The sequence below is a fragment of the Dasypus novemcinctus genome, chromosome 9 (assembly GCF_030445035.2).
Source record: "Dasypus novemcinctus isolate mDasNov1 chromosome 9, mDasNov1.1.hap2, whole genome shotgun sequence".
Lineage (NCBI taxonomy): Eukaryota > Metazoa > Chordata > Mammalia > Cingulata > Dasypodidae > Dasypus > Dasypus novemcinctus.
The window spans coordinates 113,042,150-113,164,929 of NC_080681.1; the positions used below are offsets into that span (position 1 = coordinate 113,042,150).

A 122,780-nucleotide genomic window follows, 5' to 3' on the forward strand; every position below is an offset into this window, starting at 1 on the left:
GACCCAGGGGAAGGGTGGGATCGCTTCAGGCCTCCTTTCTCTGGAAGGGAGGTGGAGGGTGGGGCTAGCAGGGAACTTTCAGTAGGTTTGGTGAGGAGAGGGAGGGGCTAGGTGGGGGGGGGGGGGAGAGGGGAGGGCCAGGGAGCTGGGACGCCTTTTCTAAAGGGGCCTTTTCCTGATTTCTAATTCCCACTCTATGGGAAGCTCCATGAGAGCGAAGATTCAGTCTTTTTCTTTTTTTTTAAGATTAATGTATTTATTTCTCCCCCCACCCCAATCCCGTTGTCTGCTCTCTGTGTCCATTCGCTGTGTGTTCTTCTGTGCCTGCTTGCATTCTCATTAGGCAGCTCCGGGAACTGACCCTGGGACCTTCCGGAGTGGGAGAGAGGCGATTAATCTCTTGCACCTTCTCAGCTCCCTGTTCTGCTATGTCTTCTTATTTTCTTTCCTCTGTGTCTCTTGTTGCGTCATCTTGCTGGGCCAGCTCTCCACGTTGGCCGGCACTCCTGCGTGCGGTGGCATTCCTGCGCCAGGCGGCACTTCACGTGGGTCAGCTTGCTGCGCGGGCCAGCTTGCCCTCACCAGGAGGCCCTGGATATCGAACCCTGGACCTCCTATATGGTAGATGGGAGCCCAACTGATTGAGCCGCATCCATTTCCCAAGATTTTATCTTATTCATTTTGAATTTCTAGTGCCTAGAAGGGGATTTGGCACATAGCAGGTGTGCCACAGTATTTATCAAAGAGGCAACAGATGAATGAACGAAGCAAAGGGACTCTTCAAATGCCCGACTCCTACTCTGAACGGACAGTTGGCCCTGACATTCAGAAATGGCACACCTGGAGCCCCCCTGTGTGTCCTGGAAAAGCTCATATCAGCGTTTGATGATGGCTCTGAAGAGCAGTCTTTGGAAGCTATTAATAGATGTTCTAGGATAAATAGACTTACTAGAGCGGTGTTCCACAAGGCAGGGCTTTTTGTCTGCTTTGTTCTCCGCTGTGGCCCCACCCCCAGGAGAGAACTCAGGCTGCTGGTTTCCTCTCAGGTCAGAAGTAAAATGACTGCTGGTGTAAGTCAGGGTCAAACCAGAAAACAGAAATCCCAAGGACTTGAAATAGAGGGAATTTAATTCAGGGAACTTGTCACCCACGTGAGGGAAGTGCTGAAAAGTCAGCTGGGCATGGTGAGGGAACCCAGGAACTGGCCACAGCTACCTTCTGGGATGGAGAGAAGGGCAGGAGAGGCAGTTAGCAGCGCCCAGAGCCAGTGCCACCTGGCCCAGCCCGGGCTGGTCAGGTGTGGGCCTTGGCGGAGGTGTAGGGAGACAAGTACCCGGCCTCTCTCTTCCTCCTGCCCTCAGCCTCCCACAGCTGCCCCCACTGGCTGAGCCCAGCTGGGAGCCTGCTGTCTCGGAGCCTGCGGGGGTCAGTGCCCCCACCGCCGTGCCCGGCCCCGATGCCAAGCAAAGCAGGGCAGGTGAGGGACGGGAGGGCTGGGGCTCCCAGTGGGGGGCGGGGGAGAGATGCGCTGGAGGGGCAACATGGGGCCTTCATACGGTTTTCAACAGGAGAACGATGTGACCCAACTTATGTTTTCAAAGCTTTTCTCTGGCCACTGAGTGGAAAATAGTTTAAAGAACAGCAAGGCTATCATCAGGCAGACTATCTGGGAGGTAAGCAGGGTGGGTGCAGTGGAGAAGCAGGTGGGCTAAGGGTGGGGACAGGAAGACGAGGCCTGGAAATGACAGAGGAAACACACAGGACAGGCACAACATGCCCAGACCTACCCAGGACTGTGCCCCGGTTACACAGCCACAGCACAGGGCCTGGCACACACAGGCAATGGAAATGGTATGCACATACAGCCACTGTATGCACACACCACAAGCAGTGCTGTACCCACTAGGACTGGTCCTCACCTGGCCACCGACCTCCATTCACGCAGAATACGTTCCCATAGGGTGCTGTACCCTTAGAGGGCTTTCGGCCACAAGTAACAAATGATCTGATTGAAAGGGATTTGAATGGGAAGGGTTCACCTCACGTAACAGGAAGGTTGGGAGGGGCTTGGAGGGGTCAATAACCCACTGGTTCATCCAGTGGCTCGGTGCTGTCACCGAGGACCCAGGACTCTGCCCTCTTTGCACTCTGCCAACCTCAGGCTGTTGGCCCATCCTCTTGGGCTGCCTCCTTCACGGTCCCAAGAGCAGACTCTCGGACGAGGCTTTGCCTGCAGGTGTTTACGTGGTTGGCAATCCCAAGAAGGACAAATAGGGGAGCAGGGACATGGGCAGGGCAGGGATGGTCACTAAGACAGGTGCGTTGATGGGCAACTAGGGCCCAATCCCGCTAGGGGACTTTGAGAGACAACACTGTCCCATCTAAGTGGGAGGAGGCAGAGGTATTTATCCACCAACTCCAGTGCACCCATCTTTCCACCCATGTACCCCGAGAACACAGTGTGCACAGGTAAGGATTCTGCACACATACATAGTGTGGCTCACAAGTACATGCTCAGAATTTGCACTTCAGCACCCACCCCCAACACACCACCAGAGCACACACGTGTGATGCGCATCGTGCATGCACACATTAGAGAACACACTCGCACCCCTTCCCCCGCCAATGAAACAACTCCCTCTCTCTCTCTCCCACTGCTTCTTACTCTGGCCTTTGGTCTGGGCCTGGTAAAGACTAGGGAGTTAACCCTTTTTGTCAAGAGGCCCCTAAAATGGAGGTGTTGGAGGAAGTTGCGGTGCAAGAGGAGTGAAGTTGGGGAGCCAGAACAGCTCGTCCCCAAGCCATGGGGCAGTTCAGCCACAGGTGTAATTCCTCAAGGTACCAGTAGAGGGTAGCAGAGAGCCATGACCGTCTCTCCAGGTTTGTTTGTTTTTTAGGAAATTGCTTGGTTTGAGTGTCTAGGTGTGTTTGAGGGAGAGGACTGGTCTCAGGGATTCCTTGAGGAAGTTGAGCTGTGTGCAGTGGAAGCCCTCACCACCAAATCTAGGGCCTGCATCACCCAGACTCCAATGTCCTGGCAGAGTTTGCACTCAGTTCACATTAGGTAAATGGATGGAGGGATGGATTGATGAATAAAGAAGGAGATCCAGAAGACTAAAAAAGGTAAAAAGAGAAGGATTGGGAAGAAAGGTGGACAAGCAGATAGATGAGCAGGACACCGGGAGAAAGGGAGAAATACAAAGAAAGCTTGTGGCAGGGACGAGTCAGGGGGTTGGTAAGTGGCAGGGGCTGTTAAATCTGCCAGCCTCAGTGCCTTGGCCAAAGAGTCTCCTCCTCCCAGGATGCCTCCCTGCTGCCCTCTCTTCAGGTCAGGTGGGACTGGCACCTCCTCCAGGAAGGCCTCCCTGAGTCCCCACTTGGAATCTGTTCCTCTTTCCTTTACACACCTGCAGCTCTGAGGGATGCCACAGGGGCCGCTCTGCACTAGCTACAGAGTCAGACAGACCAAGGCTTGAATTCTGGCTCAAACACTTTTGTGTGACCTTGGTCAAAATACCTAACATCCCTGCACCTCAGTTTCCTCAACAAGAAGCTCCCCTACAGGGTTTATGTGAGAACTTGAGCAAGTGCACAGGGCCTGGCCTGAGCAAGCACCTGGAAGGTAGTGACAAGCCTTGCTCTTCTATTTCAGAGAGCCCCAGCCTCAAGTGGTCTGTCCTCCTCAGGTTGTGTGCCCTGATTTGCAGTTCAAGAAGGTGTTGTCTCTGGAAACATTCATCTTTGCTTCATTCATTTTTTGACATGTACAAAAATATTTATTTCCATGTGGCTTGAAATAAAAAATAATTAGAAACAACTTAAATGTATATTGGGGGAAGCAGATTTAGCTCAACTGATAGAGCATCCGCCTACCACATGGGAGGTCCAGGGTTCAAACCCAGGGCCTCCTGACACATGTGGTAAGCTGGCCTACACACAGTGCTGATGCGCACAAGGAGTGCCGTGCCATGCAGGGGCGTCCCCCGCGTAGGGGAGCCCCATGCACAAGGAGTGTGCCCCTCAAGGAGATGCCCTGAGCGAAAAAAGTGCAGCCTACCCAGGGGTGGCGCCGCACACACAGAGATCTGCCGCAGCAAGATGACGCAACAGAAAGAGATACGGATTCCCAGTGCTGCTGACAAGAATGAAAGTGGACATAAAAAAAACACACAGCAAATGGGCACAGAGAGCAGAGACAATGGGGGGAAGGCATGAAGAGGAGTCAAATTTTTAAAAAATAATGTATATTGGTAGGAGGATGAAAGAATTGTATATTTGTACAATGCAATACTAAACGGCAGTGAAAATAACTGAACCTTAGCTACATGTATCCATAGACCTAAGAAAATTTCATTGAATAAAAAAGCAAATTGCAGAAGAATCCATTCAGTATAATGGTATATACACACATAAATATGTGAAATATTTGAAAATGTGCACAACAATGCTATGTTGTGTGTAGTAACGTGTAGGAATAGGAGAAACACGTGCTAGAGAGACAATCATGGAGATCAGGAGGGGGTGCCCTCCAAGAAGGGAGGGGGTGGGCTGGCTAGGGCCACGGGCCACTTCAACCCTACCTGTAAGTGGCACTTGTTTTTGAGTTCCTTGGATGTGGTGGAGCAGGGAATGATTACGAGGCCTTCTTGGTTTTAATTGCCACAACCACCTCAAGTGTGAAATACAATGAAGACACCGAGGCCCAGGGGGCGAGGCAACGTGCCCACACTTCCCCAGCCTCTGAGAGGCAGGGGTGGGAACTGAACCCAGTGTTCCTGACCCCAGCTGCCTCCCTGCCCAAGCAGGTGGTTTGGGGGTTACAGAATGGCTGGCAGTGGTCTCAGGGTGAAGCTGGCACCCGAGGAGCTGGGGGCAGAGCAGCCACGCCCTGGCCGGGTTGGACAGGGAGGGTGGGCTTTGACCCGCTGGGCTCAGGGCTCAGCCCGTGCCTGGTAGAAGCCAGGCCCAGGCCACACCCAGGGGATGTCTCCTGCCTTCGGGTCTGCTTCTTGTCTCTCTCCTGGTAGGGCCAGAGGTCAAGGCTGGGGCCATGGCAGGAGCCAGAGTCCAACAGGCCCTCTGGAGCAGGAAATAGAGGTCTCTCAGCTCCAAGAGGCCCCGGCTCCTCAGGCCACCTCACTGCCTGCGGGGTCCCACACCTTCCCCGCCAGCACAGGCCCCCCGGGCAGGAGGAAATGACCAAGTGCACGCCGGCCTCGAGGAGACCCTGAGCTTCCTGCCCAGGAACCTCCGCCACAGACTCCAAATCCTTCCGGGGCAGCGGTCGAGTGTTCAGGGCTGCAGCCTGGCAGTCACTGCTCTGTCCTTCCTTCCTTCACTCCGTGGCCCACTAAGTGCCAGGGCCTGCGCTAGGCACTGGGGAGACGGGTGAGGAGACAGCTCAGTCCTCAGTGGGGAGGTCAGATGTGCTAACGAGTAAGTGCCTGCTAGACACTCAGGACCCATTTGAATCAAAGTAAGTGAAAACCAGTCAGTAACGTATTAGCCCTGGAAGGGCTGTTAGGGACTCACTTGTGTGGCCCAGAGAAGGGCTATGACTTGCTCAAGGTCATGCAGGGTCAATGGCACAGACCGAAACTAGAACCCAGGGCTGCATACTCCTAATCCAGGCCTCTACAGCATGCCATGCCCACTTTTTCTTCTTTAGCTGACGACTGTGAACGATTTCAAGCATACAGGAAAGTCTAGAGGATGGTGCCAGTTTTGAGAAGAGTGCCATGCCCTTCCCCATCTGGACCAGGTCCTCTCCCTGTTTCTTGGACATGTTTCTTTTGTAGGCTCCATGTAAGAGCTTCTTTGAAAGAAGGCTCACACCTGGAGCCCAGTGGATGTCACTAATGAGGACGACAGGGCTGGAACAGGCTTCAGAGACCATTTGGTCCCACCTTCTTTTTCAGCTGGGGAAACTGAGGCCCAGATCATTCAGCAAGTCAGTGACAGAACTGAGTTAAGAACCCAGTTTCTTTGTCTGTCAAATAGTGCTAAAAGCTGTCATTTATTGGATGCTTCCTGTATGCTAGGCGTTCAAACTTGGGGGCAGGCATTCTTACTATCCCCAGTTGGCAGATAAAGAGTTTGAAGCTCAGATAAGTGAAGCAACTCGCCCAAGGTCCTTTGGCTGCTCCTGCCACTTTCATCCTGGGGAACGAGCTGCCCTTGACCTCTTAGTGCCTGGAGTGGGAGGAAGGGCCTTTGATGGTCTTGGGGAGGACAATGTGTGTGGGACTGTGACTGCAGCAGGGAGGGGGCCTGGGGCAAGCTGGGAGGGGACGAGAGGGGCCAGGGGGGATTCGCAGTTGTTTTGGCAATTGGGATGAGCAACCAAGCTTGGAGGTGGCCCAGGCTGGGCAAGGTAGGGGCACCTTGGCTGGAGATAGTGCCGGGCAGGTCTCCCCACCCACCCAGGTCAATCTGAAACCCTGGAATCCACCCCTGCAGTGCCAGGGAAGGAGAGGCAGCGAGCGAGGCCGGGTGGTAGGAGAAGGGGCTCCATCTTCAGGCTGGTCCCTCCCAATCCTGCTCTGCTCACGGGGCCACCTACCAAGTCCTCCTGTCCTCCTGGAGTAACAGCGGGGGCCCACCCTTCTTCCTCCTTTAGTGCCTAATCCTGAAGTCTCTGGAGTGCTGGCTTCTAATTATGACCTGCTGGATGAGCTCAGGCAAGTCTCTTGCCCTCTCTGAGTCTCAATTGCTTCATCTAGAAAATAAAACATGTACCTCTTGGGGGGCGGTGAGAGGATTAAATGAGAGGGTGGATGTGAAGGGCCTGAAATGAGCGATGGCATGTTGTCTCGTTCTCTGGCCCGTTTCAGGTACGCCACCAACGTCAGTTTCTCGGAGATGGACCTGGAGACACAGGTGGGCGGATGGCTTCCTCAGGACCTAAGGACGGAACGCCACCCCTCCCCCTACTCAAGGGACAGGCTTTTAGTTTCCCGGACCCCATTCTGGTTCTCAGCACCTTCTGGCTCCAAAGACGTCTGTGGCCGCCAGGTCACCTGGAGGTCCCCTGGAGTTCAAGAGGCCTGAGAGGGACCTTCCCAATCACATGGGGACATGGCCTGGCTTTCTGGGAAGATGGAGAAATAGCACATTCCTCCTGAAATAATTGTCCTGGAGCTATTTCCAGAAGCTCTTAGTGCTCAGGCCAGAAATGGCCCATGATCTCGATGCCTGGGCACCCTCAGGACAAACTGCTGAGGCCCAGCCCTGTCGCTGGCAGCCTGCCCAGCCCCCCCGCCCAGGCAGAACCAGGCCTGGCTCCGCCCCGCTGGGAGCTGTCAGTGCTGCTTCCCGGGTTCGGGGAGCCTCCAGGGCCCTCCACCCCCTTCTCGGGGCCCCTCTAGTCCCTTCTCTTGGCTCCCGGTTTCAGCATCTGTAAGCACCCCACCCTGGGGACAAATGCCCTTCACCTCAATGATGCTTTACTGGGGAAAGCCCACCCTGAGGTTTCTGTTAAAGTGTTTTAATAGAAAGTAAAATGGGATCAAATCATTGGGAAATGTCACTAAACCCAAGTTGGAAAACATTCTCAAAAAAAAGATGGTCTGCACGCCTTAAAAATGTCAACGCCTAAAAGACAAAGAAAGGCTGAGGAACTGTTCCACATTGGAGGAGAATGAAACGCAATGCCTGATCCTGCATTGGATCCTGGATTAGAAAAATAATTGCCACAAAGAACACTAGTGGGGCCAATGGTGGAATTCAAATACGAACTGTATATTGGATAATACTTAACATCCTGGGTTTGGTAACTATAGCGTGGATATGTAAGACAATGACCTTGTTCTTAGGACTTACATACGCTGAAGGACTCAGGAATAAAAGAGAGTGTTGGCTGCCCCTCGCTCTCAAACTAATAATAAGTGTGTGAAATATATACTTGGAATACACATGTATATACGGAATGATAAATATGGCCAGCTATTAGTAATTAGTGAATTTGGATAAAGGGTAGATGGGAGTCATTGCCTTGTAATTTTTTCAGTAAATTTAAAATTTTTTCAAAATAAAAGTAAAAATGTATTTTCAATGTTCAAGGGACGGAAATGGTAGAGGAGGGAGGTCAGGGCTTTTCCTGGCAAACCCTGAGACTTCAAAGGAGAATTTTGTTCGTTCACTCAGCAAATACGCACTGGATGGCTCCTGACAGAGCGGCCCGGATGAGGGGCTCCGGCTTCCTGAAAGAAGTGCTGAGGTTTGTTTACTGAAGAATTCTTAGGTTCCAGCCAGAGAAAGCAGCACAGTTGGAACTCAACGTGGGATTGTAGGCTGCACGAGGGAGAGGCCAGAAGGGAAGAAAGGAATTGCTATTTTGCCCAAAGGGGCAGCTCTTGAGGAGGCCTCGATTAAAGTTTACAAACCCAATGAGAAAAGAGAAGAAATAGACACTGACTTTAGCAAGCAGGGGTTATATGAGCCCAACTGAGAATTTCCTGACTCTCAGCAGAATTAAACACTAGAAAAGCAACAAGGGACACTGGAAAACACCCACCCCAGCCTTGCTTTAAAAATAGGGCCCATCTGTCCTGGAGGGCTTAAAGTGGCGCTGGCCCTGAGGCAGGGGCCTGACCCAGATGACCCCGGGAGTTCCCTCCCAGCTCTAGGATTCCATGATTTTATGACATGGCCAGCAGTCTGGAGTGGCGACATGAGGGTATTCTCAGTGGAGTGCAAGAGGAGGTCTAAGTCACCTGCCTCCTAAAAGAGTGAGAGGGGGAGAGGGCCCCTGGGGCTGGGCCCAGCCAGGAGGGGCAGGGCGGGCCGTGGGGGTCAGCTCTTAGTGCCTCCTGTTTTCCCAGAGAAGCAGATGGGGTGGGCCTGGACCAGGGAGGGAAGAACAATGGCCTGGACATTCCACCCAATTCAGGCCCAAAGGACAAGGGCAGCTGAGGGGCTGCAGGCGGTGAGAGCTGCGGCAGCTGTTTTCTGGGCGGGTGGCTCAAATACTGCTCTGTTCTCACTAGGCAGAAGTGGAAAATTAGCATCAAGCTGGCAGTAGAGGGGGAGAGGAGTCAGAGCCTTTTTCCTGGCTGGGGAGAAAAGGTGGATATTGGGGAGCAGAGGGACCGGGGATCCTGCTAGGCCGAGGCAGGCCCACACATGGGGGTGTGGGGGTGGCATTAAATGGACTGGGCATCTTTTTGGCCTGGTCAGGCTCTTAGCCCCCATGAAGTGCCCATTTCATGGACTGGGAATCCCACTGCCCCCTCTTCTCAAGGGGTAGGTAAGAGATCCCCAACTGTCAGAGGATCAAAACCAAACACCCCAAAATGTCCAGCCCCAATAGCCAACTTGTCATACCACCTGACCCCCAACCAGAGTCAGGATCAGCTTAGCTACAGGGTTAGCAAGCCCCCTCCCATCGTCCTTCTCCCTTTCAGTGCCTCCATCCAGACACGCAGAGCAGATGTGGTGAGAACAGATCCTTAGTAGACGGGGGTGGGGGGGTAGGGGGGCAAAGTCACCCCAACAGCAGGGGCTGTCAGATGCACCTGAAGTGGTATGCTGGCCCCATCATCTACAAGGTGTGTGATGTTTGGCGCCATATCATCTCCCTGAGCCTCAGTTTCCTCATCTTTCAACTGGGAATAAAACAGTAATTATGTCCTCAACTTGTCATGAGAATTAAATGAGCCACTCCATGTAAGGCACACAGCAAAGGGCCAGGCACATGATAGGAGTGCAGGAGAGTATTACATGGATTCTAAGACATGTTTTTTAATATCATGGTATCAGGATGCTTTGTACAGTTGGTATCTCATAGTTTAATTGGCAGTGGATTTTGTTTCTGGGCCACACATATAACAATGGTATATTCTACAATCGATTTCATCTCAGCTTTGATGAAATTCTGACCTATTGCCTGTCTGATAATATCTCTAAAGAAGGCCTGTCACGGTGCTGGGAATTTCACAATTAGAGAATTGGTCCTTGGCCTTTGTGTCTTCCAGAGCTCCTGCTTAAAAGGCAAATAGGAATTTCAGAATGTGGGCTAGAACTAAAAAGAAAAAAGAGACTACCCGACTTTTTCCAGGGGACCCTCTGTCATCTGAGGGTCTTTGCCTTCCTCCTCATTTCTTCTTTTTTTTTCTTTTTTCTTTGTTCCTTTAATTTTTATTATTTTTTTCTCCCCATTCCTTGCTCTTCTCCATGCTTTCTAAAGATCTGTTTGAAAGTGAAAATCCAAGGGCCTGGGAGGAGAGAAGAGGAGGCGGTGCCAGACCTCTGGGGGCTGAGAGAATACCTGGGGAGGAAGCTGGAGGGAGGCGGTGGGGACCCTGGGGGAGCTCACCCCACTGTCTCCTCTCCACCAGGCGCACCTCCAGCAGCTCAGCACCAGCCGGGACCATGTCTGGACGCCAGGTGGGTCATTCCAACACGTACAGCCGCCTACACCACCCCAACAGTGCGTCCTTTCCAGCCCGCCCTCCAGGCCGGACCTACTGCCCCAGCCTGCCTGGGCCGAACAGCATCAAGCGCTCCCGCACCCCTAGTGACTCAGAGTTCAGCAGCTGCAGCAGCCCCTCGGAGCGGCCCACCAGCCCCAGCTCCCCCAGTCTTCCCCTGGGTAGGATCTGCATGGGCCGGCCCTACAACTCCAAGTGCGTGGAGACGAGCCACCTGGCGCGCCGCCCTGCGGAGACCAGGAAACCAGCTTGTCGTGGCAATGCCCCCTGCCTGCTCCGTACGAGTGGTCCCTCTGGGCCCTCCAGCCCAACCTTCCTAGACCACCTCATCAAAGGCATCAACTACCTTGACCGATCTGCCAGTACCTTCTACAGCAGCTGCCCCCAAACATCGCTGAGCCTGCCGCGGCTCGCGGCCAACTATTTGGAACGAGCTGCCAACTCCATCCCCCTGGACCACCTGGACCACTCACCCCACCGCTCTTACTCCAACCCCAGTGCCACCGAAGCCACCCCTGTTCAATTCAGCACCAACACTTGCATGGTGCCATCCACCAAGGGTGCCAGCGCTTTACAGTACATGGATGAATCCACCAACACGAGTTGCACCTCCGAGCCCAGTGACCGGAAACTCACGCCCATGCTCCCACAGAGGCCAGGTATAAAGCTGCCTGAGCTCCCTTGGATTGGCAATGGGATCCTTTCCTTAGGACGTCTGCCCAGGATTTGGGAAGCGATCCGTTCAGGCTGGCGTGCTCCTGAGCCCATCTCCAAACCTGCTGGCTGGTGGTAACACCGAGGCCAACCCTGAAATGGGCACGGGTGTATCAGGCTGCAGTTGTGGAAATAAATCATTTGTGGCAAATTGCTCCTTCCAAGGCTCTGTTGGGGGGAAATAGCCATTTAGATTGGGGGTTACAAACTCAAGGCTTTATGAAGGCCAGACAGGTGAAAGTTAAATGAGTGCGTTGGGCTGGGTGATGCAGCAGGAGTGGTGGGGATGTGACAGTAGTCATGACCCAGCTCTCAAAGGGGCTGTTGCTTCATCAAGAGAAGTCAGGAATCCAGATTTTTATATGTCAGCAACCAACTCAAAAATGTCTCAGTGCTCTGTAGGAACAAAAACACTTGCAGGCCAAATGTGAAGCCCACAGTCTCAGTTTGGAATCTCTGGTTGATATCTCGGATGGACTACTGGCCTCCTTTAACTTCAGTTTCCCTCATGTGAGGAAACAGTAGCTGTCCAAACCCAATCCTCACTCTTTTTTGGGATTGTTGGTGATTTTAGCATAGTCCCTGGGAAGCAGAAAGGTAGAAGTGCTAAGGACAATTGCAATAGTAGTAGCAAGTCCTCTTAGAGCACTTGCTAGGTGCCAGGCACTCTTCCAAGTGCTATATATATATTTACTCTTTTAAAGATGTAAGATGTGGTTTTAATGACCAGGGCATGTGGTAGACGTAAGGAACACTTGTCCCTTGATCCAGTGTGAGAGGCGATGGATCAGGCAACCAGGGCTAGTGGCTGGTGGAGGGAGGATTCTTCCTGGGAGATCTTGGAAGGGAATGGCTCTCTCTGGGCCAGGTGGGGGCTGGAAAGTTCGGGATGAGATGGTCCTTTTTTTCTCACTACCCTGAACATCTTCCTGGGAATGTCTGGGAAAATGTTCCATGTACCACTGAAGGTTCCAAACCTTCAGAGACCCAACTGATTTGGGTGCTAGGAGAAAGTCCCACAGGTCACCCAGCCATCTACCATCCTACCTCTGCGAGGGACTCTAAATACTAAGATGCCAGCCTTGCTCTTCCACTCACGTGCCCTGAGATCCTGGCCTCCCCGGGCTTCGGTTTTCCCATCTGTAACATGTGGAGGGTAGTTTCCATGATTTCTAAGAGCCTTCTAGACTTGGCTATTTCTGAGCCTCTCCTCCTGGTCCCAGACCAGGCCTAGAGGTTCCCAAGCTGAGAAGTGAGAATGCCTCCACCAAGAACTCATGTCTCCTGAGTCCTGAGCCATCCCAACCAGGCTGACCAGGGGCTGTTAGGGACCTCAGGACCCATTTCTATGTGGCTATGAACTTCAGACCCCATCTCTAATTGCTGGAGTTCTCCCCATCTCCTTGGGGATGCAAAGGTCAACATTGGCTCAGAGAAGTCCACGTTTGGAATGGGGCTGACCTTGAAATAATGCAGAGCCTGGAGGCCCGCAAGGTTCTATGGTGCTCGGAGGCAGCAGCCTGCTGTGGTCTAGCCCTCCAGCCCAGCAGTGAAGGCAGCAAGCCTGATGGTATTCATGCCGCCAGTGACCTGTTCCCCAGGTGAACATTCACAGCAGTACAGCTCCTTAGAGTTCAGCTTCACCAGCGCATGAGAGTTGAAGAGTGTCCCTGATCGCAGAGCCTCTGTCTGGCCACTTGAAGCCATTCAGTTCCTGCTCCAGTTCACCAGTTGCCTGGCTCTGAGGCCTAAGTATGGTCTCTGCCTCTCCTTGACATGCTCACCTCCAAAATGGTACCGCTGCCTCCAATTAGAGGGTAAGACCCCTGTCTAGTGCTCTGGACTCCAGCATCTAGCCTGGTTCTGGCTCACAATAGGGCCTCAGTTACTACGTCCACGCCAATTCCAGGGCTTTGAGCCCAATGGTTGCTCAGCAATGGTAACTACTATTATCCTAAGGGCAAGTACATTGTCTTGCACACTATGGATGATCGATAACTAATAATAATGAGGTGGAGGCAGCCAACGTTTAATAAGCTCATGCCAGGCATTGCTTTAAGGACTTTGGATGTGTTAATTCATCTCCTCCTCACATCAAGCCTTTAAGGAAGGTGCTATTGTCCTTTGCATACAGATGAACGGTAGGTGCTCCAATGAGGTTTGCCCGTCCATTAGGGAGTGAACTTAGCCGCTAGAGACTTGATCTCCACCCTTGGCCCAACTGCTGCTCAGGATGAAGACACACACCCACGAATCTCTTCCACAGATCACTCAGCCTGAGTCCAGAGAAAATAAGTCTCTTCCTGGCGGCGTACTTGGCCCAGTGGTTAGGGCGTCCGCCTACCACATGGGAGGTCCGAGGCTCAAACCCCGGGCCTCCTTGACCCGTGTGGAGCTGGCCCATGCGCAGTGCTGATGCACGCAGGGAGTGCTGTGCCATGCAGGGGTGTCCCCCGCGTGGGGGAGCCCCACGTGCAGGGAGTGCGCCCCGTAGGGGGGGCCGCCCAGCGCGAAGGAGGGTGCGCCTGCCCAGGAGTGGTGCCACGCGCACAGAGGGCTGACACAACAGGATGACCCAGCCAGGGAAAACACAGATTCCCATGCCGCTGACAACAACAGAGGTGGACAGGGAGGACCCAGTGGGTGGACACAGGGAGCAGACAACTGGGGCGGGGTGGGGGGGGGGGAGAGAAATAAATAAATAAATCTTTTAAAAAAAAAGTCTCTTCCTCAGACACGGCATTCTGCTCGGTGTGGCTGTGCTGAGGCCACAGGAAGTCCCCCATGTCCACGGTTCAAGCTGGGCAGCTCAGGGTCCATGCACACAGGAAGCAGCATATGGGCCGCAGAAGAATGTCACAGCCTACTGCACTGTCCCCATAGGTGTCCCCACAACTGGGGGTGGCCAAGGAAAGTCCTTCACGCCTGGCAAAGAGGAAAGTCCTTCACGCCTGGCAAAGTAGCCGTGGTTTATTGAGCACTCACACCAAGCCAGGTGTCCTGCCACGTCCTGGAACAGACGCTTTTAATCCTCTTCACCCTAGGAGGTGAAGTTGTAGTACCCCATTTTACAGAGGGGGGCAACTAATGCCCAGAGAGAAAGTGACTTGCCCAAGCCTCCCTGGCTGGCAAGTAGCAGAGCTGGCATTGCAGCCTGGGGCTCTGACCCTCAACCAATGCTCTTTCCACCCACCCAAAGGGTGATTTCTTTCCTAGTATTTATTGAGTGGATTCAAGAAAAAGAGGGACAAATCCTGACCTCCAAAATGTGCAGTAAATCAGACAAAGCCTGGATAAGGGTTTGGGCTGCTTCTCAATACGTGTTCTGAAGGGGGCAGGCGAACCTGGAAGACGCTCTGTGTAGTAAATAGTAAACAAAAGAAAGTTCCGTCAAAGATCACCTGAGGTGTCAGTCACCCAACCAATAATCCCAGTATCGTTGGGCATGATATTAAAATTTTTTCTTTGTATTTGAATAAACCCAGTGTAACCATCTGAGGTCACTAGTATATGATCCTAGAACATAAATGCAGCTTTCCGTTTTACTGAGATGCGTGCGCAAGAGATACACTCACCCTACTCCTGACCCTTGCTCTACCCCAAAGTCCATCTCTGAAACTTGTCCTTTGAGCCATAGACCTTCACCCCATTCCCTAACCTCATTGTATCCCTTATTGCCTTTTCGGTCTACGAATGACTAGCCCTGCTTTTATAGGAAATATAAAACGAGGAGCGGGTGTCAGTCCCCGGCCCCCACCTGCCTTGCATCTGCACTGCTCACTTTTATGTTGAAATCTGCAAGGGCAAAGCACCTCAGACAAGTGCGATGCCTGAGGTGGTACCACCATTTTTGGCAATCTCTTTAACAGCCTCCCGGGCCCCTCCCAGCAGGGCAGGAATTTCTCCTGAACAATTGAACAAAGCCGGGAACTTGAGGGAGAAGGCACAGGACATTCCAGAAGGATTTCTCTCAAGTTCCAAAAGACAACTTGTGGGAAAACTGCAGAAGGGCCAAAGCCGAGCAAAGAGAATCATGAAAGGGAAGGAAAATCTGCCCAGTAGGAAGGGCAGCGCAGGCCGCAGGAAGGAGCAGGCGGCTGGGGATCAGGGGGGCCGGGGCTGAGGCCAGCCACTGCCACTTTTGACCCTGCAGAGCTGCTCCACCTCGTTGGTTCCAGATTTGTGGGTCTTAGAAACTGAGGGAGCTGCAAAAGCAAACACGTGTATCCACACGGCATGTGTAATTACTAATAAAGACCTGGGAATGGCCCAGAGAGCCACAACAGGATAGTGTGTGGATAAGACACGATACCAAGTAATCATTAGAAATACGATGTGCAAAGCAACATCAGTGCTATTCAGAGTAACTGATCCACAAATTATGAACACTTACCATCTGCGATAAAGAGCTTGCACCATGGTGTAAATCCAAGCACAGCATCTAGTATAGAGCAAGCATTTCTGGGAAAGAAAAAAAATCCACTGAACTAAATAGAATGTTCAGCAGCGCAGTTGATTTACACTTTGGAGCAAGCTCCTTATCTCTTCTCACTCTGTTAATAAACAGTTTGGTAACTGGCACTGGTCCACAGACCCATTTTTGAGTAGCCTACGTCTTTACTGACACATAGAACTGTGCTGGTGAAAACAATGTTAAGTGAGAAAAGCAAGACATGAAGTCATACATATACACTGATGACAATGAGGTAAACTGCATGTGTGTAGATTAGGAAAGGAAGGGAAGTAAATGTTTGTGGAGCTCCATCTACATGCCTGCCTGGAGATCTCCTGTCGCTGGAGCAGGGGCGTGTGGGCAGGAATGTGAGACGGTCTGGGGGGGCCATAAGAATTCCAGCCTGGTTGGAGGGGAGTGGGGGGCGGGTCTGAGCCACACATTCAAATGATGGAGCCCATTTATGGCCAGCTCAGGAGCCAGGCTCTGGGGCAATATTTGCAGAGTGTGTCACAAGAAACACCAATCCTGTGAAACGGTAAAAGGTTTTTCTGTCAAAACAAGTGGATTCCGTTCTCAAATATGTTGAAGAATGGATTAAACAGTCGGACAGGCAACTTTTATAGGAGGCCTGCTCAGAAATTTTCCGGAGCTTGGGGTCCCTTCAGGTGGCCAAAGTGTGGGAAAGAGGACAGGGTTCTTGAACGGCTTTGACCAGGGAACCCCTTTTCCAAGTTGCTTCTTGGGCGGCAGGTGACCCTTAAGGCCCAGTGTTGGAAATTTCTACTGGGCCTGGGACCCAAGGCAGGAGCTCAGCAAGAAAACGATGGATGGTGATGAGACGTGGTAAGGAGATTTCAGGAGGGCGCAGACGGGCCAAAACCAAGGCCATTTTGAGAGGACTTCAGAGGCTGGAGGAACATGCAGCATCGGATGTGCCTGAGAACGTGGGCTCTAGAGTCCGACAGGCATGGACCTGAATCCTGGCAAAACACTTCAACCCCCTGGGTCTCGGTTTTCTCATCTGGAACAAGAGGGGCAATAAAATATACTTGATTGGCACTACCCAGGGCTGTGGTGGTGACTAAGGAGATTTGCTGATCAGACAGTGTATTTGCCTGAAATACAAACCAGCAGGGGAACATTTATGCCTTTGGCCACACTTGCACCACCTCATTATTTCAAGTAAACGTTATTTGAGTTCTAACTTTGTACCAGGTACAGTGCTCTTTGGAGAAAGACACACTTCCTGCCTTCATCATGCCTCAAAATATTAAATGATCTTCCTTTTAAATAATTACATTTGTCAGAAATTTTTTAAGAGAGGGAAGCACAGGGGGGTTGTGGGAAAGTGTAGCAGGGGGCATGACCCAGTCTGGGAGGGCAGGGAAGGCATTTCTGGAGGCCTGAAGTTTAAGCTGAATCTGTAGGAAGGGGGGGGAGGGTAAAGATAGGGGGGGAGTGTTAGAGGGAAGGACCTTCAAGGAGAAGGAACAATATATGCAAAGACCATGTGGTGGGAGGGTACAGATGGAAAGGTGGGTAGGACTGGAATTTGCTGGTTCTTCGGGGGTTCCTCTCCTCCACGGGAACTTTTACTATCTGCCTAGAACAGCCTTGTCCCTCCTCTTCCTCCTCTTCTCCAACATCATCTGCTTTCTTCCTTCCCTCCATCCCAACCTCCTTCTACACCAATTTCCAGTTCCACATAAACAGATAAACAGATGAGTGTCTGTTTCCTCTCATAGGCCTTGCACTTCCTTGTGCATAGTAGGTGCTTATTTCCACTATTGAATGAACACAGGGCCACAGCAAGCCTATACAGTGCCTTTGTGTGTGTTAGTCAAAGGCACCTCCTCTGGGCAGTAGTAGCCCCACAACAGGGCACATCATAACTCCTATTGGCTCACTTGGCTCACTTGGTGCCCTTGTTCAGTGAACATCCTGCCCAACCATCCATTGCAGCCCTGAATGAGTAAATGAATGAATACACAAAGGAACCTTAGTAAGATGAGCGAGTAGAACCTCTGAAGTAGAGGAAAGACTTGAAGTAGGATTGGAAGCCAGGAGAAGTGAACCCGCTCAATTTTGGAGTAGCAGACAAGGGAGCCACAAACCTGTACTGCTGGTTCCAGAAACCCCCAGCCCTCCCCCCAGCTTCTATTTCTCAGAAGCCAGGTTGTGGGCTGTTCCTGCCAACCCAAACTCTTTAGTCCCTCCTTACTTAAGGAACCTTGTATGAGCTTGAGTTGTTTCGCTCCCAAAGAGTGTGACAAGCACCCTGAGCTATGAGTACATACAATGCAATTACAGGCGCCTCCTGAGGCTCCACGAAACCCAGATAGCCCTGCCTCTGCTCCTCTTCCAAGCCATATGAGGCGATAACCAGACCCTAGACAAAGCAACTTGAGAGCATTTACTAAAGATACCAAGGGCTGCAAAATTAAACAGGCCTGGCCAAATCCCTTAGTAGGGAGGGAGAGGATGCAGAATAAATAGGTGGATGAGCAATCCTCGGGGCTGGGGTGGAGTTATTCTGAAAGACTTTCTAGATGGGGCATATTTTCCTGCCTTCTGTGTCAGCTCAGCTCCAACTACTCTCCAGCCAGCTGCACTCTTTTTTCCCCAACCTCTTTTAGGAAGTAAGACTTAGAGCTCTGACCAAACATCTATAAAGGGTTGCTTGTTCCCCTTTTCCCTTTGCTCACGAGCAAATCACCCAAGAAGCCAAAGCTTTAGGACTTTCGGGGCCCAAGGTGGGAAACAGACACTGAGGCGGCTCATGAAGTGAGATTCGTCACAGATGCTGACCCTCCACAACAGGCAAGCCCTTGGAAAAATCCTGCCACCAGGGCTGGCCACCCTCCAGCTCTGAAGTCAGTGGAGCTTTGAAGCCTTCCTCATCAGACAGGGAGTTCCCAAGGGCAAGGCCATACTCCCACACCAGACCGGAGACCCTGCGGGTGGGAGCCGGGTCTTATCCTCAGACTGGGAGGAGCACGTGGGGTGCAGAGCTGTGCTCCATCAGAACAGAGCTCCCCGAGGGCAGGGCTGTGTCCTCTTCAGACTGGGAGCACACCCAGAAATAAGAGCAATGGCTGCCACTTGTTTAGTGCTTACCACGTGCTTCTGGAACTGCTTTTTTTTTCTTTTGTAATATAGTAATGCATCCTAATCCTCACCACAATAATCTGAGGAAGGTAGTAGCATTATTCTCATTTTTTAGAGGAGGAAACTGACACACAGAGAGTTTGAGTAATTTGCTCAGCATTGTGCAGCTGGTAGGCAGTGGAGCCGGGATTCTCCACTGGACGAGGACAGCGGCTGAGTCCTTCCCCCGACTCGGGCTGCTGAGGGCCATGGCCCGGCCACCCTCCTCCGTCCATTCCTACCACCCTGCTGGAGCAGGGACGGACCTTAATCACTGCTGTGTCTGAAGTCTGGGTTGGGGCCAGCGAGTTGGCCGAGGACCCGCAATGCAGTTTCTGCCCCTCACAGTTCCGGTTCTCGTCCCTCAGCACCGTCCCTCCACGAGGCAGGACAGACCCCAAGGGGATGGTGGTGGGGTACCAGAATGTCCTCCATCCCCCAGGTGCCTGGGAGCCTGCAGGTGCCGGTGGCAGGGAGCAGACCTTCGGGAGCCACCCCGTTAGCTGGGCATTTCCTTCTGTCCACAGCTCACCTCTCGCCCGTGGCAAACCCAGCCCTGAATCTCTGGATCCTAGCAACTCTCGGAGAAAACAATGGAAACTTCAGCTTTCATTCTCCTCCCTCTATCATTACTCAAAAGGCCTTCCTCAGAGCTTCCGGAAATATTCACACACATCAGTTTTCTCTCCACCCCTCAGCCCGGGGCTGGCCTGGAAATGTTCAGGCCGAAATGGAGACCTGCGTGGAGGCGGAGGCGGCGGGGGGGAGTGGGGGGCCTGTGTGCCGCGTCGGAGGCGGGGGGCAGCCGGGGTGTGATTTACCGCCCGGGCATCCGTGATGGGGGCGCTGGTGGGTCTGTCTGTCTGGGCCTGAGTGTGCGTGGTGTGTCTCCGACTCTGCCTGTGTGATTTATGTGACTCAAAGATGTATGCGAGGGGCTTGTGTAGAAAATGGTGCTGATGGTGCTGGGGGGAGAAGGGGATTCAGCCCAGTGAGCACCGAGTGCCCTCTGTAAGGTGCTGTGGTTCGTGTGTGAGGGAACGTAAAAAATACAGGCTGATCTGCGTGTGAGAAATTACGCGGGACTGTGTGCGAACTGAGCGCCTGGGGGGAATTTGTGTGTGAAAATATGTCCTTACGATTCGCATCGCGTTGGGATCTCCGTGAATCTGTGTGTAAGAAATGGGTATCCGAATGCGTGGCTGTGCGTGCAACTTGTGTCTGCCATGTCACCTGTAGAGCTGACTGCTTGAGTCTGTGAAAAGTCGTGAGGAGATAAAGTGTTGTGAAGATGGTCTGTTCATGTACGAGCTGAGGACAGAGTGCGAAGGGGTGTGAAGAGTTCGTGGGTGTGAGCATGTTGGTGCATGAAAAGTGTGAGTGTAAGAACGTTCCGAGTCGAAGTCAGCATGAGTGTGTGTGAAAGTGTTCAGGCGAATCTGAGAACGCAGCTCGTGAGCGAGGCGAGCGCGTGCGCACGTGAAGGCGTTCTGGAGAGCCGGTGAAAGGTGCGTGTGTGTGCAATCACAGGTTGTGGTGAAAGGGCGCGAGTGGTTTTACAAGTCTGAAAAGTGGTGGGGGTGAGGGGCATGTGCGGGTGAGCCGGGAGAGTTGCGTGCGAACACGCGGGAGTAGCGCGCGCGTAGAAGAAAGAGGGGTCCCGCGCCCCTGGGTCTCCGCCCCCATCCCATTCCATACTCCAGGCCGGGTTTGGCGGGGAGCCGGGCTGGGTCGCGGCCCACGGGGAGGGGGCTGGGGGCCCAGACAAAGGCCCAGTGGGCTGCGCAGCCGGCTCGGGCAAGCGGAGCCAGCAGGCCCGGGGCGGGGCCTAGCGCCAGGGGCGGGGCCTGGTGCCGTGGGGGCGGGGCGGGGGCGGAGCGGGGGAGGCGGGGAGCGGGCCGCGCCGTCCCGGGCACCTAGCAGGCCAGCGAGCGCGGCGCTGCGGGCGGGCGCCGAGCGAGCGAGTGAGCCGAGCGGGCCCGGACATGGGGCAGCGGGCGGCGGGCGCGCTCCTGCTGGCGCTGCTGCTGCAGGGGCGGCTGCTCCTGGTGAGTGCGCGGGGCGGACGGGCGGACGGGCGGGCGGGCGGTGCCCCGGGTCCCGCTCGCCGCGCCCGCCAAGTTGGCCGGGACGCCCGAGGCTCTGCGGCCGGGATTTCAGCCCGGGATCGCGGTGCCCGCCAGGGACCCCGGACCGTCTCAGGCCGGCGCCACTCTGTACTATGGGGCTGTCCCGAGGAGCGGTCGGGGAGACCCTGAGCGGGGCTGGGGCCGGGGCTGGCCCGGGCAGGAGCCCGTGGGTCGCCGGCCACGTTGCCGAGTCTCCGAGTGGCTCTGGGCATGGCCTGGCCTGCCATTCCTGGGGACCAGAAACTTTCAGCATGGTGGGAACTTGGCAAAACCGGGTTGCCCCTTTCTGTGCCATCTTGGCAGAAGGGGCACTCAGTGGAAATGGGGACCCTATCACAATCCTACCTGGAAACTTTACAGCTGACTCTTTCCTTAGGGAGCTCTGCGATTTACCTACCCTTTGGGACCTAACTGAGGCTTGTATGGGACACACGCGTCCCTTGAGTCATGAGCCCAGGAGTTGAATCACTGCCTTTCACTGAATAGCTGTGTGACCTCAGGCAAGCTAATTAACCTCTCTGAATCCAACCCGCCTCTGTGTCTGTAGACCCTTAAGATGCATAGCCTCGAAGCGCAGGGCCGCAGTGTGGTTGGGAGGACTGGATGGCATGTCCATGAAAGTGCCTGTTGGGGGCCTGTTGTGTGGTGGACACTCAGTGGGTCTGAGTTTCCCCAGTATTTCTCCTCCAGGTGTGCAGGGGCAGGGGAGGCCTGCTTCTAAAGCCCAGCCCCCTGCCAGGGGCTTGGTTTGGCCCATTTGGAAGCAAAGAATTCCTGAGGCCTATCTAGAATGCATTTGGCCTGGAGAGGTCCAAGGAGCTGAGTGAACTCCAGGAGGGCTGGGCAGGGTCAGTGGGCAGGGAGCTGGTGGCAGATGTGGGTGGGGGCACATGTGGGGAAATGGGCCTGCCCGCGGTGAGCCACAGAACCACCCCTGCCCTTTGAGGTGGTCCTGGGTGGACCCTGCCGCTACCCTGCTGTTCCCAGAGCCAAGCCCCTACCCCAGTCAGTGTTTATCTAGTGACGGGGTTGCTCCACTACCAGGGACTCCCTGTCCTTGTCTTCTGGCTCCCTTTCATCTCTGCCTTCCTGAGTCACTCCTTAAACCCCTCCTCACCCCTCCTGCTCGCCCACTCCCCATGTGGGCAGCCTCCTAAACCTCCATCTCACCCTCACCCCTGACGTCCGGTAGGATCCATCCCTTTGTTCCCCAGTCTGGATTTGAACTTGCAGCCCCTAACGCTGATTTTTGCTTTAACCAAGATCCCCTGGTACCCTCAACCCACCGAGTGCATGGGATGTTGTTAGCAGCCATCCCTTCTTCCTTCCTGACCTCCCCCCAGCATTCTGCCCCTGATGAGGGACTCCTGATCGAGTGGGCTTTGCCGGGGGTGGGGGTGGGGGGCTCTGTTTGCTGAATGCCTGAGAAATTCCCCCCGAAATTCCTGCACTGCAGCCAGTCACATCATTCATTTCTTCGTTCAACAAATAGTCATTGAGCAACATTCCAGACAGTCCCTGGGAATACAGCGGTTCATTCATCTGGACACATTTGCCAAGTACCTACCGTGCACTAGGCATGATGCTAGGGGCTGGGTCTGTGCTGGTGAGCAAGAACCGGCCCTGTCTGTGCTTTCCCACAACTCACAAGCTGGTGGGCTCTGATTCAGATGGGAGAACCGGCAGCTTGGGTCTTGTGGGATTTCAGAGCCTCCTGGCACCACACCACAGTCTGCATTTTCTCCCACCCCAGGCTGCTGGTGGTGGACTGGAAAGAGCTCAGCTTTTGGAGTCTAACAAACCTGGGTTGGAATCGCAGCTCTGCCATTTACCAGCTGTGTGATCTGGGGCGGGTTTCTCTCTCTGGGCCTCAGTTTCCTCGTCTGTAAAATGGGGTGAGTCATTTATTATGAGCCTTAAATGAGATTGGGTTCTGATTCCGATGCCCCAAGCCTTGGGCGCCTTCTCACCTGCTGCACTTTATGTCTTCTGGCATCCAGTTCATGTCCCACAGCCAGGAGTGAGTAGGGCAGGGTAGGATGCTAGAGGGCGGTAAGGTGGTCCTTAGGGAGCTCAAGACCTCGCTGGGGGCAGGAGGCGGGATTGCAGGAAGCAGTGGTCTGTGAGTAAGTGCGGGAGTGATTCCAAGTCAGGGGAGGTGGGGAGGCTTGCTCCCCCGCTCTTGCTGGGGGAGCGGGCCGGCCTGGGTGACTCAGGGCCTGTCTTGGCCTGCCGACCCCTCTCCTTCCTGCTGGGGCCTTAGCCCTTCCTCTCCTGGGCCAGCCCTGCCAGCAGAGAGGAATCTCGGGGGGCCTGGGTGATTACAGTGTTTTCCAGGGCCGAGGAGGGAAGTCGCTGAGATACCTGTTTCCTGCCTCAGCTGGGGTTCCTGACTGGGAAGGCTGCGGGCAGGAACTGGAGGAGCCTTCCCTTCCTGGCTGCTCCTGAGGCTTTACCTCAGCCCTCCCCTCCACATAGCAGCTCGCCCTGTCCCCCCACAATGCTCCCTGTGCTCCAGACCTGCCACTGGGACCACTCTTGAGTGTGGCCGGCTCACGGAGGAGGGCAGAGGCTGGAAGGGGGAGAGCTGGATCCCTCTTAGCTGAGCTCCCCATGTCTGCGGAGTCTTGGCCCTGGCCTGTTATCAGGCTGAGCACGGGCAAGTTGGGGCCTATGGGTCTAAGGCCCAGCCCATAAGGGTGGTGGAAGGAGGGTGACAGGTGACTGGGTTCAAGACTTGGAAGCTAGGTGAACAGAATGGGGGAGGGGAGGTATTAGGGTGCTGGGGTCAGAGGATGACAAAGTAATACGGAAATTCACATTTATCAAGTAGCCATGGTGTGCCTGGTGCTAAGTTTCTCCATGAACACTCCCACTAACCTGTGTCATTCCCTGCTCAGAACCTCGGTGCGTTCCCAACATGGCTCAGAATCAGACTCAAACCCCTAACTTCATCTGCAAACCCCTAACTTAATCTGCCCTCGGGCCCTAAGAGATCCGGCCTCACCCCTCCCCTTCTGTTCTTGCCTCCTGCCATATTCCCCCAGCACGTTTTCCTCCAGCTACCCTGCATTTTGTTTCTTGAACACACTCCCAGGCCCCAGGGCCTTTGCACCTGCTGTTCCTTCTGCCTGGAATGCTTGTCCCGCAGATACCAGCATGACCTGCCGCCTCACTTCTGCCAGGTCCCCGGCTACTCTGTCCATCGCTCTCTGTTCTCTGAAACGGCTTTATTTTCCTGCTTGTCACTCTCTGCCATCATCTTTTTACTTGCTTATTATTCCCCCCCCCGCCCACCAGCACCATTTATACTCCCCGAGAGCAGGCCTTTTCTGTTCTGGTTCAGTGCTGTATGATTACCCAGCGGGCGGTAAGGTCTCAATAAATGTGTTGATTGACTGTATGAAGCTATAGCTATTCGTATGGTCCCCATTCTGTGAGCTGAGGAATTGAGGCACAGGGAGGTTAAGTCACTTGCCTAGTTACTTACGCATCGTGGTCAGTGCTGCGAACCGTTTGGAAGCTGGAGGAAGCTCTCCGTGCCTTTAGTAGAGGGTAGCTGCTGTCGTTTCGTTGATACAAGCGGGAACTCAGATCCCAGGAAACGGGATGCCTCGGGCAGGGAATAGGGCGACGGGCTGCGGGGACAGGGACACAAGGATGGGTGGGCCGCGGTGCCTGTGGGGCCTCCTGGAGAGCCGTGAACTCTTGGGCAGCCATTTGTGGGATTACCCGTTCATTGTAGGTGTGTTAGTTTACTCCCCCGTCAAATATTCCCCGGGTCTTTATAGGCAGTTGAGTTCGCTCAGGGCTTGAAGGCCTACACGTGGGGAGCAGGGGGCCCTTTGCCCCTGCCGTGCTGTCGGGGAGGGGGAGAAGGTGCTGCCAGGGAGGGCGCAGCCCCCTGCGAGGGCCTCTCTTGGGTTTCCCTGGTTGGCCGCTGGGGGCTCAGGGTTTGGGGTGAGTGTGTTGAGGCTCCAGCGTGGCCGGCCTTGGGGGGGGTGGGCAGTGGATAGTCTCCGGAGGGAAGGTGGGAGGGGACTGCCTGACTAGAAGGGTCTAAGGTGATGATTCAGAGGCTGCCTGGGGGTCAGACATTTGGGTTCTGGACCCTCAGACCACTTGGGGCATGAGGCAAGGGCTCCCTGGCCCGGCCTGTCGTCCCCCTCCCCAGAGCAGTCCCAGCTGTGGCTGTGAGGAGGGAGGCTGGGGGACGAGCGGGCTGAGCCTGGCCTGCTTTCCCAACAGCTGCCCAGGGATCTGCTGATACAGCACCCACTGCCCCCTCCTTCCAGGGGCCGCTCTGCACCCCCTTACCACCACCACCCCCCAGTCTTGCCCCTGTCAGGAAGGGAGAGGCTGGGCCAAGGGTCCCGGCCCTGCTGGAATGTGGCCACAACTGGGCCTTGGCCTCTGGCCCTGCTGCCCGCTCCTGCTCCCGGGGCCCGGCTGGGGCTGGCTGGCCGCCCCGGAGCCCAGAGCTGGCTGACTGAAACCCAGAAGTATGTGTGGAACTTGGTTTGCGGGGACCGTGTCAATAGGGGCCTTGAGAAGGGAGTGGCTCACTGCTGCCGGGGGTGGCAGGGCCGGGGGCACTAGCCTGAAAGCCCTGAGAACAAGGCGGCTCTTTGAGTCTGGGAATTTGGGGCCTTCAGGTCTAGGCCACCCCAGAACCCACCCTTCCTGCCTCTCCACCAGGCCCCTCTGTGCCAGGGCAGAGGGCCTTAGGGCATCCCCGGGGGCACCTGTGGCAACCCTGAGATGCTCTTTGGAGCAACTCCCAACTACCTACCAGAACTTAGCCCTGAGGCATAGCTGCTTCTCTGTTGCTCTGGATTTTAGGGGAGGTACAAAGGCTTGCAGTGTGTGTTGAGTGAATAAATGAACCAATGACGTAAGTGATTCTGTAAACTGAAGTCCCCTGTAGGTATGTGTGTTCGACTTAAAATTCACTTAACAAATATTTATCCAGCAGCTCCTAAGTATCTGACCCTGTTCTAGGGTCTGAGGTTACAGCAAAGAACAAAAACAGTCATATTTCTCGGCTCAAGGAGTTTGTATTACATCCAGTGCAGGAAGACAGACAATAAATATAATATGTCAGATGGTGATAAGTGCTTGGAAGAAAAAATAAAGCGAGGAAAAGAAAGGAGGGCAATGAAGCGGGGTGGAGTGGTCAGGAAAAGGCTGTGATAAGATAACACGTGAACAGAAGGATATGTGAGGTAAGTGAGGGTGTGAGCCCTGCAGATATCTAGGGGAAGGGTGTTCCACTTAGAGGGAACAGCTAACCCAAAGCCTCTGAGGTGTGAGTGTGCTTGGCATGTTTGCAGAAAAGCAGGGCGGCCCCTGTGGCTGGTGAGGGGGAGCCCGAGTCAGGGGGAGCGAGGCAGGGGATGCCGCCGGCAGGTGGGCCAGAGGCGGTCCGGCAGAGCCTTAGCCTTGGCAGGACTTTGGATTTTATTCTCGTGAGATGAGAAGAGGCTGACATTGGATAGGGTCGCTGTAGTTGCTGTGTGGAGAAGAGAACGTGGCGGGTCAAGGGCACAGGCAAGCTCACCCAAGCCAGAAAGGATGAGGACTTGGAGTGGTGGAGGTGGGGAGAAGTGGTTGGATCTTGAATCTCTTTTGCAGATGGGGCCCACAGGATTGCCTGATGGATTGGGCGGGGGGTGGGACAGAAAGAGGAGCCGGGGGTGCCTCCATGATCTCTGGCTTGAGCTTCCAGAGGATGGAGCTGCCACTGAGAGTGGAAACTCCAAGGGGAGGAGAATTTCAGGAAGATCAAGAACGGTGGGTGAGGGAAGGTCGGCTTGGGGGTAGGGGGCAGTGTTGGGGTAGTGGTGGGATCTTGCCAAGTGAACATTTGGGGAGCCACAAATACTGCTCCCTCAGAACCCCATGGCCTGAGCTCATGTTTCCATGTTTCTGCCTTTATTTGGAATGGGCTGTCTTCCTCCCATCTAGACTGGAAGCCCCATGAAGGGCGGGGACCCTGTTTTGTGCTTGACAGATGTGGGTGTCCTGTGAATCTGTGTCAAGTGAATAATGAATGGCCTGGAGGAAGCCAGCAGGCCAAGAAGGCGGAGGCTCCTTGTTGAGGATGGGGAAGGGGCTGCCCCTGACCCCTGGCCTCATGGGAGCTGTCCTTCCCAGCTCTTGCTTTCTGCCAACAAGCGGGTCAGGCCGGGATGCCCCCTCTCCTGTCTTACATTTGTCTGCTCTCTTACTGGACTCAGAGTCCCTTTCCCCAGGCAGTGTGGTCGAGGGAAAGGTGTGAGCTCAGAGGGCCCTGACTTCAAATCTTGGTTTGGCTCCAGTGGGCTGGGTGACCTTGGGAAAGTTGCTTTATCTCTCTGAGCCTCAGATCAACTGTGAAAGGGGGCTTGTGATGTCTGTTCCCCAGGTGGTTATGAGATGGCCAGGTGCATGCACCTTGCCCAGTGCCTGGAATGTGACATTGATAACCAGCAGCCACCTTACCAGCCTTGCTCCTGCTGAGGGCAAGGCCAGTGTGGTGTTTGGCTCCGGGCTCCCAGTGCCTGGCCTGGCCTACTGTGGTGCTCAGCAAGTGCTTGTTGAGTGAATGATCAAGAAAATGCTCCCACTTTCAGTTTGAGAGCCCTGATGTAACTGCATCTGATCTGTCCCAGCTCCCCTCCCCCCACTGAGGCCCCAGCTGCAGGACAGAGTCCACTTGTCACCCTGATCTGCTGCTTCCTGGAGGAGGAGAAGGAGGGGGGCACGCCCCAGGGTGTGGTCTGGGAAAGGCTAGAGCCTGGACACACTGTCCCCTTCCCAGATGTGTGCAGTTGGTGGGCCCTGTGCAACGAGAGGTTTGACCAAGTGGCTCCCGTGGGCGCAGAAAGGATGTTCCTGCCTCTTAGGGGGAGCGGCGAGAGGAAGGGGGGCTTGCTAAGGCCCTGTCCCAGCCCCGTCCTCCCTCGGGCCCACGCGGAGGTGGCAGGGCCTTCCAGGGTGCTCTGGGAAAACACTGAAGCAGGTCCATGTTTGCTAGGCTGGGGGTGGGGGGCTGCCCGGCACTCATCTGGCACCTGTGGGCTCTCGGGAACAGCAGGACTAAAGAGAAAGACGCACAAAGCCCCCCTGATTCCTCTTGCCCTGTCCTGTGCCCTCTCCCCACTAGGGTGGGTCCCAGCCCGGGGTTTCGTGTTGGACATTTGGCCTCCTTCCCCTGTCTAGTCCCAGCTGGAGACTTGGGGGAGTGGGGAGGGAGGCTGGTGAGCCAGGCAGCCTTGGGCTGGGCAGGGGACGGGCTTCATAGGCGGCCCTGGGTGACCCCACAGATGCTTCTCCTGGGGTGGGGCTGGAATTCCCAGCTGCCCCTGGCCCCTTCCCAGCCCACCAGCCCACCTCGGGGTCCTTGTCCCCACCTCTCCCTGCCCTGCCACCCCATGGCTGTCTCCCAAGGAGCCAGCTTTGGTCCCGGCCTCCCCTCTTCACCCCAGCTGAATCATCCCTCTCCTTGTTCGGCGTTTCCAGTTTTCAGAGAGCTGGGAACACGGATCATGCCTCTTCTTGGAGCCCTTTCTGGGCTGCCTGGATTGAAATTCTGGCCTCATCAGTCCTGGCCCCTGTGGCCTCTGTCGCTTCCACAGCTTTTCTCCCCCTCCTGCCTCCTGCCTTCCTGTGACCTTTGGGCCGGGAGAGCTAAGACCTGGGTCCCAGGCTCCCTGTGGAGCCTGTAGGCTTTGCCCTGTGGGAGTACAGTGAGTTTTTGCTGAGTCAGATCTTCTCTGAGCCAGCCCTGTGCCCACCTTAATTCAGAAGCTACATGGCCCAACTGAGAGACACAATCTACACGTGCGTCCCAAACTGTCTCATTAAAACATCCCTGTGCAGTGAATTCAAGAGTCCATCCATCCATCCTTCCATCCATCCAACCATCCATTTATTCACTCATTCAGCTAACATTGCCTGAGAACCTACTCTGCCAAACGTGGTGCTAAGCGTCTTACCGGCAGTACCAAGCCTCCTGAGAGGTTGGGCTTATACCTGCAGTTTCCAGGGGAGAAAGCTCAGGAGAGAGCAGTGCCTTTCTCAAGATCACTCGCTGGGTGCAGAGACAGTTGGGAGCTGAATTCAGCTCTCCTGGTCCTCCTGGAAGAAAGGCATGGTTCCTACTCTTTGGAAGTGTTGGCTCTTGTTGGAGAGACAGGACCCATGAATCATAAATTACCCAGCACAACTCAAAATCCAGACAATAACAGATTGTCAGGGAAGGAAAAAGATCCATTTGGCAAGAGTTTTCTGGAAAGGCTTTCTAGAGGAAGGGGGGCTTGTAGAGTAAGGAGGATTTGGACTGGTGGAGGGGGAAGGCACTCAGGGCCAGAGGTCCAGGAGTTGTCCCCATTGTCTCTGGATTCCTTTGGTATTGTCCACATTGTTGTCTGCTATGTGAGCAGGAAGGCCCGGCCAGCTGCTCAAGTCATTAACACTGGGGAAAGAATGAAAGGAAGTCCCCAGGATAGCTGAGGTGACAGCCATCCCAGCCCCTTCCTTCATCCTGTACCTGGCCAGATCGGGATGCAGGAGGTCAAGGCCTGGCCCTCCACTTGATTGCCAGCCAACTGCTGGCTCCGGGCCTCACTTTTCCTATCAACAAAATGGGCTCCTTTCTTGCTCTTTGGCCACCTGCCAAGTCCGAGGACATGGATTCTGAGTTCTTGAGAGAACTGCCAGCTTCTGCCCAGGAGTTGGTGGTGCGCCCTGCTCTGGGTTCGGCGGAAGGTGGTAGCCACCTCGAGGAGCCTGCCGCATTACCAGTCACACATCCTCATCAATGCCCCCCGCCCACCTTTACCAAGTGCCAGGCCCTGAGCTAGGCAAGCAGATGGGGAGTCCCCAGACCTCCTTGAGGTCTGTCCTGCCCTCTCGTGAGGACTGGTATCGCCTCTGTTGTGGTCTGCCCACGTGGTTCACTGCTGTGCCCGTCGAGCTAACATCCAGCTCAAGGGGATGTACTGGATGTGACCTCCACACTGGACTGAAAGCACCAGGTTCATATGCTCCTCCTGGCCCTGCCAGAGCAAGTCCTTTAACTTCTCGGAGCTCACTTTTCCCCACATGCAAAATAGGATCACTCATTCATTCATTCATTCATTCAGCACACATTTGCTGAATGCTTTGCCAACTTCATGCATGCCCAGTGTGGGGTTAAAGGAGCCCAGGGTCTGATGGGGAAGACAAACTGGGGGAGGGGCTGCGCAATACAAGGGGGGGGGGGGGGGGAGGGGAGGGGGGAGAGGAAGGAGGCTGCATTCAAGGAAGAGAGAGACTGCGGGCTTCAGAACAGGGTTTTGGGGCCACAAGAACTCCAGATGTCCTGAGTCTTTGTGACTTAGTTCCCCATTAGTCGTTCTAGTCCCTGCATAGTCCGGTTCCCTCAGCAATTAGCTGGTGGGAAGAGGGGAACCCAGGAGACCGCTCCTCCCAGGGCGGGGCAGAGGACCCACCCAGGTGGGGGGCAAAGCAGGCTGGTTTTATTGCGAGTCTCTGGCCAGCTCGTGGACGTGAAAATAGCAAGGGCTAGTTGTGCAGGGTCTGGTGATTTTTAATTTGGGGGAAATGGAAGCTGGCCACAGAGCTCCGGTTTGGGGTTCAGTGGCAGTGAATTAGTTAAAGGCGCTGCGCTCTCTTCCTCTTCCCACTCTCCTGGTGCGGGGAGCAGGGCCGGGCAGGACAGACATCAGCTTCAGCCTAGATTTTGGCTTCAGGAAGTGGGAGGAAAGGGTTAAGTCTGGCTGGTTTCCCCCCTCCCCCCTCCCTGGTGTTGGGAGAGAGACCTGGGATGCTGGGGAAGGAATGTGTGATAAGATCAAAGCTTCCCGCCTGCCGGGGGCCTCACCTAGGTTTCACCTGAGTAACTGAGGGGAATTCTGTAAGCAGCTGGAAGGTGGTGGCCTCCTGGCCGCTCCCACCCACACTTCAAGAGGCCCCCCCTCCCCCAGGCCTCAGGGGCCCCTTCCTCCCCCACCGTGTCTCCCAGAAGGCCCAGTTCTTGCCTTGACAGGTGCTAAAAGCCCTACAGGCCACCTTTGCTTTGGCACTTTGAGATTTGGGTGCCACTCTCCCTATCAGCATTCTCTCCCTCACAAGCTCTCTCACATCTGGGGTCTCTAAGCCCAGGAAAGTTTTGCTTGTAGAAAGATCAGGGCTCTGGAGGCCTCTCCCTGTGGTCTCTTAGCCTCCCATTAGTTAATTCTGCAGGATGTACTCTGGGACAGTGTTCTGGGCAGAAGGCACAGCCCTGAGTCCTATCCCAGCTCCATCACTTATTGCTGTGTGACCCTGGGCTGGTGGCTTAACCTCTTTGAGCCTCGTCTGTCAGCTGGGAATAATTATACCTACTTTGCAGGGGGTTGGTAAAGATGAGAAAGCAAATAAATTTCCTACAGCCAGAGAGTAGGAAGTCGATAAATAAGAACGACTTTTTTGTGATTTTCTTTTTCCCTCTTCCAGACTGCTCCTAGTCTTAGGTGAACCTGGGGAGTCTCGGGTTTGCTTTGCTTGCAAGAGTCCAGCCTGTCCAGCCCTCCTCACTGATAGGGTCTCCAAAATGCTGGAGGGGACAAAGGGAGGGAGGGCTGTGAGTGAAGAGGTCCAGGTGCTCACTAATCACCTCCAGGCCTGCTGGGATGCCAGGTAGAGGCCAGGTGGTCAGCCTCCCCACTCCCGCCCCCCCCCAGGGGGGCTCACTGCCCAGCTGTGTAGCTGAGTGTAGGTGGCCTTAGGATGCCCCAGCTGGGGAGGGGCTGGAGCTGGCCCTGGGTGGAGGCACTGCAGCCCGGGCACTGCCTCAGCTCCGCAGCCTGGCTCTGCCCTGGTTAATGATTCCTGCAGCTGGCAGGAGAGCAGGGGAGGGGGGGCTCCTTAACCCCTGGTTGCGCCCGAGGTATGGCAGCCGCCTGGGTGTCCCCTGCCTGAATGCGGCAGACCTGCTCTGGGGAATCCGGGGTGGGAGAGTGGGGAGCAGGGGCTTGGAGTCGCAGATCCACAGGCAGCCTGGGTTCTTGGGGACAGACTTAGGCCCACTTGGTGAAATGTGAGCTATGGTATAATTATAGTCCCCTGTGGTTTGGCGCCAGCTGTGTGTGCAGACCCTATAATGACAGAAGCAAGCCCCTTCTAGCACAGAGGCACCCCTGCCCCCCTCCTGCAGGTGGGGGGAGGTGTCATGGTAAGGGCTTCGGGGCACCTGGGCTTGCCTTCCACTCCTGCTCCTGCTGCTTCCGGGCTGTGTGACCTTGGGCAAGTCAGTTAACCTTTCTGGGTGTCTTTCCTTTTCAGAAACAAGGAAATACTGATCCCCACTTAACAGGTGTCAGCTAGCCAAGGTGTGGGAAGTATATTTAGCTCATAACTAATACTGGGGGAATGGAAGCAATTATTATATTAATGTTGCAGTTTTTGTTATTAGGAGAAAGTGAAAGTTGAATCCTCCTCTTGGGTAACCAGGGCAACAGTGGCCCATGGGGATGAGCTGGAGGACGCGGGGAGATCCCAGAACATGGATGAAAGGGCAGGAAGAATGGAGAGCCCGGGGGTCTCCTGGGCACTCAGGCCCACCTCAGTCCTGTTTCTGCTTCTTCCCTAGGCTGGCTCCTTAGGCGGGTGCAGACCCAAGCGGGAGGAAAGGGGAGAATGGTTTATTTTGATAGCATTAGGGCATTTTCCCCTGCTGGCAGCTGCTATTTTGAGAGCCCGTGAGAGCAGAGCCTATGGTTAAATTAGGTAATGTTGCTCCGGCAGGAATGTGTGAAGCAGTCAGGCTGAGGCTGCAGGGAGAGGACTGTCGGTTCACTCCATATAAAATTAAACTGCAACTTGGAAAAGAGCAGTTCGGGCTGCTTTATAAGGCGATGGAGGGGGAGGCCGCTGGAAGCTGCTGCTGGGGGAGTGGAGGTGAGGGCCCAAGGCTGGGTGGCCGTGGCCCCTCTGGGGAAGCCTGGGCCCGTGCCAGGGGTCTGACTGGCCCAGCAAGGGGCCGGTGCTGGGGCTGAGGGCCAGGCCTGCGGTGTCCTCAGCTCCACGCCTCTGGCTTCTGCTCCGGGCAGGTGGAGCGTGGGGTGGTGTGATGCAAGGGAAGGATGGAGCCGCAGACTTGGCCTTGAACCCTGCTTCTGCCTCCTTCTAGCCTTCTGTGCTGGGGCAAGTCACTCAAACTCCTTGGCCCTCAGTGTTGTTATAAGCAGTGCAATGGGGATAATGGTTCGAGTCCCCTGAGGGGAGTTTCTTAAGGAGTAAATCACAAGAAGAAAAAGAGGAACTACTGTGTGCAAAGTATGTTCTAATCCCTCTTTGTCTTTGCAACTCAAGGGCTGTCCATGCAGTCACATGGCACCGAGCATGTTAGACATGCAAAGTCTCAGGCCCTGCCCGGCCCCACTGAATTGGTATCTGCAGGTTAACAAGATGCCCAGGTGATTCATGTGTGTGTTAAAGTTTGCCAAGTGCTGCTTTATATACACTGTCTCATTTTATCTCGAGAACACTCTATGATGTAGATACTGTCATCCTCATTTGCTAGTTGTGAAAGCTGAGGCTGAGAGAGATGACCAACACGCAAGCTCCATCCATGTTCATGCTCTTTCCAAATTCTTCCGCTTCCTCCCTCTTTTGGTCTGGGCCAGAGCTGGGGAGAGAGATGGGATGTTGAAGCCGCTGGAGGGACGAGAGAAAGTCAAGAGTGTGTCCTGCCCTTGACCTTCCAGCCTTTCACCACGGGCTCAGCCCAGCTGGGTGGAGGGCCTCTCCCCAAAGTCATTCCACAGAGTCCTTGAGAGGCCAGTAATTTCCTTGGCGTTATTGGACAGGACAGGAAGGGGGCTCAGTGCTGGTGTGGCCTGCTGCACATGGGCTGCTGCAGGTCACAAGGGAGAGGGAATTAGAGCAGGGGACAGATGAGCCCTCTTCAGCCCCAGGCTCAGTGGAACTCACTGTGCCCGTCACCAGACTCAGTGAATCTAGCAGCAAACATGTGAGGCATACCTACTACGTGCCTGGCCCTGAGGATGTACCCTAAATTTCCCGCAGTGCTGTAGGCTCCTCATTATAGAGAGAAAGGGAGAAAAAAAACCTAACTACAATTTATATAACTTTTACCATGTGCCAGGCACTGGGCAAAGCCCTTGATTTGCATTCTCTCTCTCTTTTTTTTTTTTTTTTTTTTTGCGGTACCAGGTCTGGGGAATGAACCTGGGACCTTGTAATTGGGAAGCTGGTGCTCAACCACTGAGCTGCATCAGCTTCCCTGAGTTGGATTTTTTGTTTGTTTGCTTGTTGTATATTTTTTTGTTGTCCTGAACCTCTCATGTGAGAAGCAGGTGCTCAACTGCTTGAGCTACATCCGCTCCCCTGTGTAATTCCTTTTACCTGTTTAATCTCACCTCCAGTTTTCTATAAAATGGGGATAGTAATGATAATGATCCTTACCTCCTAGGGTTGCTATGAAGGTAACTTAATACTATGTCTGGCACATAGTGTTTGTTAAATAAATATAAATACAGATTGTTTCCTAGCAAGGCAGGCCCTATTATTGCCCCCACTTTACAGGTGTACAAATCGAGGTCCCGAGCAGAGAAGGGGCTTGCCCTCTGGTATCATGGGAAATTGGGGCTGAGCCATTAGAACATGGGTTCCCCAACTTCTGAGCCTCTATAATTCATTTCGATATAATAGTATTTGATTATTATCCACTAGGGGCTGGGCATTGGAGGAATCCAAAGGTTAAATATATGTATATAATAAAAAAGATTTAAAAACAACAACGAGGAGCTTTGGTTCCAGCAGGAGAGTAGAGACATTTACTCAAGTGACTCTAATAAAGCTGGAGCTCTAGTGCTGAAAGAGGTGAAATTAAGGCCTATAGCTGTGGACGGGAGAAAGGGGTTTTTGCGGGGGAATCCAGGAAGTGGAGGTGGTGGCCAAGCCGGGCATTGGAGCACTGGGAGGTTTGGTGGGAAGGCAGGAGGAGGAAAGGCGTGCATCACGGAAGACCTAGGGGCAGGCAAGTAGGCCCCACGGCCCCTGGAGAGGAGATGGCCCAGTTCTCAGGAGCCTGGGGAGGGGCTGCATGGGGGCTGCATGGGGGGTGGGTGGGGGTGATGAGGCAGGGAAGGCTGGGGCCAGCTTTCTTGCCATTGAAGATTCTCACTGTACTCAAAGCCTTGGCTCCTCCACCAGCTGGGATTTCCCCCTTCTCACTCTGTCCTTTCTTCATAGACTTTTAAAAATGGCCAATCGGAGCTTCTGGTCTGTGTGTGATAACGGGTGGAGCAGAAAGAATTGGTCCAAAAGCAAAGAGACTTGCTATCTTGATTAACTGGGCAGCTTTATCGCCTACACATGGACGATTTCCGTTAGGTCTTTTCCAGCCTCGACAATAACCCTGGGTGGGGAGTGCAGCACAAGGGGCCAGGCCTGGGCTCCCATGTCACCGTCGCCTGCTCTGTGACCTTGGGCAAGCCTCAGTTTCCTTCTTTGTAAAATGGAGATAACTCCACCTGCAGGCTTGGCTTAGGGATCAGTGATGGTGTGATCTGCACTGTCCAACATGATACCCGATAGCCACACTTAAATTTAAAATGCAGCTGATTAATTATTAAAATTAGAAATTCAGTTTCTCAGTTGCACTAGCCACAGGTCAAGTACCCAGTAGCCACATGTGACTGGCGGCTCCCTTTGTGGGCAGTGCAGATACAGACCCTTTCCACCCCTGCAAAGTCTTCTGTTGGGCAGTGCTGATCTATGGAAAGTGTTGGGCACAAGGTGCTTGGCTCAGCGAGTGGGTGCTGTTGTCATCATTGCTTGTTCTCTGTTCCAGTTCGCAACCATTGGGCTGTGGAAGCCTGGGATACCCTCCGGGCCTCCGTGGAGGCCGGTGAGGTTGCCCCTCCCGCCATACTGTGCAAGCCTTGCTTCCTCCCCAGCAGCTGGGGAGAAATCCTCACTATCTGTCCCCTGGCGCCTCCAAAATCATGGCTTTGCTCCATCCAGCCCACCCTTCCCCACTTAATTTTCCCACCCCTCAGCCTGCCTCCGCTTATCTCACCACCCAGCTGCTGGCATCTGGACTCTCCAGGTCCACCCTCTGATTCCCACTGCCTATTCCCAGGGGAGGGGGTGGGTAGCAGGCCTCCCCTGACAGTCTCCAGCTCCGGGCGGTGGTGCGGGCAGTGGTGCTGTTTGCTCCGGCCCCTCTCAGCAGGGAGGAGGTGATGGTTTGTTGTGACGGGGCAGTGGGCAGCCTGCCCGCTCTAACGCCGGTATCTGGGTGCCAAGCGTGCTGTTTGCACTTGGCCCGGGCTTTCGGGTCTGGCCCGGTGCCCAAGAGGGCCAGTCTGCTGTGGCAACCCAGCTGACAAAGGCCGGTCATGGGCCTCCTCCTGGTCCAGGACACAAGGAGCCTTTCCTGGGCTGGGACCTGGGTCCTGGGGGTTGGGGTGGGGCACGACCAACACCTGGAGCCCGAGGACACGGCGGATCCCCAGGCTGTGGCTGGGCCTTGGGTGCTGAGGGTGCTGAGGCAGGCACAAGCAGGGTACAGAACCCTTAGGCCAGGCAGGGTGGCCCTGGGTTTCAGCCGGTGGGTAGGGGCTACACCCAGGACTCAAACCCGTCCAGGCAGTCACCCTGTGTGGTATTCACACCTGCCTGGAGAAGGGGCCTCGTGGGGGAGGGGTGGGGAGGAACCCGAGAAGCTCAAGGGGCCTTCTCTTGGCCCCTCCCTCATCACCTGGAGGTGGACAGAGCAGGCACTGCTGGTGCACTGGCAGATGAGGACACTGAGGCCCAGAGAGGAGGTGTAACTTGTCCAAGGTCACGCAGCCAGTCTGAAGGAGTCAGAATGCTGACTCAAATGTATCCCCCCCCCCCCCCCCGCCCCCAACATTCTGACGAGAAAGAAGATGGAATCCTGGCCCTATTCCTGTGGGCCACTGCCCCAGAATGACAGGCATCCTTTGTCTGGGAGACCCAGAGGCCCACCCAAGGCCCCCAGGGCACAGCAGGGAGCAGAGGTTGGGCCCAGGGCCCCAGCTTTCCCTGGGCCGTGTGGGCCCATGGACAGGATGTCCCCACTGGCAATAGGCATTCCTGGTCCGGGGTGACAGGCAGTGGGAGATTTACCATTTCCGGTAACCAGATTCCCCAGGAGGTTGCAAAATTCCTTGCCAAAGGCACGCACCCCTCCCTTGCCAGCCCTTCCTGTCGTTTCCTCGGCTTGGCTGGCCATCTGGGGGGTTGGGGCAGGCAGGAGAGATGAGCTATAAGCCCTGGAGGCCACAACTGGAGTCTCAGGCCCTGATCACCCACCAGCAAAGACAGCCCAGGGCCGCCTGGCCGGAGTCCTTCAAGCAGCCGCTTGGCCCGGCCTCTGGGAGGCCCTGTCTCCAAGGAGGGGAAGGAGGGGACTCTGGAAGGTGGAAGACCTGTGTCAGGAGCGCCGAGCCCTGGCTTCTGGGCCTGCCTCGGCCACCAAGTTGCAGAGACTCTTGCTCCTCCCATCTTCTCAGAGCTGCCACTTCCCTCTGCCGTGGCCGGCACTGTTCTAAGCACGCTCCAACCATTGTCCCCACCCCCTTACAACTCTGCTGTGGGCCCCACCGGTGGCCCCATGAGCAAAATGAGGCTCCAGGAGGTAGTCACCCAGCAGCCAGTAAGTGTCAGAGAAGGGATGGAGCCCAGGCCCCCCAACACTGGCTTATGTCCTTCCCTCCCCTCTCTGGGCCTCAGTTTCCCCTTCTGATAAATGAGGGCATGGGGCCTGGTGATGCCTCCAGCCCTAGAGCTCAGGACCCAGGAAGCCTTTGGAGCTTAGTACATGCAGGTCTCTGATGAAGTTTCTCTAGCCTGTGAGAGGAAGAGCGGGAATACTTTTCCCTGTGGGTTTTGGAGCACTCAGTCTTGGCGTGTGGAGGAGTGGGGATGGGAGGGGAGGAGAGGGAAGAAGTGACGCTTACCTTAAACCTGGTAAGTCCCAGACACTGGCCAAAGCTCTTAGGTTGTCCTGTGGAATCCCCACAGCAGCCTCATGGGGCGGCTATTTTCTACATTTTACAGAAGAGGAAACGGGCTCAGAAGGGTCAAGGGACTTGCCTAAGGCCATACAGCTAGGAGGGTGGAAGTTGCTGAGCTGGAGCTCAAAACCTGGTCTGACAGCCAAAGCCATGCCCTGTCCACGCACACAAATCGGAATGAGAACGCGTGGTCTAGTCTGCTCTAAATGGTGTGGGGTGGCGTGCGGCCAACGCCTATTTCCTAGGAAGGCCTTGGTGGATTAATCAGATAGTCCAAACTATTGCCATGTCACCTCCGCATCCAAACTACATCTCCCAGGCTGCATCTGACAGCTGAAGTGGCCCAGAAATCCTTTGTTCAACTGTTTCTTGACTCTGTGCTTTGGAAAATCTGTTCAGTCGTAATTATGGGTGCGGGAGAGTTCAGAGAAGAAAGAGCAGCGTGGGCTGGAGCAGGCTGGAAAGGCTTGGCGTGGAGCTGGGCCTGGAGCCGGGCCCACCAGGATCTGAGGGGGCTGAGGGGGGCCTGGGGAGGGGTGGGGCAAGGCCGAGCTCAGAGCCTTTCTTCTGAAGGGCCTCAGCCCAGGCCAGGAAAGCCAAAAGGCCTCTCCAGCACCCCCCCGTGCCACCCAGTCCTGCCTCCCCACCTCCCCACCAGGGTCGTGGGACAGACCCACATTCCAGGCTCCTCCATGCTCAGCCCACAGACCTTGGCTCCAAGCCTGCGGCTCCTTCATCCGTACACCCCCACTCGCGCCTTCCCAGGAAACTGGGTAAAGTGCTGTGGGGTGGGGCGGTGAGGCCCGTGTCCTGGCCAGCGGGCCGGGCGGGGCCAGGGCATCCTGGGACTTGAGTGGCTGGCATCATGAGATGACCCCAGAGCGCCTGCCCCCGCCTGCTGTGGGGCCTGAGGCTCTGGGGCCCCCGCAGCTGTCAGCAGGGACGGGTGAGAGAGGAGGCCAGAGGTGACGCCCCAGCTCCTCCCCACTACCTTTTCCCGGGCTTGGGCTGGGACCAGCGCTCTCCAACGCCTCTCCTTGTCAGCAGCTGCTGAGCTTCATTCCAGAGCCAGCGGGCCGCCTGCCTTCCTCCCCCACCACCCTTGCAGCCTCTGCCCCTGGGGAGGGGTTGGGGCTAATATAGGGCCGGTGGTCCTATCCCTTAGCTTTTTTGATCATACTAACAACCCTGAGAAATAGGAATTAATGCCCCCGTGTTTATGGAAAACAGATTCAGAGAGCTCAAGTGACTTGCTCAAAGTCACACAGCTCCTCAGCAGCTGAATTCGGCCCTCAGCCCTCTGGCTTCCAGCCGAGCTCTTCCCACTGCCTCTCTTCTGTGTTGATCAGCAGGATTGTTGTGACTTTGAGGTCTGAGTCCCAGCTTGGCCACTTAATAGTTTTAGGACCTCAGGCAAGCGCTTTAAACACTTGGAGCTCCTGTGTTCTTATAAAATAGGATAGTTTTGCCTGTTGGGATTATTAAGCAAATTACACGAGCTAATCAACATAAAGAAGTAGCATAATACCTCGTATGTCCTGGGTACTGAAAAATGAGAGCTGGCGATGTTATCATCAAAGAATATTAACTGGGGCGGACTCGGCCCAGTGGTTAGGGCGTCCGTCTACCACATGGGAGGTCTGCGGTTCAAACCCCGGGCCTCCTTGACCCGTGTGGAGCTGGCCCATGCGCAGTGCTGATGCGCGCAAGGAGTGCCCTGCCACACAGGGGTGTCCCCGCGTAGGGGAGCCCCACGCGCAAGGAGTGCGCCCCGTAAGGAGAGCCGCCCAGCGCGAAAGAGAGTGCAGCCTGCTCAGGAATGGCGCCGCACACACGGAGAGCTAACACAGCAAGATGACGCAACAAAAAGAGACACAGATTCCGGTGCTGCTGACAACAGAAGCGGACAAAAAAAAAAGAACATGCAGCAAATGGACACAGAGAAGAGACAACTGGGGGTCGGGGGGAGAAGGGGAGAGAAATAAAAAAAAAAAACTTAAAAAAAACCAAACTATTAACCACCTGTGCACCTTACCCAGTGGGTGGTTCTGTGGGGGTTACAAACTAACTCTGCAAATATTTCTATCAGTCAACAAGTATTTATTTGGTGCTTACTGTGTACCAGCTGCTAGAAAAAGAACAGTGGAAAGACAGACAAGTTCTGTCCCTGCTTACATTCTAGCCTACAGGGTAGCTGGGGAGACACGACTTGATCTTCATTACAGAAACTTTCTGTTGGTAGAGCCCTCTGTGGCCTCCGCAGCACTTTTCGGTACACTGGTATCATTCTCCATACTTGGCAGATGAGAAGACCCGGCCCAGAGAAGATGATTCCCAGGGAGTATGTCTAAGTGAGGGTCTTGGGCAGGACTGCCTGGCCTGAGGAGCTCATTGTGGGGGGCAGCCCTGTGAGCTTCCTGGAGGAGGAGATGCTCTTGCTGAATGCCGCAAGGCCGCAGGGACGCTGGGAAAAGCGTCATAGGACCCAGCCGCCGCCGCAGTCTGGGCAGCAACAATTTCAGGAAGGTCTTAAGGAGGCCAAAGGCTCTTGTTCCCCAGAGACAAGGCCCAGCCAGAGTTTTAAATACCCTACGCTGCCCAAAATAGCCCCCATTGTCTTGGCCTGCAGCTGGGGGACCCAGGGAGGCGTCAGCACGGGGTGTCCTGTCGGAGGACCCTGAGATCCTGAGATCCTGAGAGAGGCCGGCCCTGGAGGTGGGGAGCCGCGCGGCGGTCTTTGGGCGCTTCCCTATATGGCGCGGTGGTGTTTCTGGGAAGACTTTTTTCCCGTTTGGCTCCTGCAGGAAGGCCCGCCTGTGGGAAGGGCGGAGCCCCGCCCGTCCTGCGTGTGCAACGTGTGGCTGCGGGGGAGCCTGCTGGCTGGGGACGCCCGTGCCTGAGTGAAGGTGCCCCTTTGTGCCCCAGGGGTGTGCGTGCATTGGCCCACCGTCCCTCCACCGTGGGCAGGCCTCAGCAGGCCCCCACCCCGGGCCTCCTGGCACCGTCCTGCGTCTGGCTATTTTGGGCACTGGCTGTGTTCAGGCTTGGGGAGGGATGGCTAATCCTGCCTAGACCAGAGATGCTGGTGAGGTTGGTGGGGCGCCCCCTCGGTCTTCAGCCCGGGGGGATGCCGGCCCCACTGCCAAGGGCAACAAAGGGCTCCAGACAGACCTTGTCCTTGGGACATTTCCTGCTCCCAGAATCAGTAATAGCTGTGCTTCTTCTAAGCAGCGGCCTTGTTTCCACCTTCTGGGTCACAGCATCCGGGATCTGGTCAGGCTTCCTTCTTCCCATTGGCCCCTGGAAAGCTCAGAGCCAAACGAACGGCCCCTTTCCCAGATCTCTGGGACTTGGCTCATGCTTTCTATGTAATTGCCTCACTCCTGGCTTTGTCTGTCCCCCTTTTTCTTACATCTGTTTCATTTATTTTCTCTTGCTGTGCAATGTGTGCATCTTTGTAAGCTGCCTTGAATTTTTTTGGAGCAGGGTGGGAGGGGGCGGTATAACTAAATAAACAGTGACCCTTTGCTGGGCAGTTCCCCATAGTCTCACTGCTTGTGGCTTAGTTCAGACTTTGTAATTCTCTCCTCTAACCCTCCTTCCTTTGCTGGTTGGAGTCACCGCATAGAATTTTTACCATTTCAAGGTTTCAGTAGAATGTCAAGGCCATCTAAGATGATAGCTTTCAAACTTTATTATTATTAAGCAAGTGAAATCCTTATTTCAATCAAAATAACAGTAATAACTATAGAGACACTTAAAGAGCATTCACTGTGTGCTAGGTACCGTTCATAGCATTTTGCGTTTTTGTTTAATCCTCACAACAACCCAATGAGGTAGATGCTATTACTATTAAGTATCATGCCCATTTTACAGATGAGGAAACTGAGTCTCAGAGAGGTGAAGTGGCTTATACACAGCCTTACAGCCATTACGTGGCTGGACCAGATGTATTGTGTAGAAGGACAGGATGTAAGATGGGAAAAGGCTGATTTGTTTTGGTTGAAGCTATTATTTGGGGGAAGGGCCCTAAACTCTACCTGTTACCACCCTTCCATCTCACCCACTTCCCAGCGTGGCCACCAGGGTTGCTGAGGGCCGACAGGAAACCCCGGATCTAGGCCTGGGGCATCATTTGATTGGGGGGGGGGGGGCTGCGACTCCGAGAGGGGAAGGGGTTTGCCAGAGAGAGCAGGGCGAGCTGGAAGCTTCAGGCCTGGGCCCCCTCCCCTGCCACCAGCAAGCCCCAGGCCCCTTCTCTGTCCCCAGCAGCGGAGTGCTCCTGAAAACACCTTCAGATCTGTGGACAGTCCTTAGCAGCAGGAGTGACATGGACTGGGTCACTCTGCCCGCTCTGGTGGGACTCGCCACCCGGGAGCGGCAGGCTGGCGGCCCGGACGGGTAGGTCCCGTCTGGGGTTGTTCGGATGCTGGGGTCTCAGAGCAGAGATGGCCTCTCCAAGGAGAGACTCTACCCCTGCCGCCACCAGCCAGCCTGCCTGATTTTCCTCCATCGGCACTTCCCGCCGTGGGGACTAGCGGTTTTTGTGTTTTCAAGAACCCCACAGAGGGCTGTGGGTCACAACTTTATATCTAAAGCCTGCTAGTTGGCAGGAGGGCGGGTATTCCCAAAGTGTGTTCTGTGGAACTCTGGTCCTATGAGCTCTGCGTAAAGAAGGGTTCCAAATTAACCAAGTTTGGGAAGCACTAAATAGTTGCCTTCCTCCATCATAGTATTCACGCATTTACGACTTAGGGAACAGCTCAGTTTATAGAACCCGCCTGTCCCAGACATGTCACCCCCCCGCAGAGTTAGTGTGCCCTGGACTAGGCTTTAGTCATAAGGAAAGGGATGGCGGGCCCTTCAAAGGGAGTGGCCCCTGCCTCTTATTTTTGGCCCAGGGGCTGGGTCCTGCCTGCCCCCTCCAGGAAGCATTGAGGAAAGCCCCGAGGGCGGGGAGCTGGTCTGCTTGGCCGCAGCCGTCGGTCAGCCAGCCTGTTTTTTCCTGTTGCGGAGCCCACGGGAGCGAGCCTGAGTGGAGTCACCGAGGCCTGGCCTGGAGTCACCGAGGCCTGGCCTGGCTGCTTCCGCAGGGCCCTGGACCCGCCCCAGTGTTCCGACTCCTGCCTGCCTCTGAGCCCCCGCCCCTGGTCTGGGCAGGGGGACAGCTCTCTCCTCAGCGACCATGGGCAGCTTCTTGTCTGCCCAGAGAAGGGCCCCCTGGCAGGAAAGCTCCAGGCGGGGAGGGATCGGGTCCTGCAGAGTTCTGAGTTTGGAACCAGCAGCCTTGGGTTCAAGTCCTGACTCTTCCAATTTTGTGACTACGGGCAAGTCACTTCTCTGAGCCTCTGTTTCCTCATTTGTCAACCCATGCATTAATCAATTATTGAGTATCTACTATGTGACAGGCATTTTAGACACTGGGGATATAGAAATAAGCAAAATGGACAAGTTCCCTGTGCTCATGGAGCTTATATTCTAGTGGGGGAAACAGATAATAAACAGATAAACACATAAATATAGACTGGAATGTCAGTGATAAAGACCAATCAGACAGGGCCGGGGGTGGGGAGTAGATCTCTGCAGAGGCAACATCTGAGCAGAAGCTGAGGAACTGAAGGCATAATCCATCAAATACCTGGGCTCAGAGTGTCCCAGTCAGGGAGGACAGCAAGTGCAAAGGCCCTGAGGTGGGAAGGGGCTTGCTGTGAGGACCGGCAAGGAAGTGAATGTGACTAGAAGGCAGGAGCTGTGGAGATGGTGGTAGGAAGTGAGGTTGGAGGTGTGTGTACGCTGGGGGTGGTGGTGGTGATTGCCAGATGTTATAGGGCCTCTTTGCTCAGAATAAAGACTCCTTCTAACCCTTTGGGGAGCTGAGAGCAAGGGGAAAGTCTAGCAGGCTCAGGAAGTGGTCGCTGGTGTTCGGGCATTTCATTCCGACAAGTTGTGGAACATTCCCCCCAGTGCCCCCGTGGGCCTGGTGCTGTGCCAGGGTCTTCATTCGGGAAGTGTGGGCGGTGACCCAGGAGGGCATGGGCAGGCCCGAGCAGGCTGCCCACCCCGAGGTTGGTGTGGCGTGTGGCCTTGAAGATGGACAGTTGTGCTGGCGCGCCCCGGCAGCAGGGCCAGCCCAGGAGCCAGAGAACCTGAGAACCAACCGGGCTGCAGGCACGTGAACGCCGCGGGCGCCGTTGGCACGGACAGTGCTGGCAGGCGGTGTTCAACCCCTGGGGACCTTCTTGCTGGATGGCCCAGCCCGGAGGGGGCTCCCCTTTGAACCCCTCACCGCCTTGGCTGGAGGTGGCATGCAGGTGGGGTGGGAGCATTTCCCGGCAGCTACCGGCTTCCTGCTAAGCTGGCAGACAGCCACCTCAGCTCAGGGGAGACACATACTTGGGGTGTCTGAGGGGCCAAGGGGAGAGTGCAGAGACTCTGGGGAGACTGAGGAGAGTGGGTTCCACAACTAGCACCACGTCGTCAGCACAGCCACAGGGCGTAAAAGCCCACTTGGGGCTGCTCCGCCCACACCTGTCCCTCTGCAGCCGCCTTCCTCCATCCCTGGAACATGCCGTGCACTCTCCCACCTCTAGGCCTCTGCGTGTGTCCTCCTGCCTCTGTCCCCCGAATTCCTCTTTCAGACCAGCTGAGAGGACTTCTCGGACCCCCTCCCCTTCCCAAGTGAAGGGGCCCTCTTCTGGGCTCCCGCAGCCCCCTTCCTTCTCAGACCTCAGCCTCCCACTCCCGTGGCCTCAGTGGAGGCCTGGCCCACCCCCTGTGCCCCACAGGACCCAGGCCAGGCCTGCACCCTTCCAGGTCCTGGTCCCTGGTCCCAACGCACTGAGAGCGGGGTCAGAAGCAGGGCCCTGGGTGCCAGCCCGACTGCCCCTGCCTTGGCGGTGCGACTTCGCCTCTCCGAGCCTAGTTTTCGACTCTAGAGTGGGATGCCACCAGCATCTGCGTGATGGGCTTTCGGGTTTAAGTGAGATGACCCTCGAGGAGACCTCAGCGCCTGGCACACGTGGGCACTGGACGAGCGCCGGCCCTTCTCCCTATTTTGGGGATCCTTATTCTTCCCGGCCGACTGGCTGGCCGAGGTCCCGCCGCCGAGGGGGCTGGCGTGTGGGAAGCTGGCAGGCCGCCCGGGGGGCACGGGCAGTGCAGGCATGCCAGGGGAGGCTGCGGCCACCTCCTTTCCGGCTCGGCGCCCCTTTCAGCCCGCCAGGGGATTAAGGGCCTTCTGGCCTTTGTGCGGGGCTCTCCCCCTCCAGCAGTTGACACAACAATGTGCTGTCCCGACAGATTCCTTCCCCTTTGCTGTCTGCTGGCCATGGACAGGCCACCAGCAGGCGGCCTGGGGGTGTGGGACAGGAACACTTCCACCTGCCTCTGGAGCCTGGGGTGCCGCCCGAGTAGGGGGAATGGCTTTTTAGGGGTGACCTGGGAGCCTGCATAGTGGCAGAGTGGGAGGGGGCAATCGGTCCGGGTTCCTGTCCCTCCCTGGAGATTTGGGGGCCGTGGGTGACTGTGTCTGCTGGCCCCCTGGCCGGGAGCTAGTTAGGAAGGGGCCCCGGCCTCGGGAAGGAGGCAGGTGGGCAGGCAGGGGCCCATCGGTCTCCCGCCCCCGCCCTGCCTCTGGATTTCGATGGGGTGAGCTCACTCGGCCCAGATGCCTGGAGTCTTGCCCCGAGCAGCTGCAGCCCCCTGGGTACTGCGCTCAGACCTTCCTGCCCAGCTGGGGGGTGGGGGAGTCGGTGGGGGTTCAGCCCCAGGCCCAGGCCACAGGCGGGAGAAGGAGGGAGAGAGGGAGTGGGCTGACCGCCCAAGGCATGTGAAGAATGTCTCTGGGGCAGGCCAGAGCAGGGAGCCTGCAGGGCTGGGGTCTGTCCCCAGGCAGCCTCAGAGCAGGCAGGGGACTTGAGCCTGGCCCTGCGGTCCACCCCCATGCAGGGCTCTGTCCAGCCCCAGGCCCCCATCCCAGCCCCAGAGGCTGGCCCAGGCCTGAGCCCACGCCTGTCTCACATCCCCACGTTTAAGGCCTTGTCTATACCCGCTCCTCCCTTCTACCCCGCACACCTCCCCCCACCCCATCCGTGACCCTAAGTCTAATGTTTACTGAGCACTTATTTTATGAGGCACTGCACTGGGTGCCTCACATGCTTGATCCCACTTAACACAAATGACCCTCCCCAAGCCTCAGTTTCCTCGTCTGTAAAATGGAAGCAATAATAACACAAGTTCACAGTCCATTAACAGAAACCCTTGGGAATTTAGAAGTTTTCAAATTTGAGAAAGGCGATCTAGAGCAAGTGCATGCTGGGATGTGACACCCTCAGTGGCGTTTGGGACAACACCCGTAATCAAAAACATTAAAATTTCTGCAGCAAAACGTATGACTCTTCATCCTTGGTGGAGTGAATATGCTATTAATAGCTTCATGTCAGTTCAGGTCAGGACTTGGCACCATATGAGCTTGCTATAAACACATTTAAAAAACATTTTTTGGTTTTCAAACCTCTTTGGGCTTCCTTATTGCAATGAGGGATAGGGGCCCTGGGTTGCCAACCTTTCCAGGTTCCTGCAAGGGATCATGGGGATGGTCCACGCACGGTGTTAGGACAGGGTCTGGCATGGAGAAAGCCCTCCATCTTCCCTACAGCTTTGATTTTAGCAGCACCAGAAACTCTTACTATATGCATCACCTTTGCAAGGCCCACAACCCTCACCAAAAAAAACCTTTAAAAACTCCAAACCTTCTATCCCATCCCCTATATCTGAAATCTGTGCCTTTTCCCATACCCCAAATCTTCTCTGCCTTCTGTACCCGTCTCTTATGGCCCGACCCTTCTCCTCCATGCTAACTTCTTCCCAGCCAGCCTTGACTCTCTGCATCCTCACCCAGGCCGGGAGAGGAGGGCCAGCCTCTGCCTCTTGGCCCCTAGGGCCTCTCCAGGACTTGGTCCCGACGCTCACCAGCGGGACCTGGACACAACCCAGCCTCAAGGAGTGGGTGCCCGCCTGTGTTTAGGGAGCGCCTGCCCATTGGGGGGGCCACCCCACCCCCGCCCTAAGCAATTGTTCCCAGCGTGCTAGAACAGTCCTCTGGCCTTGGCCTGGATGAGTCAACCTACCCCCCACCCCCCGCCTTTCCTCCCACCAGGAACCGCAGAGTCTGGAAACCCCCCCGTCTGCTTGGCTCCTTCCTCTCCGGCCCAGGCCTGCCCTCTGGACCCCAGCTCTCGAGCCCACCATCCTGCCCCAACACCTGCCTGAAGTACCGGGTTCCCCCGGGAGGAAGCTGGACTCCCTCACGCCAGAGACAGGCTGGAGGGCAGGAAGCCCGACTTCTATTTCTGCCTCTGGCCTCGGAGCCCCTGCTGGGCTTCCTTGGTACCTTAGGCACAGCTTGCACGGGCATCCTGGGGGCCATCCTGGGGGCTGCCCGGCAGGTATGGGGAGCAGCCAACCCTGGCCTCCCTGGCACTGCCCACCTGCCTAGGCCTCACGGCCAGCCTGGAGCACCAGCTCAGCCCCTTCTCCTTCCCTCAGCAGAGGGCTTGGGGTAGGGCAAACCACGACGTCCTGGGCCAGTCCCGGCTCTGCCCCCCTCTCCTGTGGTCTTGGGAGGTCATTTCCCCTGGGGCCTCAGTTTCCTCCTCTGTAAAGGGGAGCCGTTCACACTGCCCGGCTACCTCAAAGCGTTGTTGTCAGCGTCCAGTGAATTTGGGAAATGGGCGGTCCAGTGCAGCCGAGAGGCCTTGGGGCCTCAGATCCAGCTCATCCCACAGCCCTGGGTACAGAGATGGGACAGCCGAGAGGCAAAGCCGGGACGTTGGAGCCAGACCAGTAGAGCTCCAATCCCAGCTCTCCCACGTGCTAGCAGCCCCTCCAGCCTGCCTCTACGCCATTCCCATCTTTGCAGCAGGGCTGTTAACACTTCCGACGCTGGTCTTTCACCTCCAAGAGTGCCTGCGCCAGGCCTGGTGCCCAGGGAGGGCTCAGCCAGTGTGAGCTGTTGTTGTTCCCCCAGTAGATCTTGGACTTTCCAGGTCTAGATCCAAGTTCCCTTCTATGGTCAAGACTCAGGCTCCTTTTGGCTCTTTCCAGAAGGCTCATTTCTGACTGGCTCCATCTTGCTTCCCAGATGTAGAATCCAGCTGCTAGACCCTTTTGATCTTCCGTCTTTTACAAATGAAGTCTCTGCTCTTGCTTGACTTGTCCTCTGCTATGGACCTTGATGTGACCCTGGAGCATGGACCCTGGGGAGGGGGCTGCAAGCAAGGGCAGGCAGCCATAGGGAGGGGTCCCATTCCCTGAGGTCCCCAGAAGAGAGGGGCTTCTTTCCAGACTGTGACAAGCTCTGGATTCTCTTTTCCCTCTCACTGCAGATGTGTGTTCCTGGAATTTTTTCCAAGTTGAATCTCACTTTGCAATTTCCTGTCCGGTCCCAAGCTCCCTGCACTGCCCCTTTCTGCCAACCCCATCTCCTCCCTCCCTGGGAGAAGGTATGGCCGTTGTTCATTGCACTAGGGTTTTCCTTTCCAGACAGAGGTGTCTAGAGGTTCCAGAAATCTCTGTGCCCCATGCATGCCCTCCAAAGCCTTGCTTGCCTGTGGAATGAAGGCTGTGAGGGTATGTCAGTGACTGAGAGAGCCCTTTCCAGGCGGGGAGGATCCAAGCCTATTCTCTCTAATCCTTCCTGCCTGGGCTGCCTCCTCTGCCCAATGTCAGTGCCCCTGTACCAGTCCTTGCCTCATACTCCCCTTGGGTCAATCAGGACCTGCCCAGGACCCAACCCCACCCAATGGAAACATTGCTTTCTACCCCTGGCCAGGGAAGGAGGCAGATCCCCCGGTAGGGGCTGGTGCTGTGGTTCTTAACTAGTGCTTGCCAGAATCGCTTAGACATTTACAACTGTAACTCCTGCCTGCAGTAGGGAGGGCCTGACTTAGTAGCTCTGAGAAGGGGCCCAGGACTCTGTATTTCTAACAGATTCCTAACGCACATTCCTGGACATGAACCCCATGGGCTCAGCCCAGGAGTCCACTGGCCACTAGGATGGGGATGGGAAAGGGGGGATAGGAGAAGAAACAGGTGGTGGATTTGCCCATGGATTACAGCGGAAGGGGCATTACAGTTCTCAAGTAGGGCGGGCAGGACTGTACCCTCAGGGGGCCAGATGATACCTAAACTTACCCTCAAGGGCTCCCAGCCCAGGGAAGGAGATGCAGGTCCACCACGTGGGGCTGGATGGCACCTCCACAGCAAGTCACCTTCAGGAAGCAGCTAGAATTAAGAGGTGACATTTTTGTCCATCTATCCATCCATTTGAGTATCTATTGAACATGAGGTGCTGATAAAGGAGAGATGTATTCATTTCTGTCCCTTCCGTTGCCATGTGAGCCCAGGAAGAGGCGTGAACCCAGCCTATGGGAGGAGGTGGCTGGGAAGAGCAAGGAGTCCGGATTTTCTTTTTAGTCCTCTTGGTTGAGGTACAAACTACCTATAATAATGTGCACCCTTTGAGTATACACTTTGATGATGGATGTGTCCAACTGGGGAGCCACCACCCCAATGATTCAGAACCTTTCCATCACCCAAAAGGTTCCCTGGTGCCTCTCCTCTTCCCAGCCCACCCCACCTCACCACTGGCCCCAGGCAGCTACTGATCTTTGGGCTACTCTAGGCTAGATTTTTTTCCCCTCTACAGTTTCATACAATTAGAATTATACAGTATGTAGCCTTTTTTTTTTTTAACAAATCAATTTTATTGATACATATTAATAAAGCATAAATCCATCCAAAGTGTATAATCAGTGGTATTAAGTATAAACACTTTCATACACAAAATACATAATTCCTATATACCACCCTGTTATTAACACCTTACATGAGCATGGTACATTTGTTACAATTGATGAAAACACATTTTTATAATTGTGCTAGTAACTAAAGTCCGTGGTTGACCTTGAGGTTCACTGTTTTATACAATCCCATGGATTTAAAAAAAAAAGTTTTAATCTAGTAACATATATACAACCTAAAATTTCCCCTTTTAACCACATTCAAATATATCATCCAATGCTGTCGATTACGTTCACAATGTTGTCTTGCCATCACCACTGTCCATTACCAAACTTTTCCATCACCCTAAATAGAAACTACAATTTAAGCCTTAAATCCCTATTCCCTACCTCCACCCATCCCCTGGTAACCTTTATTCTAGATTCTAAGCCTGTGAGTTTGCTTATTCTAATTATGTCATATCAGTGAGATTATACCATTTTTGTACTTGTGTGCCTGGCTTAGTTCACTGAATATGTAGCATTTTCTGTCTGGCTTCTTTCACCAACATAACGTGTTTGAGATTCATCCACGTTGTTGAGAATATCAGTAATTTGTTCCTTTTGTTACTGGTAGAGGCGATGTTGAAGCTGAATTTTGCAGGATGAAGAGGAGTTAGCCAGATAAACCAAGGGAGGAAGGGCATACAGCAGAGGGACTGGTGTAAGAAAAGGCACAGAGGTGAAGGGCCAGGGGGAGTTGGACTTCCCTCCTCCTTGGGCCTCTCCTGCTGCCACCACCCTGCCCAGCCAGCGAGGGCTGGGTTCAGTTTTCACAAGCAAGACCACTTCTTCTGGCTTGGCTCCCCAGATGGCGCCGAGGCCAGGCCAGGGTCTGAGGCCCTCTCACCAGGCCGTGGGCTGGAAGCACAGAATTGGCTATTGCAAATCCATGCACACTGGGCTCGGGGGCACTGGGGCTCCCCTGGGCTCCACTGGGTTTGTTTTCCTCTAAGTTTCCTGGTGAAACTCCTCTGGAAACCTCTCAATCTTGTCTAAGGGGGGAAAGGCACCCATTGTCCATGCCACACCTGGGAAAGGATGGCTGCAGGGGGCAGGCACTCTTCTGCCCAGGCCTGCGGGGACAGACCCACAGCAGTCCTCCTGTGGAGCAGGAGTCTGTGGGGTTGACCCCATGCCTGTCCTGCCCCATTCAGCCCAGCTGCCGGGCTCCACCCCCCGCTGCCTGGCGCACACACCCTGTCCGCGTGGCTGAAAGGGCCAGAGCTAATTCTCCAACTTGGCTGGAATGCAGTCCCTGGGGACTGGGGCTGAAAGAAGTGGCTAGAGGGACTAGGGGAGGAGCTGCTGTTGGAGGCGGCAGCTGCCTTAGTTTCAGCCCATGTCCCCCATCCACATGGACCCTGGACCCTCCACCCACCCATGTCCCCTATCTTGGATGGCCTGGCTCACCCCTTTAACTGCCTGTGTCCCCCTGTCCAGTGATATCCTGGATGTCCCCCGTCTTCTCCAGAGCAAGAGAAGTCATCACTTACCACAGTGGTTTTAATTTTCCTGAGGATTCATTCAGACTTGGTGAATTGGCAGGGTTGGGCTCTGAGGCCACTGGGAATCAATGGGGTTTGGAGAAAGAGTCAAAACCCATGTTTTCAGCCGCAGCCTGGCTCTTTCCATCTATCCAAGTCCGACTTAGCCACCGGGGGGCTTTGGGGTGGGACTCTGGGCACCCTGGAAGGGAAGGGCCGTGGGACTTGGTGAGAGCTGGAGGGCCTCAGTCTGCGGTGTGGTCTCCCACAGGTGGTCCATGGGCGGAGGGCAGACGAAGGCCTATCTCTGCCTGAGGACGCAGAGACCGTCACAGTCGGCCGGGCTGGCTGGAGCTATTCGGACCTTTCTGACGATGAGGACTTGCTGGCTGGTGATGCCTCCGGAGGTGAGTGCGTTTCCAGAGGATGGGAGTGGAGGGGTGAGGGACTGTAGCAGTTTGGTATTGTTTATGAATTCCAAATAGATATTGGATTATGTTTGTAAACTAGCCTGTTCCTCTGGACATTTTAGATTGTATTAGATTCAGAGGTTTCACTGTTACTTGATTAAATTAAGATTGGGGTTTTGATTCAGCCACCTCAGTAGGGTGGTGAGTCCCCGCCTCCTTGGTGGGTGGAGACTCACAGAGAAAAGGACGGGGCAGAGGAGAGAGTTTGAGTTTTCTGCTGGAGCCCTGGAAGTAAACACACAGGAGAAGAACACAGAGGAACAGAGACAGCTCCATAGACCCAGCAGAGGCCCTGGGAGGAGAGAGGGCCTAATAGTTGACAGCTGACCCTGTGGAGAGAACAGAGCAGCTGAGCCTGGGAAGAAATGAGCCGCTGGAAGAGACAAGCCTTATCCCAGCCTCCAGCTGAGACCGGACGAAGCTGGGGCCCCGGAGCCTTAGGAGGAAGAGGAAGCTGAACCCTGGAGGATACTGGCAGCCATCTTGCTCCAATACGTGGCAGCAGACTTTGGTGAGGGAAGTAATTTACTCTTTATTGCCTTGTGACTATAAGCTTCTACCCCAAATAAGTACCCTTTATAAAAACCAACCAATTTCTGGTATTTTGCTTCAGCACCCCTTTAGCTGACTAATTCAGAATTTGATACCTAGAGTGGGGTAGTGCTTTTGCAATTACCAAAATGCTGGAACAGTTTTATAAATGGTTAAAGGTTATTTTTTGGAGGAATTAAGAGGTGTTTGATAGAAAAGGCTTAGATTGTTTTGAAGAGACTGCTGATAGGAATATGGACGCTAAAGAGACCTTTTATGAGGCCTTAGAGGTAAATGATGAAATTATTATTGGAGGAAAGGTGATCCGTGTTTTAAAGTTGCAGAGAAATTAGCAAGATTGACTCCTGATATTATATGGAAAGCAGTATTTGGAAAAGGCAAGCCTGAACATTTAGCTGAAGAGCTTTACAAAGTTAACTCGGAGAATGCAGCTTGCCTTCTCCTCGCGGCTTATAGCAAAATGCTAGACAAGAGAGATAAGCTGAGAACTGAATTGTTGGGCGCAACAAAACCAGAAACTGATTCCGGAAATTCCAAGCCTCTGGAAGTCAAGCCCCGAGATGATAGTGCCCCATTTGAGGATTTAAGTAATCTTGAAGCTTGTCAGCCAGGGTTGAAAATGCAGTTATCTAGGAAAAACTTGTGGAAAGGTTCTCTGACGGCTTGAGCCCCTGCTTTTTGCCTGCTAAACCAAGCCTTCTGAGAAAGCTGTATGAACAAAACCACTGTTATTCTGGACTAAAAGGGACATTGACAGGGAATATGGAAGGGGAAATGGCTTTAAGGGGGAAACTATGGAAGCTGAGGTCAGGAATTGAGACATCTCCTCAGCCAAGAAAGGGATGCCAGTCATGTGTCCGGAGAGGGTGAGTTTGCCCTGGCGTTTGAAGAGGGTTGGATATTCCAGTCATATGTTCAGGGAGTTTTGCCACCTCAGGGTACAGGGAGAGTGGCGCACATTCCTCAAGTGTTAGGGAGTGTAAGGTCGACACCCCATAGGTCTGAGGGGGTGGGCCTGCCCCTCATGCATTAGGGAAGGCCACGTCACCAACTCATTGCTCGGAGAGGGTTGGGCCTGTATGCCAGTGGTTAGGGAGGATGTTGCCTTCACCTCACTGCTAAGACTCCACCCCAGAGATGGGGGAAAGAGTGGCCATCACCACCCTAGTGCTCTTGGAAGGTGAGTCTGGAGCTTGGTCACCACCCAGATACTTGATGAGGGTGGAACCAAGAAAATGGCCGTTGGGCAAGCCTGTGGAAAGGGTGGGCACCCATGAGGCCCCAGGGAGAAGAAACCGCCATCTTAAGAATGACACTCTCGGCGGCAGACTTGGCCCAGTGGTTAGGGCGTCCGTCTACCACGTGGGAGGTCCGCGGTTCAAACCCTCGGCCTCCTTGACTCGTGTGGAGCTGGCCCATGCGCAGTGCTGATGCGCGCAAGGAGTGCCGTGCCACGCGGGGGTGTCCCCGCGTAGGGGAGCCCCACGCACAAGGAGTGCACCCCGTAAGGAAAGCCACCCAGCATGAAAGAAAGTGCAGCCTGCCCAAGAATGGCACTGCACACACGGAGAGCTGACGCAACAAGATGACACAACAAAAAGAAACACAGATTCCTGTGCCGCTGATAACAACAGAAGTGGACAAAAAAAAGAAGACGGCAGCAAATAGACACAGAGAACAGACAACTGGGCGGGGAGGGGGAGAAAAATAAGTAAATAAATAAATATTAAAAAAAAAAAAAGAATGACCCTCAGACTTCGAAATCTAATGAAGTATGCCCTGTCAGGGACCTGAGACTCATGTTTTCCTCCCAGTTTCTCTTTATGGTAAATGTTTATCCTATGTCTGTCCCTTTGTGTACTAGAAGCAGATAAATGGTTTGGAAGTTTCAGAGTTATGCAGCCAGACAGGACCTTGCCCCAAGACACACTGTATTTCTTTAAACTGATTATGATAGGATTTTTTACTTAGCATTGCTACTGATTTAAGGTGGCTTTTTAAAAAATATTGTAATATCATTTTTGGAATTCAGAGGGTGGAGTGTAGCAGTTTGGTATTTTTTATGAATTCCAAAAATAGATATTGGATTGTGTTTGTAAACTGGTCTGTTCCTCTGGGCATATTAGATTGTATTAGATTCAGAGGTTTCACTTTTACTTGGTTAAATTAAGATTGGGGTTTTGACTCAGCTTCGGTCAGTAGGTTGTTGAGTCCCCGCCTCCATAGTGGGTGGGAACTCCCGGGAAAAGGACGGGGTGGAGGAGAGAGTTTGAGTTTTTATGCTGGAGCCCTGGAAGTAAACACACAGGAGAAGAACACAGAGGAACAGAGACAGCTCCATAGACCCAGCAGAGGCCCTGGGAAGAGAGAGGGCCTGATAGATGACAGCTGACCCTGTGGAGAGAACAGAGCAGCTGAGCCTGGGAAGAAATGAGCCCCTGGAAGAGACAAGCCTTATCCCAGCCTCCAGCTGAGACCAGAAGAAGCTGGGACCCCGGAGCCTTAGGAGGAAGAGGAAGGCTGAACCCTGGAGGATACTGGCAGCCATCTTGCTCCAATACGTAGCAACAGACTTTGGTGAGGGAAGTAATTTACTCTTTATTGCCTTGTAAACATAAGCTTCTACCCCAAATAAATACTCTTTATAAAAACCCACTGATTTCTGGAATTTTGCATCAGTACGCCTTTAGCTGACTAATATAGGGGCAGAGTCGTGACTCTTCCCTGGAGTGGAGATGGGTGCTTTGAGAGGCACAATGAAGCTTACCCTCAGGAAATGGCTTGAGAACTGTATCTGGAGCCACTCACTGTACCTCCCTGCCACTGCAGTGTGCAGCACACGACAATTGCCACCTCCTCCTAGGCTGACCCCTCCCACCCCAGCCATCCATCAGATGGGGTTTGGGGCCTTGGACCACACCGTCTCTAGTGGAGGCTTCCAAGCCCACTTTTATAGCCAGCCCTCCATAGACAGAGGGATGGAGAGTATCAGTTCATCAGTTCTGTGTATTGATTACCCTTCTCCACTATGTGCCAGGAGCCTAGAACAGTGCCCAACACCCAGTAGGTGCGCCACAAATATTAATATCTGTTGTTGCTGAATGAGTCTCCTTTTTGCCTGCAGATGACCTGGGCAGTGGGGACCTGGGCAGTGGAGACTTCCAGATGGGTAAGTTGCTGAGGCCAGCCTTCAGCTCCCAGCCTGCCCCCGGGGAAGGCCCCGAACAGGTCTTCCCTGCCCCAGAGGCCCCGTCTCCTGGACCAAGGGCCTTGAGGGCTCCTTGGGCCTGCCCTGGGGCCAGCTGCAAGGAGAAGTGGAGGTGTTCACTTACCTGCTGAGTGACAGGACCCTGTGCTTGCTTGTGCCATAGGGACAAAGTTCAGGGCAGTGTCCAGGAAATGGCCAGTTCTGATGCGGACTGAGAGCCTGCCACTTGGCACTCAGAACTGAAATTCTCACCCTCCAGGGCAGCTCAGCTGTGAAGTCCTTTCCCAGAGCCCTCCTTGGGGGTGACTGCTGCAGAGCTGAGCAGGGGTGGGAAGAACGGAGGGGGCTGTGGAATAGGGGGCTTGGGCAGGCCAACAGAGCCGGGCAGGGGTGGAATCAGGCCCGCTTTGGGTTGGATCACTGCTCGGAAGCCCAGAGTTCCTGATTTAGGGAAGAGGGCTGGGCTTTGTGGAGGGAAAAAAAGTCCAGCCTCTCTTGGCTGCCACTTCGCTGGCTCCTGAATGTCACAGCAGAGCAGGGGCTGGCCCAGCACTGGGACAGGGGTTCCTAGTATGTGCTTTGTCCTACCCTGGGATCCTGGGTAGGGAAGGAACTACTTTATGAATAAGGCTCAGAAGTGCCAGATGGTTCCTGCTGCCCCCTTTGGGGCACTCTGTGGTCAGGGCCAAGGATGGAGTGGGGGCTTGGCTCAGACTGACCACCAGGCAGCCCCTGTGGCTGCTGCTGCCCATGCTGGCAGGCCTTGGGTGAGTCTGGTCTGGGCCTCTGGGGGTGAGTGTCACCTCCCTTCACTGGCACGTTGGGGGCATCCACATGCGAGGGTGGCACCCTAACAGGGCCCCTGCCAGCAGGAGGGTTGGTCCTGAGGGACTGTCCTGACTTTGACCTCCCAGCACCCAGCACTTGGGTGACACTGGGCGCGCCTCAAGACTGACCTTTTCCACATGTGAGTCTCTGCAGGGCTGCATGGTGGGAGCTGGGTGAGACCAGGAATGGGAGTGTCAGGTGTGCCCCCTGCCCACACCCCAGGCCCAGGTTGGCCTACAGGGGCAAGCCCCTAGGTGCCCCCTCTTGCCAGGCCAGGCCTGCCTGCGAAGGCCTGGTCTAGCCCACCCCGCACCCTGGGAAGCATCCACGGCCCCTCCGTGCAGCTGCCCCCTACGGCAGCTCTGCCTGCTCTGAGCAGGCCCTGCCAGCCCGCCTCCCCTCCCTGAGAAGCAGCTGTGAGGGGGCAGGAAAGGCCAGAGGTGGGGGGAAGGGCTGGGGAAGGGGAGCAGCAGCCAGGGAGCACCCAAGACCAGGTCAGGCTCTTTTCCTCATGGGGGGCGGGGTGGAATCTGTGAGAAGAAGCCAACCTCAGACCCTCCAGACAAAATCCTGGCACCCACCCATGGCCCTTGGGGTGGGTCCAGGCAGCTGGGCTGAGCCCGAGCGGGGAGACAGCAGGTGTGTCTCCTTGGTTCCCAGGGCCTCGGTGCTGCTCTGGGCTTGCCCCAGGGCAGTGCCCTCCCCGTCCTGGCCAGCGCAGCCGCCTGCCCATCAGGGGCATGCCCTGGCGGCCCCAGACCAGGAACTGAGCCCTGAGATGACTCTCCCCTGCACCTGCCCCTCTCCTCTTCCCTAGGCAGGGCCGTGGATTCCCTGCCTGGGCGCCAGTTCCCCTCCCAAAGCCCCGGCTCTGCCGCCCCTTCCCTAGGACCCCTTCCCAGTTCCTTTCCTTCTTCTGACCTGTGTCTTTCTGTCTTTCCCACTCCTCTGTCCTGCTCTGACACCTGTCTCCCCGCCTCCCTCCTTGGGCTGTGTCTCCCACTCTTTGTATTCGGGCTCTGGGTCCCTACCTCCTTGGCGCTCCGTCCCTGCCTCCACCCCTCCCCGCCCGCCATTCCCTTCCTGCCCCCCGCCTCTGTGCCGCCTTTCCTCTCTGTTCCTGTCTCCCTCTGTCACCTCCTCCGTCCCCGCCTCTCTGGCCCCTACCTCATCCCTCGATGCCTCTGCTGCTCCCTTGGGCCCTCGCCACCCCGTGTCGCTCCTCCTCTCCCTCCACCGCTGGCTCTGCAGGCTCTGGGCCGCCCCTGGGCCGCCCCCCCGAGGCTGGCGTGACGGTCCCGGAGCCTGACCAGGAGTCTCCTCTCAGTAAGTGACCCAGACCCGCGCCAGGTGGGGCCTCTGTTCCCAGCGTCCCCTGTCCAGTGCGTCCTTTTCTCTCCTCTCGCCCCCTCTCTCCTCCAACCTGGCCGCTCAGGAGGCCCAGAGGCACCTCCCTGCAGAGTCCAGGGGCCTGGCCGCCGCCCTCCCCAGCAGCTCCCCACCCCCACCCCAGGACACTGCTAGGACACAAAGGCAGTGGGTGGGGACCCTGGTGTTCCTCCATGTGGGTGCTGGATGGGCGGGGATGGGCGCAGCTTCCCCTGGGGGGGGAAAGCCCTAGAGTTTAGGCAGAGCTTGGATCCACCCCAGGACAGGCCTCCTTGGGTCATCCCAAGGGACTTGGGGGCGCTGGCTAGGGTGAGGCGGAGGGTTCTGTTGAGCCGGGTAGCCTGCTCCTGGGCTAGCGGTGATTAGGTGTCGCCCCCCCACCCTGGGTGCAGGGCAGCTCTGGGCCTCTCAGCCCTCCTGCCTTTGACTCCCAAGTGAGCTCACCCAATGGGGTGAGAACGAGGGCGTGCTGGGAGAGGCCTGGCAGGGCAGGTATCCAGAGAGCACTTCCCCCAGGTCAGCCTCGCTCCCTCGCAGCTGCTCCTCAACTCCTGTGGCCCAGAGCGGCAGGCCTCACCTTCTGCCTAGCACTCCTGCAGAGGCCGGAGGCTCAGGGTGGAGGCTGCTCGGAGCTCGCCCTGACCTGCCTCTGCTCTAGAAGGAATGGGAGGGTGGGATTGGCCTGGAGGGTCCCTGCCCTTCCCAGGCCCTAGTAGAAAGGGGCTTTGTGGAGCCCACCTCCCTCCCCCAGAGCAGGCGCATTCCTGGGCAGAGACCGGGCCTCCTCGCTGCCGGGCCACGGGGCTGAGACCAAGGGCCGGGGCAGGGGGACTCTCAATGGGCCTCTGTGCCGGCTCACAAGGGGCCACTGTGGCCCAGCTCACGGCCCCCACGCCCCGGCCCACGGACCCCGCCCACCCGGGCACCCAGGAGCCCATCCGGCATGGTCCCTTTGGTTCAGAGCAAGCCACACCGCCCTCAAAAGCGTCCTCTTGCCCCTCGGGAGAGGAGAAGTCCACCCCTGCTCCTTGCTTGGCGGGCCCCTTCTGGTTCCCCTCGGGCTGCCTTAGCCCAAGCCACAGAGGGAATGCGTCCTCGGGCAGCACCCCCAGCCCTGCCACCAACAGCTGGGCACCTGTCTCCTCTTTGACCCACTTCTGCCTCAGGGACCTCGCACATGCCATTCCCTCTCCCTGGGATGTGGGGCTCACTCTCTTCCCTCAAGCATCCCCTCTGTGGGACGCTTTGGCTGAGCACCTCACCCCACACCCCGCCTTCCCCAGCCTGCCTTGTTTTTTCCCATAGCACCCTCGGCCCCTGGCTCATTTGTTTCATTTCCTCATCCCCCTACTAGAAAGCGAGCTCCACAGGAACAAGGGTTTTCACTGTCAAGTTCATTGCTTACCCCCTGCCTCTAGAACACTGCCTAGCATACAGTAGGCCCCCAATAAAGGTGCATTAGAGGAATGAATGAATGCCTGTCTTGGATGGGAAAAAATAAATCCACACCCATTCCTTGGGTTTGTTGCAAAGAGCACAGGTAATAACAGCCAACCCAAGGCACTCCTCTCATGCACCGATCACCCACACTTATCTACTCATTTAATCCTCACAGCAGCTCTTTGGGTGCTGTTATTAGCCCTATTTTACAAATGAGGAAACTGAGGCTCAGGGAGGTTGAGTGACTTACCCACGATCATGGGACTGTGAGTGGCAATTTTGCTCCAAAGTCTAGACTTTTAACCACTGAGCTGTGCTGCCATTCATATAATAGCACGTATTATTTTGTACCTACTGTGTGCCAGTGTTCTATACATATGTTAAACTTGTTACTCATTTTTATAACTTATATTTTAATTCATGAACACCATGAGATTTAGTGCATAAAAAATATCTTGTGCATAATGGGTACTGAAGAAACGATTGCTGTGTGTGTTTGTGTGTATGTATGTGTGTACACCAGTCAATGTATACCATAGGTATATAGTATGAATTGATTCAGCCATCATTTATTGAGCGTCTACTGTGTGCCAGGCTCCATTTCAAGCACTAGATTAATATAAAATTCATTTGAAACTCAACTCATATTTGCAATTTATAGATGAACTCAGGAGCATGACATTGAATGTATATAAAATGCCTTGCACATAGTAGGTGTTAAGAAACGATTATTGTGTGTTGCCACCTGTCTCATCTGAATTGATGCAGCCATCGCTTCCTAAGCACCTGCTATGTACTGGGCACAGTACAAGCCCTGGGAACATGGGTGGACACCCAGAGCTCCCCTGCATCGAGCTCATTGTCTGGTAGGGAGACTGACAGGAAAAAGCGATGACAACCTCAGATTCTCTGGCCCTTTTTCCTGCACCCTGTGCTGTCTCTAAGCCTGGTATCATCACTCCTCACAGTAGCCCCTTGGGCTTACTACAGCGAGTATCTCCATTTACTGAGGAGGATACGGGCTCAGAGAGGTGAGGTCAGTGGCCTGAGGGGTGGCTGACCTCAGAGCCCGTGAATTTGACCATGGTGCCTTGTGGTCCATGTGTAGCCAGGCACTCTATGCAGTGTGGAGGAGGCAGCCCTCTGCTGGGGGAAGCAGCAGCGCTGTGGGAGCCCAGGGGAGGGTTTTCTAATCCAGCCAGGGTTGGGAGAGAAGGGCAGACCAGGCAGTCTTCTCAGAGGAGGTGATACTGAGCTGAGCCAAAGGGATGAGTAGGAGCTGGCTGAGGAAGTGGGTAAGCGTGTCCTGTGCCAAGCTGGTCTCTTCTGGAACCATTTCCCCCAACACACACCCTGCCCTGCCTTCCTCTGAGTCGCTGGGGTGTCCCCTCACTTGATTTCTGGATCAAGCCATTTTCCCAGTTAGTGGAAGCCCCTCACTTGGGCAGGGCCTTTGACCCGGTAGGCCCGCCGGGGCCCCTGCAGCACGTACTCACACAGGCAGTGCCAGGAGGATTATTAGCGGGGACGGGGTGCCTCCAGGGACCCCCCGCGTTGCCCGCCGCTGGCCCAGCTGCCAGAGGCCGAACACACTGGGCTGGGCCTCTCACGGGGCCACCACCCTTTCCTTTCCACAGTTTATTTCCGGGCCCTGGTCAATTTCACCCGCTCCATCGACTACAGTCCCCGGCTGGAGGACGCGGCCTCCGAGGAGTTCCGAGAGGTGTCCGAGGCTGTGGTGGACACGGTGAGGCCCGGGGGCGGCGGGCCGGGTGTGGGGGCGGGGCTGGGGGGGCTGAAGGCGTGGGGGGCTGACGTGCGGGGCTGGGGAGGGCTGAAGGCGTGGGGGGCTGACGTGTGGGGCTGGGGGGGCTGAAGGCGTGGGGGGCTGACGTGCGGGGCTGGGGGGGCTGAAGGCGTGGGGGGCTGACGTGCGGGGCTGGGGAGGGCTGAAGGCGTGGGGGGCTGACGTGTGGGGCTGGGGAGGGCTGAAAGCGTGGGGGGTTGACGTGCGGGACTGGGGGGGCTGAAGGCGTGTGGGGCTGACGTGCGGGGCTGGGGAGGGCTGAAGGCGTGGGGGACTGATGTGCGGGGCTGGGGGTGCTGAAGGCGTGGGGGGCTGACGTGTGGGGCTGGGGGGGCTGAAGGCGTGGGGGGCTGACGTGCCATGTCCTCTGCCAGCTGGAGTCGGAGTATCTGAAGATCCCGGGAGACCAGGTGGTCAGTGTGGTGTTCATCAAGTAAGCGGGGCCGCGGGGCCTGGGCGGGCTTGGGGGCAGCTGGGGGTGCTGGGAGGAGGCCTGGGTCCTGGGAAGGGAGAGGCTTTGGCGGCTTGAAGCTCCGTTGCGGGAAGTTCAGGAGCCGGTGGGGGAGCACCTGGGCCCTCCGCTCAGGCCTGAGCCTCGGGGGGGGGGGGGGGGGGGGAGTGGGGTGGAGAGCCAGCAGTCACGTGCCCCTGCCCTGGCTTCCTCCCTAGGGAGCTGGACGGCTGGGTCTTCGTGGAGCTGGACGTGGGCTCGGAAGGGAACGCAGATGGGGCTCAGATCCAGCAGGTGCTGCACGCGGTCGTCTCCAGCGGCTCCATCGCCTCCTACGTCACCTCCCCGCAGGGCTTCCAGTTCCGACGCCTGGGCACAGGTGAGTCCGTCTGGGGCCTGACCTGGACTTGTGTGGGTCCCCCTCCCGGGTCCACATCATGGGCTCTCCTAGCTGGGGCTTGCTCGCCACCAGAGCCAGGGAGCTCACTACCTCCTGAGTCTGCCCCATCTATCTCCGTGCAGTCTTGGTGTGGGTAAAGCATCATCTGTGTCCTTGAACGTGTACCCATTAAGCCCAGCTTCTGCCCTATGTACGTAGCCTTCTGTACATTGACAGTAGGTAATGCCTTTCTTCATACAGCACTTTGGGGTCCCAGACACATTTGCATTTAATACTAACCAGCCATTGTTTATTGAGCACCAACTATGTGCTCGGTGCTCTGCCAAGGCCAGCCTCCCATTTAGTCTTCACAGCAATTCCTGTAAAATAGGTATTAGTCCTCCCATTTTACCACAGATGAGGGAACTGAGGCCCCAAAAGGAAAAGAGGTTGTCCAAATTCACACGGGCAGATACCGGGCAGGCCAGAATTTAAGCCTCGTGTCTACACCAGTCTTGCCAGAGCCTGTGCGGAAAGCAGAGCTGATGAGTCCCGCGTTACAGATGAGAAGGAGCCTCAGAGGGGACAGGGCGCTGGGCTGGGCCACACGGCGCTAGGTGTGCGGGCCTGGTCTTTGTCCCCCCGGTTAGCCCAGGTTCCTTTTTACCGCGCTGTCTCCTGTTTTGACCCCTGAGTCTTTTCTTCTCAAGGCCAAATGGTCCTAGTTCCCCTAACGTTCTGCCCAGGCTGGAGTCTGCTGGCCCGTCCCCACCCCTCCCACAGTGTAACCCAGTCAGGTGCCCTGCACCCACAGCCTCAGGTACTGCACCCAAAGGTCAGGTTTGCTCCTTCGGCACCTCCAGCCCTGGCCTTCAAGACTGCTGCAGTCCAGCCCCCTGCTCCTCACTCTTGAGGGGGCCCTCCCAAGCAGGAGATGCCCTCCCCAGCCCCCGCAGGTGGGACGGGCCTGGCACAGACCTGCGGCCCGCAGCTCCCAGCTCCCAGGTGGGGCGGCTGCTGACCACACCTTCCTTTCCAGCACAGACACCCCCGCCCCCCCTGGCCGCTGTGGTGGCCGCGGTGACACCAGGTGAGCGTGTAAGCCTCGCCCAGGCCCAGCCAGTTCTAGAAGAGTTCACAGATGGAGGGGAAGGAAGGGCGAGGGCAAGGTGGCTGGGCACAGCCGCAAGCCTCTCCGTCCCCCTTCGTCATCCTCACCAGGCCAGGCTGTGACTTGCATGCGTGTGGCATGTCGGCCGGGTGTGCTGTCTATGTGGGGGGGTCTAAGGGATGGGTGAGGCCACTGTCACGTTTCCCACAGCCTGTGTGTGTTTCGACGCGTGTCCACCCTGTGCTCCTTGCCTGTGCTATGTCCACTGGAAGCCCAGTGGCCCAGCACAGGCCACCAGACCTGCTCGTGGCCTTGCAGCGCCAATGCCCTCCTCAGACCTTCCACCCAGCTCCTGCCTGCAGCCTCTGACTCTCCCCGACCCCACCCCCAGTGCCCCAGGCCTCAAGGTCTGCACCCCTGACACTCGCCAAACCCCACAGTGCCCCAGATCGCAAGGGTCTGCACCGAAGCGGAGTTTGCCTGCCACAGCCACAACGAGTGTGTGGCCCTGGAGTATCGCTGTGACCGGCGGCCCGACTGCAGGGACATGTCTGACGAGCTCAATTGTGGTGAGGGACTGTCTGGGACACACATGGCCTGCAGACCCGAGGGCAGAACTGGGGCTCCCCCTGGACCCCAGAGTCAAGCTGGGGAAGAGGGGTGGGTGCAGGTAGAGGGACCTGAGGGGCGTGCGCGGAGGGACACTGAAGGGTGACAGTAGTCGGGAGAGGGCACAGATGAGGTGGAGTGAGTGGTCCTGGGGTCCGGGGAGGGCTGGGGAGCGTGGAGGGCAAGGGGTGAGGAGCCCCTCCTGCCAGCTAAAAGCAGGCTCTGTCCACAGAGGAGCCAGTCCCAGAGCCCAGCTCCGTGCCACCCCTTGTGGTGAAGAGGCCACCTATGCCACCCCCGCTGGAGACAGTTGGCACCCTACAGCCCCCAGGCTCCCCCACCCCCTTGCCCCTGCTCCCCGGTACAGACAGGCCCGTGCCCTGTGGGCCCCACGAGTCCACGTGCCACAGCGGGCACTGCATCCCCAAGGACTATGTCTGTGACGGGCAGGAGGACTGCAAGGACGGCAGTGACGAGCTGGACTGTGGTGAGGACCGGGCGGGGGTGGGGGCCTGGGCTGCAGTGAGGACAGGGTGGGGGTGGGAGGCCCAGGCTGCAGTGAGGACCGGGGGGGGGGGGGGGTGCCCAAGCTGCAGTGAGAATGGGTGGGGTGGGGGCCTGGGCTGCAGTGAGGACCGGGCGGGGGTGGGGGGCCCAGGCTGCAATGAGGACAGGGTGGGAGTGGGGAGCCTGGGCTACAGTGAGGACCGGGCATGTGTGGGGGGTGCCCGGACTGCAGTGAGGATGGGGGGGGGGCTGGGCTACAGTGAGGACAGGGCAGGGGTGGGGGGCCTGGGCTGCAGGGAGCACCAGGCAGGTGTGGGGGGTGCCCGGGCTGCAGTGAGGATGGGGGAGGGGGGGCTGGGCTACAGTGAGGACAGGGTGGGGGTGGGGGGCCTGGGCTGCAGTGAGGACCGGGCGGGGGTGGGGGCCTGGGCTGCAGTGAGGACTGGGCGGGGGTGGGGGCCTGGGCTGCAGTGAGGACCAGGCAGGGGTGGGGGGCCCAGGCTGAGCGAGGTCTGGGCAAGGGTGGGGGTGGGTGCCAGGGGCTGGCCTGGGGGGGCTGCTGGCTGAACCCCTCCTGGTGCACCCAGGCCCCACCCCACCCTGTGAGCCCAACGAGTTCCCCTGTGGGAACGGACACTGCGCCCTCAAGCTGTGGCGCTGTGACGGCGACTACGACTGTGAGGACCGCACCGACGAGGCCGACTGCCGTGAGTGTCGGAGGGTTCCCTGTGGCAGCCCCCGCCTGCCCGGGTGCAGGCTGCCCCTGCCTGGCCCCCTCTCGGGCAGGTGTGCCGGCTCTCACTGGCTGAGTAGTGAAGCCCTGGGGACAGACTTGGAGGTTCTCACTGGCTGAGTAGTGAAGCCCTGGGGACAGACTTGGAGGTTTAGCTCTCTCTGACCGTGTCCAGCGAGGGCTCCCAGCTTTGAGCTGGCTCGCCCAGCAAGCAGTGTGGTAGACTGCCAGCAATTAATGCCTCTACATTTCTTTTCCTCATTTTTGTTACCATTACACTTTTTTTTTTGAGGTACTGGGGCCAGGGATTGAACCTGGGACCTCTTACATGGGAATCTGGTGCTCAACCACATCAGCCCCCTGAGTTGTTTTTGTTCGTTTGTTTGCTTTTCTGTCTTTAGGAGGCACCGGGAACCGAACCCGGACCTTCTATGTGGAAAGCAGGTGCTCAACCTCTTGATCCACATCTGCTCCCAACTTCTTTTCATTTATGCTTGTGTGTGGGTCAGATGGTTAAGGGGCTTGATATACTGGGGTTCCCTGGTGATGGGGTCCTGGATGTACGTGTGAGCCACAGCCTTACTTACCATTATGGGTCTTGAGATTTTTCAGCTAGAGCCGGGTCTGAGGTAACTGTTCATCTATCTACCCACTCATCATTGATCTTTCCAACATCCTTTTTCTCTCACATCCATGTAACCACCCATATATCCAGTCATCCATCTACCCATCCATCCATGATCTCTCCAACATCCTTCCCCCTCCATCCATCTGTCCACCTATCCCTCTATCCAGCCATCTATTCATCCCTCCTTTGTTCCTTCCTCCTTCAGCCAGCCAGCCAGCCAACCAGCATCTTTCCTCCTTCCCATCCATCTTTCTACCTCTCCCACTATCCAGCCATCTGTCTCTCCTTCCTTCCATCCATCCACCCACTCATCCATCCACTCATCCAACCATCCATCCACCCATTGTCTGTCTGCCCAGCAGTTTATCCATCTCTCCGTCTGTCCAGCATCCTTTCTCCTTCTCGTCCATATATCCACCCATTCGCCCATCCTGTCAGTGTTGTGACTGAAGAGGGGAGGTGAAGAGGCCTGAGGCAGAGAACCAGTGTCGTCTCCGGGAGCGTCTTGTGTGTCCTGTCCCTGGGGTTGAACCTGGGGCTTGTCAGTCTGAGGTTGAGGACCACTCCCCGCCATTCCTCTCTGATCCGGGTCGTGCCTCTGAGTGCGGGCGGCCGCGCCTGCCCTCAGGCAGTCCAGCTCTCCTCTTGGCCTTCCCTCGACCTCCCTTTCCTGCAGTATACGCTGGGAAGACGCGGCGCCATGCCGCACGCCGGCCGGGTCTGCTGATGCCCTTCGTGGGCTCTGGTTTTGCTGGCAACACTGGCCCCTTGGGAGAGAGAAAGGAATGGAGGCTTTTGTTGAAAAGCCCTTCTCAGAGGCTCCTGTGGGGAAAAGCAGGAAGGCCGATAGCATGGTGCCAAGACAGCCATCCTGGGGGGCATCAGGAGATGGCGTCCTCCTGGCCTCCCCCAGCGCCTTTCCTGTGGACATGTGGCCTCTGCTTCTGCCCCATTCTGTCCTCTGTCCCTCTGTGTCTCTCCAGCTGTCTCCCTGAGGAAGAACGTTGGGCTAACATCTAGGAAAGGTGCCCCTTAGGTGCCCCTTTGGGGCCCAGGCCTGGGGCCAGGCCTCCCCCAGAGCTAGGTGGCCACTCTCAGGTCAGACACCGTCCCGGGCTGCCAGTGGGGCCCCGGAGGTAGGGTCTGGTGTTTCAGAGCATGAAGCCCTGCAGGAGGGGCGGGGTGGGGGTGGGGAGTGACCAGCCCCGGCAAGGCCTTTCCGGTAGAGAGAACAGAGTTGGGGATTTCCTGGTGTCCAGAGGGGCTGGCCATTTGACCTGTGCCTTTGACAGAGCTTGTCCATGTGTGCAAGATGGCACTTCTGTGACTGTGAGGGTGGCTGAGTGTGCAAGGGACCGAGCAGCTCTGTGGCTGTGTCTACCATGACAGGTGTAATCCTGGCTTTTTTTGTTTTTGTTTTTTAAGATTTATTTTATTTATTTCTCTCCCCTTCCCCACCCCCACCCCGGTTGTCTGTTCTCTGTGTCCATTTGCTGCGTGTTCTTCTTTTTGTCCGCTTCTGTTGTTGTCAGTGGCACGGGAATCTGTGTTTCTTTTTGTCGCATCATCTTGCTGCATCTGCTCTCACGTGTGCACGGCGCCATTCCTGGGCAGGCTGCACTTTCTTTCGCGCTGGGCGGCTCTCCTTATGGGGCGCACTCCTTGCGCATGGAGCTCCCCTACACGGGGGCACCCCTGCATGGCAGGGCACTCCTTGCGCATCAGCACTGCGCATGGGCCAGCTCCACACGAGCCAAGGAGGCCCAGGGTTTGAACCGCGGACCTCCCATGTGGTAGACGGATGCCCTAACCACTGGGCCAAGTCTGCTTCCCAGGTGTAATCCTGTTTGGGGAGCATAGGTGGAGTGACCGGTGGGGCCGGGAATGGTGACAGGCACTTGACGGCAGACTGGTGGCAGCAGTGGCCAGGCCTGGCGAGGACAGCAGTGTAGCATGTGGGCAGGATGAGCGGGTGACCCTGGGGAGCCCTGGCAGAGGTGGACGGGTGGGCCGCTAGGTAGGGAAGGGGGTGGTCCCAAGGGCCGAGCCTCCCGGCCCACCCGCCTGGCTCCGTCCCCAGCTGCCAAGCGCCCTGAGGACGTGTGCGGGCCCACGCAGTTCCGCTGCGTCTCCACCAACACGTGCATCCCGGCCAGCTTCCACTGCGATGAGGAGAGCGACTGTCCGGACCGCAGCGACGAGTTTGGCTGCAGTGAGCAGGGCACGGGGGAGCGAAAGCTGGGCCCTGGGCCGGGCCGTCGGTGCTCCTTTCCCCAGCCCCAGGCCTGGCTCCTCATGCCCCCCGTGTCTCCGCAGTGCCCCCCCAGGTGGTGACCCCACCCCAGGAGTCGATCCAGGCTTCCCGGGGCCAGACGGTGACCTTCACCTGCGTGGCCATCGGCGTGCCCACCCCCATCATCAACTGGCGGCTCAACTGGGGCCACATCCCCTCGCACCCCAGGTGCAGGCTCTCGCCCAAGCAGTGGGTGGGAATGCGGGGCAGGCCGGGCCACTGGCCTAGGCTCCACCCCTCCTCTGTCTCGGTGCCCACCCAGGGTGACGATGACCAGCGAGGGGGGCCGTGGCACACTGACCATCCGCGACGTGAAGGAGGCGGACCAGGGCGCCTACACCTGCGAGGCCATGAACGCCCGCGGCATGGTGTTCAGCATCCCCGACGGCGTGCTGGAGCTCATCCCACAGCGAGGTGCAGCCCGGGGCTGGGGGGCTCCCGGCGGCGGGAAGGGCCGGGCCCCGCAGGGAGGTGCAGGCTGGCGGGTAGCCTGCCGGGGGCGTCCTGTCACCTACTCCCCTGCCACCCAGCAGGGCCCTGCCCCGATGGCCACTTCTACCTGGAGGACAGCGCCTCCTGTCTGCCCTGCTTCTGTTTCGGGGTCACCAGCTTGTGCCAGAGCAGCCGCCGCTTCCGGGACCAGATCCAGCTGCACTTTGACCAGCCTGATGATTTCAAGGGTGCGCAGAAAGGCGGGCGGGCGGGTGCCATGGTGGGTGGGAGGGGGGCACCGGCCCTCCGGGGGGCCTAGAGAGAGGCCGTGTGTGCTGAGCAGGCGGGGGTCCAGGCTGGGGGAAAGACACAGTATTCCTGAAGAAATCCCTGAGCCCTGTAAAGAAAAGCATTTCACGGGGAGACAGGCACTTTTAGGAAAAACCAAATACGCATTTGGTATTTGCCGCCTTCGGGTTACGAAGAGCGTGGACTCTAGAGCCAGATTCCTGGTTCCGGTCCGTGACATGGCCTGCTTGTGTGCCCCTAGCCAAGTCATTGGCTGTCTTCCGTCTCAGTTTTCTCATCTGCAAAATGGAGATCACATAATAACTCTCTCTTAGCTTGTTGTATGGACTTGAAAAGTTAAGATATGTTTAAGCCACTCAGCCTAGGGCGTGGTCTATGGTCAGCATCCAGTAAAGGTTCTCGGATGTCATTGTCCCCATCACCCTCATTCTTAGTGACTGAGAGGTCAGTGTCCCCAGAGCATAAGAGCACAGGCTCTGGAGTCTTTGGAGCCCAGGGCTGACCTCCAGCTGTACACTCACTGACTGCAACTTTGGGCAAGTCTCTTGGCCTCTCTGCACCTTTATTCCCAGAAGTAAAAACAGTTCATTGGGCATGATTCTGCCTGGCTCGGGCGGCTGAATGGCAGGGCGGCTAAGAATGTGGCCCGGACACGAGGTGGACTGGGGTCAAGTCCTAGCTCTGTCATTTACCAGCCAACATCAGGCAGCCCTCCTCTCTCGGAGCCTCCGTGGCCTTTCTCGGAGGTGTTTGAAGGTTAATCTCGTCCTCGGTGTAATTGGAATAAGGACGGTCGTGGCCACCGTGGGGTGAGAGCTCGTTCTGTATCCTGGACACGCCCGTTTGTCGTTGAATCGCCAGTAACCGTTGCAGGGTCAGGGCCATTTTTACTGGGGCCCCAAGAGGTTGTGGGGCTTCCCTGGGCTCCTGCAGCTGCTTAGAGGCCGGCTCACGCCTGGCCAGTGTGGGCAGGGATTCCAGGGGAGCAGGTGGCCTGGGCACGACAGTAACCAGGATAGAGGGGCCCTGAAAGCACCGCGGGAGGGAGGGCAGGGCCAAGGGGCGAAGCTCTCGGCAGACAGAGGTAGGCCTGGCATAAGGAAGAACTTTCTAAGACAGAGCTGGGAGCACTGCTTCAGAGCTAACGAGCCCTCTAGCCCTAAGCGCTGTGTGTCCAATGCAGTAGCCCCTGCCCTCGTGTGGCTGTGGAAATGTAAATTAATGAATTTAGTTCCTCACTCATAGCCACGTTTCATGTGCTCAGCAGCCACGCGTGCCTAGTGGCTACCACACTGGAGCCCCACCATGACAGGAAGTTCTCTTGGATGGCATTGCCGTAGAGATCTGGGAGCATGCTGTGTGTGTGCGCAGGAGAGGGTTAGACTAGATGACCCGTCATAACACAGCAACAAAAACAGCCAACCATTTTTGAACACTTTCTTTGGGCCATGATCCTTTTTTTTAAGGATTTTACATCCATCTGTTCATTTTATCTTCATGATAACCCCACAGGAGAGGCCATTGTTACCCCCATTTTACAGATAGGGAAACTGAGGCCTTTACCCAGGCTCACACATGTGGGGGGGCGGAGGAGCCACACTTGGGCCCAGTGCTCTTCAGCCTCATGTAGCACCCTGCTGCCCCCACCCCGGGGCTGTTCTAACCTTGGCAGTTTGTGCATCTATTAGCAAAGTGCTCTGAGAAGTCCTGCTGCAGAGTCCCCTTGACCTTTTTCCTTGACCCTGCCGTTCCCAAATGGTTCCCAGCCTCCAGTCCATAGCTTCCCCAAAGCATGCTTTGGGAAACACTGCTCCAAAACCTCGGGAGGAAAAAAAGTCTTGGCTTTTACTCGACTTTGGGAAAGAGACCCAGCGCTCTCTCTAAATGCCTTTTCCCCCCGACCTTTCCCGTCTCTCCGGGGCACCACCCTCAGGGTGGGTGTCTGGGCCTGGCAGGGGTCTCTGGCGGTGTTTGAGGGCCCTGACATGCACGTGCTGCGGACCTCACCCCCCTACCCGCCACCCACAGGCGTGAACGTGACGATGCCCGCGCAGCCCGGCCTGTCGCCGCTCTCCTCCACCCAGCTGCAGATCGCCGTGGCAGAGCGGGAGTTCCAGCTGGTCGACCTGTCCCGCCGCTTCCTCACCCACGACTCGTTCTGGGCTCTGCCCGAGCAGTTCCTGGGCAACAAGGTGAGGGGCGGGCTGCTGCCCTGGGGGGGAAGGGCTCCTCACTGCCGGCCCAGAACCTGCCGGAGCTCCGCTCCCTCTGAAGCTGGCGGGCAGCACGGCAGACTCGGCTCCGGGGGGAGAGGTGTGGTCAAGCCGCAGCTCAGCCCTCTGTGGGCTCATGCGTTCAGGGCAGGGTCTCTGCCTTCTACTCTCGGGTGAGGACGAATGCTGACTCAGCCTGTCCGGGGAGCTCGGTATCACCTCCTCCAGGAGGCCCTCCCTGACTTCTCCCCTGCACCTGGCTGGACTCAGTGCCCTTCCTCTGGCCTCCCCGAGTACCTATTGCACCACACTATCATACTCGCTCCCAGCGGCCGGGCACCCCAGCAGAGGCTGTGTCTCACCCAAGTCTACATCCCGGTGCCCAGCTCCGTGCTGGGCACTCAGTGAGCATCATAGGAACAGAGGGCAAGCAGGAGAGGGAGGGAGGAGTGCCTTGGGCATCGGGTCTGATCCGCCCTGTCTCGGCCAGGTGGACTCCTACGGCGGCTCCCTGTACTACAAGGTGCGCTATGAGCTGGCGCGTGGCACGCTGGAGCCGGTGCAGCGGCCGGACGTGGTCCTCGTGGGCGCAGGATATCGCCTGCTCTCCCGAGGCCACACGCCCACCCAACCCGGGGCTCTGAACCAGCGCCAGGTCCAGTTTTCTGAGGTTGGTGGCACCTGAGCCCCCGGGGCTGGGGGTGAGGGGGCTGCAGGCCGGCAGGGTGCTGACGTGTGACCTTCCCACCTCCATCCACACCCAGGAGCACTGGGTCCACGAGTCCGGCCGGCCAGTGCAGCGGGCGGAGATGCTGCAGGTGCTGCAGGGCCTGGAAGCCGTCCTCATCCAGACTGTGTACAATGCCAAGATGGCCAGCGTGGGACTGAGCGACATCGCCATGGACACCACCGTCACCCACGCCACCAGCCACGGCCGCGCCCACAGCGTGGAGGAGTGCAGGTGCCTGACCCAGCGCGGCTGGGAACACGGATCCCGGCCAGGGGAGGGGAGAAGTAGCAGGGCCTCGTGGTTCCCACAGCCACTCTCTCTCTGTCCAACTCCCACAGGTGTCCCATCGGCTATTCCGGCTTGTCCTGCGAGAGCTGTGAGGCCCACTTCACCCGGGTGCCGGGAGGACCCTACCTGGGCACCTGCTCTGGCTGCAGCTGCAATGGGCACGCCAGCTCCTGTGATCCCGTGTACGGCCACTGCCTGGTGAGTCGTGCCAGCCGGCCCTTGGGCACTGGAAAGGGGCCGCGGCCAGGGGCAGTGGGGGAGGCACAGGCTGGGGATCCCTCCTAACCACAGGCTCCCAGAGTGAAGCTGTGGCTGGCACGCTCTCACGATCTCTGGCTGTGTTACGGGGTCTGGCGTTCAGAACAAGGGCGGTGAAGGCCGTACTTTTTTCTGTACTGGCGGGACCAGCCTTGGAAAGCGCCGCATTCAGCATGGCCTGTGGGAGGGCAGACTTAGTGGCAAGGGACCTAGAAATCGTAGCCTCTTTGTGAGCAGTAGTAGAGGGAGCTGGGATTGTGGCGCTAACAGAAGAAAAGGCTCAAGCGGGGCCGTTGTCTCCAAGTCCCTGACTGCGGTCGTGGGTAAAACCAACAGGTCCAGAGGCAGGACCTGCCGGTGGGTGCAGACTGGAAGGGGGAGGTGGGTTTAGGTCAGCATAACGCAGGCGTCTGGAACCATCTATGGGACGGGCTGCCATGTGAGGTGGTGAGTCCCCACCATTGCTAAGAAGATGCAGCCGGATGTTCCCCTACCTGGAAAGCTGGGGAGTAATTCCAGCGTGATGGGGAAGGCTAAGCCAGGCAGATGCAAAGGCCCAGCCCAGAACCCTCATCTGGTCCCCCGGGGGCTGGGGCCGGTGGTGAACCCCGAGCTGCTCCCTTCCCCTGCCTCCAGAATTGCCAGCACAACACGGAGGGGCCACAGTGCAACAAGTGCAGGGCCGGCTTCTTTGGGGATGCCACGAAGGCCACGGCCACTGCCTGCCGGCCCTGTCCCTGCCCATACATCGACGCCTCCCGCAGGTCAGACCCAGCTTGGGTGGGAAGGTTACGGCAGGGGCGGGGAAGGGGACAGTGCAATGGACTGGAGGAAAGGGAGGTGGGAGACCTGGGTTCAAATCCAGCCTGGTCACTCAGCTTTATGCTTTTTGACCTCTCTGGGCCTCGGTTTCTTCTTCTGTGTAATGGACCCATGTGTCCTTTTAGTGTCCTTTTGAGGACAGGTGGGCAGGGAGGTGACATGCTTCATAACCTACCCGTGTCCACGTGGGCTTCAGGCATTTCTCAGGGTGGGGGTGTGGGCCCGGCCTGGCCCCCACCCCGCCCCACGCCCTGCCCATCCGATGCCCGCAGGTTCTCAGACACCTGCTTCCTGGACACGGATGGCCAAGCCACCTGCGACGCGTGCGCCCCAGGCTACATCGGCCGCCGCTGCGAGAGGTGAGGGAGAGCTGGCGGGGCCTGGGGGAAGTGGGCTGGAACGGGCGAGGGCATGGAGCAGGCACTGACGACGCTGTCCTCCTCAGCTGTGCCCCTGGATACGAGGGCAACCCCATCCAGCCGGGCGGGAAGTGCAGGCCCATCCGTGAGTAGAGAGCCCGCACCCCTGCACTGCCCACCAGGCCCATCCCCCCACCTTCCCCCCGAATATTGGCACTCAGACCCCGTGATCTGGGGGAGCCCCACCCAGGCTATGCCATCCCCTTTCCACCTGCCCTGCCGACCCCCGCTCTGTGTCTCAGACCAGAATATTGTGTCCTGTGACGAGCGAGGCAGCCTGGGGACCTTGGGGGAGCCCTGCCGCTGTAAGGTATGTGCCGCCCCCACCCCACCCGGGGGCCATAGCTGGGAGCAAGGGAGAGGCAGCCTGGCATCCGGGAAAGAGCCCCAGTTGAGGGTCAGGTGGCCCGAGCTCCAGGCCCAGGTCCTTTGCCAGGCATTCTTTGTGCCACCGTTGTATCTGCACCGCACCTTTGCTTTCACCTCAGTTTAACCCTCGGGCTGACACAGTGGGGTAGGTGTTAGCATCCCACAGGTGCTGGGGAGGGAGCTCATGTGCCTCAAGCCAGTGGGAGAATCAGGTGTCAGTGGAAGGAAGAATTGAACAGAGGTGGGAGTGAGGCCATCCGGGTCTTACAGCCAGAGTTGATCAGCAAATGAATGATCACTCACAACCCTGAGCCTCAGAGATGCCACGCCCCTCCCGGACCACTTAGGTGATGGTTGTAGCACCTGCATGAGATGCTCTGTAAATAAGCTTTACCAAGTTACTATATGGACATCTAAGTTTGCTGATGGAGCACCCTGGCAGCCAAAGAGAAAAGAGGAAAAGAGTTGAATAAGCTCGCATGAACTGGGAATGATTATTCAGATAGGGCGCCTGAGATGGTGCTATTTCCGTGGGTCCCCATCTAGAATGTGCTCTGTGCCTGCAGAACAACGTGGTGGGGCGCCTGTGCAACGAGTGTGCCGACGGCTCCTTCCACCTGAGCACCCGCCACCCCGACGGCTGCCTCAAGTGCTTCTGCATGGGCGTCAGCCGCCAGTGCACCAGCTCCTCCTGGAGCCGCGCCCAGGTACCTCCGCGCCGGCGGGCAGGCGGGACTGCCGAGCCCCAGCCTGGGGGGCCAAGCGCCAGGCTCAGGCCACGGCCCCCACCCCGAGCCCCTCTCCCCCTTCCAGGTGCAGGGGGCGTCCGAGGAGCCCGCTCGGTTCAGCCTGACCAGTGCCGCAGGCACCCACACCACCCGCGAGGGCATCTCGTCCCCCGCGCCCGGGGAGCTGCTCTTCGCCTCCTTCCACAGCCTCCTCCCCGGACCCTACTTCTGGAGCCTCCCCCCGAGCTTCCTGGGGGACAAGGTGGGCTTTGGGGGGGAGGGGGCTCGGGGCAGCAGGACCAGCGCCGGCAGCGACCTGGGAACGGAGTTGGGGTGCTGTGGAGGTGCCAAGCCCGCCCACCCTGTGCCCAGGTGACCTCCTACGGGGGAGAACTGCGCTTCTCTGTGACCCAGCGGCCCCAGCCTGGCTCCGCGGCCCTGCACGGGCAGCCGCTGGTGGTGCTGCAGGGCAACGGCATCGTCCTGGAGCACCACGCCGTCCGCGCGCCCAACCCTGGCCAGCCCAGCGCCTTCGCCGTGCCCTTCTGGGAGGTGAGCAGCACGCGCCCCGGGCTCCCCTCGCTCGGGCTGCCCACGCCACAGACTGTCGGCGGTCGCAGCACGCGTGGCCTTGCCTTGGCAGGAAGCTTGGCAGCGGCCTGATGGGCAGCCGGCCACGCGGGAGCACCTGCTGATGGCGCTGGCCAACGTCGACACCCTCCTCATCCGGGCGTCCTACACCCAGCAGCAGGCTGAGAGCAGGTGCCTGGGGTCGGGGCAGGAAGAGAAGGGGGCGCAGGTGGGGGGTTTGGGGTCTGAGTGGAGCCAGGAGGTCAGCTCTGCCACCTACGGGCTTGCAACCTCGTTGTGCCTCAGTTTCCCCATCTGTAAAATGGGGATAACAATGCCCCGCCTCACAGGGCTTGCCTGATGGGGCTCCCAAGAAGCAGAGCCTGATACAGGGATTGGGGGGCACACGACTCACCTGGGGAATGCCCTCCAGGAACCCCGCAAGGGACGGGGAGGCAGTGGGGGGGAGGCTGACCCTCACCTCCGCCTGAGCCCACAGGGGGCTCTGGGGTGTAAATCGCCGCAGCGTCGTCCTGCCCAGGGCCTTTTGTACCCCGCCTCAGTCCCTCACTGGTCACCGGAAGAGGGGCAGTGGTTTTCGAGGACGTTGCTGGTGAACTGTTAGCCACAGCCCCAGCAGCCACTGGGGGCGGACAGGCCCCACGACGGGGCTGTTGGGAGGATTCGCGAGATGAGCCACGGAAGGGCCCCCGGGGGCGCCTCACTCAGGGCGGGGGGTCTCGTCATGCCCAGGGTCTCCGGCATCAGCATGGACGTGGCTGTGCCCGAGGACACCGGCCAGGACCCTGCGCTGCAAGTGGAGCAGTGTACCTGCCCGCCCGGCTATCGTGGCCCGTCCTGCCAGGTGAGCCCCGGGCCCCAGGCCCCTGTCCAGCCAGCTCCCCCCGTGGTGCGCCCTGGCTCCTCCTCCGCTGGCTCTCCCCGCCTTCCCAGGCCTGCCTCAGGCCCGGGCAGACCGTGCCCCCTGCCCAGGACTGGCCCTGCTAGGGAAGCCCCTCCCACTGCCATCCTCCTGCCCCTAGGACTGCGACACAGGTTACACACGCATGCCCAGCGGCCTCTACCTGGGCACCTGCGAACGCTGCAACTGCCATGGCCACACAGAGGTCTGTGAGCCCGAAACAGGTGCCTGCCAGGTGAGTCCCGCCTGCCTCCTGTCCCACCCCAAGGTGCTGCAGCGTTCAGGGGCCTCCCCTCATGCCACGCTCTGCCCTTCCAGGGCTGCCAGCACCACACCGAGGGCCCTCAGTGCGAGCAGTGCCAGCCGGGGTACTACGGGGACGCCCAGCGGGGGACGCCACAGGACTGCCAGCCATGCCCATGCCATGGAGCCCCTGCTGCTGGCCAGTGCGTCCAGCCCCTGCCTCTTCCTGCCCTCCCCTGAAACGGCCACCACCCCCTCCCAGACCCCTTCCTCCCAGGTCCCTCTGAGAGGCAGTGGCTAAATCCTGACCTTCACCTTCCTTAAGGTGTCACCTTGGCTAAGACACTTCCCTCCCCGGGCCTCGACTTCCTCATCTGTGAAACGGGGCTAATGACATAGCCCAGTCGGTCCCTTGCGTGGGAGTTGAATGAGACGGTGCACGTGGGGCTCTTAGCCCAGTGCCCGGCACGTGCCCTGCTCCGCCTCCCCCCCTTCTGTCCTGGCGCTGAAGGGACAGGGGGAGGGGCAGCTGACCTTCTTACCCGGAATTTGCCCCTCCCCCCGCCCCAGGGCCTCCCACACTTGCTTTCTGGACACAGACGGACACCCCACCTGTGACGCGTGCTCCCCAGGCCACAGCGGGCGTCACTGTGAGAGGTAAGGGGGTGCGGGAGAGGCCACCCCTGGAGTCCTTGTGCTGGGCCCAGCCCTCTGGCCGGAGGAGCCAGAACCTTCAGTGCTTGCCCCAGGTGCTCAGCGCCCACCTTGGGAGCTGAAACCTAAGCCTAGCTCGCCTCCAGCGCCCTCAGCCCCTGGCCCCAGCCAGCGCTGTCTCCTCGCAAACCCCTCCCTCTTGCCTTTGGCCTTTATGCCACTGATTCGGGGCTGTGCGCCTTTGGGCACAGCCCCACTCTTCTCCTTCCGTTTCCCCATCTGTAAAATGGGCGAGTGGAGCCATTGGTGCTCTCAGCTCTGTGACAGCCTTGGGTCCCACCCAGGCCCCTGCCCAGCCTTGCCACAGGCTCTCCAGGGCTCTGTGCTCCTGCCCTCCATTCATCATGTGCTCTCTCCCTGCAGGTGTGCCTCAGGTTACCACGGCAACCCCAGCCAGGGCCAGCCATGCCAAAGTGAGTAGTCTAGGGAAGCCACGGGGGCCAGGCTGCACCCGCGGGGGACTGGGACAGCTTTGCGCTCCTTGGGGCCTCAGTCCGGCGGCTACCTCTCTGAACCTCGGTTTCTTCCATTGTAAGACGGGGATAGTGACAGGACCCAACTCAGAGGGCTGTAGTGAGAGTATGCCATGCCCTATGTGTGGCAGGCTCAGAAATAAGTGCTCCCTCGCTCAGTGGTGACTCAGATGCCCAGGGGTGGTGAGAATAGGGGCCGGGTGGCAGGTTTGGGGCTCCAGCCGTGGCTTCCCTCCACCCCAGGAGACGGCCAGGTGCCAGAGCCGATTGGCTGTGGCTGTGACCCCCGCGGCAGCGTCAGCAGTCAGTGTGATGCTGCCGGCCAGTGCCAGTGCAAGGTCAGTCCAAGCCCCGCCCTCCCTGAGGCTGTCCCTCTCACCATCTCAGGGGGCTGGTCCTGGCCCCTCCCCCTCTCCCCAGAGACCTGTCTGCCCCACCCCCTGGGGCCTGGCGGGAAATGAGGCAGCCTCTGATGGGGGCCAGGGGCCTGGGCCCGGGGTGGGCAGGGCTGCGCCCCTTACCCTCTTGTGCCCCTCTCCCTCCATCCTAACCCAGGCCCAGGTGGAAGGCCTCACCTGCAGCCACTGCCGGCCCCACCACTTCCACCTGCATGCCGGCAACCCCGGCGGCTGCCTGCCCTGCTTCTGCATGGGCGTCACCCAGCAGTGCGCCAGCTCCACCTACAGCCGCCACCTGGTGAGAACCCGCCCCTGCCCCGCCCCGGGGCCTGCTGCCACCCGCCCTGGTCATCACGGGGCTAGTCGGGGCCTGGCCCTGGTGGCGTCCCCTGGGAGGCGCCTGCGCGGCATTGCCTGTGCGGAGACCCACCTCCTTGCCCCCATTATTGCCCATCCGCGCGCTGACCCCAGCGAACCCTCGCCCCCACCCTGAGGACCTCCCCGTGACCCCTCCTGATCATCTCAGCCCTAAGCCCAGAGCCTCCCGTCCTCCACCCTGATGCCCTCCCGTGCCCCTACCCCTGCCAAGACGCCCGCTCCAGCGCCCAGGCTGACCCCCCTTCGTCCTCCTGCCAGATCTCCACTCGCTTTGCGCCTGGGGACTTCCAAGGCTTCGCCCTGGTGAACCCGCAGCGCAACAGCCGCCTGACGGGGGGCTTCGCCGTGCAGCCCGTGTCCGACGGGGCCCAGCTCTCTTTTGGCAACTTTGCCCACCTTGGCCACGAGTCTTTCTACTGGCAGCTGCCGGAGATGTACCAGGGAGACAAGGTGAGATGTGCAGCCCGGGCTGGCAGGCCCTCCCGAGCACCCCCTCCGAACCATGCCCCTGCCGAGCACGGGGTTGGCAGCGACTCAGCCCCAAGTCCGCCTTGGCGCAGTCTCGGCCGCGGGCAGGCACCTGCCACGGCATAAACACGTGACCTCAGGGGTCAGCTAGACCAGTCTCAATCCCAGCTCTGCCACTTGCCAGCTGGGCCCATTTGACAGACAGCTCCGGGTGACTGGGAAGAGTTGAGATCGTGCCTGGCACAGAGCAAGTGCTCAGTCGTGCTCAATTACTAGTGTTCGCAGTTAATCAACACGCAGGCCCTGGGCCGTGGACATACGAGAGCACGTGAGGCCGTTCGTGCTCCACTTGCTTGCTCACCCCAAATTCCCTGATCTGTGCTCGTGGCTCAGTGCTTGGCGCCGAGCATAATAATGATTGCCGTGGGTCGTATTTATTGAGCGCTATGTGCTAGATGCTGTTCCAAGCACCTTTCAGTGTCAAATCAAAACCCTAAGAACTAGGTGCTGCGACTACCCTGTCTCATAAATGAGGACGCCTCGGCAGGGAGAGGGTCGCTAACTTTCCACAGTTACTCAGCTGGTAGGCAGCCGTGCTGGGAAGCCAGCCCAGGTCAGAGGCTGCCCTTAAAATCCTACCCTCTCCAGGGATGAACCTGCCTCTGCTCCCAGAGCTCATGGGACAAGCCTCAGGGGCCCACTAGGGTGGTGTCCAGGGACAGTGGTCTGGCTACCAGAGTCCCCTGCTGCCCGAGGCCAGGGCCAGCGGGCACATCCCAGGGTCAGGGTCCCAGGGAGATCAGGGGCAAACGAAGGGCAGCTCGGGGGCTGCCCCGTAGGCGTTCCTCGGACAGACCCAAGCATCCCAGCCTCCTCCTGGGCGGGCTGCCTGCTGTCCCTGATCCCTCCCCCGGCCTATCCCTGCACCCCGCAGAGGGAGGCAGATCTTGCACGGATGCGCCGGGCTCACCAGGTAGGCCCAGGTCTGCATGGTGTGAGGGTGGTGTGACGTGGCATGGTATGTTCTCCAGTTTCCGTATGAAGGTGCCCCCTGCCCGAGGCAGTGAGGGTCTGCATGAACCCAGGCAGCAGCCAGTGGCCCTGGCGGGGCACTGCCCAAGCCCCATGATGCCAGGAGTTAGGACCGGGAGGGGCACGTCCTGCTGTGTGGCCTGGTCTGTGCCAAGAGTGGTGACGAGGTGGGAGGGAAACCAACTCGATGCCTCCCAAGCAGGCGCCACTGACCCTCTGTGTGCGCATCCCTCCCCCTGCTCCCCACCCCGGCGGCCTGGGGTTCCCTGCTGTGTGCCTGCCAGAACGAGGAGCATGCGTCTTTGTCCCCAGTAAGTGTGGTCCTCTCTGGCCCTGGGAGGGCTGAGCTGGCCTCCATCCCATCAGAACCGCACATCCCTCTCAGAGGCGCAGTGGCGGGCAGCTGTGGCAACCGGGAGGACCCCGGGGCCCCCAGAGGGCAGGGGCCGGGCACAGCGGGCCTCACAGGTAACGGAGGGCCTGGTCTGGACAGGCTGCGTCTGGGGGCCCAGGGAGGAGACCGAGAGTTTAGTCAAGTCAAAGCAGGGGCCTCAAGTGGGCCCAGGCCCTCCTGGCCTTTGTCCCCCAGGCCAGTCCAAGCTCTAGCCAGATGCCGGTTCTCTCCGGCATTGCCCGTAGGAGATGTCCCCAGGCCCTTAGTGGCCAAGGCTGGTGCCACAGGCAAGCGTGGACAGCCAGGCCTGAGGAGCCTCTCCCGCACTGCAGGTGCCGCCGGGGCCACCTCCAGCTGCTCTGGCCTTAGCTAGACGGACCTCTCTCTGCCCGTCTTGCAGACCCCTCTGCTTGGCTTCTCCCCATCGGTCACTGCCCCTGGTTGGCGGGACCCCTCCCAGGTCACCCCCCCCCCAGGCTCACAAGGAGGAAGAGGGCAGTGGGCATAGGGCCAGGATGTCCAGCATCGGCAGTCGTGGGTGGACAGCCTGGGGGGGCCCGGCTTGGGGAAAGCCTCACGCCTGGCCATTCTGTCCTTCTGCCCTCGCCCTCCGTCCTTCCTCTCCCGGCCCCCAGGTGGACGAGGCCCAGAGGCGGATGGATGCCGAGATCTGGCAGCTCCTTTCCAGCTTTGCTGCCGCCCCCCACCCCCCGCCCCCCAGGGCTTCCCTCCCACCCCCAGCCTGCAGCTCTTCGGCCTCCCCCCTCCCGCTCCTCCTCCTCCCCTGCTCCCTCCTCCTCAGCTGCCCTGTCTTCCCCAGCAGGCTCTCAGGTACGTGCTGAGGCGCCCACCCAGGCACCCCACCCACTGTGCTTTCTAGACTTGAGTCATTTCCCAAAGAATTTCTGCCATTTCCACACACTACCTGAGCTATTACTTTAATTTTTCCCTTAAGTCAATCCTCTTCCAACTCAATTATGCTGGATATGCATGTTAAAAGAGGCATTTTAAAAATATGTATTGGTGTGTTACGTAAATCATCTTGGGATTCACAAGAGGGACACACCAGACAGGAGACGCTGGCCCAGGCCGCACCTCGAGCAGCCAGCCGGCGTGCCCAGGCCCAGGTGGGGCAGCACACTGCCCACGGGGCAGGCCGGGGCTGCGCGGGCGTGGGGCGAGGTGTCCTCTGCCCTGCTGCTTGGCCTCCTGCCAGTGTCTGCCCACCCATCAGGACCTTTTCTGCCCTCTTGGCCTCCGCCTGCTCCCTCCACTCTCACCACCTGTCCTTCTGTCCTAGTTCTCTCTCTCCTACGAAGGCTTCTCTCTGCTTCCCGAGAGCCTCTATTATTGGCAGTTGCCTCGGGCCTTCCTGGGAAATAAGGTAACTAACTAGGAGGTGGTGGTGGGGTCACTGGGATGTCAGAATCTTTTTTTTTTTAAATTAATTAATTAATTTCTCTCCCCTCTCCCACCCCACCCCGGTTGTCCTCGGTGTCTATTTGCTGCATCTTCTTTGTCCACTTCTGTTGTTGTCAGTGGCACGGGAATCTGTGTTTCTTTTTGTTGCGTCATCTTGTTGTGTCAGCTCTCTGTGTGTGCGGCACCATTCCTGGGCAGGCTGCACTTTCTTTCGTGCTGGGCGGCTCTCCTTACGGGGCGCACTCTTTGCGCGTGGGGCTCCCCTACGTGGGGGACACCCCTGTGTGGCACGGCACTTCTTGCGCACATCAGCACTGCGCGTGGGCCAGCTGCACACGGGTCAAGGAGGCCCGGGGTTTGAACCACAGACCTCCCATGTGGTAGATGGACGCCTTAACTACTGGGCCAAGTCTGCCGCCAGTCATAGAATCTTAATATGCCAGAGAGCCCTTTGTCAAGGCTCATCGTGACACAGATGGGTAGATAAGGCCCAGACTGGAGAACAGCCTTGCCCGGGGTCCTACATTCAGGAGACGGTAGAGCTGAGGTTGAACCCAGCTCTTGCTCTGGCGCCTCTCCTGGGAGGGTCTCCCTAGCACCTCTTCTTTGAGCCCCTTTTTCCCTATGCCCAGATCGCTGCCTACCTCTGGGCTCTGCACTTACTCATCCATCTGAGAAGCATCAGTTAAGCCCTAACTGTATCCTGTCACGAGGCCCCTGACAATTATGGTCCAATTATCATAACTATAATCATTGGCTGGATTATCATTATTAGCATGGCATTAATATTAGTATTGATTTTGCTTCTGTCTTGTCCCCAAAATGATGTAAAATGGATCTTAAGAACACAGATGACATGCCATAAAGCGGCTAGTGAAGTGGGCGAGTCAATCAGGGTAAGGGGGGGTGAGGATGGGAAAGTTCCGCCAAAGCCGAGGGTGAAGGTGGGGGCAGCAATGCCTTATCAAGCATTGAGCCAGGCACGCAGCACTGTGCAGAAATGCAGTATTTCACGTCCTGGTGGTACTCGATCCTCATGATACATGTCAAGGCAAGTGTTGGTTTTGCTCCCATATCCAGTGAGGAAAGAGGGGCTCAGAGAGGTTAAGACTTGCCCAAGGCGGAACAGTCAGTAAACAGCAGAGCTGGACTTGAGCCCTGCAGGCTGCTGGGTCTGCTCCCTTAGCCGCTGTTCTGTACACACCTGCAACTTGCTAGAAAGTTGACCCTGGATGTGGCTTTCAGCTTCCTGGATCCAAAGCAAACAAGAAGCCAGTTGTTTCATAGTGTTTTGGTTCTGCCTTTGAATTCCTCACCATGCCCTGAGCTTGTGGAGGTCATCCCTAGGGCCCCCGGAGCCTGGCATGTATTCACTAGGCATTTAATAAAGGCTCACATGAATGAGCAAATGGGCTTAGCCTGACTCAGTGGTCATATAGATCTGAGCATCTACCCTGGTGGCTGTGTGAAAGCCCCTCGTGGCATGCTTACGGACTCTTCCAGTCCATCCTGAGCAACAGAAAACCCAAGTCCAGCTGCTTTCTCCACAACAGAAAATCCACTTGCTTACGTAACTACAAAGTCCAAGGAATGGTATCAGGTGTGCCTGGATCCAGGGGCTTATGAGGACTTAAACTTGATCAGAGCCATTTTCCAGCTTTCCATGCTTTGAGCTCACAGTCTGACCAAAAAAGGGAGTTTCCCTGTCCTGGTGGAAATAGCAGAAGTGCCTGGGTGAAATCCCCTTGGAAGACCTGACTCACAAGTCCATCTCTGCCCGGAAAGGGAGGGAGACTGGTCGGACGTGCGGATCGCCCAGGCCAGGCTCCTGTTCCCCTGCAGAGGGAAGGGCACGGCCCTCAAGCCACATGGCTTGCCTGGAGGGAAGGCATTCTTTAAAGGAAATTAGGGGTGCCCTTTGCAGAACGCGACGGGGTAGGGTGGATTCTGGGCAAGCAAGAGCCCCTGCCCAGGGGTAAGGCCTCTGAGGGGCCACCCTCAACCCCTGCCAAACCCCAACACACACAGCTGAACACTCCGGAACCTTCTACAACCTCCCTCACAGTGGTTGCTGTCATTAGCCCTGTCTGATTTATGGAAAATTCCTTAAAATGAGCCGGGACTTGCAGCTTGTTTCCTGGGACCACCAGGGAGTGGCAAACCCCTAAAAAAGGAGGCTGCTGAGGGTTCCCACCGCCATGCCTGGAGCTGTGGAGGGACTAAGATGTCCTATTTGGGCAGGAGGGACATCAAGGTGCAAAAAGGCCTGGGGAGGGTCCACCCCACTCACCTGTCTGGGGACACCCCCCAACCCCCACCCCAGAGGAAGACAGAGTCAGGTTGGGACCACTGGGCTGGCCTCTTTGCAGGTGGCGGCTTATGGCGGGAAACTGCGCTACACCCTCTCCTACACAGCCGGGGCGCAGGGCAGCCCGCTCTCTGACCCTGACATCCAGATCACGGTGAGCAAGCCGACCCCACGCAGGGTGGGCAGAAGGGGGAGGCGGGGCCGGGGGTGCCCTCGGCCTTTCTGTCCAGCACTCAGTTGTCCTGGCAGAGGCCTGGCTGCTGGGAGGAGGGGCAGGAGGCACGTGCCTGACTCCTCTGGGCTCAGAGCTTGGGAAAGCGGAGAGATGGTGAGGACCCAACTGTCCCCCTCCCCCCACGCTGGTGTCCCCCAGGGCAACAACATCATGCTGGTGGCCACCCAGCCTGCGCTGCAGGGCCCCGAGAGGAGGAGCTACGAGATCGTCTTCCGAGAGGTGAGGGCTACTCGGCCGGCCGCACCGTCTGACCTACCTCCCCCTCCCCCCTGGTTCAGAGCCCACCTCTGACCTGGCCAGCCCTGCCTGTCATGCCCCCGTTCTAACCCCACAGTCAATCCCTGGGAGGTAAGAACCGGGGAGGGCGGCGCTGCAGGAGCGCCCTGCAAAGCCCGACGCCCCTCACCCACGTGTGCCGTCCCCCCCGACCCAGGAATTCTGGCGCCGGTCTGACGGGCAGCCAGCCACGCGTGAGCACCTCCTGATGGCGCTGGCCGACCTGGACGAGCTCCTGGTCCGGGCCACGTTCTCCTCGGTGCCACGGGCGGCCAGCATCAGCGCGGTCAGCCTGGAGGTCGCCCAGCCCGGACCCTCAGCCGGCCCCCGGGCCCTCGAGGTGGAGGAGTGCCGCTGCCCGCTGGGCTACATCGGCTTATCCTGCCAGGTGAGGTGTGGCCAGCCCAGCTGCATCAGCAGCTGACCGCTGCGTTTCCATGACCAGAGGTTACTGTCACCACCCTGAGGGCTGCCCGTGCTCTGCGTTGTCTCCTTCGCCCCTCCAGCCACTCTGAGATGCATTCAATTACCCCTTTTTAAAGTAAGGACGTAGAGGTGCAAGGGGCAGTGACTTAGCCAAGTACACTCAGCTAACGTGGCAGAAATTAATCTGAACTCAGGGCTTAGTGACCCCGAAGCCCCTCATGCACTTAACCACTGGTGGCCCTGCCTCCAGCCTCCGGAAGATTCCCAGCTCATGCCCTCAGGGTGTCCACCCGAGACAGGAGACAGGACAGACATGCCAGTCCCCAGCCCCGAGCAGAGCGTGGAAAGGCCACAGAGCGGTGGAGAAGGAGGGGTGGGGCAGGACTCCAGGCGGGACACAGCGTGGGGAGCACGGGGGCACAGCCGCAAGGCAGCGGGGTTACCCCGGCAGGCCGGGGCGCGCCTGCTCTGCGAGGCCCCGAGCAAGGCTTCGTTCAGGGGGGAGCGGGAAGCCTCTGAAGGGGTGCTGCGGTTCACAGGCTGCAGGAGGGGTCCTCTGAAGGAGGCGCATGAGATGGATGGGGCAGGGGGCGGGCAGGAGGGAGGGTCCTATCTGAGGATGGGCAGTGGGGATGGGGCAGGGGAGAGACTGGAGAGCACCTGCAGGGCCCGGCGGAGACCCCGCCCGCCACCGGGGCAGAGCCCAGACCGCTGTGCAGGCAGCTTCCCGGGACCCAGCAGGCGCCCAGTTGGCATTTGATGAATGGCCTGAGCTGAGGAGGAAGAAGAGGGGCGGGGCGGGGCTGAGGAGCCAGGCGGGCGTCTCGGAGCAGGAGTGGGCACAGCTGTCCTCCCCACTCGGGAGCTCCCTCAGTGGGAAATCCCCGTCGGTATACCTTTTTTCTGGCCATGAGAATTTCAAATCTAAATTCCTGAATTCCATGCCCCTCGCACTAGTAAAATTTAAAACATCCTGAAGGAGTACCCCTGGGGAAAGCAAAATCCTTGGCGCATGTTTTCTGCAGTGAAGCAGAACAAATTTATAAACATCCCTTTGAAACGTTGGGAGGAAGGCCCTGGAGAGATTCCAGCTAAGGGGGAGCAAATAGAAAATTAGCTGCTCTCGGAACCCATTATTATTCATTTAAATTGTGTAAAAATATCCTTGGTTTTGTCTGTGTTGCCTCTTCTGTCTTATTTAATGAATGTGAGCCTACTTGGAAGTATCTTCGAGGGCTCATTTCAAATCTAGGTCTCTTGAACCCTCTTTTTCCCTCTAGGACTTAAGTTTTTTCTTAACCCCTAAATTATTCTTCTGGTAGAAGAATTTTCAGAAACAGCAGTCTGGAGATGAGGATGGATTCCCAGTGAAGGGACAATTGTTAATTCCCTAAATGCAGAGGCTGGACAGGCTGGGGTGGGCACAGCCCAGCTCCAGGGGCTGAGAGGGGATGGACAGTGGGCGGGGACCCCTGGGAGTGGATACTGGGGTGCAGGAGCAGAGCCAGGCAGCGGACCCCGCCCGGGATTTCCCTCCAGGGCCAACCTGGTCCAGGCTTGTATCTGGGGGTGGAGAGGAGGGGTTCAGGATCTGGGGATGGACACCAACCCTCCCCTGCACCCCACCCCCAGGACTGCGCCCCGGGCTACACGCGAACGGGGAGCGGGCTCTACCTCGGCCACTGTGAGATGTGTGAGTGCAACGGCCACTCGGACCTGTGCCACCCGGAGACCGGCACCTGCTCGGTGAGATGCTGGGGGGGAGGGGTCACCTCAGCTGGGCCCGGGTGGGTGGCAGGGCTGGGTGTGAGAAAGGGAGAGGTGGGCTCAGGTGGACGGGGCCAGGGGCCAGGCTGAGGGGTGTGGCCGGGAGGGGTCCAAACGCTTGGGTCAGCAGGCCTGGTCGCTGAGGGGCTGCGAGTTGGGGAGCAGATTGATGGAATAGCATCTTTTTACAAAGGATTTTTTATCACCAAAATGACACCTTCTCTGTAGAGGAGTTGGACTACAGAGAAAAACCAAAAAAGCAAGTAAAAATCACCTGTAATTCTACCCCTGGGCAGTGCTCACTGTCAACATCGGAGAACAGAGCTGGCCTCCTCCTTTTCTGGGCACATGTTTACACATGTTAATATACTTTTCATTTAAATCATAAGCAGGACCAGCTTTTTCACTTATGAGTTCATGAACGTCTCTCCATATCATTAAGTATTTTTTATACCTGGACTTTTCAGAGTGGCGTGTGCCTAGCCCTCGAGGGAACGTGGCCAAAGGCCAAGCTAAATGGGGAGTGAGGAACGTGTTATGCTAGTAAACCAGGCCTGGATCTACAATGTAAAACCCACACGTTTTCGTGTTAGTACAGGCATTTGGGTAGTAATATGGAAGAAACACAGTCAGTGTCATCGTTTTTTATGGCTATTTGGATGTATGTAATTTTTCAATTTCTCTAGTTCCTTTTCTCAGCTGTTTAGGTTTGTTTCCAGCATTTTGCTTTTATAAACCCCGCTGAGATGTGATCCTTGTAGTGAAGTCTTTGGGCCCTCTGTGTCTTTCCTTTAAGATTTTTTTTTAAAGTAGAATATTTAGATCAAAGGATTACAGAGTTTCAAGGCTATTGGCAAATGTCGCCAAATGGCCAGCGGCTGACACCCTCACGCCCCGCAGCAATGCCAGCACAACGCCGCTGGGGAGTTCTGCGAGCTGTGTGCTCCTGGCTACTATGGAGACGCCACGGCCGGGACACCCGAGGACTGCCAGCCCTGTGCCTGCCCACTGACCAACCCGGAGAACGTGTGGGTGTCCTTGCCCGAGGCTGGAGGAAGAGCTCCCGCTGTGGGGTGGGGGGAGTGGGCAGAACGGGCTTCCCGTGGCCTGACCTTCGCCTCCCCCTACCCCAGATTCTCCCGCACCTGTGAGAGCCTGGGAGCCCGTGGGTACCGCTGCACGGCCTGTGAACCCGGCTACACTGGCCAGTACTGTGAGCAGTAAGTGTTCAAACAGGGCGGGCACAGATGATGGACTTCTAGGCAGGAGCCCTGGGCGGTGTTGCCAGGGCAGGTCTCGACCAGGGTCATGTCCCTCCCCTGCCCCAAACCCTTCCAAGGCTCCCGTTTGCCCCCAGGACACGCCCAAGCTCCTTAGGCGTCTTCCCAGGCCTCCCCGTAGCCCACACAGCCGTGTCATCCCACTTCTTTTACCCTGCTCCGCCCTCCAGCTGGGCTTGACTTCTCGTTGTTCACAGCTTTACATGTGCTGTCCCCTTTCTGTGGAACGTTCTCCCTCGCCACCTCCCCTTCCTGGCTAACTCCTGCTTAGCCCCTCAGACTCAGCCTTGTTCACTTGTTCAGCACATTTCTCTTAAGCACTCAACATGTGCTGTGCAGTGTGCTGAGCTTGGAGATCAAGGGGTGAACAGAACAGGTTCAGTCCCAGCCCCTGCGGAGCCTTCCACCTGTACTGGGAGACAAGGCAGAGAAAAAGTAATCACGCAGGGAACGGAAGTGGCTCAAGCGGTTGAGCGCCTGATTCCCACATGGGAGGTCCTGGGTTTGGTTCCCAATGCCTCCGGAAAAAAAAACAAAAACAAAAACAAGCAAAAGAAATGTCTCAGTGATTGAGCGCCAGCTTCCCACATACGAGATCCCGGGTTCAATCCCCAGCTCTCAGCACCACAAGGAAAAAAAGTAATCGTGCAAATACATAGTTTCAAACCAGGATAAGTTCTCTGAAAGAAAGCCTGGCGTGTTCTTTCACCATGCTCAGAAGTGCCATCCTCTGGGAAGCCTTCCTGATGCTCAGGCTGGATTCGGGGCTCCTGTGTGCACCCACAGCCCCCATAGGCTTCCGTCACTCTCACTTTACAGTTTCCAGACTGGGTTCTCCACTAGATCATGAGTTCCATAGGAGCAGGAACTTCCTCAAGGGCACCGTTGTATCAGCATCTAGCATAGAGCCTGGCACATCATGGTGGGCCAGTAAACATTTGTTGGTGAATTTCCCCCGGAGAGTCGGGCCCTCCCTGCCCCTCCCCAGCCTGCTGCGGTGCTCACAGTGCCCTTCCCTCAGCCCACAAGGGCCTCTGTGTCCCCGCGGTCCTTCTAGAGCTCTGAGCCTCTGTGCCACACTGGGCAGTAGGCTGAGCGTCAAGCTGCCCAAGCCCACCATGAGGCATGGGGTGTCTGGGGGCTTGGAAGAGTGGGTCTTTGTTCCTCCTTGCAGGTGTGCCCCAGGCTACGTGGGTAACCCCAGCGTGCGGGGAGGCCGGTGCCTGCCAAAGAGTAAGTAGGACCATGGCCTGGGCCGGGGGGCAATGGGCAGGACAGAACCTGGGAGTTCCGGTGTTTGGGGGATACCAGGCCTGGGGGACAGGGCTGAGAGTAGGGTGCCCCAGTCTTTGGGGGGGGCGGAGCTATCTGAGGCAGTGCCACATGTGGAGGACCTCTTGCCTGAATGGACTCTTCTGTCCCTCCCCTCCCCCCAACAGCAGACCAAGACCCACTAGTGGTCCAGGTCCACCCTGCTCGGAGCATAGTGCCCCAAGGTGGCCCCTACTCCCTGCGGTGTCAGGTTAGCGGGAACCCACCCCACTACTTCTACTGGTCTCGTGAGGATGGGCGGCCCGTTCCCAGCAGCACCCAGCAGCGACATCAAGGTACCCTGGCTTGGGCCCCTCAGCCCTATGAGTTTTCCCAATGGGAGGGGAGGCCAGGACTCGTTTCTGCCCTTCTGGGCACATGTCCCTGAACACAGGGCTAATTGGGAGAAAGAGAATGTGCTTTGATCAATCCCCTCCCTGCCAGGCTCTGAGCTCCACTTCCCCAGTGTCCAGCCCTCGGACGCCGGGGTTTACATTTGCACCTGCCGGAATCACCAGCATACCAACACCAGCCGGGCAGAACTGCTGGTCACTGGTGAGTCTCTGTCCCTTCCTGCCATCCCCCAGAGCACCTGCAGACCGGACAGGTAGTACTGTCATCTACCAGCAGGGGGTGGTGTTGCCCGGACTAGGACACAGGCTCTGGGGATGCAGAGACGCAATGGACCGGTTTTATTTATTTTTTCTTTTACAGGAGGTAAAGGGTTAATTTTTATAATAATAAATAAAGAACTACAAATCATAAATAAAAAACAACCCTCTCCCCAACAAAAAGGATTTGAACAGATGAATTACAAAAAAAAAAAAAAGGTTATAAACAGCTAACAAAGAGATGGGAAGCGCCTCAATCTCACTAGTCAAGGGGGAAATGCAAAATAAAATAACAGTAAGATAAACATTTCTTCAAAGCAACTTGTTTTTTCCTTGTTTTAATCTCATGGACACCTCTGTGAGATGCTTGTCTCCCTCTATACAGTGGCCTCTAGCCTGCTCAGACAAGACCGGTTTTAGAGGCAGAATTGGTAGGACTCGATTGTGATCAGTGAGGGAGCAAAAACGTCTGGGATGATGGCCAGGGGTCCGGATTCCAGCAACTGGGAGGTGACGGTACCATTTACTGAGATGAGCGAGACTCCAATGGGAAGGTGTCTTCATTTGGGCTCCCCCCAAAAGCAGAGCCAGAGACTAGTTTATTTGGGAGGCAATCCCAGGAAACCAATGGGGGGCGTGAGACGGGAGGCAAGGCATCCAGGAAAGGGTGTGTGGTCAAGCAGGTTACCACCGTGGGCAGTTGTCATTTGATCCAGCAGAGGAAACTCTGAGCCAGTGTAAAGCACCCCTCACAGTTACCCCCGAGGTCCAGGGAGCTGGGGTATGTGCACACCAGCCCCCATCAGTCACTGACGCCTGTCCCAGAGGCATCGGTTCCCTCACGCGTCTGCCCCCCCACATGGGCAGGCAGCATGGGCCCCGGCAGCCTGAGAAAGCCCCTGTACAAGCAAATGCAGGGGCTGGTATCTGGCGGACAGGCCTGCCACATGCCCTGGGGATGATGAGGACGTGGGCAGCCACCGAGACCGGAATCACAGGTTTTGGTTGTGGACTTGTTAAAGTTTGAGATATTCGGGAGACCATTCCAAGTGGCAACAAGAGGCAGACATTTGGATACGTGAGTCCAGAACTAAGGAAAGAGGCCTCAGCCAGAGAAATAAATTTCGGAGCTCCTGGCATAGGATGAAGCCATGGGGCAAGGTGAGATCACCCAGGGAGAGTGTGGCTGGAGGACAGGCCAGGAAGGAGCCCTGAGGTGCAAGCAGGGGCAGGGAAATACCCCTGGAGGGGCATGCTTTGGCAGGATGGTTATCTGTGGACAGAAGGGCCGAACCAGATTGGAGGGAGGCAAAGAACAGACGGGAAGGCAGGAAGTGTGGATCGCAAGTGTAGACACCGCCTTCAAAAATCTTGGCTCTGCAGGGGGCCAAGAAATGGGCCAGTAACTGGGGTGGTGGTGGGGGGGGGGGTGTGTGCAAAGGATCTAGGATGCATTTTTTAGAGATGCGAAATTCTAGAACCCATTTGTCAGGGGAGCAGAATGACCCAAGGGAGAGGGAGAGGAGAGGCTGATGCAGCAAGAGCGGGAAGGCGTGCTCGTCACAGCTTTATTCACAATTGCCGAGAGGTGGAAGCAGCCCAGGATGAGTGAACTGATGACTGGACAAGCTAAGTGTGGTACATCCAGGCAATAGAGTGTTATTCAGCCACAAAGGGAATGGAATTCCCGTCCATGACACAGCACGGATGAGCCTCGAAGACATCATGTTGAGTGAAATAAGCCAGACATAAAAGTACAAATATTGTATGAAATACTTAGAATATGCAGATTTGTCGACGCAGAAAGCAGAAGAGTGGTTACAGCGGGAGGAGAGGAAGAGGGAGTGGGGAGTCCTTGCTTAATGGGTAAGGGCTTCTGTGTTGAAAAAGTTCTAGAAATAGAGAACGGTGAAAGTTATGCAATATTGCCGGTGGACTTAATGTCACCAAATTGTTCAATTTTTTAAAATGGTTAAAATTGTTTCATGATGTGTATCTTACCAAATTTTTTCTAAGTTGAAAAAAGGGAGGTGGAGTGCTAAGCGAGGAAGTGCTTGGGAAGGTGATGGAGTGCTCAGACGGTGGAAGGGTGGGGTTAGGGTAGTGGGGTGGGAAAAGGGTACTGTCCTTCACAGAATGGGAAGGAAGGTGGAGAGATTAGGGAAGATCAGGGAATTCCTGACTAGTAGTTTCTTTATTCTCAACAGGTGCGAGTTTAGGCCAATAGCTCTCAAAGGGAGGGGGTGGGCTAGTGAGGTTTGACACGTGGGCGAGGTGTGAAATAGTTGTCTGGGAGGACAGAAACTCGAACCATGCGGTGAAACCCAGTGGGAATGAGTGAAGCGTGCAGAGACGTTTGCAGTCCATGATCGTGAACTTGAGCCAGGTGGACTCCATCACATCCCGCTGGCTGCTCGCAGGCAGGGCGAAGGTGGGGTGCAGCCTGGATGGGGGGGCAGAGGTAGGAAGGGGATCTGAGTGGGTCAAGGAAGGAAAGGAGCGAGTGACAGGGAGGGAGAAAGTGGCTACAGGACAGGGGCCTGACCAGCACCCAGTTCTCAGGGTGGAGGGGTTGGGGTTTCCTGTCCCTGCAGAGGCCCCGAGCAAGCCCATCACTGTGACGGTGGAGGAGCAGCGGAGCCAGAGTGTGCGCTCCGGGGCCGACGTCACCTTCATCTGCACGGCCAAGAGCAAGGTGAGCAGGTGAAGGAATCGGGGGTGGGGAGGTCTTCTGGGGTCTCCAAGCCCACCCATGGGTCCCGGTCCCCTTGCCCTGCAGTCCCCGGCTTACACCCTGGTGTGGACCCGCTTGCACAATGGGAAACTGCCAACGCGAGCCATGGATTTCAACGGCATCCTGACCATTCGCAACGTGCAGCCGAGTGACGCGGGCACCTACGTGTGCACCGGCTCCAACATGTTCGCCATGGACCAGGGCACAGCCACGCTGCACGTGCAGGGTACGCCCCTCCTCCCCGCACCCTGCCCACCCGCCCCCGGCTTTCCCCAGAGCCAGCGCACCCTTTCTTCATTCATTGATAATTTCTGCGCATCTGTGAGTATGCCAGGTCCTGGCCTGGGCTCTGCAGAAACGGAAAGAGGGGCCCACAGGACCTCTGCCTGCCTGTTGTATATGTTCTAGTTGGGAAGACGCCAAGCCTGGGATCAGATGGGTAAACAAGATAATTACACATGGTGATGAGAGCGAGAGAGATGAGGTGGGGGAAGGGTGAGCTCCTGGACTTTTCTGGGAGGAGTGGTCTGGGAGGGCCTCTCTGAGGAGGAAACATCTGAGCTGAGAACTGAAGGAAGAAAAGGTACCCAGCCACGTAAAGAATCAGCAGTGTTCTTGGCAGCAGGAGTGGCATGTGCAAAGGCCCTGGGGCAGAAGCATGTCTGTGTATTTGAGGACCTGCAAGTCCGCTGTGGGCTGGAACTGAGTGGGAGAGATGTGCTCAGAGGCCAGAGGATGTAGGACATGGTGGGCCACACTTGAGGGTTTGGATTTTGTTCTAAAAGGAACAGGGAGCTGTGGACGGGCCTTAAGTGGAGAGGCGACAAGATCCCATTGTGTTTGAAGATCGCGCTCTGGCTGCTATGTGGACAAATGGCCATGGGGGGGCAAGAGTGGAAGCAAGGAGGCCATTGCCACGTGTCAGGTGACACTTGCCACCCTGACCACGTGTTCTTTCTGTAGCCTCGGGCGCCCCTTCCGCCCCCGTGGTCTCCATTCACCCGCCGCAGCTCACAGTGCAGCCCGGGCAGCTGGCCGAGTTCCGCTGCAGTGCCACGGGGAACCCCACGCCCACCCTCGAGTGGACAGGTGAGGCCATGACGGAAAAGGCCTTCAGGGCCCGTCTCTCCTGGGTGGGTCTGAAGGGTCTGCAACTCCTGGGTGCTGACCCCACTTCCCCCTTCAGGCGGCCCTGGTGGCCAGCTCCCTCAGAAGGCACAAATCCATGGTGGCATCCTGCGCCTGCCCGCTGTGGAGTCCTCGGACCAGGGCCAGTACCTGTGCCGCGCCCACAGCAGCGCCGGGCAGCAGGTGGCCAGGGGCGTGCTCCACGTGCACGGTGAGCGGGCAGCGCCGAGGGCAGGCTGGGAGCCGGGGGTGGTCCGGGCCGGGGTGCACTCACAGGGCTCTGTCTGCAGGGGGCAACAGGCCCAGGGTCCAGGTGAGTCCTGAGAGGACGCAGGTACACGAAGGCCGCACCGTCAGGCTGTACTGCAGGGCAGCGGGGGCGCCCAGTGCCACCATCACCTGGAGGAAGGAAGGGGGCAGCCTCCCTGCGCAGGTGAGGTGATACGGCCCCACCAGGCCACCAGGCTCAGCAGAATCTGGCACTTGCCGTCCATCCCTCCCACCTCCACTTCCTACCCCCACTTCATCCTTTTCTGGTTCTCCTCGCTTCCAAGGGGGCAACCCACTCAGGCTGTGCGTCCTGGCAGGTAGCAGCTGCTACCTCCTGCTTCACTGCCTGGCTCTGACCTCCTTGGTGCCCTAACTCTGTACCTGCCACTCTCTTGGGGCCACCTCCCCACACCTACCCCTGCCAGACTCTTAATCCTCTCCTGTGGCTGACCTCTCCTATGGCTGACTCCTCTCCCGTGGCTGGCTCCCACCCTCTCCCATGGCTGACTCCTCTCCTGTGACTGAGTCCTCTCTCATGGCTGAGTCCTCTCCTGTGACTGACTCCCACCCTGTCCCATGGCTGACTCCTCTCCCGTGGCTGACCTCTCCCGTGACTGACTCCTACCCTCTCCCGTAGCTGACTCCTCTCCTGTGACTGACTCCCACCCTCTCCCATGGCTGACTCCTCTCCCATAGCTGACTCCTCTCCTGGGGCTTACTCCTCTCCTGTGGCTGACTCCCACCCTCTCCCATGGCTGGCTCCCACCCTCTCGCGTGGCTGACTCTTCTCCCATGGCTGACTCCCACTCTCTCCCATGGCTGACTCCTCTCCTGTGGCTGGCTCCCACCCTCTCCCGTGGCTGACTCATCTCCCATGGCTGGCTCCCACCCTCTCCCGTGGCTGACTCCTCTCCCGTGGCTGGCTCCCACCCTCTCGTGTGGCTGACTTTTCTCCCATGGCTGACTCCCACTCTCTCCCATGGCTGACTCCTCTCCTGTGGCTGACTCCTCTCCCGTGGCTGACTCCCACCCTCTCCCATGGCTGACTCCTCTCCCATGGCTGACTCCTCTCCCGTGTCTGACTCCCACCCTCTCCCATGGCTGACTCCTCTCCCGTGGCTGACTTCTGTGTGGCAGGCCCGTTCGGAGCATGCTGACATCGCCACACTGCTCATCCCAGCCATCACGACCGCCGACGCCGGCTTCTACCTCTGCGTGGCCACCAGCCCCGCAGGCACCTCTCAGGCCCGTATCCAAGTGGTGGTCCTTCCAGGTGCGGGGCCTCCGGGGGCTGAGGGAATGGGGAGGACAAAGTCGTACTCCCCTGAAGCCTCCTTACACCTCCTGCGGCCCCCAGCCTCAGGTACCAGCCCACCGCTCGTCAGGATCGAGTCCTCGTCGCCCACCGTGAGCGAAGGACAGACCCTTGACCTCAGCTGTCTGGTGGCAGGCCAGGCCCACACCCAGGTCACATGGTACAAGCGAGGGGGCAGCCTACCCCCCCACACCCAGGTATGAGGGTCCCCAGTCCTGGGCCAGGGGACCTGGAGGTGCAGGGGCTCTGCCTGGGGTTGGCCCTGTGCACAGAGCGGGGCTGCACCCTGCCGGGGCCCTCTGCATGAGCAGAAGCCAGGTCTTATTTCCCTCTATCCCAACTTACGGCATGGGGCGGCTCAGAGCAGGACCAGTGGTGCTGGGTGAAGGAATCCCCGAGGCACGGGGAGTGGTGGCTGCCACCCTGCCCGTGCTCAGAGGCCTCTGCCCTGCCTGGCCCAGGTGCACGGCTCCCGGCTGCAGCTCCCCCACGTTTCACCAGCTGACTCTGGCGACTACGTGTGCCGAGTGGAGACTGAGTCGGGCCCCAAGGAGGCCTCCATCATCGTGTCTGTCCTCCACGGCACCCACTCAGGCCCCAGCCACGTCCCAGGTGAGGCACCAGGCGGGGTCAGTCTGGGGCCATGCCCTAGGATCTCCCACTGCCCCAGGGCAGGGGCCATGTCTCTTCGGGGGCATGAGGACAAGCCAGGGCATCCTGGGCAAGCTCTGGGGGACGTGCCTGGGGCTGGGGATGAGGTCGACCCCACTTACCTGGGGACCCACGATGAGGAGTCTGTCTTAGAATTTGTTGTGAAGCTGACCCCTGAGTTGGCAACAGACTGATGAGAGCACAAATTCTGGCCTTGCCCCTTATGAGATGAACAAGTTATTTTCCTTTTCTGGGCCCCACCGTCCTTGTCCATGACATGTGGCCAGCAGCACCCACCTGCTGGATTTAGGGTGGTTTAAATGAGATGGTATCATCAGAAAGAACTTGCTGAACACGTGATAATGCTCAGTAGAAGGCAGTTGGCACTGTCATCTGCCCCTTGGGCCCAGCCTGGGCACTAGAGCTCGCGGTTCCCTGCAGACCTGAGCAGCCTATCACAGATCGCTAGTCACAGGTGGACACCTGGACCTCTGGCTGCAGGCCGGAGGTGGGAGAGGCAAGAAGGGGCCTGGCTGACTTGGCGAGGCCAAGGGGTATGGTCCCAGAGAGGCCTCATCCTGCCCCCCTAAGCTAAGGCTTCTTGCCTGCGGCTCAGGAGCCAGGTTACTGAGCCAGCGCCTCTGTGCCTCAGTACCCGGCGGCGCCCCAGCTCCAGGCAGCACTCAGCCCATCCGCATCGAGTCCTCCTCCTCGCACGTGGCCGAAGGGCAGATGCTGGATCTGAACTGCGTGGTGCCCGGGCAGGCCCATGCCCAGGTCACATGGCACAAGCGCGGGGGCAGCCTCCCTGCCCGGCACCAGGTATGGCAGCCCCCTGGGCCAACCTGCTGGAGGGGTGCGATCAGGCTGCACGGCCCCCTCCCAACCCACCCCCGCTTTACGCTCAGGCCCACGGCTCACTGCTGCGGCTGCACCAGGTGTCCCCAGCCGACTCAGGCGAGTACGTGTGCCGCGTGGTCCTTGGCTCTGGGCCCCTGGAGGCCTCTGTCCTGGTCACCATCGAGGCCTCCGGCTCCAGCGCTGGCTCCATCCCTGGTGAGTGACTCCTGATGACATGGAGAGGTGGGAGAGGCCGGGAGCCTCCAGGATGGTGAGTCTGTGGCGCTCCTGTGGCCAACTGGAGCAGGAGGCCCATGTCGGAGCTGGTCACAGGCCCTTCTCAGACTCCTCTGCTTCTCCATGTAACCCGCCGTCACCGTCACGCTTCTCTTTGGCCACCTCAGTCCTTCTCTCCCGCCTCTGCTCCCTCTCGGCCTCAACCACCCCCGGGGTTCCTCAGATGAGGACATCAAGCCCCCCAAACCTGGGCCTGGCCTCAGAAGGCAAGGCTGAGCCAGCTCCAGGTGGAAGGGTCCTGCCCTTTGAGGGAGCCTCTTCCACCCCCACGCCTGTCCCCACAGCCCCAGGACCCATCCCAGCTGTCAGGATCGAGTCTTCCTCTCCCACGGTGGCCGAGGGCCAGACCCTGGATCTCAGCTGTGTGGTGGCAGGGCAGGCCCATGCCCAGGTCACGTGGTACAAGCGCGGGGGCAGCCTCCCCACCCGGCACCAGGTACACTGGGAGGGTGGCAGGCAGCCAGCCAAGGCTATGGGGTCTCCGCAGCCCCTGAGCCGAGGGGCTGGCAGTTCCCGAAGTGGGAGCAGGGCTGGGGGCTCACCAGGCTCCGGGAAGCCCCCTCACGCCCTCGTCCACGGCTGCCCAGGTCCGCGGTTCCCGCCTATACATCTTCCAGGCCTCCCCGGCGGATGCGGGCGAGTACGTCTGCCGGGCCAGCAGTGGTGTGGAGGCCTCCATCACGGTCACCGTAACGGGGACCCACGGGGCCAACTTGGCCTTCTGTGAGTGGGGCCATGGACCGGGCTGGGAGGACAAAGGGAGGGACCAGGGTGGCCTCCCAGAACTGGAGACTGGTGACCGTCTTTGCCCCCAGCCCCTGGAGGCGCCCAGCCCATCCGCATCGAGCCCTCCTCCTCGCACGTGGCCGAGGGGCAGATGCTGGATCTCAACTGCGTGGTGCCCGGGCAGGCCCACGCCCAGGTCACATGGCACAAGCGCGGGGGCAGCCTCCCCGCCCGGCACCAGGTATGGGGCTGGGGGATGGAAGGGTCAAGAGGAGGAGAAGGGGGCACCCAGGGAGTGGAGGAGGGGTGGGGAGGGCGGGAGGCTCCCCTGAGTACAAGGGTCAGAACCCAGGCCCTAGGCCCGGCCAGCATTTTTTAGCCCTGTGACCTCAGGCAAGTTCCTCGACTTCTCTGTGTAGTGTTTCCAGCATCTGCCAGCGGGAATAACAGTACCTAACTTGTACAGTGTCTCAAGGAGCCAGTGAGTTTCTGTATGTGCAAAGCTCTGGCTATAGAAAGCGCTATCAGCTGTTACTGTTACTGCCGCATTATTAGCTATTATCGTATTTTATAGAATTGACAACATGTTGACTATAGGATACACTATTATTGTATATACATCTGAGGCTGACACATGTAATTGTAAGATTAATTGTTAGATACATCTAGATTTCAGGAGCATCAAAATGTGTGAAGGAATTTAATGTAACATTTTTTGTCATCTATGTATCTTTAAAAAAAACAAAAAAAATTTTAAGTTAAAAAAGTTAACTACAACAATAACAAAATGCTTTGGTATTGCAGCAAACCAATATTTGGATTTATATAAGGTAGTCAGTGATTTTGTTTTTTAGTGTAATTTTCTAACTACAACAACAATGGAAATGTATTCTTAACTTCTTAATTAAAATTAAAAAATATTCTTGGGGGGAAAAAAAAGGAATAGGGTAGTAGCATGTTAGTCCAGTTCACCCGGCTCCTCCAGCCCGCCCACCTGACTCCTGGGATGAGGTCCCCACTTCCCGTTCCCAGGCCCGGCAGGAAAGTTGATCCAGAGCTGATGGCTGGGACTTGGGGGTCGGAGAGTAAGGCAGGGTGGCAGGTCCCAGGTGCACGTGCCCGCTGACCTCGTTCTCCGTTCTGGCCAGACCCACGGCTCGCTGCTGCGGCTGCACCAGGTGTCCCCCGCCGACTCGGGCGAGTACGTGTGCCGCGTGGTCCTTGGCTCTGGGCCCCTGGAGGCCTCTATCCTGGTCACCATCGAGCCCGTGGGCTCCAGACCAGGTGAGTGGGGGTGGTGGGAGGCCAGGGCTGGGGGCCCGGCCAGGGTCAGCACCCCACCCCAGCGATGGCAGGGTCAAGAGGCCAAGCCTCAGTCTCCCCCTCCCAGGAGGCCAGGAGCCCCTCCTCCACTCACACCACCTCTCCTTCCCCCCCCGGGGATTGACCCTCTGCCCTCTGTCCCCAGCGCTCGGGGTCACACCCCCAGTCCGGATCGAGTCGTCCTCCTCCCACGTGGCTGAAGGGCAGACCCTGGAGCTCAACTGCCTCGTTGCGGGGCAGGCCCATGCCCAGGTCACGTGGCACAAGCGTGGGGGCAGCCTCCCTGCCCAGCACCAGGTAGGAGGCGGGCCACCGAGGACAGACCTCGTAGCTGCGCAGCGAAGTGCGCAGGCTTCTAATTCAGGCGTATTCAGGTCCAGGCGCTGCTCTGCCCCTCGCCTGCTGCGTCTCCTTATGCCAGTCCCTTGGCATCCCTGGTCCCCACTTTCCCTTGCTGTCTGATAGGCTCACACTGCCAACCTCAGCTCCCCCATAGCCCGTTAGTAAACACTGGACCCTGCTGCTTCTCCCTGGTGCCCAGGCCCCCCTGCCCACTCCTCCCCAGGACAGGGTAGCTGAAGGGTGACGGACAGTGCTTCTCCCCGGAGGAGGTGCTGTCGCGCTCCAGCTGGTAGAGTCGGGCTGGGCGGCAGCTGGGGAGGGGACAGAGCCTGAGCCACCTCCCTCCTGCCCCTCTAGGTGTATGGCTCACGTCTGCGGCTGCCCCAGGTGGCCCCGGCTGACTCTGGGGAGTATGTGTGCCGCGTGGTGGGCAGCTCAGGAACCCAGGAGGCCTCGGTCCTCGTCACCATCCAGCAGCACCTGGGCCCCTCCCACCGTGAGTGTCTCGGGGATCCTGGCAGCCTCGGGGGGCTGCGGGGTGCTCCACCCTCAGCAGCTCCCACACCCTGGCTCCCGTCTCGCCCTCTCAGCCCAGGGTGTGGTGTACCCCGTCCGCATCGAGTCCTCCTCGGCCTCCCTGGCCAACGGGCATACCCTGGACCTCAACTGCCTGGTGGCCAGCCAGGCCCCTCATACCATCACCTGGTATAAGCGTGGAGGCAGCCTACCCAGCCGGCACCAGGTCCGGAGCCAGCAGGCAGGGCGGGCGATAGCAGGGTGCACGGGCACCAGTGGGAGGTCAGGGGGTGTGTGGTACCATGCTTTGTTCATTCAGTCGTTCGACAAACACTGAGCATCCTGGTGGCCGGGCGCTGGGGCAGAGGATCCCGAGAAGTCTCTCTGACCCGTGTTCAGTAGAACATTCTCTCACTCACCCTCTCGCTAAGTTTCCCGAGAACCTGCCTAGTGCCGAGCCCTCTGCCCAGAGCTGAGGCTCCAGGACAGAAACACAGGGTCTGTCCCGGGACCCACAGCAGATGAAAGCACAGGGCCGGCAGATACGCAGGAGGTTCCCAGCAGGCCTTCTGGAGGGGCGCCGGGCAAGGGCAGCACAAAGGCTGGAGACACCGCCCACCCCAGGGCAGACCCAGGCGGCCCAGGGTTCTGCAGGAGGCCCTGGAACCCCCACCCACCGCCGCCGCCTCCTCCCCAGATTGTGGGCTCCCGGCTGAGGATCCCGCAGGTGACGCCGGCCGACTCGGGTGAGTACGTGTGTCACGTCAGTAACGGCGCCGGTTCCCAGGAGACCTCGCTCATCGTCACCATCCAGGGCAGCAGCTCCCCCCACGGTGAGAGCGCAGGGGCCGGGGTTTCGGGGTTGCCGGGCAGGCGGAAGAGAGGGAGGTACAGGCCCCTGGCGCCGGCCCCGGTGTCTGACCCTGGCTGTGCTGCCCGCCCCCAGTGCCCAGCGTCTCCCCACCCATCCGGATCGAGTCCTCGTCCCCCACGGTGGTGGAAGGGCAGACCTTGGATCTGAACTGCGTGGTGGCCGGGCAGCCCCAGGCCACCGTCACGTGGTACAAGCGCGGAGGCAGCCTTCCCACCCGCCACCAGGTAGGGTGGAGGCAGGGCGGTGGGAGTGGGAGCCCTGCCTCCTGGGCAGGCAGTGCAGGGCCGCCCCCTGGCACAGAGGCTGGAGCGTCAGGCGGGGAGGCTAGGCATTTGACCCTCCTGCCCCGGGAGCCTTGGCAGGTTGGCTCCTGGGTAGACGGGGACACCCCTGGCAAGTCTGGCCAAAGAGGTCGGGAGGAGGCCTGAACCAGCCGGGGGCCCCGTGGCCCCTCGATTATCTGCCCCTCCTCCCCCACCCCCACCCAGGCCCACGGCTCCCGCCTGCGGCTGCACCACATGTCTGTGGCCGACTCGGGCGAGTACGTGTGCCGGGCCAACAACAACATCGAGGCCCAGGAGGCCTCCGTCGTGGTCTCGGTCACCCCCAGCCCCAGCAGCACCGCCGGTGAGTCTGACCAAGGCCTGGGAAAGGGGCAGGGAGGTGCGGGTGGCAGCGCTTCCTGGGGCAGCAGGAGCCAGTGGTTGTTCGGGGCAAAGGCTCTGCAAAACCTGTGGATTCAAATCCCGGCCGGACCACTAAGGGCCTCGTGCAAGTGCCTTCCTCTCTCAGCCTTGTTTTCCTCCTCTGTAAAATGGGCACACCAGTCGCACCAGCCTCGCAGAGCTGCACTCTCCCGTGCAGCGGACACGTGCTACATACTGCAACTCAGATGCAAATTAAGTTAAAGGTTGAGTTTGTGGCATTTCAATAGTCAGGGGATTCACATCACGGCAGGAAACCCTGCTGGGTGGCAGGAAACCCTGCTGGGTGGCGCCACTTCAGAATTTTGTAAGACTTAAATGAGTTCTTGTATGTAAATTCCTTATAACAGTGCGGGGCACACCATAAGTGCTTAATAAGTGTTCGCTAGTACTATTACTCTGGAGGATGGGGTTTCTCAGGCTGGGGATCCCACCAGCTCAGTTGCCCCCAGCCTAATTATGGCCAAAGCTGCAGCTTGCCCGTTTCCGTCCCCAGTTCCTGGTGGTGCCGCACCCATCAGGATTGAGTCATCATCTTCACATGTGGCCGAAGGCCAGACCCTGGATCTGAACTGCGTGGTCCCGGGACAGGCCCATGCCCAGGTCACTTGGCACAAGCGTGGGGGCAGCCTCCCCACTCACCATCAGGTACACGAGGCCGGAAATAGTGGGAGGGCAGCTGGGCAGAGGCGCCCAGGAAGGAGGCCCGGGAGGCCCCGCAGGTGCAGTGCCCTCCCCCGTCAGGTGACGACCTGCAGGTGCAATGCCCTCCCCCATCAGGTGACGCCCTGCAGATGCAGTGCCCTCCCCCGTCAGGTGACGCCCTGCAGGTGCAGTGCCCTCCCCCGTCAGGTGACGCCCTGCAGGTGCAGTGCCCTCCCCGGTCAGGTGACGCCCTGCAGGTGCAGTGCCCTCCCCCGTCAGGTGACGCCCTGCAGGTGCAGTGCCCTCCACCCCTCAGGTGACACCCTGCAGGTGCAGTGCCCTCCCCTGTCAGGTGATGCCCTGCAGGTGCAGTGCCCTCCCCTGTCAGGTGACGCCCTGCAGGTGCAGTGCCCTCCCCGGTCAGGTGACGCCCTGCAGGTGCAGTGCCCTCCCCCGTCAGGTGACACCCTGCAGGTGCAGTGCCCTCCACCCCTCAGGTGACACCCTGCAGGTGCAGTGCCCTCCCCTGTCAGGTGATGCCCTGCAGGTGCAGTGCCCTCCCCTGTCAGGTGATGCCCTGCAGGTGCAGTGCCCTCCCCCGTCAGGTGACGCCCTGCAGGTGCAGTGCCCTCCGCCCCTCAGGTGACACCCTGCAGGTGCAGTGCCCTCCCCCGTCAGGTGACACCCCGGCCCCAGTCCTCGGGGATTCCAGACAGCCTCTTAACTCCACTCCTCTGTCCCCCCATCCTTTCCCCGCTCAGACCCACGGCTCACGGCTGCGGCTGTACCAGGTGTCCCCCGCCGACTCGGGCGAGTACGTGTGCCGCGTGGTGGGCAGCTCTGGGCCCCTGGAGGCCTCCGTCCTCGTCACCATCGAGGCCACTGGCTCCAGCACTGTTCATGTCCCCGGTGAGAGTCCGGGCAGAGGGTCTGAGGAAAGAGGGAGGGAGGCCTCAGGCAGAGGATGGGGGGTGCCTAGAGACACCCTCCCCTCTGATCCCAGACCTCTGCCTCCTGCCCACCCCCACGGTCACCCTTGCCGGGGTGCCTGGGGAGACCCCGGGCCAAGGCACTGGCAGCGTTCAGGCTCGTGGTGGCTCCCACTCACCCCTGGGGCTGAGAGCACAGACATCGGAGTCTGGCCTGTGACGCTTAAGCCGAGCTCCTCGGCCATGCCCAGAGAGGTTGCGCAAGGGACTCCAGTGCAGCTCGCTTTCCACAGCTGTAAAGCAGGGATAGTACGGTTGAGCTTTGGTGACAATTTAGTGACTTTGTGGTGAGAAGGATTTGTGGTGGTACCCTGATAAATGTACCTTTTTTTTTTTTCAAAGTTTTATATACTTATTTCTCCCCTCTCACCCCCCACCCCCTGTTGTTTGCACTCACTGCCTGCTCTCTGTGTCTCTTCGTGTGTGCTCTCTGTGTCTGTTCATCTTTTTAGGAGGCACCCAATCACTTGAGTCACCTCTGCTCTCTGCTTGCTGTATCTCTCTTTGTGTCTCCTCATTGTGTCATCTTTTTTTTTTTTTTTAAAGATTTATTTTTATTTATTTAATTCCCCTCCCCTCCGCCGGTTGTCTGTTTTCTGTGTCTTTTTGCTGTGTCTTGTTTCTTGTTTCTTTGTCCGCTTCTGTTGTCATCAGCGGCACGGGAAGTGTGGGTGGCGCCATTCCTCGGCAGGCTGCTCCCTCCTTCGCGCTGGGCGGCTCTCCTTATGGGCGCACTCCTTGCGCGTGGGGCTCCCCTACGCGGGGGATACCCTGCATGGCGCGGCACTCCTTGCGCGCATCAGCACTGCGCATGGGCCAGCTCCACACGGGTCAAGGAGGCCCGGGGTTTGAACCGCGGACCTCCCATATGGTAGACGGACGCCCTAACCACTGGGCCAAAGTCCGTTTCCCTCATTGTGTCATCTTATTACATTATCTTGTTGCATCAGCTCACCATGCCAGGCTCATCTTCTTTAGGAGGCACTGGGAATCAAACCTGACACCTGCTGTGTGGTAGGCGGGTGCCCAACTGCTTGAGTCACATCCGCTTCCCAATAAACATCTTTTATTTTAAGAGTGGTGTATTAAGGGGAAAGTATAGCAACACAGCAAACCTGTCACAGTTTGGTGGAAAGCATTGTTGATAAGGGGGCTAAGTGTTTAAGTTTTTCCAAGTAAATCAACTGGGAGGAAAATGGGAGGTACTTAATAGCACAGGGAACATGTGGCTACAGTAAAAACCATAATATCAGAACCAAGCTGCTGAATAGAAACATGCTGTAGCACTTGCAGGTGCTGTGCTCTGCTACACTGACATGTGTCACCTCACTTTATTCTCACAACCACCCTGGAGGTAGCACTGACTGTTGTTTTACAGATGGGGAAACTGACACACAGAAGTGCGGTCACTTTCCAGAGGCCTCACAACTAATAAATGGCAGAGCTGGGATTTGAACCCAGACAGCCTGGCCCCAGAGCCTGTGCTCTTAGCCATACACTCCCCAAGTCTGGGAACGGTGGTGCTGCACGTGGTGGGGCTTGGCCCAGAGCGGGAGGTGGGGAGCCCTGGCCTGGAGTGGGGCCTGGAGGTGGAGCCCCAGCCCAGGCTAGCCCAGCTGCTCCAGCCTCAGTGGAGGCGCAGGAATGGGACACAGGTGGAACTGGGGCCATCTCCCCATCCGGGCCCCCAGTGGAGGGAGCCGAGGGCACAGGGGTAGGTGACCCCGCTCACTGACGTCTCCCTGTGCCCCAGTCCCTGGCAGAGCGCCAGCCATCCGCATCGAGCCTTCCTCCTCGCACGTGGCCGAGGGGCAGACCCTGGATCTGAACTGCGTGGTGCCCGGGCAGGCCCACGCCCAGGTCACATGGCACAAGCGCGGGGGCAGGCTCCCCGCTCGGCACCAGGTACTGGGCTGGAGAAGACAGGACGTGACCCCCGTCTGAGTGGTCCCCCCAAATCCAGCTCGGACGGGAAGGGGACCCCAGCATGTGGGGCTTGGGGCAAGTCATGGCAGGGGTCACGAGGAGACAGGCGATCAGGTACAGGCCAGGCACAGCAGGGCCACCACTGCCCCACACTGCCTTGGCATGACTCAGAGCAGGACACTATTCCCTCAGGCAGTGACTTGGGTGCTGTGGCGGGGGGGGCGCACCTTGGGCAGGACAGCACCCCCACCACTACCCGTGGTGGTCTGGGCATCTGAAGGCCTCGGCCGCCGCCTCCCAACTCACTGCGCTCACCACCACCCCGACCAGGTACACGGCCCCCTGCTGAGGCTGAACCAGGTGTCCCCGGCTGACTCTGGCGAGTACTCGTGCCAAGTGATCAGCAGCTCGGGCCCCCTGGAGGCCTCTGTTCTGGTCACAATTGAGGCCTCCAGCCCAGGCCCCATTCCTGGTGAGTGACAAGGAGCAGAAGGCGATGCAGGGCCCCTCTGGGCTTATTCCTCCCTGTTCTCCCGACGGGACCTGGGCTCTCAACCCTCCGGAAAGGGTCTCGAGGAGGACCCAGGGGCCGTTCACCGCGACTTCTGAGGTCCCTGCCTCTCACCCACAGCTCCAGGCCTGGCCCAGCCCATCTACGTCGAGGCCTCCTCCTCGCACGTGGCCGAGGGGCAGACGCTGGATCTGAACTGCGTGGTGCCCGGCCAGGCCCACGCCCAGGTCACGTGGCACAAGCGTGGGGGCAGCCTCCCTGCCCAGCACCAGGTACGGGGGCCAGGATGGGGAGGGTTCCAGGCAGACAAGGCTCGGCCTGTGGGTACCTTCTGCACCCCAAACCTCATGCAACCCTGCTTGGGGACCACAGGAATGAAATACTTGCAGGGAAAAGTCCACCAGCCTGGGGAGATGAGCGACTTGGGTCTTTTCCCTGACTCTGCCGCCGGGTCCCTTCCTGAGCCTCAGTTTCCATCTGTAAACTGGCTGGGTCAGACTTCCAGGGGTCTGAACGAAGCTCCAGGGACTCATGAGAACGCCTGGGTGCTGGCCCGGGCTCGGAGACTGGCCTGTTCCCGCATGCTTTGGCCTGACAGCTGCCCCATGCTCACTCCGACAGACCCACGGCTCCCGGCTGCGGCTCCACCACGTCTCCCCCGCCGACTCCGGCGAGTACGTGTGCCGCGTGGCTGGCGACCCGGGCCCCGAGCTGGAGGCCTCCTTCACGCTCACGGTCCCGTCCAGCGCAGGCTCCTCCTACCGTGAGTGCAGCCCACGCCACGGGTGGGGCGCGGCAGGGAGGACCCTGGACCCAGGCCCGTCGACCGTGAGCCGGCGACCCCTGCTGAGCCCCCCGCCCCCACCCAGGCCTCAGGAGCCCCGTCATCTCCATCGACCCGCCCAGCAGCACCGTGCAGCAGGGCCAGGACGCCAGCTTCAAGTGCCTCGTCCATGACGGCGCAGTTCCCATCAGCCTTGAGTGGAAGACCCGGAACCAGGAGCTGGAGGGTGAGGTGGGGGGGGCGCAGGCAGGAAGGCACAGGGAAGCCGGGCCTGGCGCCCCCACCCGAGTGGGGAAGGGGCTTCTTCATCTTCTCCCATCTGTGGCTCTGAGCTGGACCCCCCCGGGCCGGGGGGCCAGGGCACAGGGCAGAGATGTACCAGGAGGCAGCGCCAAGGCATTGGAAGGTGGAAAAGCAGCCTCGGGCCAGTTGCCCCCTCGCTGACCATATCCTGCCCCGATACCACCCCCAGACAACGTCCACATCAGTCCCAATGGCTCCATCATCACCATCGTGGGCACCCGGCCCAGCAACCACGGTGCCTACCGCTGCGTGGCCTCCAACGCCTACGGCGTGGCCCAGAGCGTCGTGAACCTCAGCGTGCACGGTGAGGGGCTGCCCCGGGGCCCTGCCCTCCTGAGCGCGGAGTCTCCAGCCTGAAACCGTGGCTGCCGCACTCTGCGACCTCGGGCCGTCGCGCTCTCCGGGCCTCCATCTTCACATCCGTTCCGTGTCGGGGGGCTCTGCCCACCCTGCCGACACTGAACTGGGATCCGTGATGGTGCGTGTGGCCAGAGCCCTGCATGGGTGTCAGCGGGTGTGTCCCCCCTGGCAGGGCCCCCGACGGTGTCGGTGCTCCCCGAGGGCCCCGTGCGGGTGAAAGTCGGGAAGGCCGTCACCCTGGAGTGCGTGAGTGGCGGGGAGCCCCGCTCCTCTGCCCGCTGGACCCGTGTGGGCAGCCCCGTCAGGTCGGAGCAGCGGCTGTTTGGGGTCATGGACAGTCACACGGTGCTGCAGGTGAGGCTCCCCGCCGCCACGCCAGGTCGGAGCCCCAGGACAGGGCCCGCCCCAAGGCGGGGCTTAGGGGCGAGAGCCGCCGGTAGGTGGGTGACAAGCAGGTGGAAGGAACAAGGGCGGATGGGCTAGGTGAAGGATGGGAGGGAAGAAAGAAGGAAGGGGAACGAAGGCAAGAAATGGGGACCGGTGCGTGGGGCGTGGGGGGCAGTAGCTGGATGGATGAACTCATGGGATGTCCTGACAAGCAGGGCGAGCCCTCAAGCAGCCCATCAGCTAAAAACCAAAGGAAGGGCAGAGGGAAAAGGGAAAATCAAGCAGCGTGGGGGGCCGATGCCAGGATCCTCCCCCTCAGCACCCACATCACCACCCTCCTCGCTGCTTTCTCCCAGATTTCATCAGCTAAGCTGTCAGATGCGGGCACCTACCTGTGCGTGGCCCAGAATGCCCTGGGCACAGCACAGAAGCAGGTGGAGGTGATTGTGGACTCGGGCACTGTGGCCCCGGGGGCTCCCCAGGTGCAGGTGGAAGAAGCCGAGCTGACTGTGGAGGCTGGACACACGGCCACCCTGCGCTGCACAGCCACAGGTGTGGACGGGAGCTGCCCGTGGGGCCGGCAGAGCCACGGGGCCCTGGGGCCAACTTATAGACACAAGAGACCTGACAGGGCCCTCATACCTGGCGAGGGGCCTTTCCTGCTGGCATCTCCTGGTGATGGCTGAGATGCCCACTTAGTACCCCCTGTCACAGAGGGGCACAGTCACCTGGGGCCTTTCCCATCGTCCCTACTCCCATGGGACAACCCAGTGACCTTCGCCGTCTTCCACTCCACAGGCAGCCCCACCCCCACTATCCACTGGTCCAAGCTGCGCGCCCCCCTGCCCTGGCAGCACCAGCTGGAAGGCAACACGCTGCTCATCCCCCGGGTAGCCCAGCAGGACTCAGGCCAGTACATCTGCAACGCCACCAGCCCTGCCGGCCATGCCGAGGCCACCATCGCCCTCCACGTGGAGAGTAAGGCACCCCTCCCCCTCCCCGGGTTCCCCTCCCTGCACTGCCTGGAGGCCCAAGCCCTGCGCCCCGTGCCCACTGGGCTTACCAAGGCCAGAACCCCCAGCAGCCCATCTGGAGAGCCGTGCACCTCAGGCCCCCAGAGCCTGCCCTTTCTCCAAACCCACAGCCCCTCTGGGACCTTCGCGTTCCTCTGGGCTCTCCTGACCTTTGCCAGGTCACCTACTCCACCCTGACCTCTGCGGACCCCACTCTGATCCCTGTGTCCTGCAACAACAGGCCCGCCATACGCCACCACGGTCCCGGAGCACGCCTCCGTGCGGGCGGGGGAGACGGTGCAGCTGCAGTGCCTGGCTCATGGGACACCCCCGCTCACCTTCCAGTGGAGCCGCGAGGGCGGCAGCCTCCCCGCAAGGGCTACCACCAGGAAGGAGCTGCTGCGCTTTGAGCCCGCGGCCCCCGAGGACTCGGGCCGCTACCGCTGCCGGGTCACCAACAAGGTGGGCTCGGCCGAGGCCTTTGCCCAGCTGTTTGTCCAAGGTGAGAGCCCCCAGCAGGGGTGCCGGCAACCCCACACCTGGGCCTTCCCCTCTAAGCCCTCCTGGAATGCCCTGCTTTTCCCTGCTCTCCAAGGCCCATGGCTGGCTTGCCTCCTCCAAGGAGGCCTCCAGCACTGTCCTCTCAGCTTCTCTAGCTCTCCTTGTTGCTTCCCTCTCTTGGCCACTGCCAGAGGCTATTGTGTGGACAGAAAAACCCCATCCTTCTTCCTCCAGCAGAGCAAGGCCTGGGCCCGGTCTGCTCAGCAGCCAGGAGGGGCTGTGCATGCTTGATGGTGACAATGATGAATGTGTGGCAGGACAGCACCCCTCCCCATGCCCAGGGCTTCAGTGGCTCTCCAAAGGAGCCAGGTGCTCGTGGGCTCCCTGTCCATTCCAAACAAGGGCTGCCGGGCCCGAGATTCTAGAAGCAGAAAAGCATGTGGCTCAGTGGTTAAGAGCCTGGACCCTGAAGTGGCATACCTGGGTTCAAGGCCCAGCTCAGTCACTTGCTGAGCACAAAGCTGTGTGACTTTGGCCAAAATCTTTTATCCTCTCTGAGCCTCAGTTTCCTTATCTAAAAAGCGCAGAGAACAATGTCTGCCACATAGGCTGAGTTAGAGCCATACACACATTTTGGAAAGCCTGTGGCACTTAGTAGGCACTTAGTCAATGGTGATGGTCTGCATCTGTACCCACCCCCGGGCATTTGCACCCACCCTCACCCCAGGCAACTGCACCCACCCCCCTTCGGCATCTGTACCCACCCTCCCATCCACCTCTTGCACAAATAGGTGTCTTCTCCGTGACCTCTTATTTTAGACTGGAGCTAGAATAGCCTTTGCTGTCCTTCCTTAAAATGTAAATTTTCCCAGACTCACCTTCCCTGCACTTGTCCCAAGCTGCCTTCCCACCCAAGGGCAGCAGCTTGTGGAAGCACAGAGCCCAGCCTCCCCATGCCCTCCTCTGGGTTGATTGAGTGACTGCATGAGTGAGCAAATGAATAAATCTGCCAAATGGGCTGCCAGGTCCAAGATTCTAGAAGCAACGAAAGGTCTTTTTTTCATGCTCAGAGGCCACCAGAAGAATGTCCCTTGGGACAAGGGTTTCCTGGGTCCCCAGAGGCCATCAGGGACATGACAGCACATATGTACACTCAGCCCCTCCTACGTGTCCCTGCAGGCCCTGCCGGCTCCCTCCCCACCACCCCCCACCCGGCAGGATCCTCACCTGCTGTGCAGGTCACACCTCAGCTGGAGACCAAGAGCATCGGGGCCAGCGTCGAGTTCCACTGTGCCGTGCCCAGCCACCGGGGCACCCAGCTCCGCTGGTTCAAGGAAGGGGGCCAGCTGCCTCCTGGCCACAGCGTGCAGGACGGGGTGCTTCGGTGAGTGGGCTGGGGGGCAAGCCTGGACCTGAACACCCTGGCGCAGGGCACACAGTGGGGCTGAGTTCAAATCCCTGCCCTTTGGGGCTCAGCATGAAGCGGTGACCTTGGCAAGTCACCCTGCCTCTCTGAACCTCGGTTTTCTCAGCTAGACAGTGGGTTAGATGAGACTGAGATGAGATTGTCTAAAGCAAGTGGCATGGCTCTTCGCACTCGGAAGATCTTCAGTAATCAGTGCCTGTATTCGCATTGTTGTTAGAGGAAAGAGAAGAGGCCCAGGGTCCAGCTGTGCAGAGCTGACCTCGCGTCTCAGCTCTGCCACCTGACGGCTGTGTGATATTGAGCTCTCGACCATAGGATCTTCTAAGATGGGTGTGGTGATGCCCGCTCTACCTGCCTACTACCTCGTGTGGTTCTTTGGAGACTAGAAGGCTTCACTGTTGAGCTGCAGCAGCTCTTAGTGCCTACACAATTGTGAAGCCTTCCATGTCTTCTGAGGCCATCTTTTCTTTACAGAATCCAGAACTTGGACCAGAGCTGCCAAGGGACATATGTATGCCAGGCCCATGGACCTTGGGGACAGGCCCAGGCTCGTGCCCAGCTGGTGGTTCAAGGTAGGAGGAAAGCTTCAGCCTCTGCTAAGAGTAAGAGACAGAAAGAGAAGGAGAAAGAGGCATGGGGCTTGGACCAGTTCCCCAGGAAGTGCCTTAAATGCATAAGAGTAAAGAGAACTACTCAACTGCATCTTGCACATATCTAGCCTTGGTAAAGGGGGCTTGGTATATATTGCGAGGACAAGAAGCAGAAGAAGGATGGGTGAAGTGAGGATGTGGATGAATGAAGCGGGTGGTTAGACAAGTCAGTGAACCGAAGAGTAAGTGAATCACTGAGTGAGAAAATGAATAAGCAAAAGTGAGTGAGTGAACGTGTTCACGAAAGCACATGTGAAAAAGCAAAGGAGCAAACGAATGCCCAAGGCTCCCGGGCTGCCTGCAGCCTCCCTCGTGCTGGCCTCGCCTGAGCTCCTCTCCGTCCTCCCCCAGCCCTGCCATCCGTGCTTATCAACATCCGGACCTCTGTGCAAACTGTGGTCGTCGGCCACGCCGTGGAGTTTGAGTGCCTGGCGCTGGGTGACCCCAAGCCCCAGGTGACGTGGAGCAAGGTGGGAGGACACCTGCGGCCGGGCGTCGTGCAGAGTGGAGGCGTGGTCAGGATCGCCCATGTGGAGCTGGCCGATGCGGGGCAGTACCGCTGCACGGCCACCAACGCCGCCGGCACCACTCAGTCCCACGTGCTGCTGCTGGTGCAGGGTGAGGCCACGGGGACCTGTGCTGGGGCTCGGGTGGCCATCTGCTGCCTTGCCTGCTTCGCTCCTCCTCTGCTCTCTTGGGGGATAGTCTGTTTCGTGTATTCGAGGGGCAGGTTTCATAACCAGCGGTGGCAGCAGGGGATGACAATGAGGGAAAGAGCAGGCCAAAATCGGGCAGGGGTGGGGCATCAGGAGGAAGCAGGCTCTGTGGTCCTTGCCTGCAGGAGCACCTGCCCTGATCGGGAGAGTGGTAGTCCAGTCTGGTGGCAGAGGCTTAAATGTGAAATGGACAGACAGCAGGAAGAGGAGGGCAAAGCGTGCAGGGCTAAGAAACAAATCTGTTTTCTTTCAAGACAATTCCTTTTTATCCCAAACCTTATAACTTGCCCCCAAACCTACTGAGCCACACTGCCACAGCACTCCCTTCCCAGGTCCCCAAAGGACTGCACGATTTTCTGCGCAGGTACAGGGTCCTCCCACAAGCTCCTTCCGTACATCATCTCCCCTACCCCAGACGTCAGAAGTGTTTTGCAGTGGGTTCGGGTCCTGGGATCCAACGGACCTGACCCTGATCCCTGACTTGGCCCGATTCCTTCTGTGCCTCCAGAGGGGAGCAGCTCCTCCTCCCTCCAAGCCACAAATCCCTCATCTGTAAAAAGGGGACACGGTGCCTCCCCCCAGGGGGTAGTGTGGGGGTTGAATCAGGGCACAGGGCCACACCCATATGGTGGCCGTCATCCAGTGTGTGGCATGCCCCCCCCCCAGCCTTGCCTCAGATCTCAACGCCCCCAGAGGTCCGCGTGCCTGCTGGCTCTACGGCCATCTTCCCCTGCATGGCCTCCGGCTACCCAACTCCTGGCATCACCTGGACCAAGGTGAGCGCTGGGCAGAGGCAGGGACTGGGGCTGAGCCGTCTCCGTGTCCCGGGACCTGGCACAAGCCCGGGCACAGAAAGTGCTCGGTCTTTGCTGGAGGTGGACCTGAGGCAGGGGTGGGAGAGTGGCCCCCGGGAGGTGTAGGCCAAGGCCAGGGTCCAAAGTGCCGCTGCGCTTGCAGCTGGACGGCAACCTGCCCCCCGGCAGCCGCCTGGAGAACAACATGCTGGTGCTGCCTTCGGTCCGACCGCAGGACGCAGGCACCTACGTCTGCACCGCCACCAATCGCCAGGGCAAGGTTAAAGCCTTCGCGCGTCTGCAGGTGCCAGGTCAGACACCCCCACCCCCCGCCCCACCCGCTCCACCCGCCCCCAGTGGGCGTCCTCTGACCTCTGACCTCTACCGGCAGAGCGGGTGGTGCCCTACTTCACACAGACCCCCTACTCTTACCTGCCGCTGCCCACCATCAAGGATGCCTACAGGAAGTTCGAGATCAAGATCACCTTCCGGCCTGACTCAGCTGACGGTGAGCAGAACAGGAGCCGATTTGGGGGAGCCCGGCCCGGGGCGGGGATCTCTTGGGGTAACTGGCATCATAGTAGAGCCCTGGCAGCCCCCCAGACCTGCTGGACCTCCCAGTCTGGGGCCCCCCCGCATGCCTGTCTCTTCTCCGTCTGCATCTCCGTGACTCCCCCGCCTGAGCCTCGCCATGGTGCGTGGGTATCCATCCCCCCGCCCCCCTCTTGCCCTCTCCGCTCTCCCTCCTCCTCTCCCGCCTCTCACCCTTTCCTCCTCTCTCTCATCTGTCTCCTCCGCTCTTACCGTCTCTGACTCTCACTGTCCAGGCCTCCTCCTCTACTCGGGTAAGTCCTGTCCCCTCCTCTCCCCCAGGCAGCCCTGATGGTCTCTGGGGACCCGCAGCAAGGCCCCTCTAGACGTTCCGATCCTGAGATAGAGGGCCCAGACTCCCGACGTGCTCCAGGGAGGGACGGGAGCTAGAGAGAGGCTCAAGGGGGGAAAATGTGCGTCGCGCCTGGCCTGGGGCAGACCCGGAGCCTAGTGGCGATGGGAGGCCCCTTACACGGCTGTGCCCGCCCAGGGATGCTGCTGTACAACGGGCAGAAGCGGACCCCAGGGGGCCCCACCAGCCTGGCCCACAGGCAGCCCGACTTCATCTCCTTCGGCCTCGTGGGCGGAAGGCCTGAGTTCCGGTGAGACCCTCGCCCCCTCCCCCCCCCATTTATGGGAGAAGAAGCGGCTGAGTGTGGGGACCGCAGGGCCTTGGGCCTCCTCGGCCCCGGGCTGAGTGGTCTGAGTGGTGCGGAAGGAGACGTCTGACTTCTTGGTGACCACCACGTCTGCTGGGGTAGGCACGGTGTGCCAGTCAGGGGGCGGAGGACGCAGCTCCAGGCGCGCACAGGATTGGGCAGAAACACTCAGTGGAGCTGAGTGGGTCCTTGTGGGGTGGGGCTCCTGCGGGTCAGGACGCGTTCCTTCATTCCTTCAGCAGTTACTTGCCGAGCACCTACTGTGCGCAGGGATAAGCAAAGCAGACCGGCCTCTGGTCCTTGTGGGAACATATATTCTAGTAGGGGAAGGCTGGCCATAGACTGAGAAAGGATGGAGGGGGGGCAGGGAGGGAGGGAACTTCAGAGAGGGGAGGATTGAGAGGGTTGGTGCAACTAGAGCCAGAGAGCAATTGGAGCCTGGTGGACTGCCCTAGAAATGTTCCCCAGGAAAGGATGTGGGGAGCGGAGAAGCCCTGGGGAAGGGTCGGGGATGGGGTGAGCTGAGGGTGGGGGGACAAGGCAGGGGCAGGGCCTGGAGCAGCCCCAGAGCAGGAAGATGGTGACACCCCTGCTGGGTCCCCTCGCCAGCCTTCTTACGAACTCCGTGTCGACCGCGCAGGTTTGACGCAGGCTCTGGCATGGCCACCATCCGCCACCCCACGCCGCTGAGCCTGGGCCAGTTCCACACCGTGACCCTGCTGCGCAGCCTCACCCAGGGCTCCCTGGTGGTGGGCGACCTGGCCCCGGTCAACGGGACCTCCCAGGTGAGACCCCACCCCGTGCCCAGCGCCCAGCCCCAGCCCCCACCTCCTGCCCAGCCTCTACCTGCCATTCCCGACTTCCTGCCTCTCCAGGGCAAGTTCCAGGGCCTGGACCTGAACGAGGAGCTCTACCTGGGCGGCTACCCTGACTATGGCGCCATCCCCAAGGCAGGGCTGAGCAGCGGCTTCATAGGTGAGCCCCCTCCCCACCTCAGCCTTGGCCAAGCCTCACCTGGCCGGCCGGCTGGCAGGCAGAGCCTGGGGGCCTGGAAGATGTCAGCTGGGCAGGGCAGGCTGCCCAGGAGCCGCCCACCCACCCTAAACCCCTGCCTGCCCACCCTCCAGGCTGTGTCCGGGAGCTGCGCATCCAGGGCGAGGAGATCGTCTTCCACGACCTCAACCTCACGGCACATGGCATCTCCCGCTGCCCCACCTGTGGGGACGAGCCCTGCCAGGTGACCCTGCACCCCGCCCTGCCGCCCAGCTGCCCCAGCTCCTACCCTTGGCCGGGACTGGCCCCTGGAGGGCGTGAGGGTGGGCCAGAGGATTCTTGGCCTGACTCCAGGAGCCCCTTTGCAGAATGGGGGCCAGTGCCACCCCTCAGAGAGCAGCAGCTACGTGTGCGTCTGCCTGGCCGGTTTCACCGGGAGCCGCTGTGAACACTCGCAGGCCTTGCACTGCCACCCAGGTAGGTACCCCACCCCCAGTTGCTGCCACCCCTAGGCACTTACCTGTGCCCCATTAGTGCCCCTTTGTATCCGCCCCCACCTCTAACTGCTGCTACCCCACACTCCCTCACTCTTACCCAGGTACCTACCAGGTACTTACCCATCGTGGCCATCCAAATACCCACCCTGCCCCTCCATCCCTGCTACCCAGGTACCTATCCCCCTCTTACTGACAAGGCCCCCAGAGTGGCCTGTACAGGGCTTGGGCATCAAGGGGCCCCACTCTCCGGAGTTACCCCAATGTCGTCTTCATTGGCCTGTGTCCATCACCCTCCAGAGGCCTGTGGGCCCGATGCCACCTGTGTGAACCGGCCCGACGGTCGAGGCTACACCTGCCGCTGCCACCTGGGCCGCTCGGGGATGAGGTGTGAGGAAGGTGAGTAGAGCCAGGCCTGAGGCCCCCCGGGGGTCCCGGTGAGGATGGAGGAGGCTGGGTAGGGGCGTGCAAAACCACGATGGGCTCCATGAGTGACAACATCATGCCGGAACCAGAAGACCTCAGGGTCACCTGGCCACCCTCTGCCCGGCCCGAATTCCTGCCACGAGAGCCCCCTCCAGGGACCCCCATCTTGTTGGAGCTCCTCCCAGCCTGGTCTGACCACCGGGGCAGGGGCCCGTTGCCGCTGCAGCTGTCGCCCGCCAGTCCTGAGCCACTGGGGTGGGTGGCGGTCTGGGAGGGAGCCCGAGTAGCTGGACCCGCCCAGTGGGCTGGCCTCCCGCGGCCCCTGGCTGAGCCGAGGCTGCCACAGGTGTGACGGTGACCACCCCGTCCATGCCGGGCACCGGCTCCTACCTGGTGCTGCCCGCCCTCACCAACACACACCACGAGCTGCGCCTGGACGTGGAGTTCAAGCCGCTCGCACCCGACGGGATCTTGCTGTTCAGCGGAGGGAAGAGTGGGCCCGTGGAGGACTTCGTGTCCCTGGCGATGGTTGGCGGGCACCTGGAGTTCCGCTACGAGTTGGGGTCAGGTAAGTGCTGGGCACCAAACAGAGATGGGTCTCTGGATGCCAAGCTTTATGCCCTCCTGGCTCTCTGTGCCCCCCAGGAGGCCGGGCAGAATAAATTCGGGAGTCAAACTCAAATCCCCTGCTCCGGCATCGCTCTCCTGCCTGCTTGTGACCCTGGGCAATTCCCCTTGGAGCCTCTGGCTCCTCATTTGGGACAGCAGGAGGCTGCAGGATCGCCAGCATCTGCTTGGGTTCCTGGGCATGGTGGGGTGGAGCCGGGGACCCCTAACGCGCCCGGTGTCCCCCCAGGGCTGGCCGTTCTGCGGAGCCCCGAGTCGCTGGCCCTGGGCCGCTGGCACCGCGTGTCTGCAGAGCGTCTCAACAAGGACGGCAGCCTGCGCGTGAACGGCGGGCGCCCCGTGCTGCGCTCCTCACCGGGCAAGAGCCAGGGCCTCAACCTGCAGACCCCCCTCTACCTGGGCGGCGTGGAGCCCACCACGCGACTGCCCCCAGCCACCAACGTTAGCGCTCACTTCCACGGCTGCGTGGGCGAGGTGAGGACCGCGGCCGGAGGCCAAGCCCGAGAGGGGAGCCAGGGGGCTCCTGCCGCCAGCCCAAGACTCTGGGACCAGACTTCTCTCCTCTCCGAGCCTCAGTGGCCTCATCTGTAAAACGGGGATGACGACACCCACGTTGAAGGGTTGTGCTGAGGATCGCCTGCGCTACGGGCTCCTGGCCCGTGGTAGACACAGCCTAATTTCCTGCCCCCAGCCCTAGAGCCCCATGCTACCACTCAAGCTCCGCCTTGGGCTCCCAGCCACCCTCGGCTATGTTCTTCTCTGCGCACACACCTTCCGTGTCCCTGTCAGGCCCTCAGTATACGTGTGCCCACAGGTCCTCAGTATACGTGTGCCCACAGGTGTCCGTGAACGGAAAGCGACTGGACCTCACCTACAGCTTCCTGGGCAGCCAGGGCATCGGGCAGTGCTACGACAGCTCCCCGTGTGAGCGCCAGCCTTGCCAAAACAGAGGCACGTGCCTGCCCGCCGGCGAGTACGAGTTCCAGTGCCTGTGTCAAGATGGCTTCAAAGGTGGGTGAGCCTGCCCAGGCATCGGGAGGGAGGGCCGTGGGGCGGTCAGGCAGCACCAGCCCGGCCCACACCCCCGGCCCACCCGCAGGAGACCTCTGTGAGCACGAGGAGAACCCCTGTCAACTCCGGGAGCCCTGTCTGCATGGAGGCACCTGCCAGGGCACCCGCTGCCTCTGTCCCCCCGGCTTCTCCGGCCCACGGTGCCAACAAGGTAAGCAGTCCTGGCTGCTCCCCCCTCCCTCCTGGGCTTTGGCGTTGGATGGGGCATCTGTGCCCAACGACTGCAGCCTGCCTTTCTCTGCAGGCTCTGGACACGGCTTAGTGGAGGCCGATTGGCATCTCGAAGGCAGTGGAGGCAACGGTAAGTATTTGCAGTGACCAGCCAGAGAGGTCACGTGGGCTCGTCCCCTCCCTGGCTTCAGGTCTCCCAGCCCTCTTCCGATGACACCCCCATCCTCATATCTGGCCTCCAAGCAAGAAAGGCTCGTTGCGTCACTGGACACAGAATAGAGAACAGCATAGCCACATAGGGCCGGGTTTTACCCCATCCCTACTGGCTCCGTGACCTTGAACGGGGTCTTTAACCACTCTGACCTCAGTTTCTTCTTCTATATTCATGCATTCATTCAACAGCCATATATGCCATAAATTTTATGGCATATGCAGTCTTGCATGGGGGTCAGGAAATATAATGCATGGGGGTCAGGAAATAAAATGAGTGAGGTAGGACCCTTGCTTTCAGGGATTCCACAATCTATTTAAAAGTGAAGACAATAATAATGAATGAGTGTTTATGATGTCCCAAGCCCATTGTTGCTTCTCTATGCTTATTTACCACTCATATAATAGGAGTGTGGTAAGGGAATAATGGCTTAGTGCATGGACTCTGGAGCCAGCCAGCCTGGCTTCAAATCCTAGCCCTGCCACTTACTAGCAGTGTGACTTTGGACAAATGACTCAAGCTCTCTGTGCCTCAGTTTCCTCATGCATAAAATTGGCGATAGGTAACCTTCCACAAGGCTTTGGACACAGTTTTGTGTGAGGGGGAAATCTCATGTATTTAAAATGATTAGAAGAGTCTCTGGCATCAAATGGGTGCTCAGTGAGTGCCAGCCCTTGTTAATCAAATATGATCCAGGGGAGCATTGGAAGGACTCGGTGAAATGGGAGATGTATTAGGAATCTCCCAGCACAGAGCCTGGCACATCGTGGGTGCTCGATAAACGTCAGCAGTAACCCTCACTGTTGGGTGGAGGGTGGCAAAGGGGCCAGCGCTGGCCTGCAGGATGGGCACGAGCGGGTGGCGCTGGGGACCTGAGAGACGCCGTGTGGATGTTGGAGCTGAAAAGCGAGGGAACCCATCCTCCACTTCCTGGCACTCAGAGCCTGTCTTCCCTTCTGCGACGTGGAGGGAGTGTCGGTGCTTAGCCATTGGTGGCCACAAATCCTAGGTGGCCACCTGTCCCGGTGTGCTCAGGACTGAGGGGTTTCTTGGGTTTTGGACTTTGAGCGCTAACCACCCCCCGTGCCCACTGACTGCATAAAATAAAGCCCATAGGGTTTCAAAGGAAGCCAATTATACCGACAGGAGGCTGTCAAAAGAGTTAGATTTTCTGATATGCGATGGCTCTACTTCTTTATTAAATCATTAAGTAACAAAGCTAATGGTGATTCTGATAGCCGCTGCAATTTCAGAACGATGTAAGCATAAAGAACAATTTGAAATATCTGCAACTCCTGTAAGGTGATAAGCAAATATTTGTGACTTGTTAGTGACAAAGTCACACGTCCCGCCGCTACTACTTTTAGTTTGTTGCCTCTGTTCGTAATTGAAAGAGCCACTTGATTTCAGTGAAAAGTGAGTAAAATAGCCATGTAGGTTTTTTCCCATCCAAGTTCACATACACCCTAAATTCTGTCTGCGCCCTTTGGGGGTCCGGGGACTGCAGGTTCAGAGCCCCATGTGGGAAAGGAGGTGGGCATCAGGTGAGCCGGTGGGGGTCGGACGCCCCACGCAGGGAGCGGGCGTCCCACCCGTCCCCATTCTCCCGCAGACGCGCCCGGGCAGTACGGAGCCTATTTCCACGACGGCGGCTTCCTAGCCCTCCCCAGCCGCATCTTCTCCAGGAGGTGAGATGGGTGTCGGGAGACCCTGGGGGCCCAGGGACGGGACCGCCACGGGGAGGGGAAGGGGACCCGCGATGTGGACGCCTGTGGCCCCGCTCCCGCCCGCAGCCTGCCCGAGGTTCCCGAGACCATCGAGCTGGAGGTGCGGAGCAGCACGGCCGACGGCCTCCTCCTCTGGCAGGGCGTGGTGAGTGTGGCGAGGGTCCTGGGGGCAGGAGGCCGCCCCTGGCAGCCGGGGCAGTGGGGAGAGAGGAGGCAGAGGCTCCAGCCTCGGGGATCCCAGCTCTCCAGGCTGGGGACCCCAGGGACCCTGTGCTCCCCTGGCAGGAGGGGGGAGAGGCCGGCCGAGGCAAGGACTTCATCAGCCTCGGGCTTCAGGACGGACACCTCGTCTTCAGGTGGGTCCCGGCCACCGGGCCCTTCCTTGCCCTTCCCTGCCTCCCGATTCTCTCCCTCTATCACCCCTGTGGCTCCTCCCACGGGAAAGCGCCCGACCCAGCCCGTCCCGCCCCCGCCCACACCTTGTGGGGCCTCTGTGACCTGCAGCTACCAGCTGGGCAGCGGGGAGGCCCGACTTGTCTCTGAGGACCCCGTCAACGACGGCGAGTGGCATCGGGTGACGGCGCTGCGGTAAGGGAGCCCGGCCGAGCACTAGGGAAGGAGACCCAGAGGCAGCAGGGGGCCGGGCTGCCGCATCCCACGGGCAGGGAGGCGGGCGCTGCGCTCTGGGGAGCCGGGCCCCGAAGCCGGGGCAGGGCTGAATCCCCCGGTTGGCACAGACTTCAACACAGGCTGGAGCTCCAGCAGGGCAGGCGCCAGCGGAGTGGAGGAGACGGGGCGTGACGGGGGCTAGGAAGCTGATCTGTGGGGCCAGGGGTCTCCGCCCATCCTGGGCGGGGTGGTGGGAGACCCTTCGGTCTGCCGTCCCTGTGGCAAAGGCGTGGGGCTCTTGTTGGGTCGGGGAGGATAGGGAAGGCCGTGGCGAGGGCCCTGACCCAGTGCCCCCGCAGGGAGGGCCGGAGGGGCTCCATCCAGGTCGACAGTGAGGAGCTGGTCAGCGGCCAGTCCCCAGGCCCTAACGTGGCCGTCAACACCAAGAGCAGCGTCTACATCGGTAAGTCCCGGGCTCGAGTCCCGCCAAGGGCCTGGGGCCCCTCCTCTGGGCAGGGGAGGGCAAGGGCTCCTCCAGAGACGAGCAGCCCTCCTCGCCCCGTGGGCTCCCGGAGCCCAGGCCCAGCAGTGACGCCCTCCCCCACCCCTCTTGTGCCCACAGGTGGAGCCCCCGACGTGGCCACGCTGACCGGGGGCCGGTTCTCCGCGGGCATCACGGGCTGCATCAAGAACCTGGTGCTGCACGTCCCCCAGCCCGGCGGCCCGTCCCCGCAGCCCCTGGACCTGCAGCACAGCGCCCAGGCAGGGGCCAACGTGCGCCCCTGCCCCTCCTAGGCTCCCGCCAGCCCCACATGGACTCACGGGCAGCGCCCCAGCCCGACAACATTGAGTATATTATTATTAATATTATGATGAGGAGGGTTTTTTGTAAGAAACGGAGGCGATGCCATGCTTTGCTGCTACCGCCCTGGGCTGGACTGGAGGGTGGGCATGCCAGCCCCCCCCCAACACCCACCCCTGGGCAAAGCCACAGGCTGGTGGGCAGGGCAGGCTGGACAAGAGCGGCTGCCTCAGAGACTGCTAGGACTTGGGGCCAGGCACAGTGACTGGGGCGGCCCAGAACCCCATGCTGGGTGGAGCCTCCAGGTGAAACGGGCCACCCATCTCTGCAGTCCCCGGGGCACCCTCGTTCCTATGAGAACTTTCCGGCACTCCAGCCTCAACTTACATCCAGTGCCTCACCAGCCACCTGAACAGGAGGGGCATCAGAAACAGCCTTTGCCACCTTCTCCTGGATTAGGAAAGCTCCTTAGTGCCAGCCCTGGAGTCACAGGCAGCTCACCCCTGGCCAGGGAGCCCCCTAGCCCCACCAGCCCCCTCCCAGCCCTCCTCCCTCCTCCCAGCCAGCCAGGCCTCCTGCCCCTGGCAGCCTCTCTCCCTCCCACAGAGACCCCTGGCCTGCATCCCCACCCCCAGCCCAGGGCCCCCACACTCAGGAGCCGCAAGGGAAACCCCCAACTCTCCCCAGGACCTGCCACAAGCAGAGCCCAGCACTGAGAGGCTCTCCCGCCCGCTCCAGGCCACAGCCCCCCACTCATCTGGAAGTGAAGGCCCAGGGGACAGTGGGGGGTGGGGGAGTGGGGGGGTGGGAAGAGTTAGTGCCTTGCGGGGGGGAGCCAGGACCCATAACTGGGAAGAGAAGGGCCATGAGAGCCCCACCCTCTCTGGAGGAGCCCGAGGGCCCGGGGGTGGCAAGCGCCCTCCCCACCAGCAGCCCCTGTCTGTTGGGTCAGTGCCCCTGGCCTCTTTGTCTGAGAGAGGACCGTCCTGTGGTCTTTGCCTCGATTTTCCTAAATAAACGGTGCTATCCCCGCCAGGGCCGTCTCCTGTGTCTCTGACTAGGGAATCCGAGGGAGACAGAGGGGTGCAGGTGAGGTCCCAGAGGGAAGCAGGGCAGCCTCAGGCTAGCAGGCCCCTGCCCTGGGCTGACCCAGCAAAGTGCCAGCCACCGTCAGGCTGGAGGGCTGGTGACTGCACATGAGTCACGACAGCTGCGAGACAGGGGCCATCCCACCCTCCAGAGGAGCAGACGGAGCCTTAGGCTACGTGACCCGCCAGACGCCAGACCAGCAGCCCCGGGGGCTTAGGATCCAGGCCCTGTCAGACCTCAAGCCCGCTCTCTCTTCGGATGCCCCGGCCTCTAGGGATGGCCTCCCTGACTTGGGAAGGCTGGCCCACCTGGCTGAAGCCCCCCAGGGGCTACCCGGTCGGGACCCTTGTGGCAGATGGTGCAGGTCAGCCGGCTGGAGGGGCAGCAGCGCCAGAGAAGGCCCAGGAGGAGGCCAGTGGAGGCGAGGAGCAGCGAGGAGGCCAGCACCACCCCCTGCGGCCAGGACCCTGTGGAAGGGAAGAGAGAGCAGCTCACTCAGGCCTGGGGCTACACCTGTCCCCATGGCCAGACAGAAGCAGGGGGGTCTTGGTGGGAGGAGCTGGGGTGCAGACAGGAGCCAAGTGCCACCCACCTTCCGTGGCTGCATCCTGGGGAGTGGGGTCCCGGCCTACGGGGGGACTCCTCTCCGTCGCAGTCTGGAGGGGGCCTGCAGACCTGAGAGCCGGGGCAAGGCTCAGGGGCTTGGTGGCCTCGTCTTCCATGCTCTTGGCTGGGCTGGGTGCCGGGGAGACCCCTGCAGTGGGAGACGATAAAGAGCAAACACAGCCCGGGCACGTCTGTGTGACCTCACCAACCCTTGCTGAGGCCGTCAGTGTCCCCGTTTTACAGGTAAGGGAGTGAGGCCCAGAGAGGCAGAGTCACTTGCCAAGGTCCCGCAGCTGGAAGTGATAGAGGATGTGAACTCAGACCATCCAGCCCCCCGAGGGCTTCTCAGGGTGAAAGGAAGAGGAGGCTGCTCTGGGCTGGGCCCTTCACGTACAGTGAACTTTATCATCCCCATTTTACAGAAAAGGAAACTGAGGCACAGAGAGGCTCATCCTACTACTCCCTTGGTGTCTCAAGCACCCGCTATGCCCCTGCAGTGCTCTGGGGTCTGGAGATAGAGCAGAGAGCAAAACAGA

The 122,780-nt window shown here is 58.5% G+C and overlaps 2 protein-coding genes across 9 annotated transcripts in view; both read left to right on the forward strand.

Annotated features, from left to right (window-relative positions):
• LOC101419062 (uncharacterized) overlaps positions 1 to 11,295 on the forward strand; it is an 11,835-nt gene extending 540 nt beyond the window's left edge. The window contains exons 1-2 of one of the 3 annotated variants that reach the window (XM_058304826.1): positions 8,655 to 8,729; positions 10,338 to 11,295. In XM_058304826.1, the coding sequence (XP_058160809.1) occupies positions 10,372 to 11,223 (852 nt within the window). In that variant the 5' untranslated portion in view covers positions 8,655 to 8,729; positions 10,338 to 10,371 and the 3' untranslated portion in view covers positions 11,224 to 11,295. Of the gene's footprint in view, positions 1 to 8,654; positions 8,730 to 9,198; positions 9,436 to 10,337 lie in introns of those variants that run through there. The other 2 variants (XM_058304825.2, XM_004461772.2) reach the window with 2 other exon arrangements.
• A 9,367-nt stretch (positions 11,296 to 20,662) lies between these two features.
• Positions 20,663 to 121,584, forward strand: HSPG2 (heparan sulfate proteoglycan 2). 6 transcript variants are annotated; one of them, XM_058304161.1, is made up of 100 exons: positions 20,663 to 20,795; positions 51,514 to 51,649; positions 55,389 to 55,433; positions 57,552 to 57,626; positions 60,767 to 60,876; positions 61,311 to 61,369; positions 61,606 to 61,766; positions 62,806 to 62,856; positions 63,318 to 63,446; positions 63,719 to 63,973; positions 64,581 to 64,700; positions 67,435 to 67,566; positions 67,671 to 67,815; positions 67,910 to 68,061; positions 68,181 to 68,327; positions 70,417 to 70,580; positions 71,092 to 71,271; positions 71,366 to 71,562; positions 71,670 to 71,817; positions 72,514 to 72,641; positions 72,972 to 73,058; positions 73,145 to 73,203; positions 73,361 to 73,428; positions 74,054 to 74,194; positions 74,301 to 74,477; positions 74,588 to 74,767; positions 74,859 to 74,977; positions 75,539 to 75,650; positions 75,829 to 75,942; positions 76,026 to 76,153; positions 76,521 to 76,607; positions 77,028 to 77,077; positions 77,381 to 77,475; positions 77,693 to 77,833; positions 78,172 to 78,363; positions 83,599 to 83,691; positions 83,911 to 83,991; positions 84,206 to 84,436; positions 86,107 to 86,220; positions 87,142 to 87,269; positions 87,375 to 87,461; positions 88,696 to 88,754; positions 88,961 to 89,128; positions 89,277 to 89,387; positions 92,038 to 92,138; positions 92,223 to 92,403; positions 93,141 to 93,266; positions 93,364 to 93,516; positions 93,596 to 93,738; positions 94,713 to 94,848; positions 94,933 to 95,087; positions 95,352 to 95,502; positions 96,194 to 96,363; positions 96,450 to 96,597; positions 96,963 to 97,114; positions 97,266 to 97,401; positions 97,494 to 97,645; positions 98,553 to 98,688; positions 98,873 to 99,024; positions 99,427 to 99,565; positions 99,660 to 99,811; positions 100,283 to 100,418; positions 100,532 to 100,683; positions 100,948 to 101,086; positions 101,660 to 101,811; positions 102,570 to 102,717; positions 104,551 to 104,702; positions 105,054 to 105,195; positions 105,355 to 105,506; positions 105,856 to 105,997; positions 106,104 to 106,244; positions 106,491 to 106,625; positions 106,854 to 107,035; positions 107,425 to 107,620; positions 107,867 to 108,046; positions 108,323 to 108,583; positions 109,762 to 109,966; positions 110,483 to 110,580; positions 111,010 to 111,276; positions 112,041 to 112,150; positions 112,332 to 112,479; positions 112,560 to 112,676; positions 112,996 to 113,013; positions 113,250 to 113,361; positions 114,059 to 114,203; positions 114,294 to 114,393; positions 114,546 to 114,655; positions 114,780 to 114,888; positions 115,206 to 115,304; positions 115,678 to 115,899; positions 116,188 to 116,432; positions 116,798 to 116,969; positions 117,058 to 117,180; positions 117,274 to 117,330; positions 119,024 to 119,099; positions 119,205 to 119,283; positions 119,424 to 119,494; positions 119,643 to 119,726; positions 120,107 to 120,210; positions 120,370 to 121,584. In XM_058304161.1, exons 1-100 carry the CDS (start codon positions 20,733 to 20,735, stop codon positions 120,540 to 120,542), a joined length of 13,356 nt encoding a protein of 4,451 aa, XP_058160144.1. In that variant the 5' UTR covers positions 20,663 to 20,732; the 3' UTR covers positions 120,543 to 121,584. The 6 variants fall into 6 exon arrangements, with proteins under 6 accessions (XP_058160144.1, XP_058160145.1, XP_058160146.1 ...); XM_058304162.1 differs by lacking the exon at positions 112,996 to 113,013; XM_058304163.1 differs by lacking the exon at positions 62,806 to 62,856.
• The last annotated feature ends 1,196 nt before the right edge of the window (positions 121,585 to 122,780 follow it).

Bases quoted from the DNA above. Each gene is read 5' to 3' on its own strand.
- HSPG2 (XM_058304161.1), top strand. From the start codon at position 20,733: ATGGGGCAGCGGGCGGCGGGCGCGCTCCTGCTGGCGCTGCTGCTGCAG. The intron at 100,419-100,531 runs GTGAGAGCGCAG...GCCCGCCCCCAG, and splicing joins GGGCAGCAGCTCCCCCCACG to TGCCCAGCGTCTCCCCACCC. The intron at 115,305-115,677 runs GTGAGTAGAGCC...AGGCTGCCACAG, and splicing joins GGGGATGAGGTGTGAGGAAG to GTGTGACGGTGACCACCCCG.